Here is a 144,179-nt window from a genome sequence, read left to right as displayed (position 1 = left end):
GCTTTCTCACTCTCTTTCTTTCTTCCCTCAATTTCTCTCCCCTTCTCATTATCCCCCTATTATAGTAATACTACCCCCCTTACCTTCATCCAATCAATCCTCTTTTTTCTTATCCTACACCTCTTCTGTCTCTTTCCCAACACTCTCTCTCATTGGCCCATCACCACATCATCTCTTCTCCCTCCAACACTCTTTCTCTTTCTGTGGTGCTTTCTTTCTTTCTTTCTTTCTTTCTTTCTTTCTTTCTTTCTTTCTTTCTTTCTTTCTTTCTTTCTCTCTCTCTCTCTTTCTCTCTCTCTTTCTGTCCTTCTCTCTTTCTTTCTCTCTCTCTCTCTCTCTCTCTGTCTCTCTCTTTCTCTCACTCTCTCTCTCTCTCTCTCTCTCTCTCTCTCTCTCTCTCTCTCTCTCACTCTCTCTGTCTCTCTCTTTCTCTCTCCCTCTCTCTCTCTCCGCCTTTCCTCATGGCTCATATCTTTTCTTGTTGCTCATCCCGACCTACAAACAAAGACTCAATAGGGAAGTTCCGGTGGTCAGGTCTGTACAATGCTGGTCTGACCAATCAGAATCCATGCTCCAAGACTATTTTGATCACATGAACTGGAATATGTTTTGAGTTGCCTCTGGGGATAACATCAATGAATAAGCCGACTCAGTGAGGGGATTCATAAAACAATGCATAGATGACGTGACACAGATGGTCTTTCAAAACGTACCCAAATCACAAACCGGGATTGTTGGCAGCCTTGCCGGGAAACTGAAAGAGAGAGATGCTGCTTATAAACATGACAAGGAGATCAAGACGGCGAGACACAAGCATAGGGACAAAGTGGAAGAGCAATTCAGCGGGTCGGACACGAGGCTTATGTGGCACGGGCTTCTAACGAGATTCACGGATTACAAAACAAAAGCCAGTCACCAGCAAAACACCTTTTTCTCCTGCTTTGACGACTCAAAGCTGCCAAGGAGAGCCCCACAGGTCAACGAGGGCTACGTGCTTACGGTCTCCACGGAGGAGAGAGTGTTAACCCTCGCAAGGCTGCCGGACCAGGCATTATGGCCTGGTACTGCAACTCCACCGCCGCTGACCGCAAGGCGATACGCTCAACCCAACTGGGTGCTCACTTCCTACCCCCCAGGACATCTACAACACCAGGTGTCGCAGGAAGGCCAAGAAGATCATCAAGTACCTCGCTCCCCAAGCCACAGCCTGTTCTCTCTGCTTCCATCACTCAGACCCGGGCGGTATAGGAGCATCGTGGCAAAAACTGTAAGACTGGCCAATAGCTTCGACCCCCCAGACCATGAGACTGTTGCATAGCAACTAGTCAGCTAGCTACCTGCTCCCCCTGTCCTCCTTCTGCCCCCCTGTCTTCCCCCTTGTTGATACCCTATGAATATTCTACACCCCAACGAACATTATCCTGCCCCCACCCCCAATGGACATTTATCATTGTTACAACTGTAAATATGTATCATTCTTTTTTATTCGTGTTTCATTACCTTCTCACTTCCCCCCCTGCTGCTCTTCCTATGGACATTCACTCCAATTTATGACAGATTTTCATGCAACAATTCTAAAATCTGCATTATATATATGCCATTTTCCCACCAGAGATGTATTTCCATCAAACTGACTTTTTGCGGATTAAAGGCTGTGTGTGATGACGTACTGCACATAAAAATACATTTTCCGGTTAAATTCCCATGTACTATATGAAAAATACAAGTTAAATGGTGTTTCCATCGCATTTTCAACTCTACTGATGGTTTTGCCACTAAAACTGTTGAGTTATATAGCAAATGTGCCCACTCTGGTCTTGGTACATTGCGCTCTAACCAACAGCTTGCAGATACAGTGCGGGTAGTTATCTACATAGATTACTATGGATAAGAACGATATCATTTGCACATTCACCACCCTGTGAAGTTCATCATATGTTATTTCATCTGTAGCCTGATAAACTAAATGCTTTCCCCGAGTCGTAGTGGGAGGACCACACAGCACATCATCTCTTTACTCCAAGTTTACTTCGATATGATGATTATTATATCAATATTTGTGCATAAAGACATTTCCATAATACATTTTACCGACACAAAAAGATCCCACCATGTCAAACGAACAAATTGTCTGTGGCATTTATAAAATTGTACCGGCATTTCATGTTTCCTGGTTGTGACTTTTTTCATAAGTCAGATAATTCATCTACGTGAAATGGTTGGATGGAAATGTGGTTTCTAACCAGGTCTCCATGCAACCTTTTTATGTGATTAAAGTAGACCTACGTTGGACAAAAAATGTCATGACAGGTCTGATAGAAACAGCATATTTGTGTGTAAACTTTCCAAATATCGTCAAAAGAAAATATGCTAGACAAGGTGGTATCTTTATATGTCTGTAAAATTAATTATGCGAGATATGGTGGTGGAAACGCCTTTAATTGCATTATATGTTTAATGACCATCATATTGAAGTAAACTTGCATCACGGTATGGTATGTACGACTTGCATCACTCTATGGTATGTACGACTTGCATCACTCTATGGTATGTACGACTTGCATCACTCTATGGTATGTACGACTTGCATCACTCTATGGTATGTACGACTTGCATCACTCTATGGTATGTAAGACTTGCATCACTCTATGGTATGTACGACTTGCATCACTCTATGGTATGTACGACTTGCATCACTCTATGGTATGTAAGACTTGCATCACTCTATGGTATGTACGACTTGCATCACTCTATGGTATGTACGACTTGCATCACTCTATGGTATGTACGACTTGCATCACTCTATGGTATGTACGACTTGCATCACTCTATGGTATGTACGACTTGCATCACTCTATGGTATGTAAGACTTGCATCACTCTATGGTATGTACGACTTGCATCACTCTATGGTATGTAAGACTTGCATCACTCTATGGTATGTACGACAATACGACTTGGGAAAGCATGCTGAAAGTGTCTCCAGACTTACTTATGCAGCCCAGTCCCTACATCTAGACAACAAAGCATGTAAAGCGGTTGACCAGATGCTTTTCAACTTCATCTGGAAAAATCGTAGACATTATATTAGGAAATCTGTCGTTATGCACACATATGAATATGGTGGTCTCAATCTTTGAATAATACTTTTAAGATAAATTGGGCTAAAGATTTCTTAAAGAATCCAACTTCAGTTTGGAATTTCATCCCTCATTATATCTTCTCCTGTTTTGGGGGCTTCAATTTTATGTTACTTTGTAACTATAACATTGATAAGATTCCTAGAAAATTATCTGCTTTTCATAGACAAGTATTCATAGCGTGATGTGAAGAAAAAAACGTAAACAGGTCAACATTCACAAAGCCGCTGGGCCAGACGGACTACCAGGACGTGCACTCAAAGCATGCGCGGACCAACTGGCAAGTGTCTTCAATGACATTTTTAACCTCTCCCTGACCGAGTCTGTAATACCTACATATTTCAAGCAGACCACCATAGTCCCTGTGCACAAGAGAGCGAAGGTAACCGGCATAAATGATTACCGCCCCGTGGCACTCACGACGGTAGCCATGAAGTGCTTTGAAAGGCTGGTCATGGCTCACATCAACAGCATCCTCCCGGACACCCTAGACCCACTCCAATTCGGATACCACCCCAACAGATCCACAGATGATGCAATCTCAATCGCACTCCACACTGCCCTTTCTCACCTGGACAAAAGGAACACCTATGTGTCATTGACTACAGCTCAGCATTCAACACCACAGTGCCCACGAAGTTCATCACTAAGCTAAGGACTCTGGGACTAAACACCTCCCTCTGCAACTGGATCCTGGACTTGCTGACGGACCATCCCCAGGTGGTAAGAGTAGGCAACAACACGTCTGCCACACTGATTGTCAACACTGGGGCCTCTCAGGGGTGTGTATTTAGTCCGCTCCTGTATTCCCTGTTCCCTATGATTGCGTGGCCAAACACGACTCCAACTCCACTGACAACAATGAGACGGCCTATAGGGAGGACAACAACCTCTCCCTCAATGTGAGCAAGACAAAGGAGCTGGTGGACTACAGGAAAAGGCGGGCCAAACAGGCCCCATTAACGTCGACGGGGCTGTAGTGGAGCGGGTCAAGAGTTTCAAGTTCCTTGGTGTCCACATCACCAACGAACTATCATGGTCCAAACATACCAAGACTATCGTGAAAAGGGCATGACAAAACCCTTTCCCCCTCATGAGACTAAAAAGATTTGCATGGGTCAGATCCTCAAAAGATTCTACAGCTGTACCATCGAGAGCATCCTGACCTTATGCATCACCGCCTGGTATGGCAACTGCTCGGCATCTGACCGTAATGCGCTACAGAGGGTAGTGCGAACGGCCCAGTACATCACTGGGGCCAAGCTTCCTGCCATCCAGGACCTAAATAATAGACGGTGTCAGAGGAAAGCCCATAAAATTGTCAGAGACTCCAGTCACCCAAGTTATAGACTGTTTTCTCTGCTACCGCACGGCAAGCAGTACTGGAGCGCCAAGTCTAGGACCAAAGGCTCCTCAACAGCTTCTACCCCCAAGCCATAAGACTGCTGAACAATTAATAATATCGCCACTGGACAAATTACATTGACCCCCCCCCCACCCCTCACTTTTGTACACTGTTGCTGCTTGCAGTTTATTATCTATGCATAGTCACTTCACCCCCACCTACATGTACAAATGACCTCAACCAACCTGTACCCCCGCACACTGACTCTGTACCGGTGCCCCCTGTACATGGCCTCGTTATTGTTATTGTTATTGTGTTACTTTTTTCTTAACTCTTCTTCTCTTCTTGAACTGCACTGCTGGTTACGGGCTTGTAAGTAAGCATTTTACGGCAAAGTCTACACTTGTTGTATTCGGAGCATGTGACAAAGTTTAATTTAAATTGATTTGAGTATAAAAACATTTTTTCCCTGCATAGGTATTTCATTTGGAACAATAAGGATATTTTGTATAGAAACAAGTCTTTATTTTTTAAGAACTGGTTCAATAATCATTTCCTGCTGGTGAGTCAACTTTCTAATGCAGAAGGATTGTTACTCAATTATGAGAACTTTTATCTGGGTACAATATCCCTATTACACCTAGAGAGTTCGCCATAATCTTTGATGCTATTCCATCTGGAACTCTCATGTTGTTTAGAGGTGTAACCAGACCTCACCTTCTTGACCTACCCTCGCTTAATCCAGTTGACTCACCAATAGGAAAAGTGTATTTCTCCTTGCTCCCTCAGAACAACAGATCTATACGTGTTGTATTTCAAAGGGATATTGTATCCGTTCCTTATGTCACAATTTACTGGAATACGTTTGTCAATAATATCTGTTGGGAAAAAGTCTGGTTATTACCACACAAAATACCTGCTTGTTAACAAGGTCAAGGAGGTCTCTTTCAGAATGATCCACAAGTATTACCAAGCGAATCATTACCTGAAGAAACTAAACAAAGACATTAACATTAACTCTACTTTTTTTTTGTTTTTTGTGTTGAGCATCCAGAAACAGTTTTGCATTTATTTTAGCATTGTCTCCATGTAAAGAAATTATGGATAGATATTAATCGTTTTATAGTTGTCAATATTCTTGATTATTATTATTTTTTTATGGGAGAATGTGCTGCTGGTTTCCTTATTTTTTTTTTTACCTCAGAAATCTAATTGTGCTAATGGAAAAATGTAATATTCATAAATGTAAATTCACTAATAAAAAAAACATTCTTCTGTGTTTTCTATAATGAATTCGAGCAGTACGTTAAGACCGATCAACATTCTTTTAATAAGAAAGCTGTTAAAACAATCAGTGTGTGTGTTTCTTTTAAGGTTTTTGTATAATCTGTGATTTATTGTAACCCCTAGCATATGTTATCATTGTCTGTTTGTATACTTCTTGTATGTACGCATACTGGTTATTCTGCAATAAAAAAATATATAAAATAATCATTGGATGATGGTAAAAATGCAATAAAGGGGAATTGTCTGTTCTCCTCGCGCCCAATGTTTATGTTTACAATGAAATGTATTTCGTCAGAAATCTCACTGTTAAAATATTTCCAATCAAATTTATGAATTAAGTAAGACTGTTTTCTAATCAGTCTAATTTGCATAAACATTGTGATTGGATGATATCTGTGAGGGTTATTGAATCAGGATCAAATCCTCTGATCTCCTCAAGCTCACTAATGATACTGTTACACCTACTCAAAATCATCAAATTTTATTGGTCACATACACGTGTTTAGCAGATGTTATTGCGGGTGTAGCGAAATGCTTGTGTTCCTAGCTCCAACAGTGCAGTAATATCGAACATGTCATATCTAACAATTTCACGACATATACCCAATACACACAAATCTAAGTAAAGGAATGAATTAAGAATATATAAATATATGGACGAGCAATGTCAGAGCGGCATAGACTAAGATACAGTAGAATAGAATACAGTATATACATATTAAATGAGTAAAGCAGTATGTAAACAGTATTAAAGTGACAAGTGATTCCATGTCTACGTATATAATGGAATTAAAAATATATAAATATATGGACAAGCAATACTCCATCCCTCCAGCGCTCGACATCGCTGGTCCATGAACCACCGGTCCTGGCAACTATGATTACGCACACCTGCTCTCCATAATTTTGCAAACCTGGACTTCATCATCACCTTGATTACTCCCCCTTCATTTAGCCCTCAGTTGACATCAGTCATTAGGTAGTATTGTTTGTCTGTATTGATTCATCATTGAACTCATCTTCCGCACCTGCTTCCTGACTCCAGGCGTATTACCTTACAGAATACGACATCAGAAAAATGGAAACAGCATCTCCAGGAACAGGGTCATCTACTCCACCAACACCACGACAAGCTGACACAACTGAGTACGGCCATGGATGAGGTCCTTCGCGTTCTCCACTGCCTTGACACCACCAGCGAGGCTCTCCATACCCCTATCAGAGGGCCTCCTATCAAAGGTCATCACAGTGACCCAGTCCCCCAGCCTACCCAGCCGTCCGCCCATGTCAGCAATGCCCGTCTGTCCCTTCCGGAGAAGTATGGCGGTACTCCATCGAAATGCCGTGGCTTCCTACTTCAGTGCTCCCTCTATTTCGCCTATTAGATGGGAGACCCCCATCACGGAGAGGTCCAAGGCTGCCACGGTCATTTCCCTGCTGGCCAGGCAGGCGTTGGATTGGGCTACGGCCGTCTGGGAGAGAGGAGTGGAGGAGCTTCATGGCTCCCCTCCTCTTCCCCTGGACATCGAAGAGACCCCCGCCTATGCTGTTAAGTTCCTCCTGGTCTCCCGACGTCGTGGGGGTCGGTTCCAGTACCTGGTGGACTGGGAGGGGTACGGTCCTGAGGGGCGCTATTGGGTCCCGGAGTCGGACATCCTTTATTAAGCCCTTAGTTGACATCCGTCATTAGGTAGTACTGTTTTCTCTCACGTTTCTGTACGCTTCTCAGGTTTGTTCATCTGCATCGTTTCATTATTAAACTCACCTTCTGCACCTCCTCCCCGACTCCCGGCATATTACGTTACAGACGCAATGTTGATATTTGAAGATTGCCAAAAAGGCCAGTCTCTTTGGCAAATGACAGGAGTGGAACGTAATAGCTGACCAGAGACGGCAACCAGAATAGCTCTGAAATGCTCTCTCTTCACAAGACCGTCATAAATGTGTGTGCTGTCAATATAGGACGTATTTAGTAACATGGTCCGCCATCCCACCACTTTGAGAACCCCTTGCCAAAAACATATCTAATTCAGGAGTGACATTTTACATAATGATTCCTCAACCCTTTCTGAGCAACCGCTGGGCACAGACATCAATTCAACGTCTATTCCACGTTGGTTCAACGCTTTGTCACAAACAGAGCTGAATCCGGACCACGCATACATTCCAACTGCGTGGAATCAAATCCCATGTCCGTCACTTTTAAAGCTGTCTATCCAATCCTATAGATCTTACATGCACATTTTCGACTGTCTAAATAAATGTTGAATTACATAGTTAAATGTAAAAAAAAAATGAATCAAGCGTCTGTATCTTAGATTAGGATTTGGGCCAAACAGGGTACAATATCACATCCGCTGCCACACTCCCAGTCCTATTCCTTGTGAAGTGGAGCGAGCAGAAGAGGAGCTTGTCAGATTCTGGTTCCCAGCCGTAGTTCTGTGTCCCAGCTGTGAGGGGTTTGATGGTTGGCTTCGTTTGGTCCACAATAACAACCTCTCCCCTTCGCTGCTGGGCCAGAGGTACTGTGTACTGGGGGTCAAAAGGGGAACACAGCCAATGTGGAGAGAACAGGGGACTAGTGTGTATCCACCAATGTGAGACCTGAGATGTGGAGATGCTATGACAGTGGGACACTGGGGTGCGGAGGATTTCAATGTACACAGCATACTTGTTATGATCTATTGAGGGAAACATGTTCCACTCCTCACATCCCCTTGATTGTTTTGTCAGCCTGCACCCTATGCCCTAATATAGTGTCCTATTGTTGATTTTCTGTCAGAGTCAAACCCAAACTCGGCCTCCGCCCCCCAGGGGGAATGAAGATGGAAGTGTCCGTGTCTCAGCTGTACTGTATTTGCATCCCTCTCCTCATTAATCCAAACCATTCTTCCAAACAAAGGGGTATTCTGCTGGATACCACACGCTGTGGCGCCTTGACGAGTTGTGGAAATAGCCAGCGAACACCCACGCCTAGCTTCAGCGGACGTGGGTGGTTGAAATACGTTTCTTAAGGCAGACGGGTGGAAGAAGACATCTCCCTCTCAGCGAACGTGCTTTTACTCGTGTCCAGTGTTTGTGCCAGAACACTCCTCTGTGTCTGGAGTGAGGACATGACAATTCACATAAATCCCCCACAAACCTACGCCAGCACTCGGCTCATCTGCCCCACATCCGGAATCATTTTGGGCTTTTTTTAAGCGTGTGCATCTGAAGTTAGGGTTCAGCCCTTTGAAAGAAAGGTCATCAATGAGACAATATATTGGTACATTTCGGTGATAGAACCAACGTGAGACACCATCAGAGTTCAGAGTGTCACCATTGTGTTGCGTGCAGACAGTCAATAATTGTGAAAACAAGATTACATTAAATTAGGAAAATATTTGGAATCATTGGGGAAACTACAAAACAAATCTTCAATCAAAGCTCTGCATCAGCGGCTTTGTTATTCATTTATTTATTTGTTTTCCGAAGGAGATACGCTGCCACTTTAAAACCGTTGATTAGCTCTCCCAAGCGTGCGTGAAATCACAATATATTTTGTGTTGCAGCCATGCAGGCGAGAGCGCTGTCTCCCTGGCCTGTTTCTGGGGGAGCAATAACAAGCCTGGAGGCTGCAGTTGCGCCGAGACATCAGAGCCCTGCTGCCCCGACTGCCCAGATCCCCCCCCTCTTTCTTCCTCTTCGTCCCACTGTTTATTTAAGCTCAGACATAAAGTGGAGAGAGAAAGAGAGAGAGCGAGTGAGAAAGGGGGAAAGGGAGAGAGAGAGTAGGGGATTTGACAGCAGTGGTTTTGATGGCCGGGGGCTGGAAACGATTTGGAACAACGAATTTAATACAAATTCCTCCCAGCACAGCCATCTGCCCCACCGACCCTTGATACCTCCCCCCACGACCCTCCAACACCACCGCCCCTCCAATCCACACAGCACCACCCAGTCTCCCAGCATGCCCGGCTGTCCATCAGTGCTGTCCGTCAAAATCTTGTAGCAGTTGATGCCCAGGGTCTGTGTACATAAGAGATGTGGGTTTTGATTTTTTTTAGACATTCGAGGAGTCAATCAACCCACCACTGTGAATGACAGCAAACATCCCCTCCGCAAGAATATTGTTCCACTGAATTGTAGTATGGATGTGGCCTGTACCTCCCTGAAGCGCTAAAATACTATATGAGTCTTGCCACAGCTCTATTCAACTCGATGTAATTAGATGTATTACACGGAAGTGGATAGATTGCATTTAAAATCATTGAGGATGACAAAAAAAGGTTTTTGTAACTTCTTTAATTTGTGGTCCTCTGGTTTTGATTGTTCCTCATAAGTCCCACCGCTGCTATTCAACTGCCTTAATTAAAGAGACTGTGCGGGATGTTTCGATGACCACTGATTTGCCAGTTTAATCTTACCAGTTGAATTGGCTAGAAGTCCACACACCTGGTTTACTGATGAGCAACGGATTAAGAGGACCAGGATGAGAGGTAGCAGACCATAGAAATAGATTCAGATTATATTTCAGCAGACAAAGTGACCCTTAGAGAAAAGCTGCATATGTCCCCTGGCTTACTGCTTCAACCTGTCTGCCATTAGGCCATTACTCATGCTGATTTGATCAAATAAGTAATTTGTGGTTAGGATTAGGTTTAGATCATACTTAGCAGTCATTATATGAAAGCAGCGCAGAGTGCTTTAAGCCCGACATGGACTCTCCTTGGAAAGAGATACCCTATACTTTTCTGCACCATTGGCTTGCATGATTGGCCGCAGTTCGGACAATTACAGACAATTTTAATGACTTGAACAAATTGATGACTTGGTTTATATTAGCAGCTGTCCTCATTTTGATCTTATTGATCCTCATCAGACAAGATGCCACTGTCAGAGTATGGAGATATGTGTGTGGAGGGGGGGGGGTGATGCTAGGGTGGGATATGTGTGTGTGTGTGTGTGTCATAGTATGTCAGAATGTGTGCATGTGTGTGCAGGTCATTGTATGTTAGAGAGAAAGAGAGAGAGAGTGTGTGTGTGTGTGTGTGTGTGTGTGTGTGTGTGTGTGTGTGTATGTGTGTATGTGTGTGTGTGTCTGAGGGTGTTGAGTCACATCCAGCGTTCATCCGTAATCACCGTTGCTGCAGGTGTCCTCGTTCCCCCTGTGATTCTGAGCCGCCTTTCTTTTCCCACCAAAATGCTTTCAACCGGCGTAGGGTTACTCCAAAGACGCTCAGACATCTGAGAGATGCCAGGAATGTCTCTCTCCCATCAAAGCTCATGCAGCAATCAGCCACTTTTTTTTTTACATCAGCAATTAAAACAGAACAATAAGGAAGAGGAAGAATGAGAGAGAGTGAAGGAGAAAGAGAGAGAAAGAAAGAGAAAAGAAACAAAGGAGGTAAGACGAAAATGAAAATGTTGAGCAAAAGAGAGCTACAGAGAGAGAGAGAGAGAGAGAGAGACTGTGATGGTGTCAGCACCTGCTAAGGGTCCGTTGGCTGCCAGTGAAACAAAAAGAAAGATGGAGTATGATTTGCTACCCCCCTACTCTTTTTAATAAAGCCTCTTTAATAAGAGACTGACCCCCTCTGAACCACTCCCTGCATCTGGATGTGGTTGTGGCGTGTAGCACCTTGCCAAGGCTGGAGAGAGAGAGACGCATGCTGATCTCTCGCCATGGTTTCTCTCAGTGCTAACAGAAGCCCATGCCATGATGGGAACAAGTGGACCAGTACCTCTTCACACCTTTTCTCCCTGCTTAATAGATACACACATGTACACTGAACGAAAATATAAACACAATATGTAAAGTCTTGGTTCCATGTTTCATGAGATGAAATAAAAGATTCCAGAAATGTTCCATACGCACAAAAAGCTTATTTCGCTCAAATTGTGTGCCCAAATTTGTTTACATCCCTGTTAGTGAGCATTTCACCTTAAGCCAAGAAAATCCATCCAATTGATAGGCGTGGCATATCAAAAAGCGGATTAAACAGCATGATCATTACACAGGTGCACCTTGTGCTGAGGACAATAAAAGACCTCTCTAAAATGTGCAGTTTTGTCACACAACACAATACCACAGATGTCTCAAGTTTTGAAGGAGCGTGCAATTGGCATGCTGACCGCAGGAATGTCCTCCAGAGCTGCTGCCAGAGAATTTATTGTTAATTTCCCTACCATAAGCCGCCTCCAACGTCGTTTTAGAGAATTTGGCAGGACGTCCAACCGGCCTCACAACCGCAGACCATGTGTAACCACGCCAGCGCTGGGGAAGTGTGCTCTTCATGGATGAATCCCGATTTCAACTGTACTGGGCAGTGTGGCGTTTTGTGGGTGAGCGATTTGCTGATGTCAATGTTGTGAACAGAGTGCCCCATGGTGGCGGTAGGGTTATGTTATGGGCAGGCTTAAGCTACAGACAACAAGCACAATAGCCTTTTATCGATGGAAATGTCAATGCCCAGAGGTACTGTGACGAGATCTTGAGGCCCGTTGTCGTGCCATTCATCCACTGCCATCACCTCATGTTTCAGCATGATAATGCACGACCCCATGTCGCAAGGATCTGTACACAATTGTCCTAGTTCTTTCATGTCCTTCACACTCACCAGACATGTCACCCATTGAGCATGTTTGGGATGCTCTGGATCGACATTTACGACGGCGTGTTCCAGTTCCCGCCAATATCCAGCAACTTCGACACAGCCATTGAAGAGGAGTGGGACAATATTCCACAGGCCACAATCAACAGCCTGACCAACTCTATGCGAAGGAGATGTCGCGCTGCATGAAGCAGATACTGACTGGTTTTCTGATCCACGTCCCTACGCCCCTGCATGCACATCTGTATTCCCAGTCATGTGAAATCCATAGATTAGGGCCTAATGAATGTATTTCAATTGATAGATGTCCTTATATGAACTGGAACTCAGTGAAATCATTGAAATTGTTGCATGTTGCGTTTATATATTTTTTCAGTGTATATTCACATCTATTTTGAAATGAATAGAATCGAAATGTACTTTTAATTTCCTGGTGCACTAGATCCATGCAGGTGATGACATAATGGTGGTTATATGGCCCGGAAGAGATGGAGATTCAAATCCTGTTTGAAGTATATCTTATTTTTGTCGATGATGAAGAAGATTTAAAACAATCTTAGCTTAGTTAAATCAGTCAGATGCATTTTCATTGAGCTATATTCAAACTCCATCACAAGTAATGGTAACCATTAAAGAACACAAGGACAATGAGTCCAAAAAGACAGTAGACATTTTTATTAAATCAATATAATAATATAGCCTGCAAAAATGATAGTAACATATTTAGTAAATGGAGTTTCAAGCAGTCAGAAAAAAAATGTATATATATATTAATAAATAACAACATGCAATGAAATGGTGCTCGCCCACTTACAGTACATTAAACTTTATTTAAGATTGGTTGAGTCGAGTTGCTATCCTCAGCAGACGGACCTCCCTCTCTTCCCATTGGTTCCCTCAGAGTCTGGACTTCCTGGGTCAAGGGCTGATTCCCTTGTCCTCTCCTGGGTGACCTGGTAATTAGAATACATGTCATTTTCAATGATTTTCAAGTCTTCCAAGGAAAACATAAAAGCACAAAAGCAACAAAAAAAAGCTGTGCCACCAGAGACTCTGGGTTCGCGCCCAGGCTCCGTCGCAGCTAGCCATGACTGAGAGGTCCTTGGGGCAACGCACAATTGGCCTAGCGTCGTCCGGGTTAGGGAGGGCTTGGCCGGTAGGGATATCCTTGTCTCATCGCTCACTAGCGACTCCTGTAGCGGGCCGGGCACAGTGCACTCTAACCAGGGCGCCAAGTGCACGGTGTTTCCTCCGACACATTGGTGCGGCTGGCATCCAGGTTGGATGCGCGCTGTGTTAAGAAGCAGGGCGGCTTGGTTGGGTTCTGTTTCGGAGGATGCATGGCTTTCGACCTTCGTCTCTCCCGAGCCCGTACAGGAGTTGTAGCGATGAGACAAGATAGTAACCACTAACAATTGGATACCACGAAATTGGGGAGAAAAGGGGGTAAAAAAAACAACAACAAAAAAAACAAGGCAAAAGACAGAATACCTCTTCCCTTTCAACCAGGATGTGCTGCTAGGGTCACACTCCTTATTTCATCTGGCGGGGGACCCATGGTGGCACCACTAGGCTAAGGAAACTGTTTGAGTCCTCTTCCTCTTGGAGGGCTGGTCCTCTGGCTGAAAGTCTCCTTGACAACTAGAAGAGACTGATTCTCTGGTCCTCTGGCTGAAAGTCTCCTTGACAACTAGAAGAGACTGATTCTCTGGTCCTCTGGCTGAAAGTCTCCTGGACAACTAGAAGAGACTGATTCTCTGGTCCTCTGGCTGAAAGTCTCCTGGACAACTAGAAGAAACTGATTCTCTGGTCCTCTGGCTGAAAGTCTCCTGGACAACTAGAAGAGACTGATTCTCTGGTCCTCTGGCTGAAAATCTCCTGGACAACTAGAAGAGACTGATTCTCTGGTCCTCTGGCTGAAAGTCTCCTGGACAACTAGACAAGACTGATTCTCTGGCCCTCTGGCTGAAAGTCTCCTGGACAACTAGACAAGGCTGATTCTCTGGCCCTCTCATGGGAGACTCTCCACACCATTGTGGCATCTTCAGCTGATCTCTCACTTGAATGTTCTGTCCTCTGGCTGGAAACCGCAAGTCAATGCTTTCCTGCTTCTTATCCAGGCAACCCACGATGGCACCAACACAGGCACAGGCCCTCTGGTGATCTCATGGCTGGAGTTCTGGGGCCCCACATGGTGCTTGCTCACCATGACCCCCTTGACCTTCAGGCCCACATGGGCCATAGTCTGGTCCACTGGCTGTTCCAGCTCAGCCCAGTTCAGGGCATCGTTCCTTGCCACTGGGGCTCCACGGCCCTGGGTCTTTGGCGAGGATGGCTGGGAGGACGTGGGTTCTATGACGAGGCTCACCTCTCTGGACTCCTCTGACTTGTCTTCTGACTCAACGTTACAGTCAGAGACGAAGCCACACTCGTAGTCCGAGTCAAAGTTAGAATCATTGTCTTCCTTTTCAGACTAATAGTACTCAGTCTTTTCAGTACTGATGCAGGAGCAACAGCAGCAGCAGCAAAAGCAGCAGCAGGAGAGGCAACAGCAGCAGAATAAGCAGCAGCAGCAGCAGCAGCAGTAGCAGTGGGAGAGGCAGCACTATTTGGAAAAATGGACTTGGGAGGAGATCCTAAACGGGAAAGGACCCTGGGCAGAGCCAGGGGAATATTGCCGCCCCAAAGCAGAGCTGGAGGCAGCAAAAGCAGAGAGGCGGCATTATGAGGAGCTGGCACGCAGAGCGGCTGGAAGCCTGAGAGACAGCCCCAAACATTCATTGGGGGGGGCAGAGAGAGAGTGTGGCAGAGTCAGGAGTCAGACCTGAGCCAACTCCCCCTGTTTATCGTAAGGAGCCATGGATGGAATTGGAGCTGTCGGCGAAGCTGAGGGCTGAGTCTGAGAGGATCGAGGAGTTATTGGACAGAATGGAGGAGAGTGAACGGATGGGAGATGAGGAGACACTCGAGGAGGTGTTAATAGAATTGGGGGAGAGTGAAGAGAGAGAGCAGTTGATTTGGTGTAGTATGCAAGGCATTCGCCCTGAGGTGCGTGCCCCCAGCTCGGTACCACCAGTGCCGGCACCCCGCACCAGGCTGTCTCTCCGTCCCATAAATACGGGTGCTCCCGCCTGTCCGGCGCTACCAGAGCTTCCGCCCCTCAGTCCAGAGGCGCCAGAGCCCCTCAGTCCAGAGACGCCAGAGCCCCTCAGTCCAGAGGCGCCAGAGCCCCTCAGTCCAGAGGTGCCAGAGCTCCTCTGTCCAGCGCGGCCAGAGCCTTCCTCCTCTCCAGCGCTGCCAGAGTCTCCCGCCTGTTCGGCGCTGCCAGAGCTTCCACCCCTCAGTCCAGAGGCGCCAGAGCCCCTCAGTCCAGAGGCGCCAGAGCTCCTCTGTCCAGCGCTGCCAGAGCCATCCTCCTCTCCAGCGCTGCTGGAGTCTCCAGTCTACCCAGCGCCGCCTGAGCTTGCCGTCTGCCCAGCGCCGCCTGAGCTTCCAGTCTGCCCAGCGCCATCAGGGACTCCCGTCTGTCCAGAGCTGCTAGAGTCTCCCGTCTGTCCAGAACTGCTAGAGCCTCCCGTCTGTCTTGAGCTGCCAGAGCCGCCAGTCTGTCATGAGCCGCCAGAGCCGCCAGTCAGCGTGGAGCCGCCAGAGCCGCCAGTCAGCGTGGAGCCACCAGAGCCGCCAGTCAGCGTAGAGCCGCCAGTCAGCGTAGAGCCGCCAGAGCCGCCAGTCAGCATGGCGCCGCCAGAGCCGCCATTCAGCCAGGATCCGCCAGAGCCGCCAGTCAGCGAGGATCTGCCAGAGCTGCCAGTCAGCCAGGATCTGCCAGAGCCACCATTCAGCCAGGATCTGCCAGAGCCACCATTCAGCCAGGATGTGCCAGAGCCGTCGGTCAGCCAGTAGCTGCCAGAGCCGTCAGTCAGCTAGAAGCTGCCAGAGCCGTCAACCAGCCTGAGCTATCTCTCAGTCCTGAGCTACCTCTCAGTCCTGAGTTATCTCTCAGTCCTGAGCTACCTCTCAGTCCTGAGCTACCCCTCAGTCCTGAGCTACTCCTCAGTCCTAAGCTACCCCTCAGGCCTGAGCTACCCCTCAGTCCTGAGCTACCCTTCAGTCCTGAGCTATCCCTCAGTCCTGAGCTATCCCTCAGTCCTGAGCTACCCCTCAGTCCTGAGCTACCTCAGTCCGAGCTGCCCCTCAGTCCGGAGCGGCCCTCAGTGGGGGTACTGTCACGTTCTGACCATAGTTCTTTTGTGTTTTACTTGTTTTAGTGTTGGTCAAGACGTGAGCTGGGTGGGCATTCTATGTTGTGTGTCTGGTTTGTCTATTTCTATGTTTGGCCTGATATGGTTCTCAATCAGAGGCAGGTGTTAGTCATTGTCTCTGATTGGGAACCATATTTAGGTAGCCTGTTTTATGTTGGGATTTGTGGGTGATTGTTTCCTGTCTCTGTGTTCTCTGCACCAGATAGGACTGTTTTCGGGTTTTGCCAAGTTTATTGTTTTGTAGTGTGTTCATGTTGAGTTTCGGTCATTAAAGAACCATGGACACTTACCACGCTGCACTTTGGTCCTCTCCTTCCCAGGAAGAAAGCCGTTACATCACCTCTCCGGAAAACTTCTGACTGCTCATCTGACTCAGAGTCACCTTCAGACACATATCCACAGTCGACCAAGTCAGAGATAGAGTCAGACTCTTCCTTGTCAGACTGAGAGTCAGACTCGTAGCCAAAGTCTTAGTGACGTGACATTTTAGCAATGCAAAGTTATTCAGTGTCTCAAAACAACGTGTCTTCTCAGAAGGCGCGGTTGGTTATGAGGAGACTCTTGAATATGTCTGTAAAATGTTGGGTTGTACAATGGCATAGATGGATTCCATGGCAAACCAAGCTGATTTCCTTGTGACGCACTAGAGCCATGCTGGTGATGTCATAACGGTGGTTATGTGGCCAAAGAGAGATGGGGTTTCAAATCCCCAAAAACTTTACATTCCAAATCAAATATGTTTTTTTGTCTCGAGAGGTAACTTCTTGTGTGTAGTTGTTCATACAACAAAAACACACTACAGGCAGTAAAGGACAGGACATATATTACAAAACAAAACTTCAAAAACGTAGAACTCACACCCGGTACATAGTAATGCTGACTTTTTCAATCAACATCCCCCTCCATTCCCCAGTGTTGTGATCTAATACTATAAACAGAGCATTTAACATCTTTCAGTGCCATGCATGATGATTTTGCACATTGTAACAAACATATGGAGCAAATAAATGGCATTTTACTGTGAAGCTCGAGGAGTATTATTGGCAGCCTGGAAGTTTTATTCTCCCAAAAACAAATCCCAAGTAATGTCCATAAAACCCTTTAACCGTGTTAGATTTACAACCAGACGTTTCAAACTGATAACAGCATTCATAAAGATTGATGTGTGTTTGAAGAGTGGAATGTTTGCTTGGCATATTGTTGTCAATGGGTCAGTTGTAATATTGATTCATAGTACTCTCATGGACAAAAATGTAGTCAAATGTTTTTTATTCACACTGATGAACGTATCTCAGACTGCTCCCAAAGACAGACAGACAGACAGACAGACAGACAGACAGACAGACAGACACACACACACACACACACACACACACACACACACACACACACACACACACACACACACACACACACACACACACACACACACACACACACACACACACACACACACACACACACACACACACACACACACACACACACACACACACAGACAACACATCACTCTGTAAAGAAGGCATAAATAAAGAGGAAAGCCCAAAATGGTTCCCACGAGGTATTGAGTGAGGAGAGACCACATGTTTCCAGGGGTCTCTTTTTGGAGAAAGCCTGGTCGAGAGCTCTTTGAGAACACTTGCTGCCCTCATCATTATTTCTCAATCTATGCCTATTTATATAGTGTAAGAATGTGGTACTTTATACAAGCCAGGATGGGGTGTAGCGTACACTTTGGCGTTTTTGTGGCTTGTAAAAATGTGGTCCTGGGTACTGTACCACCTGTGCATGCTGCTTTTTGCTCCAGTCTGACTTTGTTCAATATATTATTCAGCTGATGGTATTATTGTGGTGCCAAATGGATCGTTAAGTTTGAGCAGGATGCGAATCACATCAATATGAGTGTTCATATTACTCGTATTTATTTAGTATAGAAGTATCTGCCAAATGTCCGTATTCTTATTTCTAACTGACCAATGATGGCAATAAAGTTAAAGGTTAAATTAGGACTTCAACTAGGTCCTGAAATTGGTTCCTTGGTTTGTTTTCAACACAAATCTATCATAGGACCATTGATGGCAGGTGTTGATCCAATGCTCCATTGGGTTGGGTGTGACCTTGCTTGACAGAGCCAGAACCTTTTATGTTGGGCTTTTCCCACTCACTACCGCTCTCTTTCTATCCCTCATTCCCTCTGTTGGCGTCCTCTCTTTCTCTGTGACTTGGGGAGCTCCCGATCGAAACATTGCGTGCGACCATGGTGCTACAGGCTACGAAGCAGTCCAATAGCAATTACATGGCTGGCTCCGTGTGTGTGTCATTGCATGTTAGAGTGTGTGTGTGAGCGTGTCTGTCTTTCAATGTTAGTGTGTGCGTGCGTGTGTGCGTGCGTGTGTGTGTGTGTGTGTGTATGTGTGCGTGCGTGCGCATGTGGGTGGGTGTGTGAGAATGTGCATGCATGCGTGTGTGTGTGGGTTATTTTATGTTAGTGGTTGTGCGTTTGCGTGTGTGTGACTGATTGTGTGTATACTTTAATGTGGCTTAAAGCACTTCACCATCTGGCAGTGCCACTTTACCCAGCAGCTTCAACGTTGCTGTTGGCGATATGGCTATCCCTCTCCAGCAGCAGCTTTGTCCTGACGGCCTATAAACAGAATTCCTGCCTGATTTTACAGTTCTTTCCTTCTCTCGGCGTTCCTCAACAGAATTTGGATAAGGAGGGGTGGTAGGATATTTGGGATCTGGGCTGAAAAGTGGAATGCGCCGCTACTCCGTTATGACTGGCTGATACTGATCTGGAAAGCACAACAAGAAGAACCCTGGCCCGGCATGACTTCCTAATATGGATGCCGCACACCAGTCATTCTATCAGAATCGGTCCATTTCTTTGAAGTACATTTAGCACAAGGACTAATGGAAATCCTGTAATACCCCCATACTTAGCGTATATCATCGAAAAAGGCGTATAAACAGAAAGCCACCCAAACTTGAGGTAAACAGCAGATGGCAAGAGAGTGTGGATGTTTTAAAGAACAGAGGGGTATGGATCAGTCTGCCAAGTCCCCTCTCATCCCTCACCAACCATTTCACTGTAACAATCATTAGGAACTCACTGCTGGTACATCCATCTATTCATCTTCTAGATATAAAAGGACACCACATACATATTGAATGGTGCTCCCAATTCCATATGGTCACATTGTTGGCCTTGGGATTCCGTGAGAGCAAGGGAATGGGTTTGATTGGCCGGTGCCCTGCTGCGATCCTGCAGAGAGGGCTTTTTATTGGAGGGTTTTTGAGGGGAAGCAGGAAGTCCCTGTGGATGCTATAAAGGCTGCTCATATAAAAGGGTAATCCCTAGGTAATTACAGGTGGGGTGCTGGGTACAGAGACTCAGACTGAGGGGGAGGACCCTAAACCCAGCCTCGCCCCTCCTCAAAGGACGCACGGTGAAATGCTAATTGGCGAGAGCAGTGATGTAGCGGTAAAAAAAAAAATAGGTGGGTAAACGCTGACAGCCATTCATGCTGATTAAAGTAATGCTCCTTCTAATTTCAATGCATTTTCCCGCAATAGGTGGGTAAGTGCTTGTGCCAAAGAAAGGTGCATAAAAGGCGTGCATTTACCCTCCCCGCTGGGAGAGATAAGCTAACACGCTATGATATGGCTAGCTGACTCTTGCTATGGCTGGCTAACACATGTTATGTCTAGCTAATGCATGCTAGAGCTAGCTAACACGCTAGCTAAGTAGAGACTGATCCCACATTCAGCTTAAAGTTAAAACGTTAATTTGCTCATGTTTGACTAATTTATCATCTAGCCTACCTCCTCAAAGGATAGATTTAGCATTTTTAGTTGATGGTTTGGCTTTTTCGGGTTGATGTTTTCAATCCCAGCGTAGCTGACATGAGTAGGTCATGGTCACGTGAAGAGGTAGATCCACCTGAGAACTTTAAAACCAGTGTCTGCCATCGGGCCAATAGGGAATTTCCAAATGGCCTAAGATGTTGGTTGCTCCCGTGCGAGACCCAGGTTCGTATCTCGTGTGTTACAATGGCGCCCAACGTGGGGTGGTCTCTAATGGGGGGAGGAGGTTCAAAGGGGGGTGAATGTAGCGGATTTGAGTTGGTCATGGTCAGGTGATGAAGTAGCCCTGCCTGCAAACGTCAACACCAGTGCCGAGCCATCTGCCCAATAGGGAATGTCCTAATGGCCTAAGACGTTAGAAGCTCCACTGGGAGACCAGAGTACGTATCCTGCGTGTTACGCCAGCCTATGATTTGATTTTATGCTAATGTCCCTCCAGTTTGTGGTTTCACTCATTTTGCCATTAATAGTGTTTCTCCCTGTACTTTTCAGACTAGACATGTTTATATGGTCAGGCCCACTCCTCCTTTGTGCATTTCTCAGTTGTGGTGAGAAAGGGAAGTTCCCCACCATACCACACAGTAACATAATAGGAGAGGAAACACCCCCCATCTTCCACACACACACACACACACACACACACACACACACACACACACACACACACACACACACACACACACACACACACACACACACACACACACACACACACACACGAACGCATGCACAACACACGCACGCATACACACACACGAACGCATACACAACACACGCACGCACGCACGCATACACACACACACACACACCACAGGAGGCTGGTGAGGGGAGGACGGCTTATAATGATGGCTGGAATGGAGTGAATGGAATGGAATGGAATCAAACATGTGATGTGTTTGAAATCATGCCATTTACACCATTTCCATCCATTGCTTTGAGCCTGTCCTCAATTAAGGTGCCACCAGCCTCCTGTGACACACACACACACACACACACACACACACACAAACACTTCCCCCACTCCCTAGAAACTATAGACGGTGAATTGTAATTCCGTATGCACAGGTGCAGAGGAGGGGTATGGGACTGACGGGGCTGGGGCAATGGGTACAGGTATTGAGGTATGTAGCTATGGTACACAGGCTGGTGTGAGGGGTTTCCGGTGCATTTACAGGGGGGTTGGTGTGTGGGCAGAGGGGGAAACATCTGTAGCTGAAGAGGGGGTCACGGTGTGTCACACATGGTAAGGGTCTGGGTTGGCTGTGACACTTGTGGCAGGTGTCAAGCAAGGAGGTATGAGTTGTGAGACTTTATGTAGGGCAGCTGTGTGTGTGTGTGTGTGTGTGTGTGTGTGTGTGTGTGTGTGTGGTGTGTGGTGTGTGTGTGTGTGTGTGTGTGTGTGGACGTGTTTAACTATTCTTGTGGGGACCAGTAAACAAACAAAAAGTTGGTCCCCACAAGGTCAAATGCTATTTCTAAGGTTAGAATTAGTGTTAGGGTTAGAATTAGGTTTAGGCTTAGTTTTAGGTTAGGGTTTGGAGATAGGGTTAGGTTTAGGGTTAAGGTTAGGTTTTTGGATTAAGGTTAGGGTTAAGTTTAGGGTTGGGATTAGGGTAATTGTACGGGTTAGTCTTACGGTTTAGGAAAAATAGGATTTTGAATGGGACTGAATTGTTTGTGTCCACAAGGTTAGTTAAACAAGACTGTGTGTATGTGTGTGCGTATGTGTGTGGAAGAGAGAGAGAGATATATAGTGTGTGTGTGTGTGTGGTGAATGTGTGTAGTGTTGACAAGCTGGTGAATGTGCTCTCACACCAGACAGGCTCAGCCCTGTGTCTCAGAGATGATTTACTGAGGACAGTGGTGTACGATCGTCCCTGCGGTTGGAACAACTGGGATCATCCTTCATAAAGCCACGATTCTAACGTAACACACGTTTTAGGTACTGGGATGTGGTTGGGTATGGTACTATATATATCTGTGGACATTTCTCTTGCCACCCAAAATCACAGTCATACCACACCCTTATTCACAGTGTCTGAGAGTAGGAGTGATCGAGGATGTTTGCCTTTTAAATGATGATGAATAAGAGGGGAGATCTGATTCTAGACTAGTACTACTCTGACAGGCAGCCCAATTCTGATATTCTTTCCACTAATTGGTCTTTTGACCAGTCACATTTTCAGAGCTGATCGGATTGGTCAAAAGAGCACTTATTGAAAAAAATATCTGAATTGGTCTGCCTGTCTAAACATAGCCTCTGAGACGCTTTATGAATACAGGCCTGGTATCTAATCTTCAGTGCTCTGACCATGTCATCTAAATTGCCCTGAGGGGACCAATAAAGTTGTATTTAATTGAGTTGAAAAGGATCTAAAAATGTTGGGGAAATAACTGAATGCTAGACTGGTTCCATGTTGGGGGGAAAGTAGATTCAGATAGATAGGAGAGTACATTTTCTGTCCAAGTATTCCCAAAAAGTACTGGAGGCCAAGTGAAATCGACTCTAATTCCCTGGAATGCCGCTTCCTCCTGAATACGCTGAAAAAGAGAGCTTAATTGTGATAGTGGGAGATTGGCCTGGTGGTCTCAGGTAGGAATAATTAAAAGAAAACTGGGAGAGTTCCCAAAGGACAGGCTCACCTCCCACCAACCACCCAGAGTTCATTACCACTGACTGACACAGGCTATGTCCCACGTGGCACCCTAGTCCCTTTATAGTGTACTACATTTGTCCAGGGCCCATAGGGCTAGTGCACTATACAAGTTTAAGGGTTAGATTTAGAGTTAGGGTTAGAATTAGGGTTAGGGTTAGACTTAGGGTTAGTGGTTTGGGGTTACGGTTAAGTTTAGGGTAAAGGTTAGGTTAAGGGTTATGGTTATGGTTAGGGTTAAGGTTAAGGGAAAATAGGATTTTGAATGGGAATAAATGGTTTGGTCCCCACAAGAATAGTAAAATAAACATGTTTGTGTGTGTGTGTGTGTGTGTGTGTGTGTGTGTGTGTGTGTGTGTGTGTGTGTGTGTGTGTGTGTGTGTGTGTGTGTGTGTGTGTGTGTGTGTGTGTGTGTGTGTGTGTGTGTGTGATTGTGTATATACATTTAGGTGGGCAGAGAGGAATATTTAGACAGATACAAGTGGAAATTCAGGGAAAGGGGAAGGAGTATATAATGAAGGGTTGGGAAGAGAGAAAGACAAAGTGGTGTGTGTATGGTTTGGGAAGGGGGCGGGTGACCTACAGACAACCAAAGACAAAGGTCACGAAGGGGGGGACACATAACGGAGTGGCGCGGTGGATAGTAGGATGTATGTACGTGACAGACACAGGGTCATAGGCACAGGATCATAGACACAGGGTCATAGACACAGGGTCATAGACACGGGGTCATAGATAGAGGGAGAGACAGTGAGAGATACTGAGGTGGACTTGGGAAGATGGGGAGTGAGGTGGGGGGGTGATCGTGGAGGGGCAGGAGGGTAACTAGGAGAGGAAGGAGAAAAGCCAGCCTGTAATAAGGACTGAATCGGCTGCAGACAGAAAGGCAGCTGCACGAGCCCTTTCCAACCGGGGTTTTTTACGAACCGGCTCAGGTGTGCCTCTCTTAAGGGTCTTTACAGGCCTGAAGATGCATTAAATGAGTCCGGCTGCCCCCCCCACCCCTCCCTCCATTTGGGGGTGAAGAGGTGGGGAGGTAGAGGTTCTGGGAGATAAAGAGAGCAGTATCATTGCAAGAAGGGCTAGAAATATCTAAAGAGCAACAGGAAAGTAAACGACAGATGTTAAACTGTCTCCTTCACTAGATGTGGTCATTGCCTCTGTACTAAACAGAGCAGAGCTCCACAAGTCATTGACTTACTACATGGATGAGAAATCTTCCGTCTTCCTGTTTAATAAAGTCATGAATATAATGTTATCATGCTACTGTGGCCAATTTACCCAGGACTTTCATCTGAATATATGCTTAAGAGAAGATTGTCCAAATGGAGATATCAATTTGATTCATATTCATCTGTTACTAGTGGGAAGTATGGGGATGAATGTGGAGGTTGTGTGAGCTCATGCATGTGTGTAGACCATCTGGGAATGTCATAGAGTATAGAGCAGTGGGTGAGGGACCCTGGGTGACTTTCACTGCCTCTCGGAGTTGCCACCTGGGCTGCAGCTGTCCGGGGGCTGGTGCAACGTTGTGGTAGCGTTGTGTTCCGCGATCGCGTTCCTGCATTCGACGGGCGAGGAAAGGCAGGCAGGTGGTGGTGGCAACAGCAGCAGGAGAAGAAGGAATGTAGTCTCTATCTCTGTATTTGTGATCCCGGCGCTAGGTAGCCCACAGGTATGTGTGCGGCTGTGGGGCTGATATCCCCCTGCCACTGTCGTGGGAGAAAGGCTCTGAGACAGAGACAGCAGCAACCCTTGTGGTACATGATATTACAGACAAATAAACGGGGGGCAAGACGGAACCCATCTAACAATTATAGGGAGAGGTAACATTTTTGTAACCTTACCCATAATGTTCCCCGGGTGTTTGAGCGTCCAGGTTTCTGTTAGTTAGGGAAACATTGTATGTACACTATATATACAAAAGTATGTGGACACCCATTCAAATGAGCGGCTTCGGCTATTTGCAGTCACACCTGTTGCTGACAGGTGTATAAAATTGAGCACACAGCCATGCAACCTCCATAGACAAACCTTGGCAGGAGAATGGCCTTACTGAAGAGCTCAGTGACTTTCAACATGGCACCGTCGTAGAATTTCCAACAAGTCAGTTTGGCAAATCTCTGCCCTGCTAGAGCTGCCCTGGTCCACTGGTGCTGTTATTGTGAAGTGGAAACGTCTAGAAGCAACAACGGCTCAGCCGCGAAGTTGTTTCATGAAATGGGTTTCCATGGCCGAGCAGCCATAGGAAGCCTAAGATCACCATACGCATTGCCAAGCATCGGTTGGAGTAATGTAAAGCTCGCCACCATTGGACTCTGGAGCAGTGGAAACATGTTCTCTTGAGTGATGAATCACACTTCACCATCTGGCAGTCCAACGGATGAATCTGGGTTTGGAGGATGCCGGGAGAACGCTTCCTGCTCCAATGCATAGTGCCAGCTGTAAAGTTTGGTGGAGGAGGAATAATGGTCTGTGGCTGTTTTTCATGGTTCGGGTTAGGCCCCTTAGTTCCAGTGAAGGAAAATCTTAACGCTACAGCATACAATGACATTCTGGACAATTCTGTGCTTCCAACTCTGTGGCAACAGTTTGGGGAATGTCCTTTCATGTTTCAGCATGACAATGCACCCATGCACAAAGCGAGGTCCATACAGAAATGGTTTGTCAAAATCGGGGGGGAAGAACTTGAATGACCTGCACAGAGCCCTAACCTCAACCCAATCAAACAACCTTGGGATGTATTGGAACGCCGACTGCGAGCCAGGCCTAATCGCCTGACATCACTGCTCGACCTCACTAATGCTCTTGTGGCTGAACGGAAGTAAGTCCCCGGAGCAATGTTCCAACATCTAGTGGAAAGCCTTCCCAGAAGATTGGAGGCTGTTATAACAGCAAAGGGGGGACCAGCTCCATATTAATTCCCATGATTTTGGAATGAGATGTTCGACGAGCAGGTGTCCACATACTTTTGATTGTGTAGTGTATGTTAGAATGTTTTGTTGTTAGAGAACATTCCGTTCAAGGAACAATCCACCCAAAACCACTCATTCCTATAATTTACAGTGTTACATAACACTCGTATGTGAGAACAATATGTTTTGGGAAAAAATGTCCAATTTTGTCATTATAATAAGGTTGGTAGCAAAATGTGAAAATTGTGGAAATCTCTTGCAGCTCGAGTTGACTACAAACCCCACAATGCAATGCTCCCCCTATGGGCTGGCTGCCTTCCTAGCAACTGTAGCTACGTAGCTAGCTACACACAATAACACCAAAGTCAATATCAGCACGCAAAGTGGCTAGTTAGCTGTACAATCGCCTAAACAAACTGCACAATCAATTTAGGAGTCTACAATCTCACCATGTTCAACCTGCAGATCGATGTGCCTCGCAGAGCAGAGTATGACATTCGCAATGCACTCTGGACTAAAGAGGCAGACAAATAGGAGAAATGTGTTAGACCCTATGTTAAATGAAAAACGTATCGAGGTAGGAATAACGCAAAAATATGATCAAAGACTCATTAGAGAGCCTCCTGGGTGGAGCAGTGGTCTAAGCTGTGCCACCAGAGACTCTGGGTTCAAGCCCAGGCTCTGTCGCAGCCGGCCTGCGACCGGGAGGTCCATGGGGCGATGCACAATTGGCCTACTGTTGTCCGGGTTAGGGAGGGTTTGTGGCCAGTAGGGATATCCTTTCTCATTGCGCACTAGCGACTCCTGTGGCGGGCTGGGCGCAGTGCACGCTGACCAGGTTGCTAGGTGTACGGTGTTTCCTCCGACACATTGGTGCGGCTGGCTTCCGGGTTGGATGCGCGCTGTGTTAAGAAGCAGTGCGGCTTGGTTGTGTTGTGTTTCGGAGGACGCATGGCTCTCGACCTTTGTCTCTCCAGAGCCCGTACGGGAATTGTAGCGATGAGATAAGACAGTAACTACTAATAATTGGATACCACGAAATTGGGTGAAAAAAAAAAAAAAGACTCATTCGAGAGAAGACAACTTACTGTGTTTTGACATCAGCCAGTATTGACATCTGACATATATGATAAACGTTTTCGCGATCTTAAAGTCGTATTCCTAGTAGCCTTTTCCTGCAGTCAAATGACCTAGTGGCCTCATTGGTGGAATATTATGAATGTCTTTCATAATTTCATCATTAATAAACCATTTTTTTTAATGCAAAAAAATGGATAAAATCCTGTGTTTCTATGTCAAGCAGCTTTGTTATTTGTCCGTCTTCTGTGATGTATATAAAGTGTCATATTGGGATGCAAAGTGACTTCTTTTACAGGTGTCTTCTGTTTTATAAGCCCATAACCATGTGTGTGAGATGCTTTTGTTTCAAAGTAGATTTGTTAAAGACGACCGGAAAAAAAACTCTGTGTGACCATGATTTAGCCCACTGCAGCAAAAAGGTTAACATTCCATATTTTATATTCTGAGAACAAGGCAACCATGTTCTGTGTGTGTTTGGCATAACGTTGATGGCAAAAATTCTCCTAACCCTCAGTAAACTGGACACATGAACATTCTTGCAAAGTCCCATGGAATGGGTCCATAAAGTTAATATCTTACGGTATATGTTTAGAACCTGGCAACCATGTGTGTTTGGTGTGAGTCCGTGACGTCGATGAGATATACTCCTAAACCCCCAGAAAAAAATGGACACCTGAACATTCTTGCTTTACGTTCCAATGAAACGTTCATTAACATTGAATATTCTGAGAACGTGTTAACCACGTTCTGGGTAAGTTTGTTCGACATTAAGGGAATGGTCTCTTGGAAACAGTCCTTCCACATCACCAGAACATTCCTATGAAGACATTAGGCAATGACCTAATGAGACTTAAGGGAGCGTTCTCTGAAGATGTGGCAATGTTTGTTGTTAGCCGGGAAGGGACTGTACAAAGGGTGAGGTGAGAAGGTTGTTGAGCTAGGTACTGAGGATTTATAATGGTGTCGTTAGGTGTCCAACTCAAACGTCAATTGATTGAAGATATCGCAGACCAATAATAATGTAATCAATGGTACATTTGTTACATTTGAGGTGATGCTACATTTTTTTTTTTACGAAACTGTTTCTGTTGCATGAGGCACAAGAAGTATGTTCCTGTGCAGAACATATAATGTTTTTAGTACTCAAATTCATCGTCTCTGTCATCTAAAGTTTCGTAATGGTGTCTAACCGTTCCAAGTCAAACAAAATCACTCCAAGCGAATCACTTTCCATCTCCCTCTCACTATCCCTCTATTTCTCTCCCACTCCTTCTCTCCACGTCTCTCACTCTCTCTCTCTCTCTCTCTCTCTCTCCTTCCCTTCAAGTCTCTCGCGCTCTCTCTCTGGAGTCTCAGGCTCCATCAAATGTCTGTCCTCCTCAGGGAGAGGTTACCTCTCAGGTATAAAACCGTGGGTGTGCACGCTCTTGTAACTTTCCATCTTTTTGGGTCCGTCGGCGGAGAACCAGATGGTCCCGTAATTGAAAGCATGTGTCGGCAGTTAAAGACGATGAGAAAAATGAGAGAACGCATGCATTACGCCGAAAAGAAATGTCAAAAATAGTCTGCCGACAAAGGCATGTGATTATACTTGGCTAATCTCTTGTTTTCGGGACATTAGCAGTACACATCCATAATGGCAAGAGTATACACTAGCAGGAACAGTTGATGGGGAAATGGTCGGAATCCACGTTTGTTTTGGGCCCCTGAGATGTCACACTGATTTGTGTTATTGGCAACGGGATGTAATGGAGTAAAATAATAACGGGTCATTAAAAGACAGGAATAAGGGTGGAGGAAAGTGATTCTTTTCTTGATTTGCAATAAATGCACACTCATTGCTAGTAGATAAGGTAAGAGATAAACGACTGCTTACTAATAATGTAGCCAAAGGGCCTACTCTGAATGATAAATGCCTGCATGTAATAGTCATACCGTTCATTCTTTGGGAATTGCAAATTTACAATAGAAGAAACAGCAGAATTTGAGATAAAAACACAATTTTTTGAATGCGAAATACAAGGCTGCTAGGTAATCATAGCAGTTGAATCAGAAGTCTATTCAAATGCTGTTGCTAAATAATTATTGAATTAAATCCCATGTGCCTCCGCCTCCCACCCGACACGCTGTAGGTTTTCCTAGCAACTGATGAAAGGTGCTAACCACTGGGGTTATTGTAGCCCTGGCGTTAGCTGCGTTGTAGCTCAACACCTTCCCCTTACCATTGGCCTGTTCTACCCCACCCTCAGTGTAATACTACTGCATACTCCTGTGTCCGCACCGCAAACTAATAGGTCTTTGTGGAAGTCTGAAATGTGTCCTTTCGCTGATTTTAGTTCGGCAGACTCACCTGACCCCAGTGCAAGACAGTTAAGGAGGGTAGAAGAGGTCCTAGTTTAGATGAAAAGACAGACTACTAGGCCAGAGAAACTACAGTCTGTTCACAGAGGCAGAGGACAGATCTGATAGGCTGAGAGCGCAGTTGAGCACGGCCCTCGGTTCAGTAGATCTGTTTTTGCGTGCAACGATCATTCTCAAGAGGTGAACTACAGTTGTGACCTTTAATAACAGCGAGTAAACAACAATGCATTTCAATCTCTTTCTCCTCTTTCTCTCTCTTTTCCACCTTTCTAATCCCTTGTTTTTAAGAATCGGTCACATTCCACGGGGCTTACGAAGCTCTTCTCACCTGGTTGTTATTACACACACACACACACACACACACACACACACACACACACACACACACACACACACACACACACACACACACACACACACACACACACACACACACACACACACACATCTCCCCTCTCTTCACCTCTCTCCTGAAACAATAAACATAACTTCTTCACGGCACCATGGCACACATTCCTAATGCCTGAGCCAGGCCAGGAGGGCTGGGGGTGATTGGGAGATTGACCTCCTAAGGTAACCATCATTTGTAGAGGTCTTTTGGCAAGATGGCGGCTGGATAGAGATTGAATGGCAAAGTTAAGTGTTTCTTCATATTGGTATAGTATACCGGTGAAGGTTGGAGTGATTTTTATGACCTATAAGACTGCCTCATCTCTGTGACAAGTGACTTTCTTGCGTCAATGGGACATATAAACATCTGAGACGGGGTATGAGTATGTTACCATGAAGTAGGTGTCCTAACCTCAAGGCAAGTGTCACCGAGAACCTTAAGGTACCAGCCCATAACACTGCTGGCATTCTGAAGTAGCACTCCCAAGCCATCAAATTCTCCTTATTCTGAAGAATGATCCGTGGTGCTTTCTTTCTTTCTCTCTCTCTCTCTCTCTCTTTCTCTCTCTCTTTCTGTCCTCTCTCTCTCTCTTTCTTTCTCTCTTTCTGTCTTTCTTTCTTTCTTTCTTTCTTTTTTCCTTATTTCTGTCCTTCTCTCTTTCTCCCTCTTTGATGATACAAAGACTTCTCCTCACACCCTCTCCCTCAGGCACCTGGGCGAGAAGAGCCCCCCTCATCCCTGAGTCTGGAATAGCCGGTACAGGTGTGCTGTGCTCTGCTGGGGCGGCCATTCACAGATTCACTTGATTGCTTCTTACTGACAGTCCCATGGCTCAGATAGGAATATTATTTGTGTTGTATTGTGTGTTTTTCTTTTTTTTGTGCCTGCATTTTTATCATTTCTGGGTTTTTTTTCCTCCAATGTGTGAAGTCCACGGGTCATCTGGCCAGACACATCAAAGCAAATAGTTTAGGCTGAAGAATCCATTGCGGTCGTAAGTGACTCGGGGGAACTGCCCTCTTGTTCACTGGCTCAGCAGACTCCAACAGAACCCAAGCCGAATGAAAGCACCCCAATCTAGCTAATCGCTTCGTGTAATGAGAATAACTAGCAATGATTAGTGAAGCTAGTGTCCTCGATCCCCAGTACGCAGTAACAAAACTCACAACAAAAACCCACAACCCCCATTCATTACCTAAGTCGAGCTTCGCTTCCGACGTGCAAAAGAAACCTTAGCAGATTCATTAAGTTATTATGGAAACAATGTGCTGGTGTGGAATAAAGTAGGATCAAACTTCCCGAGCACTGGGCCCAAACCTCAGCATTAAAAAGAGGAAAAGCTTTAAAAGTCTGGTTACGAGGGCTGGCCGCGCCGAGGTCTCTGGGTATTGATCGTTCGACCAGTCGCGCGTGTTTTCACAATGAGGTACCTGTTTTCCCTGCGCTTTAGGTCCTCAAAAGTAACGATTTACCGGCACAGCGCACCGGTCCAAAACTCATCAACCTTTTAGCCTGCAGGAATTTCTCATTATGGCCACTCAATGGGAGAGAGGGAAAAGGGCACGGGCCGCGCCAAGGACGTTCAGGCTGCCAGTCTGGCTTGGCCTCTGGTTTCGAGCAGCTGGCGGTCGCAGCTGGCACAGCTGGCGACGTCTTGGTGTGGCGGTTGGAGGCTTGGGGTGCCAAGCTAAACCCGAGGCCTTCCTTCCTCCGTGCTCTGGGCCTAAGGGTTGTAGAATCTAAAGCCGCGGCCCTTAATGTGGCCTGGCCTGAAGGAGACACAAGCCAAACAGGGAGGAAAAGAGGAAAAGGGAAGGGGAGGAGGAGGAAACAGGCTTTCCGCTATTCCACTGCAGTGTGTCGGACAGTGTGTCCACCATGCTCCAGCTGCTGGAAATTACATACTGTACACAAGTTACAACAGTCTGCAAACCACCCTTAAACAAATGAGCTATTATGTCATGAAGTCAATGTTAGCTTAAATCAATGCTATCATTCACACTAAGTTGTGGTTAAATGACGGATGACTGAACGGTCGTGTTAGCTGTGTGAGAAGAGCTTTGTTAATGGTGACAGGTGAATCAGCTAAGCTACAACTAGCATTAGCCTAAATGTAGCATCTGTGTGTGGAGAGACGGAATGCTCGGACGCTACAGTGTGAAGAAAAAAAACTAGCATTAGCATTGCTAGCACTCGCCACCTCTCATCCTGCCAGCGCTGTATATCCTGGTTTATTGGCCTCGGGCGCGACCAGCGAGTGGCATCTGTCATCAAAGTGCGCCCCCTCGCTCCGCGCCAAGGTGGGTTTATTTGGTTTGATACGTTGGTGCGCCGTCTGTATTTTCACAGGTGCCCGTGTTGTTGAACCTAGAGCCTGACTCCTGCTTTCCCTGGCACACACAAGGCCCACAGTTGTCCAGGACTTCCTCTGTTGAAAGGGGGCATGCTTCTGGTCCCCCAGGGAATTATTCCCTTTAAAAATGTTCCTCTCTCACTCTCATCAGGCCTGCATCTGGTCCACCATTGATTATTTGGATTAATTATTACGTTTATAAATCCAGGACTGAATGTGTTTGTTGTCACTGTCAGTGCGAGATATATTTGATGTCGATTTTGACTTCCTCTTCCCTAGTACTTCTGTTTTGACTCAAAACGGTTGACTTACAGTACTCTCACTACCTGGACATGCGAACTGGCTGTTTTAAACATTAAATCGGCATATTTGTGAACCGCAGTCCTATGTCCGATCTTGGCATCGGTGGACGAGTAATGGGGCGGCAGCTCTCATTAGTAATGATGGGACCCTGGGTATACTATAGTGGTATAGGGCTGGATAAACGGACAGGCCTGGAGCAACAGGCCCCAAGCCAAGTCATGTCTGCTGTTCAGCCCCAAGCGGTTTGGGTTGGTGTGGGTTAGCTGAGAAGAGTCTTACTGCTTGGACGTGGAGCTCTGACTGAATGCAGTGGTCTTCCCATGGTGGTGAAGGGACGAGAGAGGAAGTTGCCCTTAGCCACTGATCTCAGGACAGTTCAGCCATTTTCTAACCCTAATGGTTTAGGTTAAGATTTATGGAGGGTAAGCTGATCCTAGGTCTGTGTGCCTAAGGGTATCTTCCGCATCTTCCTGTTTTTTCGGGGCGAGTCTGTACAGTGTTTCACAGGAAGAGAGGCTCTACTGTGTAGAGTGCAGCACACACCATAGGATTCCTCCACGAAGAAGGAACTACCCCCCTGAGCTTCTTTATCCATGCGGGCCTCCATCCGCATGAGCGCCCCCCCCCCCCGCCCGCATGTCGCATGGACAAAGCTCATCATCCGGATCCTCCCCTGTGGTGCGCACTGTATGGGAGAGTGTCCTGGTCTTTGACTCGTTAAAGGATAGAGGGACTGGGAATCTGGGGATTTGGGTATCTCAGAGGCTTGAAGTCAGAGATAGTGTATTGTTCCCATCTGTGTGGTCGTCCATGATCCCAGCCTGCTTCTAGACTCCCAGACAGACAGACACGTGACCGAGATGGTCTCAGAGGAGCGCCAGATGAGATATCAGTCTGCTCTCATCTCTCTGTCTCAGCTGTATCTGGGAGATTAAGCTCAGTCCCTTAAACAAGGAACCTGAAACGGCACAGGTCATGTTCTACTCTCTTTTATGAGTCTCTGTCTCTCTCTGCCTCTATCTCTTTCTCCTTTTTCTTTCATGTCATCTGTCTTTTTTCTTATTCTCTCCACCTTTCTTTCTAGCCCTCTTTCACTCTACAGATATGTAGGCATCCCTCACCTTTCACAGGACATCACATGGTAGCAATCAGAGTGGGCTTTGGCAGACAAATTAGCCTGGTTAATGTGGACCGGAGATCAGTTCGGGGGCGGGAGAGCTGCCGGTAAACGCCAACAGATGGGCCTGATGCATGGACCAGCATAGCAAAGCATAGCATAGAATAGCATAGCATAGTGTAGCAGATGGAGATCTGTGAAACTCACTCCTCAGCCTGAAGTGTCTACACTTGCGCTGCTGAATAGCTAGCTTTTCAGGGGACGCGACTGGGTAAGATGCTTCAGCAGCTGCGATCATGTGTGTTTGTAAGCGGAGGTCGTGGGTTTGAACCTCTGTATGAGCTGAATTAGTAGGAAGTGGTGTGATGTCCTTATCAATGGTGCCCTGACCCAGATCTGGGGGGGGTGAATGTAGCGGATGGAAATCTGGGTCACTCATTCCTCAGCATGAAGTGTTCCTGGGTTCGGGCCTCGATATGAACTGTATCAGGAGAAAGTGGTACTCGCTAAGCAAGCAATGTGATGTTCTCTACAATAGCATAGAAAAGTCAAGGAGGGATAAAAACAGAGGAAGCACTTAAGTCAATGTTTTTATTATAAGTAGGGGGGTGAATAGTTTAAGAGAGAGCAAGAGAGAGAGGGGGGGAGAAAGAAAGACAGAGAGAAACAGAGAGAGAGGGGGAAAGAGAGAGAGAAAGAAAGAAAGACAGACGGAGAGAGAGAGATGGAGAGAGAGAGAGAGAGAGAGAGAGAGACAGACAGACAGACAGACAGACAGACAGACAGACAGACAGACAGACAGACAGACAGACAGACAGAGAGATGGAAAGTGAGTTGCTTAGAGTGATTTTGTTTGACTTGGAACCGAAAGAGTCAAAGAGTCAAGTCAGACACGACGAATTGATTAGAAACTTTAGATGACAGAGATATAGTGCATTTGAGCACTGAAGGAGATGTTCGGCACAATGTTGGGAATTGGACAGAAATGTTTTTAGCATAACTCAACTGCATGGTTCTGATCTAAGATGAGATGAGGCACCACTTTAGAGTTGGATTCCTTTCCCGTGCAGTCATCGGGCAAAAGAGGTATTGTCAACACAATTCATCTCTGGCTCTTCTTTATGGAACACCATGCTGTCCTTGAGAGCAGAGAAACACGCACGCACTTGAACATCGCTCTAGATGTTGCCAAGATGTTGGTCAGATAGAAGATGTCCCGCAGATGAGAGAATAAATTATTCACTCCTACTATCAGTTCTAAAGTGAGCCAGATTTAGTTAGAAATGGCTGTGAGATGACCACGTCTAGTTATTCACTGTTAAATTACACATACGCATCTAAATGTCCTGGCTCCCAAAGAAGGCCAACTAGCAACACTTCCAATCCATCCAACACAAAATGAACCTCCTCCAAATGGTATTGTTTATTCTTGTAGTCCACCATTTTGTCTTTCATGATATTTCAAGTATTTGAATAAAACATGGGTTCCGGAGTTGAAACTAACATATTATCTAAAGCTGTGTTACGTGACGGTTTTATCATCCTTTGTTTTTGGGTTTCCTCCGTATTTCATTTTCTGAAGTTCCAAGTCACTTTTAACCCTTGGCACCTCATCTGACGGTCAGCTTCACAGCGGAAAAAGTCACAGATCGATTATTTCTCTTTTTCTCTCTCCTTCTCTCTTCTGGTCCAAACCACCTTATGTTTTTAGAGAGTGTGAGTGAGTGCAGTCTGTTTGGCTTTGTTTGTGCCTCTCTCTATCCAGAGGCTGGTAGAAACGAAGCCAGGTCCACTCTCTGATCCGGACCCAAATCTTTACCCAAAACAAGATGGCCGCTTAAGCTCTCAACCCTGGGTGACTGCTCTCTGCCAAAGCAAACACCCAAAAGTGTTAGAGGGATTAATATCAGGAGAGGTAGAAGTGTGCCCGCACGTACCAAACATGGAAGACCAGTAATTGCACATTTTCTCCAAGCCAAGTTGAGAATTCTCTAACTAGAGCAATTTGTAGATGACAGTTCTGGATAGGCTGTAATGGGTCAAGTAATAGAAATATGACCAGCACAAGTCAACCAGTCTGAAAAACTACAGGCATGCAAGCGCGCGCACGCACGCACGCACGCACGCACGCACGCACGCACACACGCACGCACACACACACACACACACACACACACACACACAAACCTCTAATGTTACAGGCTTTGAAGAGGCAGACTCATCCCCATTTTCAACAGTACCCAATCAAACACAAAGCTGAGGACAGGATTAGGACAGAACTAGCCTCTGGTATACAATGCGCTTATCAAAACCCTCATAGGACCACACCGGTTTTAAATTACTCACATTTCTCCTCACTTTCACTCACTCAATAGCTCAATAACATTTGTTTCTCTATTAAAAGAGGCCCAACAAAGGAACACAGACTCGAGTTTTGTACCCAGAGTCACCTTAATGCGACAGACATTGTTCGGTTGTGTAGGGAAAACTGTCGAAGAACGATGACATTATTAGCATGGCTCGGAGGCCCGTGAGGATTGCGTTGGTTCACTGGGTGGAATGACAGGGTTTGTAGGGATGCCTCTGAGAGAGAGAAAAAATGCATAGAACGTTTTTCAAGGTTTCTGAAATGGAAAGATGGAAAATTGAAGGAGGACAGATGTGTGAACAGAGGTGTGGTCATCGTCATGCATCTTGTCAAGTTGCAGAGAGAACAAGGGTGTCTTGAGTGGACAGCAGCTGCTTTTACTCAGGGAAGAAAGGAAGAGATGTGGACCATGAGAGAGAAAGAGAGAGTGATAGAGAGGGAGGAGACACTGCATATTTATGACTTGGGTCCGTACGGACTTCTCACCACATTTTTTGCGGTTTCCAGGGGTCTATAATATTACATGACCCACAAATACACTTGAATACATACATGCATGTATGTATGCTGCTAACGCACACAAATACACGAGTGCAAGGACACACGCACACTTGGACACACACACACACCCCAAGGACACTGAGAGAAGGAGAAGGAAGATAGGGAGAAGAAAAAGGTGAGAGAGTGAGGGGGTAGAGGAAAAGGGGAAGAGAAAGTGGGAGACTGAAAAATAGAATGAAAAAGAGTGAAGGTATAAGTGAAACACACACAGGCACCATGCTGAAAAAGACCATTGTTTGGCTTTGAAGCCGAGTGGTAATGAGGTCCCATTTAAGCCCAATGAAGCTGGTTTGGCAGGTTATGAAAGCGTGATCGGTTAACCCCCCCTCTATGGCCCCCAAGTGTGTGTGTGTGTGTGTGTGTGTGTGTGTGTGTGTGTGTGTGTGTGTGAGAGCAGGGGGAGATTTGGCATGAATCCGCCCAGCACCGTTCCCCCCTCTAAGAAGCAGCAACCCTCTCCCTCACCAGAGTGTCTGGCCTCACCATGCAGTCACCCACTTAACGTGGGTTTTTCCCAGGAAACCCCTCTCTCCTCCAGCCCACCTCCTAACCTGGCGAACAGTAAGGTGGTCTTACAACATGGAACAGCAAGGTGGTCTTCCAACATGGAACACTAAGGTGGTCTTCCAACATGGAACACCAAGGTGGTCTTCCAAAATGGAACACTAAGGTGGTCTTCCAACATGGAACACTAAGGTGGTCTTCCAACATGGAACACCAAGGTGGTCTTCCAAAATGGAACACTAAGGTGGTCTTCCAACATAGAACACCAAGGTGGTCTTCCAACATGGAACACCAAGGTGGTCTTCCAACATAGAACACCAAGGTGGTCTTCCAACATGGAACACCAAGGTGGTCTTCCAACATGGAACACCAAGGTGGTCTTCCAACATGGAACACCAAGGTGGTCTTCCAACATAGAACACCAAGGTGGTCTTCCAACATGGAACACCAAGGTGGTCTTCCAAATGGAACACTAAGGTGGTCTTCCAACATGGCGTAAGAGTGTGTTCACTGTTTCTCACTTAAAGGGGGACTGCCTTTAAAAAGGAACGGATCCCTTTGAAAACGGTCTATGTGGCATTGATAGTCAGAAACAGAAACAGTTATTCTAGTGTCAAAATTGTAAGTGTAAATAGAATACTTTTTGTCTCATCTAAAACAGAGTTTGGAACATCTGTGCGTCACATCAGGTAAAGGTTGGGGTTTTGATTTGACAACGTCCATTTGTCCACTAACATGGGGTGAACAACTGCGGTGATCGTGCTCTATCCAATAGCAGAGTGGACAGCAGCTCAAATCAAATCAAAGTTTATTTGTCAAGTGCGCCGACTACAACAGGTGTAGGTAGACCTTACAGTGAAATACTTACTTACAGGCTCTAATCAATAGTGTGAATAAAAGGTATGTGTGTGTGTGTGTGTGTGTGTGTGTAGGTAAGTAAAGAAATAAAACAACAGTAAAAAGACATTTGAAAATAACAGTAGCAAGGCTATATACAGACACCTGTTAGTCAGGCTTATTGAGGTAGTATGTACATGTAGGTATGGTTAAAGTGACTATGCATATATGATGAACAGAGAGTAGCAGTAGCGTAAAAGAGGGGTTGGGGGGTGGTGTGTGGCGGGACACAATGCAGATAGCCCGGTTAGCCAATGTGCTGTGTGATAAACAGAGAGTAGCAGCAGTGTAAAAGAGGGGTTGGGGGGGGGAGGCACAGAATGCAAATAGTCTAGGTCGCCATTTGGTTACTTGTTCAGGAGTCTTATGGCTTGGGGGTAAGAACGGTTGAGAAGCCTTTTTGTCCTAGACTTGGCACTCCGGTACCGCTTGCAATGCGGTAGTAGAGAGAACTTTGATCAAATCAAATCAAATTAAATGTATTTATATAGCCCTTCGTACATCAGCTGATATCTCAAAGTGCTGTACAGAAACCCAGCCTAAAACCCCAAACAGCAAGCAATGCAGGTGTAGAAGCACGGTGGCTAGGAAAAACTCCCTAGAAAGGCCAAAACATAGAAAGAAACCTAGAGAGGAACCAGGCTATGTGGGGTGGCCAGTCCTCTTCTGGCTGTGCCGGGTGGAGATTATAACAGAACATGGCCAAGATGTTCAAATGTTCATAAATGACCAGCATGGTCAAATAATAATAATCACAGGCAGAACAGTTGAAACTGGAGCAGCAGCACGGCCAGGTGGACTGGGGACAGAAAGGAGTCATCATGTCAGGTAGTCCTAAGGCATGGTCCTAGGGCTCAGGTCCTCCGAGAGAGAGAAAGAAAGAGAGAAATAGAGAATTAGAGAGAGCATACTTAAATTCACACAGGACACTGGATAGGACAGGAGAAGTACTCCAGATATAACAAACTGACCCTAGCCCCCCGACACATAAACTACTGCAGCATAAATACTGGAGGCTGAGACAGGAGGGGTCAGGAGACACTGTGGCCCCATCCGATGACACCCCCGGATAGGGCCAAACAGGAAGGATATAACCCCACCCACTTTGCCAAAGCACAGCCCCCACACCACTAGAGGGATATCTTCAACCACCAACTTACCATCTTGAGACAAGGCCGAGTATAGCCCACAAAGATCTCCGCCACGGCACAACCCAAGGGGGGGGCGTCAACCCAGACAGGAAGATCACATCAGTGACTCAACCCACTCAAGTGACGCACCCCTCCTAGGGACGGTATGAAAGAGCCCTGGTAAGCCAGTGACTCAGCCCCTGTAATAGGGTTAGAGGCAGAGAATCCCAGTGGAAAGAGGGGAACCGGCCAGGCAGAGACAGCAAGGGCGGTTCGTTGCTCCAGAGCCTTTCCGTTCACCTTCACACTCCTGGGCCAGACTACACTCAATTATATGACCCACTGAAGAGATGAGTCTTCAGTAAAGACTTAAAGGTTGAGACCGAGTTTGCGTCTCTCACATGGGTAGGCAGACCATTCCATAAAAATAGAGCTCTATAGGAGAAAGCCCTGCCTCCAGCTGTTTGCTTAGAAATTCTAGGAACAATTAGGAGGCCTACGTCTTGTGACCGTAGCGTACGTGTAGGTATGTACGGCAGGACCAAATCAGAGAGATAGGTAGGAGCAAGCCCATGTAATGCTTTGTAGGTTAGCAGTAAAACCTTGAAATCAGCCCTTGCCTTGACAGGAAGCCAGTGTAGGGAGGCTAGCACTGGAGTAATATGATCACATTTTTGGTTCTAGTCAGGATTCTAAGCAGCCGTATTTAGCACTAACTGCGGTTTATTTCGTGCTTTATCCGGGTAGCCGGAAAGTAGAGCATTGCAGTAAGTAGTCTAACCTAGAAGTGACAAAAGCATGGATAAATTTTTCTGCATAATTTTTGGTCAGAAAGTTTCAGATTTTTGCAATGTTACGTAGATGGAAAAAAGCTGTCCTTGAAACAGTCTTGATATGTTCTTCAAAAGAGAGATCAGGGACCAGAGTAACGCCGAGGTCCTTCACAGTTTTATTTGAGACGACTGTACAACCATTAAGATTCATTGTCAGATTCAACATAAGATCTCTTTGTTTCTTGGGACCTAGAACAAGCATCTCTGTTTTGTCCGAGTTTAAAAGTAGAACGTTTGCAGCCATCCACTTCCTTATGTCTGAAACACATGCTTCTAGCGAGGGCAATTTTGGGGCTTCACCATGTTTCATTGAAATGTACAGCTGTGTGTCATCCGCATAGCAGTGAAAGTTAACATTATGTTTTCGAATGACATCCCCAAGAGGTAAAATATATAGTGAAAACAATAGTGGTCCCAAAATGGAACCTGGATGCTCTTGATGTTGCAGCTGTAGAACCTTTTGAGGATCTCAGGACCCATGCCAAATCTTTTTAGTTTCCTGAGGGGGAATAGGCTTTGTCGTGCCCTCTTCATGACTGTCTTGGTGTGTTTGGACCATTCTAGTGTGTTGTTGATGTGGACACCAAGGAACTTGAAGCTCTCAACCTGCTCCACTACAGCCCTGTCGATGAGAATAGGGATGTGCTCGGTGCTCCTTTTCCTGTAGTCCACAATAATCTCCTTAGTCTTGGTTACGTTGAGGGATAGGTTGCTATTCTGGCACCACCCGGCCAGGTCTCTCACTTCCTCCCTATAGGCTGTCTCGTCGTTGTCTGTGATCAGGCCTACCACTGTTGTGTCGTCTGCAAACTTAATGATGGTGTTGGAGTCGTGCCTGGCCATGCAGTCGTCGGTGAACAGGGAGTACAGGAGGGGACTGAGCACGCACCCCTGAAAAGCTCCAGTGTTGACGATCAGCATGGCAGATGTGTTGCTACCTACCCTCACCACCTGGGGGCGGCCCATCAGGAAGTCCAGGATCCAGTTGCAGAGGGAGGTGTTTAGTCCCAGGTTCCTTAGCTTAGTGATGAGCTTTGAGGGTACTGTGGTGTTGAACGCTGAGCTGTAATCAATGACTAGCATTCTCACATAGGTGTTCCTTTTGTCCAGGTGGGAAAGGGCAGTGTGGAGTGCAATAGAGATTGCATCATCTGTGGATCTGTTTGGGCAGTATGCAAATTGGAGTGGGTTTAGGCTTTCTGGGATAATGGTGTTGATGTGAGCCGTTACCAGCCTTTCAAAGCACTTCATGGCTACGGACGTGAGTGCTACAGGTCTGTAGTCATTTAGGCAGGATGCCTTTGTGTTCTTGGGCACAGGGACTATGGTGGTCTGCTTGAAACATGTTGGTATTACAGACTCAATCAGGGACATGTTGAAAATGTCAGTGAAGACACCTACCAGTTGGTCAGCACATGCCCGGAGCACACGTCCTGGTAATCCGTCTGGCCCCGCAGCCTTGTGTATGTTGACCTGTTTAAAGGTCTTACTCACGTCGGCTACAGACAGCGTGATCACACAGTCGTCCTGAACATCTGATGCTCTCGTTCATGCCTCAGTGTTGCTTGCCTCAAAGCGAGCATAGAAGTGATTTAGCTTGTCTAGTAGGCTCGTGTCACTGGCAGCTCGCGGCTGTGCTTCCCTTTGTAGTCTGTAATAGTTTGCAAGCCCTGCCACATTCGACGAGCGTCGGAGCCAGTGTAGTATGATTCAATCTTAGCCCTGTATTGACGCTTTGCCTGTTTGATGGTTCGTCGCAGGGCATAGTGGGATTTCTTGTAACCTTCCAGGTTAGAGTCCCGCACCAGCGGCAGCTCTACTCTTTAGCTCAGTGCGAATGTTGCCTGTAATCCATGGCTTCTGGTTGGGGTATGTACATACAGTCACTGTGGGGACGACGTCCTCGATGCACTTATTGATAATGCCAGTGACTGATGTGGTGTACTCCTCAATGTAATCGGAAGAATCCCGGAACATGTTCCAGTCTGTGATAGCAAAACAGTCCTGTAGTTTAGCATCTGCTTAATCTGATCACTTTTTTATAGACCGAGTCACTGGCGCTTCCTGCTTTAATTTTCGCTTGTAAGCAGGAATCAAGAGGATAGAGTTGTGGTCGGATTTACCAAATGGAGGGCGCAGGAGAGCTTTGTACGCGTCTCTGTGTGTGGAGTACAGGTGATCTAGAATTTTTTTCCCTCTGGTTGCACATTTAACATGTTGATAGAGATTTGGTAGAACTGATTTAAGTTTCCCTGCATTAAAGTCTCCGGCCACTAGGAGCGCCACCTCTGGGTGAGTGGTTTCCTGTTTGCTTATTTCCTTATACAGCTGACTGAGTGCGGTCTTAGTGCCAGCATCTGTTTGTGGTGGTAAATAAACAGCCACGAAAAGTATAGCTTAGAACTATCTAGGCAAGTAGTGTGGCCTGCAATTTATCACAATATACTTCAGGCGAGCAAAATCTAGAGACTTCCTTAGATTTCGTGCACCAGCTGCTGTTTACAAATATGCACAGACCGCCCCCCCTCGTCTTACCGGAGTGTGCTGTTCTATCCTGCCGGTGCAGCGTATATCCCGCTAGCTGAAAATCCATGCCGTCATTCAGCCACGATTCAGTGAAACATAGGATATTAGAGTTTTTGATTGTTTACAAAACACAACACTTTATAAAAAAAATACTTGAGAAATACTGCACCAAACACCTTAGTTAGATGTAAAATTGCACAAAGAAAAAAAACATCCTCGGCCAGAACATCAACATTTATTACAGATTTCTCAGATTCATTCTGGGGATTTTGAGGAAGTGAAATATGTGTCTACGGTGTCTCATGGGGGACAAACAGTAACCAAATGCGGAATTGGTCGGGAAACACACACAATCTTGTTTTTTAATGAGCAACAGAAAAACACACGTACCAATGTTCGGTGTCTCTTTAAATGCTTTACAGCCCAAGATCGCCAAAGATACATTTTAAGAAGAATCAAGCGAAGGTTCTACCTGTCAAAGAAGTAGTAGCCAAAGTGTTAGTGCCAGGTTGTCAGTGAAAACAAAACAAACATTTCCTGGGTTGTGTTCATAATGTCACACTGTTTCAAAATGCTTTGCAATGGAAAACTAAAACAAACATTTATTATTGGACAGGTTCAGATAGTACATCCCAGTTTCACTCGCTTTTGGACTGCTTTCTAATTTTTCGTGCCTACTGAATATGACCCTGGGTTCAATCTCTGAACAGAATCAAACAGCCAAGGTAAACCTGGGAAATGTTCGAACGCACATACATCCTCCCAACCAACATGACATCATTAACGGAAAGGAAAATAAAAAATCCCGTGTTTTTCTAGCACCTCCATAACTCTCCATTTAACCAACCCCCACACAGGGTTGAGCTCCCCAAATCATAATGACTCCCCTATTCTTAACATTATTAAATTGAGGGGAAAAGAGTAACGGCCCTATTTTTAATCATGTTGCGGGAGTGTTTGCCAAAGTAAGCCAGGTGAATGGCCCTGATGGGGGTCTTGTCAACACATCGCTGTCGAGGGCAGCAGTATGGACTCCGGGAGCTATTGGGGGCTATTGGGGGTTTTAGCCCTCAACCAATCATGGGCTGCGATTAAGTATCCCAAAGGTCCGGCCTCAAGAAGCCATGTCAGAGCTGAGAGATGATGTAGGATTGAAATGGCTGGAGTCTGTAATGATATTAGTGATGGATATAGGATAACCTGTTATTCAATGCTTATTCACTAGTACCTAACAGTTAATAAGCCATAGACTAAGCATATATTACCATTTCTATTAATAAGGGTTGCGTCTGGTGAATGTCTAAATAGAAAACAGTTTCTGGAAAGAAAAAAAATATCAATCAATACACTGAACAAAAATATAAAGGCAACATGCAGCCATTTCAAAGATTTAACTGAGTTATACTTCATAGAAGGAAGTCAATTGAAATAAATTCCTTGGATCCTAATCTATAGATTTCACACGACTGGGCAGGGGCGCATCCATAGGTGGGCCTGGAATGGCATACAGTAGGCCCACCCACTGGGGAGCCAGGCCCAGCCAATCATGTGTTTTTCCCCACAAAAGGGCTTTTTACAGACCGAAATACTCCTCAGAGCCACCCCTCCCCCCCTTAGACGATCCCGCAGGTGAAGAAGCCGGATGTGGAGGTCCTGGGCAGGTGTGGTTACACTTGGTCTGCGGTTGTCAGTCTCTAAAACAACGTTGGAGGCAGCTTATGGTAAAGAAATTAACATAAAATAATCTGGCAAAAGCTCTGGTGGACATTCCTGCAGTCAGCATGCCAATTGCACGCTCCCTCAAAACATGAGCCATCTGTGGCATTGTGTTGTGTGACAAAACTGCATAGTTTAGAGTGGTCTTTTATTGTCCCCAGCACAAGGTGCACCTGTGTAATGATTATGCTGATTAAATCAGCTTCTTGACATGCCACACCTGTCCAGGTGGATGGATTATCTTGGCAAAGGAAAAATTCTCACTAACAGGGATGTAAACAAATTTGTGCAAAACACTTGAGAAATAAGCTTTTTATGCGTATGAAACATTTCTGGGATCTTTTATTTCAGCTCATGAAAAATGGGACCAACACTTTACATGTTGAGTTTGTATTTTTGTTCAGTATATTTGGGGTACTGTACTTTATGGGGATGTTTTTGATGGACCCCCAGTCTCCCTGTGAGTGAGAGCAGTGCTCCCTGGGCCCACGCCTTCAGCCCAGCCTCTGGCTCTGTTTTCAGTCAGGGGATTGGCCGGCTGGCCCGCCGGTAGCCAGAGAGGCCAACCAGGGTCCACTGGCGCGTGTCTGAGATGTCATGTCAGGCAAGTACTTCCCCTATGGCTGAGCGAGGTTTCAGCACGTCATTTGTCACCCCTATGGAGGTGGAGAAGGACTGAGCATAAGTCCAAGTCTAGCCAGTCTACCAGCCCTTGGGAAAGCAGCAACAGAGGGGAGTGGGGATCCTATACCCTTGAAGAGAAGGAGTTACAGGTAACTTATTTTTGGAACACCACAAGTCCAACTTGTCTTGGAGTGGGAAAGCACAGGGGAGGTGAGTTGAAAAGAAAGGGGAGAGCAGGGAAGGAAAGGAGAAGATAGACAAGAAGACAGGAGAGGAGAGCGGACCAAATATACATCCAAGCCATACCTTCTGCATTTCCTATTCCCTATTCATGAAGGACTGTCTGATCTCAGCCCTATCCCAGAGGGCCGTGCCTTCTGCGAGTAACAGGAGCTGGAGACTGATGGGGCGGCCGCAGGGTAAGGTGGGATGGACATCCGTCACAGATGGAGACGTGCCACAGTGTGCCCGGACCCAGAACCACTCTTTCCACGCTACGATACAGCTATGACTGGAAGTCACTTTTCCGTAGCAGGTTAGAACTTACGCAGCAGGTTAGGAGTATTAACGTAACAGGTTAAAATCATTTGGGATAAGTTTAGGAAAATGGTTTCCTTAACCTCCTGCGAAAATCACTTCCAGTCATAGCTGTATCGAAATGGCGTGAAAAATAGTCTGTCCCATCCGGACCGTCACAGCGTCAGTCTGTCTTCATCTCAGCTCTGGCCCTATTTCTGGTCCAGTGAGAGAGAGAGTAATGATAAATTACTGCTTTCCTGTAATTAACTAAAAGGATGGCTGTGGCCTGTTTGGTTAGAGGGTGGAGAGAGGAGAGGAGGCTGGGGGAAGAGGAGAGAGGAGGGGGGAGGAGAGAGGAGTTTCCTGCCATGTCCCAGGCAATGGTGTTGGGTTTCCTCTGAGGTGTGGTGGAGGTGGGGGGACTGAGATGGAGGTGAGGGTTGGCGGGGAGCGGGTGCTGCCCCACTGTTTATTTTCAGAGCTTCAGCTCCTGCTCTGCCCTGGGTGGGGAACCACCCAGCCTCCCCGCCCTACTTCCCTCCTAGTCTCCCCACCTACTGTAGTCTGACCCGTCTTCAGTTTGAGTAAAAACACCAGAGCAGGATCAGACTCTCAGCCCAGTGCAGCACCCAAAATCAGAAAGGTTACAATACAGGCCACTTGACTAGCCATGTAGTCATCAGTATAAGAGCACATGCACCAAACACATGGAAACGCACATACACGGACAGTTGGGTCTGGGCCCCGATGGCAGCATATGCAGCCGTTGATCTAGATCTGCTGCATAATCCTCAAAATGACAAACGATACACAAATTTCATTAACTAATAATTTATTTGTCATTTTACGATTAAAAAGTCAGTGGTCATTGCATCAGAGGAAAATGTACAGGGAAGACTTCATAATAACACGAGTGATGAAGGAAGGGGGGGTGCATGGAGCGGAAGGCAACACCCCATCGGCCCTCAGAAGGCAGGTGGACATCGTCTGTGTGAGTGGTGCTCTGTAGTGTAACTCTGTGAACAGAATGTCATGAGGACAGGAGGGGGCTTCTGGCAAATGGGGAGACATTTCATAGAATTTTGCTTTCTTGAGCAAGAGTTCACATATTTCATAACACCTGGCAGCAGTAAGTCTACAGTCATTGTTACAATCATTTTGGGCTTTGATATATATTTAAAATGTTCTACGTATAATAATTTAGCTTGTCTCTCCGGCTTGTTACTTACTGGCTTTACAAAGACAATGACAGAAAAAGTATTGGCACTTCAGTCCATATTATACCCAATGGGCAGACTCTCTCCTTCAACTCCCCTAACCTTAGCTCACGTTTCCTCACCGTCCATTTGTGTATATCTCATTATGTTTATACTCTCTCTCTCTCTCTCTCTCTCTCTCTCTCTCTCTCTCTCTCTCTCTCACCTGTGGACGTTATAAATACTGCGGGAGGGGAACAAAGAGAGCAAGTTACGATCCTGGTTCCACTGCCAAGCTGTGGGGCTTGTTAAGTAAAGCAACAGGGTGGCTCGCCCTAGGAAGACTACAAAATGCTTTCGAGGGGTACGTTTAAATTTCTAAATAACATCTGCAGGGTTTAGTAAAGCTTGTTATCTGTAGTCCAATATTCAGGGTGGCACAGATAAAAGAGGAAGAAAATAGAGACTGAGGTAAAGGGAGAAAAAGTATAGTGATTTTTTTGTCTTGCTGGATATTATTCATAGCCTGGTCCCAGATCTGTTTGTGGTGTCTGGCCAACTCCTCTGGAAAATTACCATAGGAGTTGTAGGAGTTGCCAAGACAGCACAAACAGATCTGGGACCAGGCTATACAGTATTATGAAGTGTTTAGGTTCACACTTGAGCTACTCGGCACTGTAGACAGTGCAGTATAACCCTGCGTGGAAGCGGGTTGGTTCTGGACACGTAACTTGGACATCCATCAAACCTGCCCATGCTTTCCCCACATACCAGGCCAAGAAATGGTGGCTACTGTAAGACCACCTGTTTGACAGCTCGTCATGGACGCAAATACATAAATAATCAGACGATTTGGTTCTGCATTTTTGTGAAATTCCATCTCTGGGAATTCCTCTAAGGAAACGCTACTTTTACTCTGAAATGTTAGTGGTTCCGTCTGACCTCTTTGCTGTTCTAAGAAATAACGTTACATATTACACCAAAATGTATGGAAAACAACCTAGTTCACTTTGGTCATGGATTGGTTTTGGATTGGTTTTCAGAGCACTGTGCTACGCGACATGTTGAATGAATACTGTATGATGCAAACATTGATGCATATGAGGGAGGACCCACAACTGTTACACATAAAACCTACAATCTAACCAGACAGACCTTCATGTGAACAACTTCTAAATCCATTCAGCGTTTCTTTTTTTTAGAATGACAACGCTCGGTCTACATTCTCAGCTTTAACGACATAATCTCATAAGTAAGTACAATCATACCATGTGTCTTTAAGCGGTTTTTACATTTGACATTTTCTCATTTATATACATTCTTTCAGCAAATGAAAACAAGACCTTCACCACTGAAGGCCTTTGTCCTACTACTGTCACGTACACTACATATACAAAAGTATGTGGTCGCCCCTTCAAATTAGTGTCCACATACTTTTGGACATGCAGTGTATCTAATACACAGAAACACACATGTTGCCTGACAAGAGAGGGAGAGACACTCTTCTGAGGGGCTTGGAAATGTGACAAACCAAACATAGCACTGCAGCCAACCAACCGCTAGCGTGACATTACTGTCAGCATGCTAACAGTTAGCTAGCATTACCCCTTCACAATGTGTTTACATTGTTCTATTTTTGAAATCAATCGTAATACGCTTTTAAAATGAACTAAGGACAAAGACAAAACAGTAACTTTGAGAGCAAACATACGCTCCCTTGTGGTTTCGTTTTTGTCCTGATTATCTCATTTTCTTGATTCAATTTAGAAACAGGCTGATGCATTATTGGCCAACGAAGAGAGGGAAATGTCGGCAAGGCCAATGAGGGGAGATGACTAAGGAGGTTTCCTCTGGATTTGTGATGTTAACATTTGTTAATTCCATGCTCTGCTTACTGTAAATTTTTCGCTTCGCATCGGACGGACCAGCCAAACCACAAACATGCAAACATACAAAGACATGAGGATTGAAGTAGACTATCGCATCATAATACAATCAGGCAGTGTGTATGTAGCCTAGAACGTTCCGGACTCTTTCAGTTTGTCAATAAACTACAGTTGAAAAGGTAGAGCTTAATCCAACCTTTGTCTGTTCTTCGTGAAATGGCACTCTTTATTTTGAGGTCTTCTTTCGGCAAGCGATCACTAGCCCGTCAATGGACACTTTGTCGAAAGTGGCAAACATTTAAAAGACAAGAGAAATAATAGAATTGAACCAACAAACGATATCGGTCACACAATGACACCCGCAGGACCTTCTATCAACAAACAGTGGAAGACATGACGCAAAATATCCCCCCAAAAGTTTCCCTAGTATCAAGGGCATTGTTCTGTTCTGAAGTTGGCTACTTTCCACTCTGCTGGAGTCCCGCTCAATATTCTTTTTCTTCACATGAGTCAGATAGTAATGCATGATTCCATTTCCTGCTCGTGGTGAGAAGGCTTGTGTGGGGGGGTCTTCACTTAGATAGTGAGACAGTGGGGTCTGTAGAAGTATAGGAATCTGAGAGCAGAAGTGCATGAATATAGAATAAAAGAGAAACATTATTAGGGTTTAGTGTTTGCCAGTGTCCAAACAGTGCCACTGTCTGTCTATGACTGGAGCAGTAGAACCAGTGAGTGAGCGGTGGGGTCACTGTCAACAGCTGTATAGTCTAGACTAGAGTAGCAGATGCCTCAGTCTGAAATTGTATATATATTGTAATGGCAGTGGTGGTAGAAGTGAGGTTTTGCATTGGAGAAGGCCCCTGTGGGGACAGCCTTTGTTGTGGTTAGAAGGATCCTCTGAGGATGAGGATGCAGCGGTTGTGGGTTCTGGTCCAGAGATACTACTGCAGAGAGTTCATGTCTACAGATATCTTACCTACGGAATAGGAGTACAAGACAAAATGGCCGCTCTAGGCCAGTAATCTCAGTTGCGTAGAGAAAGGTTGGGGTTTAGAGACAGTGAAACAGTGGGTGGAGGAGGCAGACGAACTGAGGTTGTGCAGTTTGTCTTCTCCCCTGCATGGGACACTTTGCTACAACACTAAAAAATCTGTTTCTCTCTCTGATTATCTGAGCTCCATGGATACTCCTGGTAATAGAATGGGAAATGTGAGCTTTGATAGCTTCAAAACACTAAAACATGGTGGCAGGGGGGACTGAAGCAGTCTGAATGGGGAGGGGGAATGGGAGAGGGCAGGGGTGTGGGGGAGTGTGGACATTTTCGCTGTCGTTGTCGAGAAAGGGAATGGTATCCGCTCGCCTACACTTCGTACCCTTTTTAATGGTCCCTTTTTAAGGCAGACCAATAGAAAAAAGACAGTCACAGTCCCATGATTAAAACAGAAAATAAAAAGGAAATAATTATACAATATACACAAAGTGGTCCTTAAACAGGCAGTATACATGCAGTCTCTGTAATGTGCAGTGTACCCCGTTTTTTTTTGGGGGGTCAGGGTTTTTAGGGGGTTAGGGGGGTCGTGTTCTATCCTGCGAACTAGCCGAGAGCTAGGAAGGGGTCGTGGGGAGGTAGGAGTAGGGGTGGGGTCATGGGGGGGTTGGCTGAGGATGCGCTGCTCTCTCCCCCATCATGCTTTGCTGCACTTGCCCTTCTTCTCTTTGCGCTGGAACTTCCGGAGGCGCCGCGTCCAAACGTCTCTCCACTGGATGACCAGGCTGTTCTTATCGGCCAGGAGCCCTACGCGCTCTGCTCCTGCAGCAGCCCCAGCAGCCCCTGGTCCAGCCCCGGGCCCCCCGGCCCCAGGGCCCCCCGGCCCGGTCTCGCTGGTGCCCATCACCAGGAAGCGCTTGCTCATCTGGATTTTGGGACACTTGCAGGCCAGGTCCTTCATATGGATCCATAGCACGTTGTCGCCCCGTTTGAGTGGCTCGCCGCGGCTCTTGTAGACCGAGACCACGTTGACCGAGAACTTGGCCCAGTCGCCCACCGTCTCCATGTCCAGCACGTTGACTTGCACCGCTGATATGGCACACAGACAAACCAACCATTACAACTTATGCAGGTACAGTCCTAACACAACTGTAAACTAACTGAAAATACTATTTAGCAACAAAAGCCAGTAACATATAGTGTAATAACATATAATACCTTATAGCTACTAACAATCATGTTTCGGACTGATGGGCTGGCAATTTACTGTTATAATTCACTGTTCTAGTACGGGTACTACTTTTTTCATGCGTGATAAATAAATTGGATGCATTCAGTTGTTCAATCGCTCACCATAGTCTTTCTTGCAGTATTTCTTCATGTTGATCTTCAGATTCCCTTTCACTGGTTTGCAATAGGATTCACAATCTGCTGAAAAAAGAAAAACACATTTTAAACACCGGATATATTTTTAGTTGATGCACCACAATTACATGTGTGCGGGGTTTTCCCTTTTTCAAAACACCGGCTACCTGCACACTAGGCAGTCTTACATTTGGAGTCCAACTTGCTGGGAATTACACACTTGGGACAATTACACACATAACAGGACAGATCCACACTTAGGAGAATTACACACATAACCGCACACAGCAGCTACACATTTGAGATGATAAAGTGAACATGATGACATGGTTACATTCTAGGAATAATTACACACTTGAGACGTTTACACACTGTGTTACACACACATACACAAAGGAGGTACATAAAAACGCATGTAGCACGCGCACATAGCGCACGCACACACACACACACACACACACACACACACACACACACACACACACACAAACATGCATGCACGCATACACACACGCATGCACGCACACACCTACATGCAAACACACAGGTATGCACACACACATATATATACACACACACAGCACGAGTGCCAGGACTCTGAGACAGGCGGCTGGATAGAGGAAATGTTAGGTTTGGTCGGATTTGCTGGAGTAATATACGACCTTATACAAATCACACGTAAGCCCCTGCAATAACCGCTGGGGGAGTCGTGGGTGGGTGGAATATTAAGAGGGGGGAAAGGGTTCCATTTGACATGTCTGCCTGCCTTTTGGGGGACTCTGAGAAAAGACAGAGCGCGGTGGAAGTGGTCATGGCTGGATGGCTGTGAGTAGCCCACAGCAGCCTCATGGCTGCGAGACTACGGCCAGAGAGAGACCACACAGCTGACTGCTGTACGTATGGAGGAGGATGAAGCTGCCCTGTGGTCGATGCGCTTTTCTCTGGGACTTGACTGGTGGGTGTTGGGTCATAGGTGTGTGAACTAGAGCGGTTGAAAAAAACATTTGCAGTAAACAACCGACTGTACATACCGCAATACAGGTTTGGTTGAATTGATCCCTTACAGATCCATATAGGACATGAGAAAACACACATGAATGGACACAAAGTAGTGAATAATGTGGGCCAGCCAAACCACAACGTAACACCCAGTGGTGCTGTGGGACAACCCAATGTAAGCTTCTGTGGTAGAACTTCTCCCTAAGCTATGACGGGGCACTCACTATTAAAATGGCCAATTGGCTTTAATGTCACTGCAGTGGGAGTTGTGAGGATGGGACAAAGGATCAAACATGTTCATTAAACCACTTCTTTACTGTACTTGTTTTGGGTTTATAAAACCTTTTTGGGTTGGATACTTCAATATAGCGCTGGTTTAAAAGGTCACTGAGGAACAGAGTTGCTGACCAGTCTTGTTTTCTAGTTAACATGCCAGAGAGCCTGGAATCCGATTGAATTTTACTCTGGCTTTTGAAGGGGACAGGCGCAAAGGTCCCGAAGACACTGGGTTTCGTTTGCCACTAGCGTGAAATCACAAAGACGTGAGTCCTGGTATATGCGGTCTCCCTGGTCTCAGTCTCTCTAGTTTCCTTCAAAGTAAAATCATTCAGAAGTTGTGCAGGGAAGCGGACTCCTCCTCCAAAACAAACAAAATAAAAGTGATCGCTCACAGGAATATGGCCCCCCCAAAAAACAGTTTCAGGGTCGGTCGCATGCGAGGAGGGAGCCGTGTTGCGAGGAGAGAGCCGGAGCAGGCGAGGGCAGGAAGAGGAGAAAGAGAGAGAGGGGGCCGAGGAACCAGTAAAAATGTCAGGGAGGCTTGGCCCGTATATTAGAGTGATGGAGCTTTTATTAGCGACAAGCGGAGAGAGAGGCCAGAGCAGCTGCCTAGTTCCTTTACCTCTCACTCACAGCAGCTTTCAATAAACCTCAGTTAAACATACCTGGGTTAACGTGTGTGTTTGTGCATGTTTCTCTGTGGTGAGAGAGAGAGAGAGAGAGAGAGAGAGAGAGAGAGAGAGAGAGAGAGAGAGAGAGAAAGAGAGGATTTGGTGTACGTGCGTGGGTGTGTGAATGTGTGTGGGTTAGGGAGAGGGCGCAATGAATGAATTGATGAAGTAGGCCACACTGAATCAGTCATGGGGAGAGCTGAATAAATCTGTTGAATGTCCATCTACAGGAGTGAAGAGAGTGATATGCTAGAGCAGTTCAACCAGACAGTCAAGTAGAAAAGGACAGTTAATCCTGCTCCCTAGCTTTTACCCATAGGATCTTGGGCTCCAAAGTGTTTTTGTATTGTGTACATATACATGTGTTTGTGTGTGTGTGTATAAATGCATGTGTTTGTGTGTGAGTGTACGTGAGTGTATGTTTATATATTTGTACATTAGTATGTGTGTGTGTATATACAGTATTTGTGTGTATGTATATGTGTCTGTGTGTGTGTGTGTGTGTGTGTTGCGTGTGTGTGTGTCTGCATGGTACCCTGGTACAGTGGCAAGCTGTGCAGCCCTTGGTATCAGTGGTGTGTGTTTTCCCATGAAGAGTCACTTACTGATGGGCATTCACCTGGAAAAGACCCCATGAATCGCCTATTGACCCAGAAGAGCCACGGCTGAAAACACACACAATCGACTCGGAGGCTCCGGTTACCCTTGTTCCCCCGTCCCTTTTCACAGTGCCGTGACAATGACAAATTGCGTCCACCGCCCCCCGCACGCACACACGCACACACATTTTCAGGTTTTGGGTACCTGAGTGCCCTAAGGAGGAGGAGAGGTTGGTTGGTATATGGGGTGTGGGTTAAAGGAGAGATGGAAGAGAAAATGATCCTATATGTTGTACACTTGTGTGGGGATGAATTAACGATAAAGAACTGCTCTTATTTGTTTTTCACAGTGGAAAAGCCCTTTCCCAGGGATGCAGAAACACACAAAGGAGTGTACTGTGTGTGTGAGGGTTACAAGCCCAAGCAGAGACTAAGTTGGTGTAAGCAATGTGGGGAAAATTCCACCTAGCCTATCAGAGGGCAAGGCGGAGCTGTTAGACCTATCAGTGGGCTAGGTTAGCCGTGGTCTGGCAGTTGATGGTAGTGTGAGCCGCTAGAAAAACTAATAAGGTGACACCACAACTTTCACATCCGAGCTAGACATATTGCAATTCCTTCAAGTTGAGACCCAGGGGGTCTTTGGCTAGCTATCAAAGGTCACCAGTCTAAATCCCTTCCTCCCACAAACTCTCCCTCTGCGGTAGGTACATGTTACTCCTTAGTACTGATAGAGGATTTGTTTTAAATCCATCCGCCTAATGGTTAAGGTTAGGATTGGGGATAGGATCTGATCCTAGATCTTTAGATATATAGCAAATTCTACATCAAGCACTCCCGCTCAACTCATTTGCCCCCCTTTGGCTAGTTTGCATGCATCCCCTGCAGTGTGAGAAGTCCCAGGCCTTACAGAACATCTCTTCTGGCCTGGGCCTTCCAGAGAGGGCCGTGTCTCAGCCGAATCAACTGTGAAAGCTAAGGAGGGGGTCCTGACGTTGTGGGAGGTACGACTGTGGTCGCCACGGTGTTGAGTTAAAGCCTGTGATGAATCACCGTTTCCAAATCAACACCGGGCCACAATTCCCCCGGGGAGGCGAAGGCGTTAAATAACGGGAGGGGAATAATTGACTGGAGAGAGCCTGGATGGAGTGAGGACTGCCAGGAGTCAGAGGCGGAAAACGTTCTCCCCCAAAACGACGGTCGCCAACACTCTTTTCACGCCTCGAAAGTTCCCCGTCGAAGTTTCCCCGGGGTAGCAAACTGCAACTAATCACTTCTGTTGCAGCCTTTCCGTTGGCTTTGTGTTCGGCTGGAGTCGGACTTCAAGCACAGCGGAGCAAAGCTAACTCGCTAAAGGCTAGCAGGCAGACGTCGTGCCAAGAATGCAGGTTTTAAGACAATGGAAAATCTCACTTGGATTCAGAGCAGTCGTTTCTTTACGGAATATCAAAAGAGAGGCCCGCCCCTTCCATGAATATTTATTAACCCAGTTTAGAAATGGAGGCCAGAAATATTAAAAAGGTTGTGTTTTTTTAAATGTTACACAGCTGTCAGGTGTGGGATGTAGGGTGGGGGAGTGACTAACCTGCCGGTTCCTCTGTGCTGCTGCTGACCATGGCTGTAGGGTTCACCACTGGGATCTCTGAAACACACACACACACACACACAGTTTTAACTAGAGTTTTATGGAAACAATTTATACATTATATGTAGACATGGTGTAATTGCTGGCCATATGCCTACTCTTTGCATCTGTGGTCAAGCCAATAAAGTATGCCTGCCTGAATTAAATCACAGTTATTTGACGTAGGTAGAATGAGAGGAAGGGTGTAGGGTGGAAACATCAACCTAAACACAGTGATAAAGATACTGATATTGGCACACACACACACACACACACACACACACACACACACACACACACACACACACACACACACACACACACACACACACACACACACACACACACACACACACACACACACTGTAGAAGCATACTTTGTCTGAGCCAAACTCTCTTCCTCTGAAAACAGCACCACCATGGTGTAAGATATCAATGCATTCAAACAGGGACATGGGATGAGCCACCTTCAGACAGATGCAAACTCCCTCAATACTCCTGGTTAGCTCAACCAGAACCCCTCGCCAGTCTCCACCAAAGCCAAAATAATTAAATTCTTAAAGAATTCCCCCCACAACGAAGGCCCCCTTTTCAATACATTTACATTTACATTTAAGTCATTTAGCAGACGCTCTTATCCAGAGCGACTTACAAATTGGTGCATTCACCTTATGACATCCAGTGGAACAGCCACTTGCTAATGCAAAGCGATGAAATTCGAATGCTAGCAACAAATCCACTGCCTCAATGATAACAACAACAGGATGATTGGGACGCTGGCTTAGCATCGTTAGCGTGCACCCAGAGGGATTTGCCTTTCGACTGGGGAGTTAGAGGGAGGAGGACCGGGTTGGAGTCAAACAAACAGACAAGGAGCTTCCTGGAAAGAGCGTTTTTGAGAGGCAAGTGACAGTTGGCTTGCTTCGAAATTATGGACACCCCTACCAAGAACAACAAATAGGGCATTGAGCTTTGGACTGCTTGGTAAAGGCCGAGAGGAAAGGAGAGCAGCTGGTGAAAGGCACGCCAAGCTGTGGGCCACTCCTCTGAAGGTGGAGGGTTGAGAGTGGATATTGAGATGATAAAGGGATATTCAGATGAGGGGCAGTGTTATCATACTAATTGGCTGTTAGCACGCCTGGTCTTTGTGTCGTACTGTGTTAGAGGGCAGAAGGGCTTGACCGGGGAGGAATGATAGTACCAATCAAATGGAGGGCGTTTTGGGAAGAGATGCTCTTTGGCTCACAGGGGAAACCTCAGATGGCATGCATATGCATACACACACGCGCTGACACACACACTGAGGCCAAGAAACACTCTTTCTCCTCACTGGGTGTCTTTCAGAAAGTATCTGATTGGTTTTGTCGACCGCGACCGCTATTGTTTTCTCCTTTTTGCCCTCCGCCATCTGCTCTGTAACACCAATGTGAGACCAACAACATGGCACCATGTGGCACGACGTGGCATAGCGGGGTAGGGTACGGCATGGCTTGGCGTGGTACACCATAGTTTGGTGTGGTTGGTTCAGGGTTACACAAGCCTGGTGTGTGTGTGAGAGAGTTGTGCCAAACCACATGGCACAGCACGATGGCAAGCTGCCCTCTATTCCTCCTGCCCGCAGGCGGTGGACCAGTGATCTAATTCATACACACACACACTCACAGAGCACGCACACACACATACACACACACACACACTGTACTGGCATGTGACGGTGCTAAAGCCTGAACGGTAATCAGGTACTGGGGTCTCAGGGTGGCACTAATCTACCCCAGACCAGACCACCATGACCTGCCTTCATCTGCGGGACTGGTGCCAGCTAGGAACTTCTGTCCCTACCTTTGTTTTACCAGGGCAGGTTACCTGAGAACATATTCTCTTTTACAACCTGCCCAAATAGTGAGCAAATGTTGCTGGGGTTACTGTCTAATTCATTTTTTTTTTAAACAATGGCGGCTGAAGGCATTGAAAACTCAGACTTTCTAATCGAACACAGGCAATGGTGGATTTATGGATGGGCTAGCTTACCTCATGCTAACCGAGTGCTGCAGTGTGTACCTGAGTTATCTATCATAATTAGCTTTTAAACTCATGTAAACCCACTAATGGGATAGCTAGCTTGTGACATCCCAGGGAACATGACTCTCCACCATGTTGTTACCTGGCTATAGAAATGAGACCGGGAATGAAGCAGCTGTACCTGCCATGTTACATGTTACCCCTCGTTGGAGCTGGTACATGGTTCATGGTTTCTCTCGTATGCAGTGGTTCCCAAACTGTGGGGGCTAGGAGTCGGCAGCGGGGGAACTCAGTCCGGCATTCAACTTACTCTTGAAAGGTGTAATAGTAGAATGCACAAGGTGTAATTTTGAAATTGGGTAATGCATCAACAGTTTTCCTCTTGTCAAACCAGTCATTGCATACCTTAGAGAGCTATAATGTGTCAGAAATGTCCAGATCAACTAGCCCATGTCAGCTAGGTTTTTTAGACCATACATTCTGTTGTAATGTTTGAGTCAGTCAAATATCACATGAATGCACAATAGACATGGCGTTTATGAACCGTGTGTGTTATGAACAGTGCTTGTTATGAACAGTGTGTGTTATGAACAGTGCGTGTTATGAACAGTGTGTGTTATGAACAGTGTGTGTTATGAACAGTGCGTGTTATGAACAGTGCGTGTTATGAACAGTGTGTGTTATGAACAGTGTGTGTTATGAACAGTGTGTGTTATGAACCGTGCGTGTTATGATCAGTGCGTGTTATGAACAGTGCGTGTTATGATCAGTGTGTGTTATGAACAGTGCGTGTTATGAACAGTGTGTGTTATGAACAGTGCTTGTGTCCATAGAAATAGAAATAGGCTCAGGATGTTCCCCGATGCTGGTAGACCTGAGTCTGGGAACCGCTGCAGTATGGTACGTTTTCCGCAGTATGTAACATGGTAATGGTATTCCATTATGTTACATGGTAATGGTAATCCATTATGTAATATGGTAATGGTATTCCAGTATGTTACATGATAATGGTATTCCATTATGTTACATGGTAATGGTATTCCATTATGTAACATGGTAATGGTATTCCAGTATGTTACATGGTAATGGTAATCCATTATGTATCATGGTCATGGTATCCAGTATGTTACATGGTAATGGTATTCCATTATGTAACATGGCAATGGTATTCCAGTATGTTACATGGTAATGGTATTCCAGTATGTTACATGGTAATGGTATTCCATTATGTAACATGGTAATGGTATCCAGTATGTAACATGGTAATGGTATTCCAGTATGTTACATGGTAATGGTATTCCAGTATGTTACATGGTAATGGTATTCCAGTATGTTACATGGTAATGGTATCCCAGTATGTTACATGGTAATGGTATTCCAGTATGTTACATGGTAATGGTATTCCAGTATGTTACATGGTAATGGTATCCAGTATGTTACATGGTAATGGTATTCCAGTATGTTACATGGTAATGGTATTCCAGTATGTTACATGGTAATGGTGTCCAGTATGTTACATGGGTATGTTATGGTTTCCCTGTGTGGTTGGTTTAGTGTAAAGCCTTTAGTTGATGTGGTGGCAGAGACTGGCGTGGGCATTCTGGTAAAACCCTGATGGAAACCAACCCCTTGAATGAAACCAACCCCTTGTCCTTGGAGTGGGAATGACAACACAGATACAAACAGAGCCCAGAGTTGAGGTGGACAGGGAGGTTGAGTGTGTGTGTGTGTGCCACCACTGGGGCCTTCAGCACAAAGGAGGCCTTGCCTTGGTCACGCTCTGGTGCACCCACAGACGTCAGCGCTGGTGGATAGATTACTGGCCAGGACCACAGCAACACACAGTGTGTGTGTGGTTGTGTGCGTGTGCGTGTGTGTGTATGTATGTGCATATGTATGTGTGTGTGCAGGCTCGATTCCCACAGGCTCGATGTGGCTACTGATAGCAAAAACAGTACACTGCCTTCCCCTGGTGACAAGTAAATATGTGCTTCTGTTAAACGCATGTCAATGTGTGTGTGTGGTGTGTGTGTGTGTGATATTCTCACTAATGCAAGGGTCGGTTGAGCGGCCCTGTGTGTGTGTATCTGTGATCTACTTACTGATGCAGGGGGCCACAGGTGAGCGGCTCTGTTGGTAGCCCTTTGCACAGCGGTTGCATGTGATGCCCGTCACGCCGTCCTTACAGGGGCACTGGCCTGTCGTCTGGTTACACGTCTTACCTGCCGCACCCACCGGGTGGCAGTCACAGGCTGGAGAGAGGGAGGGAGGGAGAGGGGGAGGAGGTGAGAGAGGGAGAGGGACAGAGAGAGACAGAGAGCGAAACAGAGAGTGAGAGAGAGGGCGAGGGACAGAGAGAGAGAAACAGAGAAAGACAGACAAAGACCGAGAGAGAGACAGAGAGAGCGATAGAGAGAGAGACAGAGAGAGTGATAGAGAGAGCGGGAGTGAGAGCGAGGGACAGACAGACAGACAGAGAGAGAGAGTGCGAGAGAGAGTGTGCGGGAGACATAGAGAAAGAGAGAGAGAGTTCCAGAGAAAGATAGAGAGAGAGCGAGACAGACAGAAAGAGAGAGAGAGAGAGGAGATGGTTAGATGTGGCCAATTGAGAAACATTTAAGTCGCCTACGGTTCGTCACACATATTCAATGTCACTTTCAAGGTTTATTTGTGACTCGACTCAAATCAGATGGCATTTTGAACCCTCTTATGAATAGGCTCTGTAGCACAACACATCCTAGTTAATCATCAACTGCCATTGAAGTATCCAACTGTATTCCAGATGCAACAGGACTGAGTGTTCCTTTAGTCTATTTACTCTATCATTCACACTCCAGGTCTGGGATTCATTCTGCTCAATTGGGCTACCCTGCTACTGTCGCCTCCAGGTTTACGGACCTGACACTGCCTGGCAAAGATGTGTGTGTGCATATGTGTGTGTGTGTGTGTGTTGATAGGGAAGAAAAGCCTCCATTTGTCCGGTCTCTTAGGTGCTACGCTGGTGCCTGTTTGTGTGTGACACCCACTCTGCCCTTTCATCACTTCCCAAAAATCTGCACCCTACTCTCTACTCTCTGGCACCCGCTGCGTACCAACGACAACACGCCACCCAGAGAGAGTCCCCGTCCCCCCAGCCTTTTATGTGCTGTTATGGTATACGCCGTCCGTCCGAACGCACCTTGAGCAATACGGGTCTTCTTCTGTTTAAAGAGCTGCTGGGATACAAGACCCGGCCTGTTGGTCAGCTCCTCTCTTACAAGAGCTCTTTACAAGGTGACAGAGAGTAGAAGAGAGTAGAAGAGAGGAGAGGAGAGGAGAGGCGAGGAGAGGAGAGGAGAGGAGAGGAGAGGAGAGGAGAGGAGAGGAAGAGGAAGAGGAAGAGGAAGAAGAGAGAAAGACATGCAGAGGGGAAGAACGGTGAAAGGGAGAGAGAGAGAGGGCTAACATGTTCCAAACTTTGCCTCTGGTGTGCTCATCAGCATAAACAAGACTAAATCTCCCTCACCTCACCTTGGTTCAACCCGGCTCAACAAGGAAAACAGACATGTCTTCCTTGGGTAGCCGCACATAGACACACACACAAACGTAGAAGATAAACCTCTCCATCCGCAAGCTATCAAGTATCACTATTACACGTTACACTGATCAATCTGAGACTATCTTGACACATAAAAACACATAACTTTAATATCCCCATAACATTTTACTTTAAAGGGTGCGATTGAACACTTTGACTTGGCTTGGAACTGCAGCTCCTCTGTCCAGGCAATACAAAAGTAATGCTTTTGGAAAAACTCACAAAAAAAAAAACTCTGCCCCCTCGATTCAATGCTAATTTTTTGCATTTTATCTTTTCGATCTATTCTGGCATAAATAATTGCTTTTGGCCAAAAACAACTGGCCCCCCAAAAAACTGCCGACGGGGGAAGACGGCTCTTTCCCTCTACTTTGGGCTTAATTAGGTAGAAAACAAGCTCGCCAAGTTGCAAAATTGCAAAAGCAAACTGCATTACTTAAGTGTAATGTGATAGCTGGTAATTGTCCTTCTGCTTTTATAAAAACAACAAGAAAGGGCGAAACGAGCCTTTGGGGAAAACCCAGTAACCCAACAGTCTCTGATAGGGCTTGCCAAGGAATGGCAGCTGCTAACATGAGGAGTTTTCTTCAGGGCCTTGCTGTGTTGTTCCCTCAGTGTGTGTGAACATGTTTATTTGTGCTGATCATTTTGCCATCACAACTGAGGAGTAAGGACTCTACCACCTGTTGATTTGGGAGGGGTATGGTGAGGTGGAGGGAGTCTGGACCATGAGAATTAGGAGTGTGGGGGGGGGGTTAGTGCTTTGATCTTCAGATGCACATGTGGCTGTTCCGTCCGGGTGTCCGGCTGGGGTGTCAAAGTGTGTACGCCTGTTTGAAGCTTGCGCTCGCTTCGTAAATCTGATGGCTCGCGTTGCATGTAAAATCCCCACCACCTGAGCCAGCTTCAAACTCACAGAAGGCTTTGATTGGCCGTTGGTTGGCAGTGTTGGTAATATATTAGTAATATACGTTTGTATTGAGTGGGTTGGCGCACAGGGAGGTTGAAAGTCAAATGTGTGTCCGGTCTTCCGGTACGACTTAGTTCCTGTTTTGCTCCATGTCTACCATGTGACTTCTCTCCTGCCAAAATGTCCTTCTCTCCTGCTCTTGTTTCTGTGCCCAGGTGCAGCACGGACGGGGCCGCGGCTCCATTTGGAATTTCTGGCATTCCTGGGATTGGCGCCCCTTTATACGGTACGTGTTAATAAAACACAGCTGATGAGTCCACTAAAAACCCACAGTTGGGAGTCCAGAGACATAGGTTGTAGAACAACACAAACGTCTCTGATTTCATAACACAGCACTACTCTATGCACAATAGTGATATAGAAAGCAATGCTCTACACTCCAAACAGAGAGACTAGAATAATCTGGTAGTTTATAAAAAGAAAAAATGCAAATCATGTACAAACTGGTTTGCTGTACTAAATGGTGGGGACAGAAGTGTAAACTTCCCGTCATTTGATCTGTCTGGTAAAGTCTGTGCCAGTCTGGATGATACCTGCATGCCTAGACTTGTGGGACGGCAACAGACAATAATTTCTGAACCAATCCATTGTTTCGCTGATTGTCTAATAACAAAGGCAACTGGTACCAAACGTTGTGTTACTAACACAGAAACAAATGAAGGAGATGTTAGAATATGGCCATCTTATATTGGTACAATCAAAACATATTTATCTGCATGTTTATGAGTTGAACATAATACCTCATTAAAAGTCAAATATGTTGTTATAATGCAAATATATGTTCATTCAATCCATGTAACTGCTTTAAAATGGGATTAAAGTACTCTGTAAATCTACTGTTATTTATTGTGTTCAAAGTCTGTTAAGCTCAGAATAACAACAGATGAGTGCCAGGATGGTGTTTCGGGGAGGGGCACCCCCGTCCCCTCCCCCAGCCACTCTCCTCCATCCTCACACCGTCTTTCTGAAGTTTTACGCGCAGGGGCTTGGGCCAGTTAAAAAGCTGTAAAAATGTCCTCAGATGTTGATGACTATTTAAGCCTGTGTGACTGAAGGTGTGACAGACAGACATCGCCTTGGGACTTGTAGTCTTTGGACAGCAGGCGTTTGCTCACTCTTGAACTCTGAATAGATCAATGGCGCTCAGTGTGTGTGTGTGTGTGTGTGTGTGTGTGTGTGTGTGTGTGTGTGTGTGTGTGTGTGTGTGCGCGTGCGCATGGGTGCAAACAGTATGTGTGTGTGTGTATGTGTGTTTTAACAAACCATGTGAGTGTGTGTGAGTAACTGAGTAAACGGTACTTTCAAAAAGGGTCCAAGTAGTTCACCTTTTCTAATTGGGCGGTTTGCTCTGTAGACATCTGGTCAATACTGGCATGAGCGTTTCGGTTTTGGAATGATTTATCTTGGATTTCCTAATTCCCTCGTTTCTACGAAGTTATTCTATAAGAAATTATTTGCATATGGTCCACTTCAGAAGCTACTTGGAGGACAAATCTTGATATTTTCAGTATAAAGTATATTTGAGGCTTTTTGTTGGCAAGGACTGCTGACATATTCTACGGCCTAAATTTAAATTCCTTTCTTTGACATTAATTATAGTCGATATAGATGCCAAGACTAGGACATGTTTGGAGACACATAAAGCTCTGACATTGAAGACCTCGTAGGCACTGGTTACACCCGAGCTGGTTATGGCATGCATGTTTCTTTAATTTGCCGGCTGTTTTTATGCACGTAGCAGTGTAAATCCGTGGATGGAGAGTGGCAGCGGCCGCTGCCCAGGCCTGCAGGAGCTTGGGACACCCCACAGAGAGGCACTCAGGGCTGGGGCAGAAGGCCGAGGGCACTTGGGGTGGAGGGGGGTTGGGACCTGTGTGTGTTTGTGTGTGTGTGTGTGTGTGTTACCTAAGCACAAGGGTGTAACTGAGAACAGATGGGAGTGACGCTGCCACTTGACCCATCCATCAGAGTCTGGCCTGTCCATTAAACTGGCAATCCTTATAGACTGTGTGTTGGACACGCACACATGCACGCGTACACACACCCACACACACTGGAGCACACACACAGCAGGTCCGACATGGACACTCGTCCACAGAGGAGGTATGATTGGAAGCAGACATTCCACCTCCCCCCACCAACCCTCCAGACCTAACCGCCCATTCCTTAGTCCCATTCAAAAAACACCTGTATTTTATTGCCGTTACTCCATTTCAGACGTGACACCGACCATTTTTGACCCTTGACCCTTCTCCTGGCCCTGTCACAAGAGGAAAAATATATAAAACACTGCGGCAGAAAAAAAAAGGTAGAACGAATTGGAGGATTAGAGAGAAGAAGAGAAGAGATGAGAAGAGAGCATTCTCCTCGGACAGAGAGGGAGAGAAAGTGAGAGAGGAGGAGAGAAAGGGAAAGAGATAAGTTCTAAAAGGGGCTAGGATTGCTCTGATCAATCATGGTGCCAGCCGCCCAGGTTGAGGGCCGTTTCCACGGGAATGTTCATTTCCGTCACATCTTGCTATCCGAGAGGAAGGCGATAAAGTTTTTACCGCCGTGCGGGTCTGACCCCGAACTGCTCCGCTTTGATAAAAACAGATTGCACAGCCTCCAGGGCCCAAGCACTGCCGCACGCGCAGGCACGGGTTGAGTGTGTGTGTATGTGTGTATGATGGGTCTTGCAATAGCACCGGGGACATACATTTCCATACAGCTGCTGCCAATATCAACACATCTGTGGGAGTCTTATCTATACGTGTGTTACTTGTAATTTGTTAAGGGCAAAAGACTTCTGCTGAAGTCAATTACTGTGTCACATTGCATGTTGTACCATGGTCAATTGCTCTGTGAGTGGAATAATAGAATGGGTACTGTTTAACTGTAGTACAGTGTGATAAAAAATGATTTAACATGGACAATAGTAACGTGCTGTCCCGTACTTGACTCCTTTTGGTTTAAAAGCTGCTTGGGTTAGCCCCGGAGTGGAAAACTGACCAGGGGTCAAATACGGGAGATTCTCACCATGAAATCTCCAACAAAAGCCCTTCACAGCTATGAGTGTTGGCAGTTCTCATCATCCATGTTGTTTTGAGCTCTCTATAAGCGATCCCTTAACATCTCACACTAACCTACAGAACTGAGAAAGAATGCAGTCTCCCTCTGCTATTGATTTGCATATTTCCCCGAGCAACAAGCGCAGGAAAATCGGGTTGTTCTCCAATAAGAAAAAGCTCTTGGTGTAAGCCAGAAAAATATACACTGCAAATTCAAAACATTCCACAATTCAAACACCACTTTTTCCACGAGAAATAACTCATGTACTAATTTAATGTGGCTTGTGGTCCAGAGGAATATTTTTTCTGTGGATTTTTGCAAGAACAGCTTCTGTGACAAATGATTTACTTACAGAGGCATGGTATCAGTTTGGAAGTGAGGATGCCAGCCTAATTCTTAGAACAGTGTTACCATTTCAGTCAATGCTATAGGGTTATACAGTGGGGAGAACAAGTATTTGATACACTGCCGATTTTGCAGTTTTTCCTACTTACAAAGCATGTAGAGGTCTGTAATTTTTATCATAGGTACACTTCAACTGTGAGAGACGGAATCTAAAACAAAAATCCAGAAAATCACATTATATGATTTTTAAGTAATAGGATAACCTGCAAAATCGGCAGTGTATCAAATACTTGTATTTGATACACAAGTATTTAGTCAGCCACCAATTGTGCAAGTTCTCCCACTTAAAAAGATGAGAGAGGCCTGTAATGTTCATCATAGGTACATTTCAGCTATGACAGACAAAATGAAAAATAAAAACCAGTAAATCACATTGTAGGATTTTTCACGAATTTATTTGCAAATTATGGTGGAAAATAAGTATTTGGTCACCTACAAACAAGCAAGATTTCTGGCTCTCACAGACCTGTAACTTCTTCTTTAAGAGGCTCCTCTGTCCTCCACTCGTTACTTGTATTAATGGCACCTGTTTGAACTTGTTATCAGTATAAAAGACAGTCACACTCCAAACTCCACTATGGCAAAGACCAAAGAGCTGTCAAAGGACACCAGAAACAAAATTGTAGACCTGCACCAGGCTGTGAAGACAGAATCTGCAATAGGTAAGCAGCTTGGTTTGAAGAAATCAACTGTGGGAGCAACTTAGGAAATGGAAGACATACAAGACCACTGATAATCTCCTCGATCTGGGGCTCCACGCCAGATCTCACCCCGTGGGGTCAAAATGATCACAAGAACGGTGAGCAAAAATCCCAGAACCACACGGGGGACCTAGTGAATGACCTGCAGAGAGCTGGGACCAAAGTAGCAAAGCCTATCATCAGCAAGGGCATTGAAGATGAAACGTGGCTGGGTCTTTCAGCATGACACTGATCCCAAACACACCGCCCGGGCAACGAAGGAGTGGCTTCGTAAGAAGCATTTCAAGATCCTGGAGTGGCCTAGCCAGTCTCCAGATCTCAACCCCATAGAAAATTATTGACCAAATACTTATTTTCCACCATAATTTGCAAATAAATTCATTAAAAATCCTACAATGTGATTTTCTGGATTTTTCCCCCTCATTTTGTCTGTCATAGTTGAAGTGTACCTATGATGAAAATTACAGGCCTCGTTCATCTTTTTAAGTGGGAGAACTTGCACAATTGGTGGCTGACTAAATACTTTTTTGCCCCCACTGTATTGCACTTATTGAAAATAAATAGCCATTTTTAATACATCTATATATCTTTCAATGAATCTACTGAATCGACTGAATTGAAAAGGACTATTGACACCACAAACACTATTGTGAAATATACGCCTATAGTATAAAACCTATTCTCCATACCTTTGCAGGCACGGCGGTGTGTGATGGGCCTGGCCATATCCCGGTAGAAGCCCTCCTTGCAGTAGTGGCAGTGGCGTCCTGCCGTGTTGTGGCGACAGTTCATGCACACGCCTCCGCTCTTCCTCCCCGACAACTTGTACAGCTCCATGTTGAAGCGGCAGCGCCGGGCATGTAGGTTGCAGTTGCACGCTACGAGAGGGAGGGATCAGGGGAGGGGAAAAGAGGGGGGAAGAAAGAAAGGTTAGACGTCTTGAGCGTTCAGTGAAAATAGGTGCACTTCTTCATAATCAAAACACGTTCGAGGCCCTTTGAAACAGGAAAAGTTGAAAAACCTTTGTTAAATTGGCATCGCCACAGTTTGAAAACAAGGCACAACACTATAGGTATATTGTGGGTATACTTTATACATCAAAATAATTTCCAAAGCACATTTTGAAAACACTCATTCAGATATATGAGCAATAGATGAAGCATTTACTGTAAGTCCTACAGTGTACTTTACCAGTATACAGTGTAGGATGTAGCTTAGCGTCAATACCATTATGATTCAATCAGAGTAGAGGGTGTGTGCTTCGTGGCTGTTACAGAAGTCATCAATCATGAGGCATATATTTTCAGAGCTCATTTTCCTCCTTCCATAATTAATAACTGGACCCGCTCTTGGCTCGCTAGTTATTAACAGACCCTTTTAATATCATGAATCCCTGATGAGCAGAACTAACCTCTCCCATCTAGTCTAAGACCTCTGTAGTCCGATAGAGGAGTAGGAAAGGCCCATGTACTGTAAAGTCTCAAGCCATGTGTCTTATAGCACCACAAGGATTGATCACTGTGGAAACTGTCTGTATGCCAATCAATCACAATATATATTTACATTTAGTCACATGTATTTCATGTATCGGGCGGCAGGTAGCCTAGTGGTTAGAGAGGCGAGCCAGCAACCGGAGGGTTGCCAGTTCAAATCCCGGGTACGACTAGAACATCTGGTGGGAATTGAGCTGGCAACCAGAGGGTTGCTGGTATCAAATCCTAGATGCCGTTGCCTGTTGTGCCCTCGGGCAAGGCACTTAACCCCCCACAAAAACAGCGCCACGGGCGCCCAGTGTGGCAGCCCCCCACACCTCTCCAGAACCTGTATGTGTGTCTTTCGGAGGAGTTAAAATCAAATTGTATTTGTCACGTGCCCTGAATACAACAAGTGTAGGTAGACCTTATAGTGAAATGCTTACGTACAGGCTCTAACCAACAGTGCAATTTCTAAGTAAAAAAATAATATAATAATAAATAAAGGTATTAGGTGAACAATAGGCAAGTAAAGAAATAAAAACAACAGTAAAAAGACAATGAAAAATAACAGTAGTGAGGATATATACAGTAGTGAGGCTATAACAGTAGCGAAGCTATATACAGGCACCGGTTAGTCGGGCTGATTGAGGTAGTATGTAGATATGGTTAAAGTGACTATGTATATATGATAAACAGAGAGTAGCAGTAGGGTAAAAGAGGGGTTGGCGGGTGGTGGGTGGCGGGACACGATGCAGATAGCCAGGTAGCCAATGTGCGGGGGCACCGGTTGATCGGGCTAATTGAGGTAGTATGTACATGAATGTATAGTGGGGGGGGGGGGGGGGGTAGAATGATAGAATGAAACCGAATTAGGGCCATCAGGAATTGAAACTGCGATTATTGAGCTTGGACGCTGCCATTGTACGTGACGCGACGAGAGTGCAATTTGGGCAGTGAAGCAGCTTTCATTGATTTCAAAGGAAGCATTTCCTCAATGGCTGACAGCAATGCCGGACGCCCGATGGCTATAGCGTTGCAGGGCTGTTAGGAAGAAACATTGAGAGGAACCAAGATGCTCTCTGCCAGTCATTTGGATATGAACACTCTTTGATCTCCAGGGCTGTGTTTGAAATGCCACCTTATTCCCTATATACAGTAGTGCACTACTTCAAGGGTGCAATTGTGTTCACAGGCCAGGTAGGGTGTGTGAGATCTGCCCCTGAGATGGGAGAGACCTGGTCCAAATCCTTAACCCCAGTCAGGTTCAATTCAAACCTGAACTCAGATTCCTCTAACACTTGGCCAAGTGTTCAAAGAACATTGCCAGAGCGTTTGGTGCCAGTTCAAAGTGATCCACGGAAACGGTTTGCGAGAAGCAAACAACAACAAAAGAACTTGGATCTCAAAAAGTATCAGCAGAGGACACTTCTCTGGGGGGGTGGGACAAAATAAATGTAATCAGATGTAATCAGATGTGAGTGTATTGACTGCAGTGAGTCAAAACAGGGTTCTATATCAATGACTGTTTCGTAAGGCGTAGACCACAACAGTCTGCACTGAATAAAAGCATGGAGCCATGAAGTGTTGCCAGTCACAGTGTGTGAGAGAGAGAGACTGACTGTGACTGACTTCTCTAAGGTCAGTGTTGTAACAACATCCAGCACAGGGACTGCCACCGCGTCAAGCATTCATTTTTTTAAGGAAAGCTTTTCATTTGATAACAAAATTACCTTTGATGGGACCATGAGATACTTGAATGAAAAATGTAAGGCCATATCAATAATAACTGGAATTTCAAATCAAATTGTACTGGTCACATACACATGGCTGGCAGATGTTATTGCGAGTGTAGCGAAACGCTTATGCTTCTAGATCTGACAGTGCAGCAGTATCTAACAGGTAATATCTAACAATTCCACAACAAAACCTAATACACACAATCTAGTAAAGGAATGGGATGAGAATCTATAAGTATAAAATATATGGATGAGCAGTGACAGAGTGGCTGAGATGCGATAGATAGTGAAGAACATATAGTGAAGGATACAGTATATACATATGAGATGAGTAATGTGAGATATGTAAACATTATTAAAGTGACTAGTGTTCAATTTATTAAAGTGGCCAATGATATCAAGTCTGTAGGTAGGCAGCCGCCTCTCTGTGCTAGTGGTGGCTGTTTAACAATCTGATAGCCTTGAGATAGAAGCTGTTCAATCTCTCTGTCCCAGCTTTGATGCACCTGTACTGACCTCGACTTCTAGATGGAAGCGGGGTGAACAGACAGTGGCTCGGGTGGTTGTTGTCCTTGATGATCTTTTTGGCCTTCCTGTGACATCGGGTGTTGTAGGTGTCCTGGAGGGCAGGCAGTTTGCCCATGGATGATGCGTTGTACACACCGCACCACCCTCTGGCGTGCCCTGCGGATGTGGGCGGTGCAGTTACCGTACCAGGTGGTGATACAGCCCGACAAGATGCTCTCAATTGTGCACCTGTATAAGTTAGTGAGGGTTTTCGGGTGACAAGCCACATTTTTTTCAGCCTCCTGAGGTTGAAGAGGCGCTGTTGTGCCTTCTTCACCACACTGTCTGTGTGCGTAGACCATTTCAGTTTGCCGGTGATATGTAACTTTCCACCTTCTCCACTGCTGTTCTGTCGATGTGGATAGGGGGGTGCTCCCTTTGCTGTTTCCTGAAGTCCACGATCATCGCTTTTGTTTTGCTGACATTGAGTGAGAGGTTATTTTCCTGATACCACACTCCGAGGGACCTCACCTCCTCCCTGTAGGCTGTCTCATCATTGTTGGTAATCAAGCCTACCACTGTAGTATCGTCTGCAAAGTTGATGATTGAGTTGGAGGCGTGCATGGTCACGCAGTTGTGGGTGAACATGGAGTACAGGAGAGGGCTGAGAACGCACCCTTGTGGGGCCCCAGTGTTGAGGGTCAGCGGAGTGGAGATGTTGTTTCCTACCTTCGCCACCTGGGGGCGGCCCGTCAGGAAGTCCAGGACCCAGTCGCACAGGGCGGTGTCGAAACTCAGGGTCTCAAGCTTAATGATGAGTTTGGAGGGTACTATGGTGTTGAATGCTGAGCTGTAGTCAATGAACAGCATTCTTACATAGGTAATCCTCTTGTCCAGATGGGATAGGGCAGTGTGCAGTGTGATGGCGATTGCATCGTCTATGGACCTATTGGGCGGTAAGCAAATTGGAGTGGGTCTAGGGTAACAGGTAGGGTGGAGGTGATATGGTCCTTGACTAGTCTATCAAAGCACTTCATGATGACAGAAATGAGTGCTACGGGGCGATAGTAATTTAGTTCAGTTACCTTAGCTTTCTTGGGAAAAGGAACAATGGTGGACATCTTGAAGCATGCCTTATTGCCTTATGGAGGGAATAACTACACTGTTTGTATTCGGTCATGTTTCCTGTCGCCTTGCCATGATTAAATGCGGTGGTACGTGCTTTCAGTTTTGCGCGAATGCTGCCATCAATCCACGGTTTCTGGTTAGGGAAGGTTTTAATAGTCACAGTGGGTACAACATCTCCTATACACTTCCTTATAAACTTCACCGAGTCAGTGTATACGTCAATGTTATTCTCTGAGGCTACCTGGAACATATCATAGTCCGCGTGATCAAAGCAATCTTGAAGCGTGGAATCCGATTGGTCCGACCAGCGTTGGATAGACTTAAGCACGGGCACTTCCTGTTTTAGTTTCTGCCTATAGTAGGGGAGCAACAAGATGGAGTCATGGTCAGATTTGCCAAAAGGAGGGTGGGGAAGGGCCTTGTATGCATCGCGGAAGTTAGAGTTGCATTGGTCGAGTGTGTTACTCGCTCGTGTACTGCAATTGATATGCTGATAGAATTTAGGTAGCCTTGTTCTCAGATTAGCTTTGTTGAAATCCCCAGCTACAATAAAAGCAGCCTCAGGATATATGGTTTCCAGTTTGCATAAAGTCCAGTGACGTTCCTTGATGTCCGTCTTGGTATCCGCCTGTGGGGGATAAACATGGCTGAAACAAGCCGGCACTGGAATCCGGTTTCTCAACTACTACTCAGCAAAGGGGTTTCTGGCACACTGGCACAGAGAGATGGGAACAGAGCCCTTTCTCGCTGCAGTTTTACAGGGTCGCAGGCTCCAGGAAAAGAGCACATTCACAGACTCCTTCTCTTGGCAATTATGCAGACAATTTGTATGGAGTTCTGAAGTTAATTAAATACTAGTTTGGTTTGAATCCCTCTCGGACTTGTTGTTTTTCTGTAGCTATGCCGCTGCTGGCTCTTCGTGGTGTGTTTTAGGAGGCTGGTGGCACGGGGTCTGGGTTTGACCCTTGACCTCAAGCTATTTTAAGGGTTTGGGGAAGGGTTCACTGCCGCTACCTCGCTTTCCAACCATGGTGAAGTGTCTGGACCATAGACATGACATTATTGGTCTGGAAACTTGGATGGATGGCACTTGGATGGATGGCATGGATGGTACAGTAAGAAGAACTGGGATGGGTGAAACCCACAGCAGACTAAATCATAATACATTTTTAAAAACAGTATATTAAAATACAGGTATTAAGGTGTGTGTTAGTCCGTGTGTGGGTGTGTATGTGCACACCTACATGTGTATGCGAGAGTACTATGTGTGTGTGTCAGTGTGTAAAAACAGCATGTCCAATTTCTCCTTAAGAGGATGTGACAAAGAACACACCCGCTGGAACAAGGGCAGGAGGGTGGTATAGAGGTTGGAAAAAGGGGAGGAGGGGGTGGAGATTGTGATCAAACGCCTCAAACACACACACACACAGCTGCGAGCACTTGTGTCCATTAACACCTTGTAGTGGGACATGAAAGCAGGAGGATCACTGGCACCTTTTTCTCCAGCCTTAATCCTTTACTGCCACACGGCCCACCTTCATAGCAGATATAAGTGGAGGAATTTAAAGTTCAACTCAATATTAGGACTTTTCTACACAAAGCTGGATCAACAGATGGTCTAAACTGTCATTTTGAATATGAATGAATTCAACAATAGAAAAAAAGGTCCAAGCGTTCTAGAGTTGCTATCCAACATAAGAGGAGAGATCAGATGTCGGATTAGACCTGTTGAGAAAGAGAGAGTGTGCTTGTGTATTGTGAATCAGTTGCTTGCACTACCGACTGGACCTGATGCTTCAAACAGGACTTGTGCTCATTATTCCGCCCTCTCTTTACAAAGAGCTTGGGAAGTGGGGAAGAAAGAGAAATGAGAGAGAGGAGAAAGATAGAGAGAGGAGTGGAGGAGAGGAGAAAGATATAGAGGAGTGAAGAGAGGCGAAAGAGGGGAGAGGAGTGGAGGAGAGGAGAAGGATAGAGTGGAAGAGAAAGATAGAGAGAGGAGTGGAGGAGAGGAGAAAGATAGAGGAGAGGAGTGGAGGAGAGGAGAAAGATAGAGAGAGGTGTGGAGGAGAGGAGAAAGATAGAGGAGTGGAGGAAGATAGAGGAGTGGAGAAAGATAGAGAGGTGTGGAGGAGAGGAGAAAGAGAGAGGAGAGGAGTGGAGGAGATGAGAAGGATAGAGTGGAGGAGAAAGATAGAGAGAGGAGTGGAGGAGAGGAGAAAGATAGAAAGGTGTGGAGGAGAGGAGAAAGATATAGAGGAGTGAAGAGAGGCGAAAGAGGGGAGAGGAGTGGAGGAGAGGAGAAGGATAGAGTGGAAGAGAAAGATAGAGAGAGGAGTGGAGGAGAGGAGAAAGATAGAGAGAGGTGTGGAGGAGAGGAGAAAGATAGAGGAGTGGAGGAAGATAGAGGAGTGGAGAAAGATAGAAAGGTGTGGAGGAGAGGAGAAAGATATAGAGGAGTGAAGAGAGGCGAAAGAGGGGAGAGGAGTGGAGGAGAGGAGAAGGATAGAGTGGAAGAGAAAGATAGAGAGAGGAGTGGAGGAGAGGAGAAAGATATAGAGGAGTGAAGAGAGGCGAAAGAGGGGAGAGGAGTGGAGGAGAGGAGAAGGATAGAGTGGAAGAGAAAGATAGAGAGAGGAGTGGAGGAGAGGAGAAAGATAGAGGAGAGGAGTGGAGGAGAGGAGAAAGATAGAGAGAGGTGTGGAGGAGAGGAGAAAGATAGAGGAGTGGAGGAAGATAGAGGGGTGGAGAAAGATAGAGAGGTGTGGAGGAGAGGAGAAAGAGAGAGGAGAGGAGTGGAGGAGATGAGAAGGATAGAGTGGAGGAGAAAGATAGAGAGAGGAGTGGAGGAGAGGAGAAAGATAGAAAGGTGTGGAGGAGAGGAGAAAGATATAGAGGAGTGAAGAGAGGCGAAAGAGGGGAGAGGAGTGGAGGAGAGGAGAAGGATAGAGTGGAAGAGAAAGATAGAGAGAGGAGTGGAGGAGAGGAGAAAGATAGAGAGAGGTGTGGAGGAGAGGAGAAAGATAGAGGAGTGGAGGAAGATAGAGGAGTGGAGAAAGATAGAAAGGTGTGGAGGAGAGGAGAAAGATATAGAGGAGTGAAGAAAGGCGAAAGAGGGGAGAGGAGTGGAGGAGAGGAGAAGGATAGAGTGGAAGAGAAAGATAGAGAGAGGAGTGGAGGAGAGGAGAAAGATAGAGAGGAGAGGAGTGGAGGAGAGGAGAAAGATAGAGAGAGGTGTGGAGGAGAGGAGAAAGATAGAGGAGTGGAGGAAGATAGAGGAGTGGAGAAAGATAGAGAGGTGTGGAGGAGAGGAGAAAGATAGAGGAGTGGAGGAAGATAGAGGAGTGGAGAAAGATAGAGAGAGGTGTGGAGGAGAGGAGAAAGAGAGGAGAGGAGTGGAGGAGATGAGAAGGATAGCGTGGAGAAGAAAGATAGAGAGAGGAGTGAAGGAGAGGAGAAAGAGAGAGGAGTGGAGGAGATGAGAAGGATAGAGTGGAGGAGAAAGATAGAGAGGAGTGGAGGAGAGGAGAAAGATAGAAAGGTGTGGAGGAGAGGAGAAAGATATAGAGGAGTGGAGGAAGATAGAGGAGAGGAGTAGAGGAGAGGAGAAAGATAGAGATAGGTGTGGAGGAGAGGAGAAAGATAGAGGAGTGGAGGAAGATAGAGGAGAGGAGTGGAGGAGAGGAGAAAGATAGAGAGAGGTGTGGAGGACAGGAGAAAGAGAGAGAGGTGTGGAGGAGGGGAGAAAGATAGAGAGAGGAGTGAAGGAGAGGAGAAAGAGAGAGGAGAGGAGTGGAGGTGGGGGGCTGTTAACTTCACCTCAGTGCCTGCTCCAGGATTTGCTGCACCACTTGGAATGTTTATGGGTTTGTTTTGAAGTGATGTGCACACAACCACTAACACACACACACACACACACACTCACAGGTACACAAAACACACACACACGCGCACACAGCAGACAAACTCCCTCTAATTAGGCTCAGCAGGGATAACTGAAAACCGGCGAGGGCCATTTTTCAATTCATTAACACATCAAAGCTCCACTGGAGCTCTCCAAAAACACTCGCTAATTGTTATCTGTTGGAGGAAAAACCGGAGGGGGTTTGAAAGAAGGCTTATGGGGGAAACAGCAGAGGACTCTGGGAGGCAAGGGCCCGAGCGAGCGTTTTTTTATAGGTCAGAGTCGAACGCTCCGAAGTCCCTGTTGGTGCTGCTGCTGTGTGAAATTCCACAGACAAACGAAGACAAAGCCTCGGCAAATAGACAGCTGCTGAGACAAAGGATACGGGAGAGGTGTAGGGAGAGAGGAAACTAACAACACAGCAAGAGAGGGAGAGAGAGTTGTCTCATTGCGCCCCTCTACACGGAAACATTTGGGGCGGATCTCCACTTTCTCACTGTTAGTGGTGTCTAGTTCTTCTAATCAGGTCCATTCTGGGATTGGAATCTTACTGTAATATGGAATGATGAAGTCCTGGGTCATTGTCATTAGGCACCAGAAGAACAGAAGAAAACAAACTAAAACAGGGAGAGACAACCTGGAGTTATCCAATAAGAAACACTTGTTTTCGGGAGGGCCCTACGTTGTGTCATAATGAATACAACCCTGTTGTGTTGGAACACACTTGCCATTGAATAACCTGTAAAACATAAATATGCATGTGCCTACTCTGTGCTAGATGCTTTCTCCATTATGCTTTCAAGTCCATTACAGAACAAAAAGGAACATGAGCAGACGCACGCGCACACAGTGCTTGTTCTGAAATACTGCAAAGTAGCGTGCATTTGTACTCCCCAGGCCTGCTAGTAGTGCTCTGGTGTCCAGTAAATCGGATAATACGCCTGCTGGAGAATGGAGAACTGAGAGACAGAGACAGAGACAGATATGGGGCGGGAAAGAGAGTGAGAGAGAGAGAGAGATATGGGAGAACAGCTCCCACCATCGTTTTTTCACAGCGGGTCCTAATTGGTTCCACTCATTCCAAACGTGTTATTTCAGTCCGGCATCAGTCTGATTACCATATCAAACCCTACATATCACAATATTTACTCCACCCACACTTCATTAGTAGCCTTGTTAGTTTGGTTTGTTTATGTGCAAAGTACACATAAAGTACATCAACTACAGTTCTGTGTGTCTTAGAGAACAACCTTCCATGTAGGTAAAACCAATAGGAAAGACGAGGAAGTTTGGCTTGTTTTCTTAATGGCAGACGTTCATTGACAAATGGTCCGCTTGCTCGCTGAAGCCGAACTAGAAGGTGTCTACACACAAACCGGTTCAGCCTATGAAAAAGTTTATTAAACGTCCATGGCAAATTGGCTCTGAAAAAAGTGCTATCCTATAATAAAAACTCAAATGCATTGAGTGTGCAATGTCTCAACTCCAGCTCCATATGTTAGGGATCTAACCTAATGTTTTGGTCCAAGCCAAGCCAGTGCGCCCAGCCAATTGATTTTGGATGCCTGTACGAACCCAAATCCCATGGCTAAAATTGGTCCTTGAAAATCGGAGCCCCCCCCCATGCCCAGGCCCCCGTCCAAACCTGGAGCCCCCCTGGGGTGCCCTGGGCCTGGCTACCACCGCCCGCAATGTGGGCCCCTGCCATCCACAGTGAGTCTGCTTGTATGTTTACGTGTGTGTATGCTTGTGCACACGTCCGTGTGTGTGTGGGTGTGCTTGTGCGCACGTCCGTGTGTGTGCCAGGCTGCAGGCAGGTCCATGATTCCCTGGCCGGGGTATGACCACAGGCACGCGCCTGCCTGTGGATGGGCTCCGTGCCGCTTGGCCTGGTCCAACCACCTGCTCCAGAGCACCAGGGGAGCGGTTCATTATCTCCTCATTAGAGCCAGGTCCAGAGTACACACTCTGACAGGCACACACACTCACACACACAGATACTCACACACACACACACACAAACAAACACAAAACATACGGACACACACAGGGACACACATATGCACGCACACTCAAACCAGGAACCAATGACCACACACTGAAGACAAGGGACCGAACACCAGAAAGCAGAGGGACATGAGACTATATCAGATGACCACAGCGAACCACAATGACCAGAGACTAGAGATGAGGGAAGACTAGATACTGTGAGTGTAGACTAAGGCTGCAGACCAGACACTACTAGGGTCTAAAGCCCTGGGGAAACAACAGCCCCATGTCTATCATTTATCTAAGAGAGACACTTCTGGCCCAGTAGCACGAGGAGGGGTTGTGGGCACACACACACCTAACTTTTCTCAGATTCTCCCTCCCTTCCCCTTGACCCTCTCTACCCTCATTTTGCGGTTAGCCACACGCCAGCCAGCTCTCGGGAGCCCTTTTGAACTGAGAGTCCCTTAATTCTCCTCCTCTCTCTCCCTCTCTCTCTCTCTCCCTATTTCAACACACACCTCTTTTCTTTCTTCCACTTTTTCTCTCTCCCCATTTCTCTCTCTCTCCCTCACCTATCTCTCTCTCTCTTTCTCTCTCACTCGCTCCCCCCATCTCTCTCTCTCTCTCTCTCTCTCTCTCTCTCCCTCCCTCCATCTCTCTCTCTCTCTGGATGGCATCAACAGGGGGAAGAGTTTAACAAGATTAGGCTGGAGGGATGCCAGATTGGGGCCTGTTGTCAGTTGGAGTCTGCCTAAACTCTTAGGTCTTTCTAGTCCACTTCACCTCGCCACGTATAAACATTGTTATCTCTGTCCCCTCTCTCTCTCGCTTTCTTTCTTTCTTTCCACTGGAAAGACCCAGTGGTCCAGGCGGGGGAACCTATTACACAATCATGTTAGCTCCATGTAGGACTGATACAATGAGATGAGGAAGATACACATTTTGGAATAGGATCTCTGCATGTAAGCCACTGTATTTGGCGAAACTGAATTCTAAGGCTTAATGTGGACTGCAGTTGCTGTAAATGGTTTAGGAGAGATGGATCATATTGAGAGAGATGAACTGTAGGCTGTGGGTTAGGTGAAGAAGTGAAGGGTAAACTGATGGTTAAAGAGTTGAGGCAAAAGGTAATACTGACATTAGGGGTTAAGTGTTGAGGTGAACCGGAGGTGGAGTGGGTAATAACTATAAATAACTGAGATATTTCACTGAGGAGAGAGAGAGAAAGTGGAAGAAAAGAAAAGTGGTGTGTGTTGAGAGAGAGGGTCTGCTATACAAACTGATGGAAAGTGGTGTTGGGGGTAAAACATACGACATTATAAAATCCATGTACACAAACAACAAGTGTGTGGTTAAAATTGGCAAAAAACACATACATTTCTTCACACAGGGTCGTGGGGTGAGACAGGGATGCAGCTTAAGCCCCACCCTCTTCAACATATGTATCAACGAATTGGCGCGGCCACTAGAAAAGTCTGCAGCACCTGGCCTCACCCTACTAGAATCCGAAGTCAAATGTCTGCTGTTTGCTGATGATCTGGTGCTTCTGTCACCAACCAAGGAGGGCCTACAGCAGCACCTAGATCTTATGCACAGATTCTGTCAGACCTGGGCCCTGACAGTAAATCTCAGTAAGACCAAAATAATGGTGTTCCAAAAAAGGTCCAGTCACCAGGACCACAAATACAAATTCCATCTAGACACTGTTGCCCTAGAGCACACAAAAAACTATACATACCTTGGCCTAAACATCCGCGCCACAGGTAACTTCCACAAAGCTGTGAACGATCTGAGAGACAAGGCAAGAAGGGCATTCTATGCCATTAAAAGGAACATAAATTTCACATTACCAATTAGGATTTGGCAAAAAATACTTGAATCAGTCATAGAGCCCATTGCCCTTTATGGTTGTGAGGTCTGGGGTCCGCTCACCAACCAAGACTTCACAAAATGGGACAAACATCAAATTGAGACTCTGCACGCAGAATTCTGCAAAAATATCCTCCGTGTACAACGTAGAACACCAAATAATGCATGCAGAGCAGAATTAGGCCGATACCCACTAATTATCAAAATCCAGAAAAGAGCCGTTAAATTCTATAACCACCTAAAAGGAAGCGATTCCCAAACCTTCCATAACAAAGCCATCACCTACAGAGAGATGAACCTGGAGAAGAGTCCCCTAAGCAAGCTGGTCCTGGGGCTCTGTTCACAAACACAAACACACCCTACAGAGCCCCAGGACAGCAGCACAATTAGACCCAACCAAATCATGAGAAAACAAAAAGAGAATTACTCGACACATTGGAAAGAATTAACAAAAAAACAGAGCAAACTAGAATGCTATTTGGCCCTAAACAGAGAGTACATAGCGGCAGAATACCTGACCAATGTGACTGACCCAAAATTAAGGAAAGCTTTGACTATGTACAGACTCAGTGAGCATAGCCTTGCTATTGAGAAAGGCCACCGTAGGCAGACATGGCTCTCAAGAGAAGACAGGCTATGTGCACACTGCCTACAAAATGAGGTGGAAACTGAGATGCACTTCATAACCTCCTGCCCAATGTATGACCATATTAGAGACACATATTTCCCTCAGATTACACAGATCCACAAAGAATTTGAAAACAAATCCAATTTTGATAAACTCCCATATCTACTGGGTGAAATTCCACAGTGTGCCATCACAGCAGCAAGATTTGTGACCTGTTGCCACGAGAAAAGGGCAACCAGTGAAGAACAAACACCATTATAAATACAACCCATATTTATTTTATCTTGTGTCCTTTAACCATTTGTACATTGTTAAAACACTGTATATATATAATATGACATTTGGATTGTCTTTATTGTTTTGAAACTTATGTATGTGTAATGTTTACTGTTAATTTTTATTTCACTTTATATATTATTTACCTCACTTGCTTTGGCAATGTTAACACGTTTCCCATGCCAATAAAGCCCCTTAGAATTAGAGAGAGAGAGAGAGAGAGAGAGAGAGAGATAGATAGATAGATAGATAGATAGATAGATAGATAGATAGATAGATAGATAGATAGATAGATAGATGGGAAAGAGAGATAATGAGATGGGGAGAGAGAAAGAGAAGAATGGTACATTGAAATTGACAGAGAGTGAGAGAGGAGAGATAGAAAGTAGAAGAAAGAGACAGAGAGAGAGAGAGAAAGTAGAAGAGAGAGAGAGAGAAAGATAGAGAGAGAGAGAGAGGGAGAGAGAGAGAGAGAGAGAGAGAGAGAGAAAGTAGAAGAGAGAGAGAGAGAAAGAGAGAGAGAGAGAGAGAGAAAGATAGAGAGAGAGAGAGAGAGAGAGAGAGAGAGAGGGAGACAAACACAGAGAGCCACATGTGTCATTGTGGTGGCCAGACCACCATGACCTCCAACAAGCAGATCGCCTGGCCAGATGGCACAAGGAAGAAAGGCGGTATGGGGCTGAAAAACAGAGACAGAGGGAAATGATAGACAGATAGAGCATCAGATATGTACTTGTCAGATATTCAGCATTAACATACAGCTCTTAAAAAGAGGTTAATCCAAAACATTTTTGTGAAATAACAAAAATAATATATACAGTATTTAACCTGTCAAGGATATATATACTAGAAGTAGAGAAGGGATTTAAAATATACGAGAGCTGTCTCTGCAGCCTCCCCATCTCCCCCCCAAAACAGAGAGACACATACTAACCCCCAATGGCAGAGGGTACGATATTATGAGGAGACTTTGGTGGCAATACGATATGTATCGCGATTCTCACAATTCTATATGTTTTGCCATTCATTACTGGGATTTTATTGCGGTTCGAGGTTCCAAACACATTGCTCATTGCAGCAGAACAAGAGAGAGCCGTGAGAAAACCCGTTTTGATCAGTCATGGAAATAAAAGTGCCGGAAAGAAATTGGCTCTCTTTTTAAAAAGAAGATGGAGAAAAAGCTATGAAGGAAAAATACTGGATTTTTTTGGAGCATGTACTGCCAACTAAAATAATAATATTGTCAAAACGATACGATATATCTTCCAAAATAATATTGCGACTTAAATAACTATCAATTCCCCCCCCCCCCCCATCACTACTGGAAAACAAAAAAAATACAATTCTCAAATGGGTTCAGGTTGAATCTCTTCCGTTTTAAAACCTCTCTCCTGTATTGTGCCTACTGAACTTGACTCTGGTTGGATCTTTTCACAGCCAGTCATCAATCCCTCCTCTCATCTCAGCCGCTAAAGATAGACGTACCCCCCACTCCCTTTGTAACATTCGGAGCCTTCAATAAACCAGTCTCTGCCCGTTCCCTTTTCATAGAGACATAGAAAGAGACATAGAAAGCCCTGTAGTAGAGAAAAGAGGAGTCTGGTAGAGGTTTGATCAGCAGTCAGAGAGAGAGAGAGAGAGAGAGAGAGAGAGAGAGAGAGAGAGTAGAACTGGGTTGGAGTGTCCCAGTGGAGCTGTTCCATAAGGAGGGGAAAAGAGAAGGAAAGAGATGAGTCTTCAGCCTGAAACCTCCAATGCTCCACATTTTAAAAAACCACTCCGCAAATATCTGTAACTGTCCAGTCAGACATGACAGACACACACACACACACACACACACACACACACACACACACACACACACACACACACACACACACACACACACACACACACACACACACACACACACACACACACACACACACTATATACATCGTTATAAATATAGATCAAGTATTCTAGAGTTTACTATAGACAGAGAGTATGAACACCCATACACATAGACCAGATGAGTATACTGCAAGTACCCAGTCGCCCTGTGCAACTGGGTACTGGACTTCCTGACGGGCCGCCCCCAGGTGGTGAGGGTAGGCAACAACATCTCCACCCCGCTGATCCTCAACACTGGGGCCCCACAAGGGTGCGTTCTGAGCCCTCTCCTGTACTCCCTGTTCACCCACGACTGCGTGGCCACGCACGCCTCCAACTCAATCATCAAGTTTGCGGACGACACAACAGTGGTAGGCTTGACTACCAACAATGACGAGACGGCCTATAGGGAGGAGGTGAGGGCCCTCGGAGTGTGGTGTCAGAAAAATAACCTCACACTCAACGTCAATAAAACTAAGGAGATGATAGTGGACTTCAGGAAACAGCAGAGGGAACACCCCCCTATCCACATCGATGGAACAGTAGTGGAGAGGGTAGCAAGTTTTAAGTTCCTCGGCATACACATCACAGACAAACTGAATTGGTCCACCCACACAGACAGCATCGTGAAGAAGGCGCAACAGCGCCTCTTCAACCTCAGGAGGCTGAAGAAATTCGGCTTGTCACCAAAAGCACTCTTCTACAGATGCACAATCGAGAGCATCCTGGCAGGCTGTATCACCGCCTGGTACGGCAACTGCTCCACCCACAACCATAAGGCTCTCCAGAGGGTAGTGAGGTCTGCACAACGCATCACCGGGGGCAAACTACCTGCCCTCCAGGACACCTACACCACCCGATGTTACAGGAAGGTCATAAAGATCATCAAGGACAACAACCACCCGAGCCACTGCCTGTTCATCCCGCTATCATCCAGAAGGCGAGGTCAGTACAGGTGCATCAAAGCTGGGACCGAGAGACTGAAAAACAGCTTCTATCTCAAGGCCATCAGACTGTTAAACAGCCACCACTAACATTGAGTGGCTGCTGCCAACACACTGACTCAACTCCAGCCACTTTAATAATGGGAATTGATGGGAAATTATGTAAAATATATCACTAGCCACTTTAAACAATGCTAACTAATATAATGTTTACATACCCTACATTATTCATCTCATATGTATACGTGTATACTGTACTCTATCATCTACTGCATCTTTATGTAATACATGTATCACTAGCCACTTTAACTATGCCACTTTGTTTACATACTCATCTCATATGTATATACTGTACTCGATACCATCTACTGTATCTTGCCAATGCCGCTCTGTACCATCACTCATTCATATATCTTTATGTACATATTCTTTATCCCCTTACACTTGTGTGTATAAGACAGTAGTTTTGGAATTGTTAGTTAGATTACTTGTTGGTTATTACTGCATTGTCGGAACTAGAAGCACAAGCATTTCGCTACACTCGCATTAACATCTGCTAACCATGTGTATGTGATAAATCAAATTTGATTTGATTTGAATAAGTTAGCCATAGCCAGCTAACTTTGAGAAACACGCAGCTAAACATAATGGTTTTTTGTTGTTGTCAAGTTGATTAGATGATTTTATGCCCATTTCAAGCTCGTCTTTCTAGAAAATGTTGACCACCAGTTAGCTGCCCGACTCAGGTATAGCCCTCAAAATTCAGTTGGTGATACAGTAACCGAAAAAGGTTGGGAATAGCTGGGATAGGCTATGGAGACACAGCCATCCAAAACACGGATGAAACGGGCTCGACAGCAAAGGCAGATAGATCTACGTTTTTCAGACGGATAGACAGATATGCTCTGCTCTCCACATACCCACAGATTCTCCTGCCACGATGAACAATGGCTAGGAGCCCAAACCCACATATTTTTACAGGAACACTTTAAAAGGAAGACTCCACAGAGACCTCAAACAGAAAAAAATGGCCCAAACTGAAACTGTTATTAGAAATAATGGTACATTTTATGACATTAGGATGAAAAAAAGTTTTAAAACCCAACCTCAGCATAAAATAGTACCCCGTGCTTAAAGAACATAAATCCCAGAGAGTCAATTCTACGCTGGGGGAGGTCAGACTTTGACAAGATTCAATTATGGCTCAGAACACCCCAATGGTGGGCACCTCTGGTTGTGATTGCTAACATATGTGGGATGGAGTGAGATGGGGGCATGGGAGTGAGGGCGGGTGGGCACGCTACCTAACTGGAGCCCCAGCCCAGCAGTTTGCCTTGGCACAGTGATGAAACGCCACATCTCAGATCACACACCCAGATTATGCGTGGCTCACACACACACACACACACACACACACACACACACACACACACACACACACACACACTCTTACAAACATACAAATGCACAAATATACACACACCATACCAGTGTTTCCCCTATGATTTTTCTCAGCAGCGGTGGCAAAGTTAACGTGGAGGGGCAGGAGACGGCGTCATTGGCCACGCCCACTACCACGCCCAGTCTCCTGCCGTAAATGTAAGAGGCCCTCCTCTTGGCCATAGATCATTTTTTTTGCAGTTTTAAAGCTAATTTCCTGCAATTCTACACATTTTGCCATGGCTTATGCCATGTTCTTATCCTATCTGAGTGGCTCAAACATTATAACAAAATCAATGGGGGCCCACGCCATGACATTTTTTAAATTTCTAATTCTCCCTGACAGTCTAGTGTTTATTCTGGTGGTTGTTAGTATTTAAAACTATATAACTCCATTATCTTTTCTACATACCTGGTTTTAGTTGTTTAAGTTCCCACTGAAAACGTTTTGCCATCCTGAAAAATGTATTTTGGGGAGTGGCGGCCCACCGCTGCTAAATTAATATAGGGGAAACCCTGCATCACGACGCAGGCATTTACAGAAGGTTCCCAGGATTTCAACATTCCTCTGCTAATGTTGTGGATATTTTGGTCTTAAAACAATGTTTTTTTGTGTTTTAGTGTCTTTTCGTGCTGCCAGAAAACCCAAATGGGTGGCTAAATAGAAAAAGAAACACTAAGCAAACTGAAATGAATCAGACACAGCCAATCAACAATGGAAACCAATCCTATTGGCTTAGCCAAAGCTGTAAAAGCAAGACGAAAACTACTAACAAACCAAGACATTGCGATATTGACATACGTCTCCAAAAAATCTATCACTAATGATAAGGAAAACCAAGCCCTTACATGATGCCCCAATCATGATGCACGATTGTGGCTCACGCTAACCACCCTAAAGGCACCATTTCATAGGGCTGTTGATTTTAGAACAACATTCCTCGCCCGTGTAATGTATTTGAAAGCACAGGAGGTTTCGTTTTGTTTTTTCCCCTCACGCTGTAAGTAATTGAAGTGTCGGGTCCCGGCGAGCCCTGGGCGACAGCAGAGGAGGGGTTTGCAGTCAATTAGTGAAAGCAGGAACATGGCAACATACATGTAACAACACAGGTCGAGGCACACAAGGAAAGCCAACAGTGTCTGTGCTTCTGACACACACACATAAGTTATTCAATTTAATGCGTTATGATATTCAAATCCTATATGACCTTGCAACCCGAACCGATGTGTGCGTGTGTGAGAATGAAGTCATTTTATGATCTGGTGCCTAAATGTGGTGTGATGAATTTGTTGTAGAGAAGGAGAGGAGAGGTGACCTCTCACTGCCCTTGCTAGAAGCTGTGGAAGGATGGGGAGGGGGGGGCGCATGGCTGTGAAATGCTTTGAAATTATAATCAGCATCGCGTAACCATCTGCCCCATGTCAGACAGAGAGAGAGAGAGAGAGAGAGAGAGAGAGAGAGAGAGAGAGAGAGAGAGAGAGAATGAGAATGAGAAACAGAGATAGAGGAAGTGAGATGGATGAGAGAGGGAGAATGAGAAACAGAGATAGAGAGAGGGAGAGAGAAAAAAGGAAAAGATAGTTGGATGTTTTTGGCATTTGGGGCTCTTGTGTCCTTCAGTGTTTCCAGAGTTCCACACAGATCTGTGTGCTTAGGTCTTACAGCTCTATCCCAGACGATGTGATGTGTGTGCGCTGGGTCTGGGTCTGCCAGAGGTAGAGCCCAACCAGACACTCACACACACACCCTCCTGGACCGCCCTGTTTTCTCCAGCAACCCATCTGTCAACGCCCCCCTAATTCTTGCTAATAGTTTCCAAAAAAACAGAGGTCTACTAAAAATACTGAGCCCCCTCAAAGGCAGAAGGAGTCTGGCAATGGAACTTCAAAAAAGTCTCTCCTCCATCTCTCCCTTCTCTCTCTATAGAATTCCTATTTCCAAATCAAGCTTGCCTCATTAGCATGGCAGACATGATCTAATATTGACCTAGAATAGATCATTGTATATGTATGATATAAGACGTTCAATAATTCAAAGAGGAATTGTTCTGGACAGACTACATGGATTTAGTCTGTCCAGAACAATGGATGTATCAGTGGAGGCTGCGTAGGGGAGAATGGCTCAAAATAAGGGCCCGGAACGGAGCAAATGGAATGGCATCAAACACCTAGAAACCACGTGTTTGATCCGTACTGCATCACATCAGGCCGTGATTGGGAGTCACATAGGGCGGCGCACAATTGGCCCAGCGTTGTCTGGGTTTGGCCAGGGTAGGCCGTCATTGTAAATAAGATTTTTTCTTAACTGATTTGTCCAGTTAAGTAAAGGCTACATTTAAAAAATGTTTTTAAAAATGTATTGGATACCATTCCATTGATTTCGCTCCAGTCATTACCACAAGCCCGTCCTCCCCAATTAAGGTGCCACCAACCTCCTGTGATGCATACTGTACGTACTGTTCACATATGTGATGCACTCTCATTATCTCAACTGCTTTCAGACAAGTGCTAGGCACATTGTTGAAGTCATGTGCTTTATGCTCTAAGTATCCAGTCATGGCCTGTCGAGTCCATTAGAGCTGGTGGGGTCTGGCCTGTACTGTGATTTCCAGTGTGGACTTCTGGATTACAGAGGGCTGAGCCTAGCAGAAGCCGGCATGGTCTGTAGACTCTAGTCTACACTAATGAGAAGGAATAGCATGAGAGAACAGGCTGGCTGGCCAAAGAGCAGATCTGGGCAAGGTAGGGCCGAGCAGGGGTGACACTGGCAGAGAGAGCCAGGACTGTATGGCCACAAAGTAATAAAATATATAGTTATGTAGTCTGACAGTCAAAAGCCACCACCGTACTTGTTAACTGTTCTGTCCGACAAAAACATTGTGATCAAAGTCAAATTAAACAGTCAACTTTATTACAAGCCGTTGCGTCACACTATAATGTGCCAGTCAGGCTCTCATATCACCATATCATCTCGGTAATGATATAGCTCTGTAACTCTGTACTACCAGCATGCCATAACCATAACACCATCACCACCGTCACACCAATGCACCATCCTATCGCAGTAAGTAATCTGACACTTGTTATTCACCTGTTCCCGACCGCATTTTATCTTTTGGCTCTGAATGAGACCAAGCAGACAATTTTTCCATGACATCTCCTTTAGAAAAACAGGCCATCTCAAACTCTCCTATTTTGGCTTCGATTGCAAACTGCTATGGCTCTGGGTTTGTAAACTCGTGTCTGTGGGCAGGATTCATGGAGGGGCGGCGGGGCGGGCGGGGAGCGTGTGTGTGCTGGTTTGTGTCTGCAGACGGTTCCTGGGCCTGCCAAAAACCCAGACAGTAATCTCGGCGAAGCGCATGTCAAACATTAGCGAGACCCGTGAACAATCAAACAGGACTAGAGAGACAGCTCGGCTTGGCTCACACCACCATACAAGCTCTCGACTCAGTTCAGAACTGGGAAGGGGATTCAAAGTATCTTTTAATAATCTCAATGAATGATAATGATTAAGGCAAGAAGGTAAAAACACTTAATGGGGGCACGATGCACGTGTTACATAAACATGTGGACTAAGTCCTGTTTTCTCTTCAGCAACACAGCTGTGCTGGTTTCAAATGGTATGAATGGAAAACATTTTTTTGTTGTTGAATATAATATACAATATAATATACACAAAACATTAAGAACAGTCTCTTTCCATGAAAGACTGACCAGGTGAAAGCTATGATCCCTTATCGATGTCACTTGTTGGCTGCAACTCAATATTAGGAAGGTGTTCCTAATGTTTGGTATACTCAGTGCATATTTTTGTTAGGATAAAATAAAACATATACACACCACACCCCCCCCCCCCCCCCCCCCCCACCCACACAGGGGAATCTCCCCGTCAGCTTAACCTTGTCATCACCCCACAGGGGATCATGACCTCAGCCCGCCCCCAAAAAACACTCCCGGAGCCCCATAGCCCTGCGACCCAGAGAAGGGCTCCGGTGACACCTGGGGACCCCGGCTTCTCCAAAGTGTGCCAATCTCACACCCTCTCCCAGACTGAATACATACACCTCGGCCCGGCGCCACAGACGGCTGCTGCTGCTGACGCGGTGGTGTCCTACAGGGCTCGTTTGTGCGGCCCGCTGCTTTCTGCAGCGCCAGAAAGGAAAAAGCCAACCGAGGACCAACAAAGGGAGGGGACACTCTTAAGAATGAGCTTCAGTGTGCCGTGGGGACATCTTTTTTAAAACGTAGTCCAGCACACTTTTGAGGACATTTTGGAACCAGCACTGTGGCGGGGTCATTCTAGAACGAGCCCTAAAGGGCCTTTTGAAACATTGTAATTAGGGACATGTGGGTTTGGCGTCCCCTCTGATCTGTGATCAGGTATAGCGTGCAACATGCATTAGGTTTTTACTGCCCTGTATCAGCGCTGGGATGAGGTCATCAGTGTTGGCCGCGGCGCACATGGCATTTAGTCCAAGAGTAATGGACGGAGGTGACATATCAATCCCACTGAGGAGGGATCTACGGGAAGCAGGTGGAACGTTTCCCAAACAGGAGAGGGGTGGGGAGAGGGGAAGAGCGAGGGAGTTACGGGATAGAGTCGGGTGTGGGGGCGGTGGTAAAGGTTGAGAGTAAGTCAAGGGAGTAAGAGTGTAGGAGAAGGAGCTGGACAACGGGGCGCAGAGAAAGCGAGACAGTGAGAGCGTGAGGGGTGGAGATTTGGGGGAAGTTAGAGAACATAATCAAGGGTAGGAATGGAGGGTGCTGGGGTATGAGGCGGGTGTGACTATAAGGGCACAGGGTTGAGGGTCTGGGGGGGGGGGTTGTCAGTGAGGGGGGAAATAGAAACAGACCCGCTCCTTGGACCAGCACTGCAATGGCCCCAGCTATGTTCCTCTGGCCCTGTCACTCTCTTTTAAGCAGATCTGGCACTGCTCAACGCTAAATATGATTTCAGGCCAGCAGAGCTGGCAATTACAACATGTTAGAAAAATATACACTGTTTTTCAATGTTTTACTCCTGTTTTTTTTTTTACTCGCCTGTAATTGTATTTAGTTACGGGGAAGGTAACACGTGGGACAGTGGCTTCTAATACGGTGTTATTTTCCAATGGCTACACATTTTTATGACAAGCAGAATTGACCTGAATTGGGTTCCACCTCCGCCCATTTTTTAAGTATCATTACTGACAAGCAGTAACCGAATTTGACATATTAAAAAAATCTGTGTTCACTTTATCATAAAACGCAGTAATCCCATAAAAAGGTAATCTGCTAAAATTACTGCAATTTCACTTGCCAAGCTTTCAGAGAGTGTCTGGATGGTTCTTTTTTGAATACATGTCTTGAAGTAATGGCAATCACTGCCAAATTACATTCTTGGATGACTTAGCTGCCGTGGTGTGCCAACAACTCGAACTGTTGTCATTTGCTGTTTAGACTTGTTCGTGAGGGGGCGTGTTTACTTCAGAGGGGAGCCCAGAAAACATCAAGTTGGGTTGAGTGTTCAGGAGTCCTGTATATAGAGCTAATAAAACAGAAATCACAAATACTTCTGCTGCATTTCAGTGTACTGTAAATCTGTTGGGCAATGTAGGGTTGGGGATGGGTTGCATTTGCCATTGGCCACCGGAACATTCCACCTTCATCTTCAACTGTGTCAACAGCAGGTCATCCTGTGTATTCAGGCAGCACACACATCTAGCCTTACTATTGTAAAAATCTTATTTTAACTTTACCTGCAATGCTGAGACCATTACAGCAACCTCAGATAGAACACAGATTGAGCATTAATCAAACTCTTTAATATAGCTTCAGGGAAAGAGCTGTTGAAATTAGAGAGAAAATGGGGGATTATAATTAATAATACCGAAAATGACTAATTCGGTTTTAAACTGAATCTACCCAGAAACACCACCATGTGCTGTTTTCAAATATAAGTTAACGGGGGGAAATGGTATGCTACTTGTCGCATAAAGGAACTGCCACCTGTATTTCAACAATTTACTCATTATTCACAGGCGTTTGGGAGGATAATGTGGAGAAGGAGGCGAGAGAGAGAGAGACACACAGAATCCCAGACAGACGTGTGTTTGTGTTGGGCCCGTCTCGCCTCACAAGCCCACTGATGGGTGGGTGTGCAACAGGGCTCAATCCCCATCCCGCACATTCCCTCATTAGGAATTCTGAGACGCATTCAGTAGCTTGTCACTGGAAGAGAATACCTCCTTCACTCAAGGGTAGGGCGGGGAGAGAGGGAGAGAGGGTGAGAGAGAGAGAGCGAGAGAGAGTTGGAGAGATAGGGGGGGTGCCTGGATATAGAAAGATAAGTAACGGAGTAGACCCTGCTCAAAAATGTCATGGCCCTTTCAATATGGTGGCCATTGAATTGATGAGTATTCTCATATTTCTATAATGAGTGATTTGTACTGCTCAAAAAAAGAAAGTTGCAGGACACAAATACATGGTAAATCCACTACACAGATCATCAAGCACCTTCCTCTGTTCAAAAACTGCATGAGGACTGAAGAATTCCAATCCATGCTGACACAAACATTTCAAGAATCTGTGTGTGTGTGTGTGTGTGTGTGTGTGTGTGTGTGTGTGTGTGTGTGTGTGTATGAATTGTCTAACATTGCCATATTAAATAATCAATTTCTAGTTATGAGGTGTGATTGAATTAATGAATCTACACATTCAACAATGCAAATGCAAAGAGAGTAAAAAATGGTTGAAATTAGGAAAATTAAAAAGAACAGAATCAAAACTGATATAAAATGCTGATTAGAGCAGTGACTCACGTAGACACTCGTTGGCCTCGCGAGCGCTGGCCCTTTGCCATGGCCGGTCGTAGTGAAAGGGCTTGCAGCGGTCGCACTCGGGCCCCTCCGTGTTGTGCTTGCAGTCGCACACCAGCTTGCCCTCCTTGTCTTTGAGGCAGCGTGAGGCGTGCCCGTTGCACTTACACCTCCCGCCCACCTGGAAGTCCCCCACCGCGTAGAAGTACGCCGGCAGAGACGTGGACGGTACCATTGGGTCTTCATCAATCCGGCCTCCCCCGCCTATCCCCACTCCTCCTGCCCCTAGCTCACGTGGCAGCTGGGGCCGGCTGAAAACTACACGGATGTCAGTGACTGTCACCCAGTCCTGGAGCACAGGGCTGTTGTCAACGTCCTTCCCGGAGGGCCGCCCGTCCAGAGTGCTGAAGGCAATGAGCCCCCCGGATAGAGGGTAGAGGTCGGTGTGGCCATCGGTGCACAGGCCCTCCTGCTCGTTCTGCTTGGTGATAGCCGCCTTGTTGGGCCGGTTGTACATGCGCCGACACTGGGACGAGTAGTACTGGTAAGGCGTCCAGCTCTTGCCATAGTCCATGCTCTTGTAGATGGCCAGTGACTCAGGGTGGGGCGAGCAGAACTGCAGGCTGACGTAAGTGATCTCAAACTTCTTGCCCAGCGACAGGGTGAGGGTGACGTTGTGCGGCGAGGTGTGCAGGTTCTCCGATTGCCAGCAGGTGAGGTTGTGGGCCGAGTTGAGGTCAGTGAGGTAGGAGGGCGGATGGGCACGCCGCGGGTCCGCCGCGTCGCAGATCTGGCAGGTGCGCACTGAGGGCCGCTCATCACCGCGCTCCACCACACTACAAGAGCGAGACGGCGTCGGCCGGCCGCACACACTGGACACGGCCACCTCCTTGCCAAAGGCGGCGTTGATGAACTCGGGGATACAGCGGCGGGCAGCGCCCGCGTCGTCATAGCATGGGTCTGGGGGTGTCTGCTGCCCAGCGAAGGGATTGGCAGCACCGTTAGGAGAGGCGGGAGAGGCGGAGCATGCCAGGAGGCAAAGCCCCAGCAGGCACCTCCAGGCTTCCCTCATCCTGCGTGTGTGTGCGTGTGTGTCCGAGGGAGTGTATGTGTAGGTGTGAGAGGGGGAGTGGAAGGAGACCCTTCCTTTAGGGTGACCGTGACCACCGCAGCCTGTCCTGTGAAACAAGAGAAAGAAAAGAGAGAGGGAGAGATAAGTGCCAGAGCTTGCCATAAAAGGATTCAAAGCAACAAACAACTTTTTTGACCTCTGCTTATTGATGAAAATATTCACAGTTCAGTCATGTAGATATTCTCATGCTATTGTGGACACGTCCAATCGTCCAAAACACTTCCAGTCATCTTACTGTCGTCAATTCAACCCTACTATATCCGTAAGCTTGCTCATATGAGCTAAATATCATGTTTGTGACATGTCAAAACACCTCAGGGCCTTATAATGAGTAATGGAGTGTTTTCATTAACTAAAAGCCTGTAAAATAGGTAGTGGGAGAGATGGGGGGGGGGGGGGGGGAACGAGTGAGTGAGAGAGAGAAAGTGAGTGACCATATAAAGAGAGATCTTAGATGTTTGGGGCCGGGGCCGGAGCGACCGAGTCCTGAATTTCAATGGCGCCACTCTTTCAGCACCTCCATTCAGGTCGTGGCGAGGCACTCTGGTCGTGCTTCGGCAGCGCGCGCGGCAGAAGTCACCCCATAATCCCCCGTTCAAAATATACGGGCAGAGCCGTCAGCCACACTTGACCTTAGCCAACTCCCCAATTCAACGGTAAAAGAACACTGACCTAAAGAGGAACTAAAGACAAATAACTAGCTGTACACAGCATTGAACACAATATAGTATTTATTTCCCCACTAGGCAAGTGCAACGCTATATGCCATTTGAACATAAAACATTGGACATGTACCCAGGTACTGTAGCTATATGTGGGCTACAATGGCAACAATATGTTCTTTACAGAGGCAGATTCCTGGAAGGCTCCATTGGCAGAGCTGGCTGTAACAAAGCCATTGGTTTGGGCTGAAAGGTCTCTATAAATCTCAGACTGTCAGTGTACCTGGATGAGATCATTCAAATGGGCACCACACCAGACAGGGGCCTCTCGTTTCCAAAGAGGGAAAGAGGGAGAGAAGGAGCGCGAGAGAGAGAGGGAATGAGAGAAAGATGTAGGGTAGAGCGAGAAAGGGAGGGAGAAAAGAGATGTATACAGCCCGGGGCTTTTCCTCCCTAATCCCACCCTTATTTGCCGGGGTGTCAAGCCTGGAAGGACCCCATTTGAGACAGACAGCCGAGAGGTTGAGAAGGCGCCCCGATCGTCTTTGCAAGGAATTTATTAAGATACAATGAAACTGTTGCCCCTCCTTTCTCCCGCCCCCCCTTCTCCTCCTCTCACTCCTCTTATTGGGCATCCCTCCCCTCCTTGGCTAAACAAAAGCCTGCATCTGCCTTGCACTTCAGTCGAGGAGGAAGGCAGACGGAGCGAGTTAAAATGAGTCGAAAAACAAAAGTTCTGTTCTTTTCTTTTTTAGGGGTTCCAAAGCTAGCAACTCTCAGAACACTGGAGAAAGAGCCCAGTCGTCCGGTAAATAGGGGTGCTCTTTTCTACTCAACTGCTTAAGCTTCTACCATTTGGCCTCTCCTCTGGCTGGAGGTGTGTGTGTGTGTGTGCGTGTGTGTGTGTGTGTGTGTGTGTGTGTGTGTGTGTGTGTGTGTGTGTGTGTGTGTGTGTGTGTGTGTGTGTGTGTGTGTGTGTGGTAAGAACAGAAAGAGGATCATCAAAATGTAAAGAGATAGAGATAGCGAGATAGAAAACCATTGAAATTTCTGTTCCAACTTCTTTATCTATTTATTTTAACTTGGCCGCAAAACATGCATTCTTGTGCATTTCTGGGAGAGTGGTTACATATATATCCCTAGCAATGTTCTATGGGAACAAAGTAAACTATGATTTGACTTTCTCGCGAACAGTCTTTGGTCCTAGAAAGGCGACACACAAATACACAAACCAACTATTTTGCTTCCCAAACATTAACCAGTACTTAAGGCCAAATTGAAGTACGGAATGGAATGCTCTCACAGCCATCCGAGCACCTAAAAAAACCTGTCCACCTCACATCAAATAAAATTCCATGTAATGAAAAATGGAGAGTAGGAATGGAACGAGGCTGGTTCATAAATGATTTGACAAGGAGTGCCGGGCGGAAGACTATGATCAATGGGACATGTCTGAGGGGAAAGGCTAAAGTGGGTGAGCAGGCGGGAGTACATCATTGGAGGGACTCCATCATCAAAGCCTGGCAGCCAGACCAGGCAGCCAGGTCAGGCCCACAGGAGGAGACCGCTGATGGAATTAGCAACTCATTAGCATCGCGGTCCAGCTTCCGTCAGCACCGCGCCCGTCGGAGAGAGGGAGAGGTGAGATATGGAGGGACAGAGAGAGAGAGAGAGAGGGAGGGGGGCTGCAGTGACTATTACAGAGACGGACAGTGAGAGAGAGGGAGCATGGTTGGAAAGACAGAGAGGTACAAAGTGGGGTGAAAAGTGTCTGAGAGTGATAGAGCAAAACAAATAACTGAAAGAGGCAGAGAGAAGGAGGAAGGGAGGGAGGGAGGGGGAAGAGAGAGAGATGGAAAGAGAACTAGTGACAGTGATAAGGCAGAGACATCTAAAAGGGAGAGCGAGTGAGGACAGAGATGGAGAGAAAGAAAGCTAAGGAGAGGGGGAAGTGACAGAGATGGAAAGAGGGAGTAGAGGGAGGGAGATTAAAAAAAGGAGGGAGAGACAGGGGGAGACAGATTAAGGTGGAGGACGACATCGTTGGTCTGTGGCGGCCTGTGGATGACTAAATATGGTGTGGTCCACACACAGCTCTGCTCGGCCTGCCGGGAGATTCTTCCAGCGGTCTGGTGCTGTCAAGCACGTCTGGCAGATGAGACGCATAGGTTAAACAGAGGAGGAACAGTGCCATTGCCGCTCTAATTCCACCTCAACAGTTCCCCCTGAAAAGAACACTCACTAGCTAGCTAGGCTCTATCACAACCGGCAGTGATTGGGAGTCCCATAGGGCAGCGCACAATTGGCCCAGTTTTGTCCGGGTTAGGGTTTGGCCGGGGTAGGCCGTCATTGTAAATAAGAATTTGTTCTTAACTGACTTGCCTAGTTCAATAAAGGTTCAATTAAAAAAATGTAAACTAGCAACTCTGTGTATGCTTTTCAAAACATAAGCTAACAGTAAAAGCATACACTACAGCTAACAACTCAAGCTAACCGCTAGTCTAGCTCTAGTCTGACAAGACTGTGTCCTTGGTATGTAAACGTCACTGACCGACATTGTTCAACTTGCTTGTTCTCTGTAGAATTTTGACTAGTGTGTGTGCCAATTCCACAAACTTCTCAGCCGAGACACCAGCGGAGAGACATAGGCTGACTTCTCCGAAACACTCGGGTAAGTTTGAGCTTCAGCAAGAAATGATCTGCTGCTCTCAGCATTGACAGCACTTTTCCACAAGCCACAAGTTCTTCTCGACAGGGGCAGACGCTGTATCTAATTAAATGTGGTTGAAGTAGCAACAGCAGTGTGAATGTTTGTGAGGAGTAGGGAATACCACACAGAAACGCTTTGCTATTTGACTCTAACTACGGCTAACTACCAACGAGCGCTCCGCATGTCATGTGCTAGGCTTACAGGTTCAATTGAAATCTAATCGCCTAAACACACAAACCTGCTTAAAAAAAAACGACAGTATTTCCACCCACTTGGCTAAAGTGCCTAGTCATTCAGTAAGGACTGAAATGGCCAGTGCTTGCAATCTAACACTGCACGCGACAAGATGCTTTACTGCTTCCGAGTCCCGAGAGGTTAACCAATTTATTTCCCCAGGTTGATATATGGCTTTATGTGCATGGAATACATGACAAGTTATCAGCCGCTTGCTGATTCTGGTTCTGCAAGGTCCTGCAATGTCACAAGGAATATCAGGGTGTTTATGTGATTGGAACTGATCGAATAGGTTTTGCCTAAGAGGTTCAATCAACAATAAGGGGGGGGTGATAGGAGAGAGAGGAATAGGGTGGTCCTGGCTGCGAAATTCCGGGGAGCGTTTTTTCAGCTTTCCCGTCACCAGGAGATCATCCCATGTTGAGTTGTGTCTCTTTCAAGCGCAGCTCCTCTGTCAGAGTTCACGGATTAGGAAAACAGGAGGTGCTGAGAGGCTTTATTTGGCTTGGGCGTGGGGGACCGTGGGGAGGGAGAACTAGAGGGGTGCAGGGGGAGAGGGACAGCTGATCCACCTCGTAGCCCAGTCAGGGACTCCCATGCTGGGGCAGTGTGCTGGGGGGGGTGGCCCTCTCACCACGAGGCTGAATGGATCTCCTTGGGGCTCCTCCACTCAGATGACCCTGGGAGGAGGCTAGGCCGGGTGCCCCAATGTCTGTCTGTCACTGGGCCCAGTGTACAGTAATCTCTGATTGGCCTGTTAGCAGCTGTGGCAACCGTGGAGGACTTTTTAAATGTGAACAAGAGGGCACTACTGTACACTGTCTATCAGAGTCCAGTCATAACTATGGGAGATGCAGCGTATGCATTTAAATGGGTGGGGTTGATTGACTGAGCAAATCCCCTACACATACACACACACACACCACACACACACGCACAGGGTAAATACACGTGATTGACAGTCCACAGGCAATAGGGTATTAGTGGCACAAACCAAATCCGATGATGGAACAAGTGAACAAGAGAGCAGGAGAGGAACAGCGGCAAGAAGGGGTCAACTCTCATAGCTGAGGGTGTCATTAGCAGGGGGGTCACTGACAAATTTTGAAAAGTCTCACGCCTGCTCTGAAGCAGAAGAGAAAGAGAGAGAGAAAACGAACAAGTTTGAAAATGTATGAACTAACTACTGTAAGTCGCTCTGGATAAGAGCATCTGCTAAATGACAAAACTGTAAAGGGAGGGAACCTCCCCCATAGAGTCCAGCACTGGGGGACTATCTCTGACACAAAGAGACACACAGTGTGCCACAGAAGGTGGTTTTCAGGGGCAGGGAGCAGTTTCTCTCTTTCCCTCTCCATTCTAAGAGAGCGAGAACGCCCAGGAGAGGAATGCAGCCGCTGCGGCCCAACCTACTCTCCAGTAGTTATTAAAACAGAACCTGATCCAGAACTACTAAGAGTAGAGGAGAGGAGGCAGGTCAGGCTACTTCTCATAGATCCAGACAGGAAGCTGTACTAAGCTCAGGGGTTCTCTGCGTTACACTCCACTACAAAGGGAGGCAAAAAATGCTGATATTAGGGGTATTTTCTGTTCATTCTGTGAATTTGGTGTTTTTGGTCTGTGAGTAAGAGTCTGTGGCGTGGAAAGGGAGGGATGTGAGACTGCAAACATGGCGCAAGGTCGACTCATGGGTGAAACAGTGTCAGAAAAAGGTTAATTTGTTCACATCAAGACAGACAGACAGGCAAAGTACTGTACTAACACTTGCTTAGGGACAACGAACTCCAACAAATACACTAGCAAACATCAGGTAAATAGAAACAACATACACAAACACCCAGCCAAACGAGAGAAGCCTTAAGATGCCCATATGCAAAGATCTAGGATCCGCATTCCCTTTCCAATCCTAGCCTTCACCATTAGGGGGAACAATGCATCACTGACCTTAAATCAACCTGACGTGGGGATGAGGTTGACCCTATTTGCTGATCTACCTAATTTACTCTGATGTAATGTGCGGTAGCCTATAGAGTGGCCTAACTGACTCTGTGATGTCGTGGTTCAGTACCATGGAGAGATCCCGAGAGGAAGTTTTAGGTCTCGAGTCCCTGACATCATACATGACTCACTGCTCTGGGTACAAGTACCTTATCACTGATCTAGGATCAGTTTACAGCCACCCAATCATAACCCATACCATAAAGGGGGGGTGTTAGACTTAGAGGACACAAACCTGACCTTTCACCCTGCTACTAACAGACTCACACACACTAGGTTTAGAATGGCTTCCTCCTTTGAGCTTACTGAGTTTGGAGAAGAGATAGTGTGTGTGTCTGTAACCAGAGAGAGAGAGAAACCAAGAGAGACCGAGAAAGAGAGAGATACAATGTAATACTGCCTTTCCAAACAATAAATTGTTGCCATCCTATAATAGGCCAACAAATCCCCTCACCCCATCTTGGTTTGAGGACATGGAGATTTTAACTGTGCAGTCTGGGAAAGAATAAGGGCTTGAGCTCATCCCTGAGTTTCATAGAACACATACCTTTCATATGAAACATGTTTTATACGGGAATCAGGGAGAAATATACCTTGGCTAATGAGGAGATAGAGGCTTGTTCATTTCATAATGTGCTGGTGGTTTGGCCTTCGCCAAAAGCATTTATAGCCTGTGTCAAGCTGTGATCCGCTTTTAAAAAAAGAAATACATTTCCCCCTACATGTGTTCTCAAGATGGGACTGATGACACCCACTGCTGTGTGAGACGTCAGAGAAAAGACAGGAGACTTCCCGTCCGGATCTTCTAAATGAAGATCTCACAATATGGAGACATCAGTGACAACTCCATGTGTAAGGCCTACAGGCCTATTCCAACATACTGGGTCCGGATGACAGGCTTTAAGTGAGGATTGGGGAACCACCTTAGATGTCTTTCATACATGGCTTTTCATGGACGCTACGAGGAGTTTTCGATTTCCCATGGGGGGTGGGGGGGCGCGTAACCATGGTACGGTTGGACGTGGTGGTCAGAAGTGCCAGGTGAGCTGTTCCTGGATCAGAGGGAGTGGGAAGTGGTTTGTAGAGGGGGGGGTTGAGGTGTGTGCTTCAAAGCCCTTTGATGGTTGGCTCTGCGGTAGGCAGGCTTGCGGTTTCTCCCCGAGCCCTCCAACAGGAAAAAAGCTTTTTCCATTGTACAAGAGACTTCCCCACAGCCAGAGCTAGCTGGGCCACTTTGAACTGACGGGGGGATACCACAAATAATTTTATTAAGTGTTCAAAATGCTCTTACCGCTCACATACATACGCACACACACACACACCACACACATACACACACACAAACGCTCTCATTCACACATAGACACGGGCATGCACACCACACACACTCAGACAAACACATGCGCTCTCATTCACACACACGGAGCCCCATACATTATCAGGGGTGCCAGGGTTTTTGAAGGCAGGGGCTGAATCATCAGACAACCCACCCTTCCCCTTATCCCTCGCTCTCCACCTCTCTCCTTCTACTCCTCCCATTCTCTCCCTCCCTTTCCACACAGAGCTCAATGGTGATGTCCATTTTCCAGGCTGGAGCAGGGTAATGGTACACTGCACAGCGGTGAGTTATGGCCGGGAGGGGAGGGAAAAGAGAGACAGAGAGGGAGAGAGGCCCTCCCGGTCCACCGAGCTGGTCTGCTCCTTCATGTTGCCATGGCAGCCCCCCGGGGGCCAGAGGAAAAGAGAAGATAGCCAGGCTCTGTTTATGACAGTCACCTGCTATTTTACTGGCCCTGTTTCCCTGTGTCCCCCTAACCCCCTGTGCCCACATGCTGACTGGCTGTCATTGAGATGAGTTGGAGCTGGGGCTATGGGGCGAACACATGTGGTTGTTGTACCTTTGGGAAGGCCAGACATGCGGTGCCTGTCGACAGCGAGTGAGTCGACAACAACTCACCACAGACCAAAGGAAGTATTGGATTCCTTCAGATAGAACTAAAACACCTGCATGCGTACACTAATGGCATTTTCTTTATTGATAATTGAGATAAAACAAGAGTTCAACCTTAAAATGATTTAGATAGCAGGGTGGTCAAAACACCCTGAGCACAAACGCACACGCACAGACCTCACACACCCTTCTGCATCTGGAGGAAATGTGTGCTGCTGACACATGCAGATTTGGCAGGGAGCGGGGAGCGGTGGGATGGAGCTTCGGAATCTCGGCCCGGGATCATCCCACGGGAAGGGGCGCGTGAGGCGTCACACTGACGAATGACGAGCAGCAGTTAAACAGGGGCGTCCGGCTTGCACCGACACCGACACACACTTATAAAAGACAGAAGAGACAGTGTTTTGTCTTCCCTCCCACCTCCAATGTAAAAGGTGGAAGGGAGATGTGGTGTGGTTGGGTGCTAAGGATGGTCACTCATCACACTGCCACCAGTCTATCTATCTATCTATCTATCTATCTATCTATCTATCTATCTATCTATCTATCTATCTATCTATCTATCTATCTATCTATCTATCTATCTATCTATCTATCTATCTATCTATCTATCTATCTATCTATCTATCCCCACACTCCATCTCCCTAGTAAAGAGTTACATTTCTGTGTGCAGAGTGTCAACAGTTACAACTGAGGAAGAGCAGAGGTAGGCCCATTCTGATTCCTTGTGAAAAGCCACTTTTGAAGGCCTATGCCAAACCATTAGACACAGCATAAAAATGATGCAGTAGATTTGGGGGAAAGAGAACTACATGGGCATTCCCCTTTTGGTGCTAAAGCCAAAGATGATGAATAGGTTCAGATATGAATCAGATGAATCTGCGATACTCGGGCTCACTGGCTGTTCTTCCATAAAGGTTCAAAGTTGAGTCAAATGTGTGGACTTAGCTTAACACTCCAATCAGCTTGTTTCGTTTGTTAAGGATGACAAATGTTGATCTCTGCAAACCAACAGCTGTCTCAGGCCCACCGAAAGAAGAAGAAAAAGCGGGGGGGAAAGAACCAGCAGCATTCCTTCCCCCCTTCAAGCTGTTCAAACCAGAGAAGAAAAATATATTGGATGTGTTGACTTTACTCGTTCAGGTGGACGGAGCCAAGAGTCCCAAGGAATCCTGCCTTGAAAAGCACAGAGAAAATGATCTGCTTACGTTACAACACACACACACACACACACACACACACACACACACACACACACACACACACACACACACACACCACCACCAGAAGGAGTTTATAAACCTGCTGGAGTGAGTTCCTGTGGATTAGTTTACACACCCGTGTGCCTGAGCCCTGGTGACTCCTGGCTCAACCTTTGACTGTGTGTTATTGATGGATCATAACATGATGCAATTAAATGACTATGATTAATTCACAAAAACAAGTACGGACATTCCTATATGAATAACAGTGCCGTTGTTGCATTTGACCAGACAATCCTGCTCATAAGGTTGCCACATTCCACAGTTAAAACCACATCAACGTTTTCTTTATCTGAGTGAACAACTTAAGGGTGTATCAACAACACCATCTTTCTGGATGGCTTCCAGCAATTTGCCAGGAGAATGAGGATAAGTGGGTCAAGTGGCTGACACTCTTTAATCTCTAATAGGGCCATACCTTAGCTCAATCGAAGCATTTAAGATAAGGAATCTATTGCAGTTGTGGTGTAACTCTTTCTCCCCACAGCTTGTCTGCTTTTTACTGCTAGTCTGTAATATGTAGCCTATACTCTATAGGATGTGAGTGTTGGGAAAAAGAGGGGCCTCCTAATTATAATTGCAAGGTGAATAGTTTCATAGGACTCATGCTCAGTGCCATATCAGCCAAATCAGGCTTGCCAAGACAAGAAAACTTGCCAATCATTTTTGTCAAGATTTTTTTTTTCAAACTTGTATTCATATAAAATAATCACATAGAAAATATTTAGTTCTGACTTGTATCTCTCAACAATGCTATCCTTCAATTAATTTAATTACTGGTGGGGTTTAAACTTGCTGGTATCAGCATTGGTTAATCGGAATCCTTGTGATGTCCCTAAACTCTAACCCTAACCTTAATTTACCCGTACCCTAATTTTAACCATAATCCGTACTTAAATTTAACCTTAACCATTTCAAATGTCAACGACAATGGGGTATGGAAGTCCCAAGGATCCCAAGTAGCATGTTCCTATAAGCTTCAAGACAGAAAATATAACTTCCTAATCTTCCATTCTCGTGTTTTTCTATACTAATGCGGTGACGTCAAAGTAAAAGGAAAATATTAGAATTGACAAACGCATTGGGAGATTTGGCATAAGGTGTCCGCTACATTCGAAAGCGGGATACGAGGAGTGCTGCTTGGTTTGGCATCTGTATTTAGCCTAGATTGGACTGATATTAAAACACATGGACTCTACCTACTACTTGCAACCTATATTAAAGTATCCGTTTAGGCTGTTTTTCTCGTTCTTTCCTTGGACCCACGGGGCAGCTGTAAACTAAGGAGAGTTCACACCGCGCGCTAGATCTCGCGCTCTTTGATCGCCCACCTGTCCGCCTTGCCTCTCCATTTCAGTGCGCCCAGAGGTTTCCTACAAAAACGACTAACCGTAATATCACTACACTATACTTGTATTACCATAAACAATACTAATAAGTATTCATCTGAACAAATTATAGGGTGGATATTGCCCCATCATTTCAAGCGTGACATAATAACGCCTACCTTAACTTTTTCTCCTACAAAATAATAACTATAAACCGTATTGCAATAATTAAATAATGTGAATTGAATTCATAAGGAGCAAACATGTATTAAATATATTAATTAGACAACTGCGTAATTAACAGTGCTTTACGCATAGTGGATCAGCCTTATAATATATCAGAAGAAATAAAAAATCCCACAGTGAAATACATTTGATAAAACTTCATGAATGTGAACTAAATAATGGAGCATATGAAGACAGACAAACATAGGCTACTGGAAATTACTGAAATTGACTTCGTAAACTCACGTGTTAAATGCGTAAAATGGACATCAAACTTGCCCAAGAGCGGTGTATTGGCGATTCTTAAAACGACAACACAGTCCAACGTTTCAGGTCCAAAACAATCAAAAATAAATGTGCATCTGTCAGAAGAAAATCTTCTTCCCAAACGCAATGGACAAGTCCCGTCTGCTCAGTCTCGAGCGTTTTGAGGACGGTACATTATACAAAGCTGTTTAGAAACAGAGGCACGTTCAGTATTCTCCAAAAGCGACAGATATCATGAGCAAGGCAAGGGGGACACAGTACAGAGGTGAGACACTGCACTCGCCCGCTCCGTCCAGTACAAGTGAAAAGAGACCAATACATCCATAGGTTGAAAAGCAAGCGAGGGATAGGCTACTCCCCATTAAAATCAATTCCAGATTTTCTTAACCTTGCGCGCAAGAGCGTCTTGGATCACAGTCGCGACCGCAGAGAGAGAGAGAGAGAGAGAGAGAGAGAGAGAGAGAGAGAGATATTTGAATTAATGAGCAATGTGCATCTTTGCCTCACAATAATGTGGAGTAAATAACTTAAGTATAAAAAATACACTAACCATATCAACCTTTGTAAGTGTTGTCAAACGAAGAGCTATAACTGAACAAACCAGCGCGTATCATTTGACAACCATTATAGGCCTATACCTCCGTTGCTATAATGCTTGTGTTACCGTGAGCGTGCTAAAATGAATGCCCGATGCTTGGTGTTTTCGCTGGCAACCATATGGCGGTCGTAATGAGAACACAAAACATTGAACTTGTTGAAACTCAGTTGAGGGGGCTCGAGGGCTCGCAGAAACTAGAGGCAGATGCGATTGTTATAACGTATTAATTATAATAATAGCCAGAACCAGCTTGGTCATATTAGTGGACGCCAACGCTCCAAAACAGCCACATATAGGACATGCATATTATGACAGACAAGGGGGCACCTAATTAAATAAACGGGTATTATATTTGCTTGCAGCGCCGGTCTTTGGTTGAGGATCCAAGAACAGGCCTATTGTGAGGACGTTTAGAGATTGGAGGTATTTTCTGCAGATCTATGCGTTCTCATTTTCAGAGAGGTCCCTTCAGGCCCACAGTGTCCCTCATGCGCCACTATGGCGAGGGGTAAGAATAACAGCATTGCATCAATAAAGACCTCCCTCATTCATAATTCCTCGTGGTTAATTTGTTAGTAGGCCATAGATTATGTGGCATATGCTTTGTCAGCGTGAGTAGGCTAAACGTTCATTATGTCACTGTGCGTTTGTGCATAAAAACCGAGTTGGTAAACGGAGAATATTTGCGCAATTAATTTAACAACTCTCGACGGGACTATCATGTTTAGTTTATATTCTAAACCTTTCATTTACAGTGCACGCATATTCGGTCCGGTGTGTTATTGCAGGTGTAGCAATTAATAATTACACACACCGTTATTTCGTGCCCCTGCACCCCATGCGTTCTTTCAAATCCTTCGTGCCTCCTGACTCCATTGTAAGCTGATCAACATTCTTAGTGTATTTACTGCACCATCCACTGGGGGTAACAGCACCAGGCTATACAACAACTGATTCATTTGTTCTTTTTGAATTTTTTGAACCAAAACAATGGATCTTTTAATATTCTCTAATATGGTTCTTAGCCCTAAAAAATCTTACATTATAAAGTTTGAGCATGATTTACAGAGAGAGTGCAGTGTGTGTGTGTGTGTGTGTGTGTGTGTGTGTGTGTGTGTGTGTGTGTGTGTGTGTGTGTGTGTGTGTGTTCGCATCTGTCTGTTTGTCTTAGGTCTACTCTTGGACAGCTTCTCACACGATAAAGGAGATAGGCAACAGAAAATACTGACATTTAAAGTAGAGTACAGAGAGAGTTATTTTCATACTATTGACCTGAATGACAGAGAGAAATAGTCAACAGATAATAATGGAATAGTGTGCAGTGGACAGGTTTAGGGGGGTGGAGGAGAAGTAAATAACAAATACAGAGGGCAGCAAAAGTGTCTCTTCGTTCCTATTTTTCCAGGCTCTGTGCCTGAGTTTATCCCAGTCTCATCTTCCTCTCCTCCCCTACTTTCCTGAGTCCTATCTTCTCTTCTCGGTGTGAGAGGCTAATACACTCTATATACAAAATTATGTGGACACCCCTTCAAATGAGTGCATTTGGCTATTTCAGCCACCCTCATTGCTGACTTGTGTATAAAATCGAGCACACAGCCATGCAATCTCCATAGACAAACATTGGCAGAAGAATGGCCTTACTGAAGACCTCTGTGACTTTCAACATGGCACCGTCATAGAATGCCACCTTTCCAACAAGTTAGTTGGTCAAATGTCTGCCCTGCTAGAGCTGCCCTGGTCAACTGTAAGTGCTGTTATTGTGAAGTAGAAACATCTAGGAGCAACAACGTCTCAGCAGCGAAGTGGTAGGTCACACAAGCTCACAGAAAGGGACCGCCAAGTGCTGAAGCGCATAAAAATGGTCTGTTATTGGATGCAACACTTACTACCGAGTTCCAAACTGCCTCTGGAAGCAACGTCAGCACAATAACTGTTTGTCAGGAGGTTCATGAAATGGGTTTCCATGGCCGAGCAGCCGCACACAAGCCTAAGATCACCATGCGCAATGCCAAGCGTTGGCTGGAGTGGAGTAAAGCTCGCTGCCATTGGACTCTGGAGCAGTGAAAACGCGTTCTCTGGAGTGATGAATCACACTTCACCATCTGGCAGTCCGACGGACGAATCTGGGTTTGGCGGATGCCAGGAGAATGCTATCTGCCCAAATGTATAGCGCCAACTGTAAAGTTTGATGGATGAGGAATAATGGTCTGGGGCTGTTTTTCATGGTTTGGGCTAGGCCCCTTAGTTCCAGTGAAGGAATATCTTAACACTAGAGCATACAATGACATTTTACACAATTTTGTGCTTCCAACTTTGAGGCCTTGAGGCCTTTTCCTGTTTCAGCATTACAGTGCTCCCATGCACAAAGCGAGGTCCATAGAGAAATGGTTTGTCGGGATGGTGTGGAAGAACTTGACTGGCCTGCACAGAGCCCTGACCTCAACCCCATCAAATACCTTTGGGTTGAAATGGAACGCTAACTTCGAGACAGGCCTAATTGCCCAACATAAGTGCCTGACCTCACTAATGCTCTTGTGACTGAATGGAAGCATGTCCCTCAACATCTAATGGAAAGCCTTGTCAGAATTGTGAAGGCTGTTATAGGAGCAAAGGGGGGGACCAACTCCATATTATTGCCCATGATTTTGGAATGAGATGTTCGACGAGCAGGTGTCCACATACTTTTGGTTATGTAGTGTTAACAATAGGTGAACACATGAATAAACCCCCCTCTATTGTCTTATAACCAATTGCCATATAACGTGAAAGTATTTAAAATGGCATTTTCCTTTCCTCCCTTGTCAACCTTTTCTCATTCCTCTTCCTCTCCAGTATTGCTATTCATCTCCTCTTTTCAGAGCCTCCCTCGCCCTTCTTCTCCTTTTACTTTCCTTGCTTCCCTCTACCCTTCCTTCACATTATCCTCTCTTCTATGGCGTCTCTCCCCTCAACCTTTTCTCATTCCTCTTCCTCTCCAGTATTGCTATTCATCTCCTCTTTTCAGAGCCTCCCGCCCCTCTCCCTTTCCTTCTTCTCCTTTTACATTATCCTTGCTTCCCTCAACCTTTTCTCATTCTCTTCCTCTCCCTTCCTTCACATTATCCTCTCTTCTATGGCGTCTCTCCCCTCAACCTTTTTGGCAGTTATATAATCGGAATATTTTCCCTATCAATCAACATGGAACAGGGTTAATACAGTTATGAATACATGTTCAACTTAAAGCTGTGTATTTGTTATATAGGACCCTTCATCTCTAAGTTTTATACATCCTTTGTTTTAAATACACAAGTCTGCAAAACCTCGATCAAGAAATAGACCCATCTACTTTTTCCACTCACTAAGTTGACTTCATCTCTGTCATAATAATATTTTTCATTGCTGTGTATGTGTGAAGGCTTAGATTGCTTGGAAATATTTACAATCTTATTGGATGGTGTTGTTGTCAAAATAATGTCATTTTTAATCTGCTTAGTTTGTTAATGATATCAGCAGAGGGCAGTAATCATTTGAAAGCATTTAACCCTGACCCATCAATCTGTAAACCTCAATCATTACCTTTTGATGGAACAGCAATTTGATTACATGGGTGATCATGCCAATTTAAACCAAGCAGTCATACAAGGAATATGAAATTGGCTACTAAACAGTGCTCCATTATGTAGTTTAGCCTACATGCATATAGTTTAGCCTGGTCTCCATGCAGTAACCATTTAACAAGCAGTAACATTTTAATACTGTAAATAGGCCTATGAACGATGCATGCACACAGCATGAAACATGCACCACTCAAACATCTCCATCCCACTGTAACTGTCCCATTTGTCCTGGACAAAGGAACTAAACTAGGCAGGCACTAATCTAGGTAGATTATCACTCTAATTACAAGTGGTGACAGATTAGGCTACATCAAAGGAAGAATGAAAGCAAGAGTAAGAACAGGCAACACACTCACTTGCTGTCACAGTGAATCCAAGCGGGGAGCGCTCTGCGGTCCTTTGTGTTGCTGCACTTGGATTACTGATTTTGTCTCAAAAACAAGCTCCAGGGATTTTTCCAAAGCTCCGTTCTACAGCGTTGGGTTCCCTGCGGCGGACACCTTTAAGAAAATGTCAGGCTCCGGCTTTTGCCTAGCTTCATTTTTGGCATCTCCGCTGCTGAGCGCAAGAGCCGAAGGTACCTTCCTCTGAGGGAATTTCCACACCTACATGTAAGTGGGTAGAGTGCGCCCTCTTCTGAACGCGCGTCGCACATGCAACTGTAGGCCATTCAAAACGCAACCGCTAATAGTCCCCTAAATGCAACTAAAATCGAACGCAAACTCGAAAGCAAACAAAATAGGCTACCAACAACGCAAAATATACAGACAAATTGGAGACCTTATACCCACCTAACTCACTCACACTGACAATAAATACTGAAAGAATAGCAAAGCTTGTCCTGCATCTTGTTAATTAGTGAATCGATGTCAGGTGTGGACACAACTGACGATATGGGACGTTTTCATAAAAGAGCGGCAAGATTTTCCCGCTCGTCAATCTGTATTGACAATAACACAAAACAGGATTGGAAACATTTTCTGGACAGTTGATAACGTTAGGCCTATTATAGACTTAAGCCTATATTTGGAGGTGAGAGAGAAATGCCAAAACTCCCTCTAAAATATTTAAGTAGCACTAGGGAAAAGGACTGCCTTAAATTAGTATTACATATCATTTAACTTTCCCTTCAAACATGCCAAACACCCCTTAAAATGAATTAAGTCCTCCTTAAACAATCGGCCTCTTAAATTTCCCTCAGTGCCCTTTATTTGTCCATTTATGGGCATATCAAGGAATCAGGAAATGCATCCTTAATAAGGCCTTACTACAAAATGTTTGATCGCTCCCTTGCTTTTGGGGTTTAAGGATAGTTTAAGAGATATATGGAGCATGCCCCTATACATTAATTTAGATTGTTTTTGTTTATCCTTACATTTTCAGATTAAGTGCCAATTAAAAAACAAATTGCGCTACAATCCTTTCGACTAATTATGGCACTGCACATTCAGTGGCGATTTTAGCATGTTAATCTTGGTGGGGCAAAAAAATTGTAAAATATTTTAGATGGATGCCAGCAAAGCCACTACAAAACACTAACCAATGCATGAATTGCACTATAACGGTGACAAACGGTGCCCACAAACTGTTAGGGCCTACAGCAGAGTCGCAAAAGCAGTCCCAACGCCTTACCACTGCTACACCTGGCTATCAGCGGAGCCTTCTTTGGCAGCGAAACAGTTCATTCAGACTCATTTACAGCCTTTAAAAAAGACATAGCTGATATGGCGGACTTGCTCTACTGTCAATTGAGATCTACAAATGAGCGGATAAGAGGAAATCCGTCATTTCTATTAAGATATTATAGAGCAAACTAGGACAGACGTAGTCAATATAACTATTTGTTCAGCACTTTTGAAATGTCATCAAAATCTGTAATTCTCTGGATTTATGGCTCTTTCAAGACAACTGGAAACTCTTGAAAAAAAAAAGTTAAAATCATGATGACATCAGTGATCTTCAGGTCGGAGCTCTAGAAAGAGGCCCAAATCGAATTTTATTGGTCAAATACACATGTTTATCAGATGTTATTGTAGGTGTAGCGAAATGCTTGTGTTTCTAGCTCCAACAATGCAGTATCTAACAATATCTAACAATTTCACAACAATACACACAATACACACAAATCTAAGTAAAGGAATGGAATTAAGAATATATACATATATGGACGAGCATTGTCAGAGCGGCATAGACTAAGATACAGTAGAATAGAATACAGTATATACAAATTAGATGAGTAATGCAAAATATGTGAACATTATTAAAGTGATTTGTGTTCCATTTATTAAAGTGGCCAGTGATTTCAAGTCTATGTATATAGGCAGCAGCCTCTATCTAATGTGCTAGTGATGACTATTTAACAGTCTGATGGCCTTGAGATAGAAGCTGTTTTTCAGTCTCTTAGTCCCAGCTCTGATGCACCTGTACTGACCTTGCCTTCTGGATGATAATGGGGTAAACAGGCAGTGTCTCAGGTGGTTTTTGGCCTTCCTGTGACATCGGCTGCTGTAGGTGTTCTGGAGGACAGGTAGTTTGCCTCCGGTGATGCGTTGGGCACCACCCTCTGGAAAGCGCTGCAGTTGCGGGCGGTGCAGATGCCGTACCAGGCGGTGATACAGCCCGACAGGATGCTCTCAATTGTGCATCTGTAAAAGTTTGTGAGAGTTTTAGGTGCCAAGCCAAACTTATTCAGCCTTCTGAGGTTGAAGAGGCACTGTTGTGCCTTCTTCACCACACTGTCTGTGTGGGTGGACCATTTCAGTCTGTCAGTGATGTGTATGCCGAGGAACTTGAAGCTTTACACCTTCTCCAATGTGGTCCTATCGATGTGGATAGGGGGGTGCTCCCTCTGCTGTTTCCTGAAGTCCACAATCATCTCTTTTGATTTGTTGACGTTGAGTGTGCGGTTACTTTCATGGTTATTTTCTGAGTTGGATGACTGTTCAAAACATATTTTCCCGGTCAGAGCTAGTTTTTTTTAGAGTTCCCAGTTGTCTTGAACTCACTGAAGTCAGATTTCCCAGTTCTGAGTTTCCAGTTGTTTTGAGCGCGGCAGAAGTCATGCTGTATTGACAGTATGACCAATGTTGAATGTTTATCCTTTTAAACTTGGAAAAGAGACCCTTTAACCCAGACTTGGAACCACACACTCACTCTACTGAAAAGCAGGCTAGTGATTGCTTTGCAAGGCTTGCAGTTAGTCACTAATTCATTTCAAACCACTCATTGTTAAATTTGCGATTTCCAACGTAATGTTTATGTCCAACGGCCAATGAGCAATTTGCCAGTAGGTTGTCGCCTTGATTCATGATGATGACTGCTAGCTTACTAGCTGATATTTTGAAAGTATGATGTTTACATGACCAGTCCAATCAAAGCTAATGTAGATATAATGTGTTTTGACGTCCTTTTATCTGTGGCCAAGGACCTTGAGCCTTCTTGGATGGGCACATCTAATGTAACTCTATGGCAGCACCCAAGGAGCTCTACCCTTAGATTTGGCGGTGTCATAGTGTCCCCATGAGTGACAGAACACTGAGCCAATCACAGCGCAACTAGAGAACATTACCAACCCCTACACTACGTATTTTCTGCTGGCTGCCCCACCACCACAGAAAGCACTGAGCTAGGCTGAAACACCTGCATTTTGGAGCTGCCTTACTCTAGAAAGCAAAAAAGAGACCACGTTTGTATGCAGCTTATTAACTCAATGATTATTTATTTATTTATTTATTACTTTGTTTGCAAACTGATATGTGACACGTATGAATGTAAAAATAACATGCAAAACAGGACAGCTCTGCCCCATGAACCCTGAATGACGGGTCGTCAATGTGCACATTGTGCGAAAACCACAAGCACACTTATTGTTTTTACTAGTGACGTCATGAGCGTGAACAGAACTCCCACAGATATAAAATCTCTGGATCTCCTCGAGAATGTGGTTTTAGTTGACGTTTTTGAAGTGAGTGGCCGTTGGGTTCTCTACTTTGTTAGCAAAAATATTGACTTATAGACCAATAATGAAAGGTAATGTAAATGAGCTCTATTTAAAAAAGCTGCCAAATTTCATAGTTCTACCTAATGCTGGCTAGCTACTGTAGCTAACAACCTAACCGTTAATTTTAGCTAGCTAGCTAGGGAGCCAGCTAGATGACAGCTACTGTACAGTAGCAAGCTAATGTTAGCTTGCTAGTCTGCCTTTGATTTGAAAGAGCATTTAACTAGCTAGAGTAAATAAATTAGACTACAGTTAGCTCGCTTTCCTGAAGTCTTCTTGTCCATGTTATAGGACCTGTGAAATGTACAGTGGCACGCTATTCAGCGTAAAAGTATGCTCTTCAGTGAATTTGACTAATGTTAGACAGAACTGGAGTTGCTAGTGGCCAAAGGTTTGCTAGCTAGCAAATATTAAGAGAAAGAGGCAATGTAAAATATATGTCGCTGGTATTGGTATCTAGGGTAGCCAGCTATGGAGCTACTATAACTGTTAATTATTTTCCAGGCCAGGCTGTAAAAGGGGATGACCTGCTGGAAATGGATACTGGTGATATCCTGCTGGTTTTTCCCAACAATTTTGGGCTCAGGAAAGCTCTGCGGTGCCTCCTTGATCAGGTAATTGAAGCAAAAATGTCTGCAGTCTTGATGACTCCCAGCTTGCATCTGCATAGTTTTTGATTTTATAAAGATTTAATTTAGTTGTTTGCATTGTATACTAATGTAACGCTTGTCGTCTGGGGAAGGAGAGGAGGACCAAGGTGCAGCGTGGTAAGTGTTCATATTTTAAATATTTTAATGAACACTGAAAACAAAACAATAAACAACCCATGAACAGTCCTATAAGGTGCAACACAACACTAAACAGAAAATAACCACCCACAAAACACAATGGGAAACAGGCTACCTAAATAAGGTTCTCAATCAGGGACAACGATTGACAGCTGCCTCTGATTGAGGACCATACCAGGCCAAACACAGAAATAGAAAATCCTAGACAAACTAACAAGGACAACCCACCCAACTCACGCCTTGACCATACTAAAACAAAAGACAAAACAAAGGAACTAAGGTCAGAACGTGACAACCAATTTGCAGAGTAACAAATCAGCAGAGGACTACGTGAAGTCCAAGAAAGGAGAAAGAAAATAAATTATACTATCATCAACAGTATTTATTTGGTCATTTGGTCATACTTATTTTCCACGATAATTTGCAAATAAATTCATAAAAAATCCTACAATGTGATTTTCTGGATTTTTTTTCTCATTTTGTCTGTCATAGTTGAAGTGTACCTATGATGCACAATTGGTGGCTGACTAAATACTTTTTTGCCCCACTGTATAGCATTGGCAGACCGCCGCTACCGAATAAGTTTGGAATAAACACTGGGTCTACTTTAAGCAACCTGTTAAAATCATTTCCAGTACATTTTCCCTTTGTTTCATACACAGCTAAAGACAACACCACAAAGCTGAGGCTAATTAATGTCACCCCAGGTTTCAGGAGTAAATATGAAGGAAGTTTTGGTACCCAGACCTTTACCTACCCTTATCTTACAGTATCGACTGCCATATGTCAAGACCAGGTCAGCACTTTTTGGGGTTATTAAAATAATTACATTTAATTTAGACATCTAATAGTGGTAAAGCAATGTGAACAAGACTACATATTTTAATGCAACCGCTTCATCTGTGTTATGTGTCCGTTTTACAGGAGGGCCAGTATCTATGGTGGGAAAGCACTTGTGTGCGCCCTGGAAGAAGAGGAAGGGGAGTGGAAGAGAGAAGGAGGAGAGGGAAAGAGAGGAGGTGGGAGGGAGGGAAAGACGAGAGTAGAGAGAGAGAATGGAAGATGAGAGTGAGGGGACAGGAGAGAGGTGGAAGAGAGAAGAGAGGGGGGAGTGCAGGGATAGAGGTGAAAACTGAGAGAGTGAGAGAGAGGGGGTGAGGTCAGAGAGAGAATTTAAGCCCATTTCAGGGAAGCCACAAAATAAAAAATAAAGCAGGCCTTTAGCAGGCCTTCACCTGCTAAATCAATTCTGATGAATTCAATTTGAGACTGTCTTTCATTTTCTTAGAATCTAAATGATAGAGTATGACTGTTTTTGAACTTCTTTAAAGTGAATTGAGTTTGGTGTTTCTCCAGGGTCATTCCATGTATTTGAATTCAGCGCACCTTACAGTACTTGGAAAACATGTGTACATACCCATATTGCATTTTAAAATAGCCTTGATTTGATCCTCTTTAATGGTTTCAATTTTGCAATTAAGGGAAATTAAGGTGAAATATGCATGATTTGTAAGGGGTAAAACCCCTGAAAACCCTGTACAACAGCGCTTAATCAGGGTTTACAGAGTCTAAGGAGAAAAACATGCAATAATACCTATGGTTTCAGTGGCATTTCAGTGGCAATACCTATGGTTTCAGTGGCATTTAAACCCTTAAATACCCTGTAAACCCTGTTTAATGGGTGTTGTAAGGTGTGATGGTTTAAAAAACCTGGTTTTGAACATTTGATCAATTAAGGACAAGTTAAGGCACAAATTCAGGGGTACTGGAATGGTATTAAGGGTTTTACCCCTTAAAAACAGCTTAAAGCATGCACATTCCACCTTAATTTCCCTTAATTCTAAAATGCAACCATTAAGAGGAAAATCAAGAATATTTTAAAGTGCAAAATTAAGGGATTATGTTTCCTAGTGTAGTGTGAATAATCTGTGTGACTAAGAGACTAATCCATTTCTAAAGGAACTATCCTCTGGAAATCATTATGCAGCATTAGAGATGTCATCCATCAGCCCTGTGCAGGAAGAGTCAGCCCCAGAGAGTGATCCCACTTTAATTGTGTTGCTCATGTTTGTTTGGCCCAAAGTGCCAGAGCATCATCAGATCTGGAGTTTATCAGCTCAGACAATTCCCAACCCGCTAGATTGGTAAATTAGTCTAGCCTGTTATCTAAACTTGTAGTAATCAGAGCTGAATACCGCCCTTGCCTGGGGGCCCTGACCTCGTGGGGGGCCCCCATTTAATTTGTTAGTCACTGTAACTCAGATATCAGGTAACTACACTGAACAAAAATATAAACGCAACATGTAAAGTGTTGGTCCCGTCCACCTGACGGGTGTGGCATATCAAGAAGCTGATTTTAACAGCATGATTATTACACAGGGGCACCTTGTGCTGGGGACAGTAAAAGGCCACTTTAAAATATGCTGTTTTGTCACACAACACAATGCCACATATGTCTCAAGTTTTGAGGGAGTGTGCAATTGGTAATGTCCACCAGAGCTGTTGCCAGAGAATTGAATGTTAATTTCTCTACCATAAGCTGCCTCCAATGTCGTTTTAGATCATTTGGCAGTATGTCCAACCGGCTTCACAACCGCAGACCACGTGTAACCACGCCAGCCGAGGACCTCCGCATCAGGTATATTTTTGTTAAGAGTGTATATATAACAGTCTTATGGCTTGGAGGTAGAAGCTGTTCATGGTCCTGTTGGTTGCAGACATGGTGCATCAGTACCACTTGCCGTGCGGTAGCAGAGAGAACTGCCTATGAATTGGGTGGCTGGGTGAGTACCCTTGGTGAGTACCCATTACTCACTGGGTGTGTATGAACAGCAGGGGGTGAGGTTAATTGCATTTCAATACCGTCAACCTACCTACACTTACTTACTCCTCTTTGCTCCCTGTGGATCATAAGATTGTAACAAGCTCACGTCATGCCAGCTGGCCGTTTGCAAGTAGGCCTACTTTGTCCCCTTAATAAAAAAACAGTGACACCAGTAACTGGTTAGGATTCACAAAGCCATGCAAATATTTCTGGACTAGTGCTCTTTCATTTCAAATGTTAAAAGTTATGCAGTCTTGAATGTAAGCTTATGGGTTTAGGCTAAGCATGCAATTTCCATATGCTCTCCACATATGCATTCTAAGGAGAAAGGAGGGTGAAATTAAAGGTAGACTCAGTGGTATGATGTAGATGCATAAAGTAAACTACATAGTAGGTTAATTTACACAACAACTAAGATTTAAAAATATATATATATTTCACCTTTATTTATCCAAGTAGGCCAGTTGAGAACAAGTACTCATTTACAACTGCGACCTGGCCAAGATAAAGCAAAGCAGTGCGACACAAACAACAACACAGAGTTACACATGGAATAAACAAATGTAGTGTCAATAACACAATAGAAAATAAATAAATAAGTCTACATACAGTGTGTGCAAATGGCGTGAGGAGGTAAGGCAATAAATAGGCCATAGTAGCGAAGTAATTACATGACATCGCCAATGTCGAATATCGGTAGGATAGTCAGTTTTACGAGGGTATGTTTAGTGGCGTGAGTGTAGGAGGCTTTGTTGCAAAATAGGAAGCCGATTATAGATTTAATTTTGGATTGGAGATGTTTAATATGAGTCTGGAAGGAGAGTTTACAGTCTAGCCAGACACCTAGGTATTTGTAGTTGTTCACATATTCACATAAGACAGAACCGTCCAGATTTGTGATGCTATTCGGGCGGGCGGGTGGGTGTGGGCAGCAATTGGTTGAAAAGCATGCATTTAGTTTTACTAGCGTTTAAGACCAGTTGGAGGCCACGGAAGGAGTGTTTTATGGCATTGAAGCTCATTTGGAGATTTGTTAACACAGTGTCCAAAGAAGGGCCAGATGTATACAGAATGGTGTCATCTGCCTAGAGGTGAATCAGAAAGAGCGACAACATTGTTATATACAGAGAAAAGAGTCGGCCCGAGAATTGAACCCTGTGGTACCCCCATAGAGACTGCCAGAGGTCCGGACAACAGGTCTTCCGATTTGACACACTGAACTCTACCTGATAAGTAGTTGGTGAACCAGGCAAGGCAGTCATTTGAGAAACCAAGGCTGTTGAGTCTGCCGATAAGAATACGGTGATTGACCGAGTCGAAAGCCTTGGCCAGGTCGATGAAGACGGCTGCACAGTACTGTCTTTAATTGATGGCGGTTATGATATTGTATAGTACCTTGAACGTGGCTGAGGTGCACCCGTGACCGGCTCAGAAACCAGGTTGCAGAGAAGGTACGGTGGAATTTGAAATGGTCAGTAATCTGTTTATTAACTTGGCTTTTGAATACTTTAGAAAGACAGGGCAGGATGGATATAGGTCTGTAACAGTTTGGGTCTAGAGTGTCACCCCCTTTGAAGAGAGGGATGACCGTGGCAGCTTTCCAATCTTAAAGGATCTCGGACGATACGAAAGAGAGGTTGAACAGACTGGTAATAGCGGTTTCAACAATGGCGGCGGATCATTTTAGAAAGAGAGGGTCCAGATTGTCTAGCCTAGCTGATTTGTACAGGTCCAGGTTTTGCAGCTCTTTCAGAACATCTGCTATCTGGATTTTGGTGAAGGAGAAGCTGGGGAGATTTGGGCAAGTAGCTGCGGGGGGTGTGGAGCTGTTGGCCGGGGTTGGGGTAGCCAGGAGGAAAGCATGGGCAGCTGTAGAGAAATGCTTGTTGAAATTCTCGATTGTCGTGGATTTATCGGTGGTGACAGTGTTTCCTAGCCTCAGTGCAGTGGGCAGCTGGGAGGAGGTGCCCACAAGCACTTTTTAAGAACAACCAGGCATCCTCTACTGGGGATGAGGTCAATATCCTTCCAGGATACCTGGGCCAGGTCGATTAGAAAGGCCTGTTCGCAGAAGTGTTTTAGGGAGCGTTTGACAGTGATGAGGGTTGGTCGTTTGACCGCGGACCCATAGCGGATACAGGCAATGAGGCAGAGATCGCTGAGATGCTGATTGAAAACAACAGAGGTGTATTTGGAGGGCAAGGTGGTAAGGATAATATCTATGAGGGTGCCCATGTTTATGGATTTAGGGTTGTACCTGGTGGGTTCCTTGATCATTTGTGTGAGATTGAGGGCATCTAGCTTAGATTGTAGGACTGCCGTGCTGTTAAGCATATCCCAGTTTAGGTCACCTAACAGAACGAACTCTGAAGATAGATGGGGGGCAATCAATTCACATATGGTGTCTAGGGCACAGCTGGGAGCTGAGGGGGGTCTATAACAAGAGGCAGGAGGACACGCAGGGCCTGGGTTAACCTCCACATCACCCGAGGAACAGAGGAGGAGTAGGATGAGGGTACGGCTAAAGGCTATCAAACTGGTCAACTAGTGCGTTGGGGACAGAGAATAAAAGGAGCAGATTTCTGGGCATGGTAGGATAGATTCAGGGCATAATGTACAGATAGGCTGTTAAAGTGTGAGGCTCAACTTCTCCCCTGTTTTAGTCCTGTGGCTACTGTACCATGCTGTAAGTGTGAAGCGAACCAGTGCACATGGGCAGATACTGTGTGAGAGCGAAGTCTTGCGTCTCGTTCATCTCAATATCTGCGGTGCTGCTTGTTACAACGTCATTTTGCTGAGTCTGCCTTTTATAAAGCAAAGAGATATAATAAATTCCAACACGGTGGTAATTGGGGGATGTTTGCAATAAAGATCAACCAATATTGTGCAAATAAAGGCACTTCAAACAGGATAGAGATCCATTATAAAATAAACTCTCTTCTCAACACACCTACTGTTTATATCCGAGCCTCTCTGGGAGCCGGCTCTGTTTACTTTCTCAGCGTTGACTCATTTTACGTCAAGGCATCACACTGGCATTTTTGTATACATCCTCTCACACACACTCGCTCACTCACGGGCAAAAGAGGGCCAGTTCAAAGGCTTGCTGACGTGTTAAGAGCGGGAAAGCTATGAATCACGATAATGGTGATAAGGTGCACGTACACCCACGCACGCACACACAACCTACACCACTTTAACATGCACCTTAGTGACGACACAAGTGTCTTTTAGCCACCGTGGAAAGAGAGAGGGATTGTGGCACTGATTGTGTTTTCCACACAATCAGTGCCACAATAATTCGCTATCAAGCATGCTCTTACATGTGTTATTGTCTCTCTAGTGATGTTTCCAGACACTCAGGTGGAACTGTTCATCCGGATGACTTCACAAGCGTGAGTGAGAGAGGAGAGAGGTTTAGAGTCAGGCTACCTGCTACCCACTGGGCACATACTGGTTGAATCAATGTTGTTTCCACGTCATTTCAAGGAAATGATGTTGAACCACCATGGAGTAGACGTTGAATCTGTGCCCAGTGGCTAGTGCTGGTGTAGACCAAAGGGAGGTTAAGACTAAAGCTAAGGGCTCTTGCAGGTTAGAGGTTAAGCCACGAGGGCCATTTACAGAGAGGAATCTTCTTTCTTTCTTTCTTTCTTTCTGGAGATCACTGATCTAAAATATAATTGTCTCGTCTGCGAGGGCAAGGCTTTCACCCTGTTGCCGTCACCCATCAAACCTGGGAATATTAGTGATTACTAAGAAAGTAGAGAAGAGAGGATGCACTGTAAAAAGATTGGATCGGTGTCTATTTGCAAGGCTAAAGCTAAAGCTAATGGGCTTGTAGGGGAGGCTACAGTGAGGCCAAAACTAGGGCCTTTTTCAGAAGCTCACAGACCAATATTTAGCTGTGTGTGTATGTGTGTAAAGGGGAGGAAACAGGTCAAAGATGGATTTTGAAGCCTTGAGACAATTGAGACATGGGATCGTGTATGTGTGCCATTGAGGGTGAATGGGCAAGACAACATATTTAAGTGCCTTTGAACAGAGTATGATAGTAGGTGCCAATAACAGCAATGTTACTGGGTTTTGTGTGTGTGTGTGTGTGTGTGTGTGTGTGTGGCACACACAGTGGAGGGAGCAGCCTGCAAGCTCACTCAGGTACCACTCTGGTGGTATTTAGCCCCTTCATTTGTGTGGAATCCAGCATCATTATCCCAAAGTGTTTCCATCTGGAAGTGCTTGGGAGTTCCTATTTGAACTCAATGTGTGTTCTGAAGGCACTGAGAGAGTGCTAGAAAAACGAATGATCACGTTCTGTTAATTCCACTTTGATATTCATTGGCTCAGAATTTGGCACAATCATGTGGTTAGTTGGCTGATGTATGGCAAGAAAAATGCCACCCAAGGCTTACAATCGGAACAGATTCCTTTGGAATACAGTGAGTTAGAAATGCTGCTCACTGATGTTGGAATGCCTTGTATGTTTGTGTCTGCTTCGGTTGGATGTAATCGGTCTGTGGCAGTGTATATACTACGAACAAGATCTGGTTTGAAGTGGATGATGAGCGGTCCTTTGTAATGCTGCTACCACAGCAATCATCATGACTGAAAATACCATGCACATTGTCACCTGAAATGCATACTGTATTACCAGGAGTTTGTTGAGGATGGGGCAACGTTACAGAATGTTTGGATAATCTGTATAGAACATATATGATTCCACATCCTATAGAATAAGATATTATGTCATCTCTAAACTGTAGCGAATTGAGGGGGTACAATACATGGCACCTTACTGAACAAGCCCCTAGATTTATGCTAATGTTGCAATGGGTGTCAATTCAAAGTAGAGTGAAGTGGAGTTCAACCATTTCTGGACATAGATGCATAATGCCAGTAGATATTTTAGGGATGTTGAGCTGTCTGTTTGAATGATCAAAGGGGAACATTCACCTTTCATGTATACGGAGCAGGACAAACCTAAATCTAGATACTGATCTAAGGTTAGTTTTGCAATATCCTCCCTATTGGTGAAGGTTAGAATATGGGGAGGGTAAGCTGATCCTGGATTTGCACTTGCAGAAAACTTCTACCCGGCGCACAGGGAACGATGGAAGGGGTAGTGTGTCGACGTTTACGCCAGGGGGCACTGTTGCTCCAGGCAATTCAGCCCTTCACTGGTCTTTCTGTACAACAACAAACTGCCTTGGTGGGAAAATGAGTCTCAAAGCACTGGTCTAAGATCAGTTGCCTCTCCAAATTCTAACCAAGGTTATGGGGTTGAAAGATTGAAGCACTGTACCTATGTCTGTGCTTATGGTATATTTTCTATCTCTGTCACCTGTAGCATTGCTCATTCTGTTGCTACAACATCTACTGTCAATAAAAACATACAGTATCTCTTGTAAAATAGATGTTATCTCAATAAGACCTGAAAAATAACCTGAAAAATACCTGAAATAGACATTATTACTTATCCTGTTTTAGTAAAATGTTCAGTTTCCTTTATTTGGTGGGAATTTGGAGTCTACAACCAAAAGTGGTCATAATGAAAGTCTTGAACACATCACTGAACCAGTTGTAAGCCTGTGTATGTTGACCCCTATGAATGTTTCCTAGTAACTACTATTGCTTTCTATTGACAGAAGGGGAGTTCAACCTTGCTATACAATGGGTGGTGGGTTAGACCCGGCGCCAGAATAAAGTAACTAGGGGGGGGTTCTTGCATTGGAATTACATTGAATTCTGCTTATATCACGGTATACCACAATAAACATCAAGTTCAAATGCAGAGATTCCAAGGCCATTTGATTGTGCTTTTGCAGTGACAGGTTGGCGCGAAATCTCCGCTGCGCTGTATCAGCACAATGGACAGCAACCTACACACCAAAGCAAGGCCGTTTTGGTAATGAATATAGGCTACAAGATAGATAGGGTTATTCACCTACGTGAATGCAGTGGTACACACAGCTGTTTTACCAAAATAATGCAAACGAAATGCTGAAAGTAGTATCCTAGTTATTCATGCATGCATGCAACAAAAAATACTGAATATCAGTTTGGCTTAGAATACCGACATAATTGCGAGTGAATGTGAACAGAATAAAACAGCGATATCAAGTTAGTAGGCTTAGTAAACAAAATGTCAGATAAATAAAGGCATGACGCAATCTATATTAGGCCGAATAAATTAACAGTAAACAAACACAGTAAACTAAAGGCAAATGGAGATCCAAATAACCAAAACATAGCCTACTACAGTGAGATGTAGCCATGCATGGCTGTCTTGACAAACAAATAGGCCCATAGGGCTGCTTCAAACATGGAAACCCCTGCCTCTCAAGAGTACAGCAATAGTTGCGATATGGCACAATACACTTCTGGGGATCAAATTCAACCTACGTAGTCAACTAAGCAATGCCTGCCTGCCATAAACACGTTTACAATACGTACAGTTCCATTTTATAACCACGAAAACCAATTGGCTACCAAGAAAAATAAAATGTATTGATTTTTATGGTGATATGTAGCTAATGTAAAGAATTAGCTACATATAACTGACATGTAGCTAATGTAAAGAACAAGTTGCTATTAAATGAACGTTTCTGGACAGGCTAGGATTCTAGGCTAACCTGTGCTGGCCCCTCTGTTCCAAGATCATCAGGAACAGTCAGAGGTGGAGGGGGCTGTGTATCCATTATCCTGGCGGTGCATGTGGGAGGGTGGGTAGGCTCTGCACGTGGAGCTAGCTGGAACTTGGCAGCATCATCGCTGCCCGGCTTGACGGCGGCCCCTGTGGTTTGATGCTGCTGCTCATTGCTCTCCTTTTTGGCTTTGTTCGGGTACTTTGGCAAAGCCAATTTCTGATATCCATCGTGGCAGTGGCAGATGAGCTGGTTCGATCGAGCTAAATAGGCTAAGGCTAATAACACCAATGCTTTTTACAGTTTATCTGGCTTAGCCTTCCAATCACACAAACACTGACCTTATGTGTTGAACTCTGTGAAAGAGTATGGTCACTTATATCGCCTCTTTTGCTTGCCTACATGTAAGGACTTACAGTGCCTTCAGAAAGTATTCACACTCCTTGACTTTTTCCACATTTTGTTGTGTCAGAAAGTGGGATTACAATTGATTTATTTTTCATTTTTTGTCAACAATCTACTCAGGAACATGCAACATCGTCTTGGTATGCAACTCCAGTGTATTTTGGCCTTGTGTTTTAGGTTATTGTCCTGCTGAAAGGTGAATTTGTCTCCCAGTGTCTGTTGAAAAGCAGATTGAGCCAGGTTTTCCTCTAGGAATTTGCCTGTTCCTAGCTCTATGCCATTTCTTTTCATTTTAACTCCCTAGTCCTTGCCAATGACAAGCATACCCATAACATGATGCAGCCACCACCATGCTTCAAAATATGAAGAGTGGTAATCTGTGATGTGTTGGATTTGCTCCAAACATTGTATTCAGGACTTAAAGTTAATTTCTTTGCCACATTTTTTGCACTTTTACTTTAGTGCCTTATTGCAAACAGGATGCATGTTCTGGAATATTTTATTCTGTACAAGCTTCTTTCTCTGTCATTTAGGTAAATACAGTTGATATCGGAAGTTTACATACACTTAGGTTAGAGTCATTAAAACTCATTTTTCAACAAATTTCTTGTTAACAAACTATAGTTTTGGAAAGTCGGTTAGGGCATCTACTTTATGAATGACACAAGTAATTTTTCCAAAAATTGTTTACAGACAGGTTATTTCACTTATAATGTGGATCACTGTATCACAATTCCAGTGGGTCAGAAGTTTACATACACTAAGTTGACTGTGCCTTTAAACAGCTTGAAAAATTCCAGAAAATTATGTCATGGCTTTAGAAGCTTCTGATAGGCTAAATTACATAATTTGAGTAAATTGGAGGTGTACCTGTGGATGTATTTCAAGGCCTACCTTCAAACTCAGTGCCTCTTTGCTTGACATCATGGGAAAATCAAAAGAAATCTGCCCAAAATAATTGTAGACCTCCGCAAGTCTGGTTCATCATTGGGAGCAATTTCCAAATGCCTGAAGGTTCATCTGTACAAACAATAGTACGCAAGTATAAACACCATGGGACCACGCAGCCGTCATGCCGCTCAGGAAGGAGACGCGTTCTGTCTCCTAAAGATGAACCTACTTTGGGGCCAAAAGTGCAAATCAATCCGAGAACAACAGCAAAGGACTTTGTGAAGATGCTGAAGGAAACAGGTACAAAAGTATCTATATCCACAGTAAAACAAGTCCTATATTGACATAACCTGAAAGGCCGCTCAGTAAGGAAGAAGACACTGCTCTAAAACCGTCATAAAAAAGCCAGACTACGGTTTGCAACTGCACATGGGGACAAAGATCATACTTTTTTTAGAAATGTCCTCTGGTCTAATGAAACAAAAATAGAACTGTTTGGCCATAATGACGATCGTTATGTTTGGAGGAAAAAGGGAGAGGCTTGCAAGCCGAAGACCACCATCCCAACCGTGAAGCACGGGGGTGGCAGCATCCTGTTGTGGGGGGTGCTTTGCTGCAGGAGGGACTGGTGCACTTCACAAAATAGATGAGGGAGGAAAATTATGTGGATATATTCAAGCAACATCTCAAGACATCAGTCAGGAAGTTAGAGCTTGGTCGCAAATGGGTCTTCCAAATTGACAATGACCCCAAGCATATTTCCAAAGTTGTGGCAAAATGGCTTTAAGGACAACAAAGTCAAGGTATTGGAGTGGCCATCACAAAGCCCTGACCTCAATCCCATAGAAAATGTGTGGGCAGAACTGAAAAAGTGTGTGCGAGCAAGGAGGCCTACAAACCTGACTCAGTTACATCAGCTCTGTCAGGAGGAATGGGCCAAAATTCACCCAACTTATTGTGGGAAGCTTGTGGAAGGCTACCCGAAACGTTTGACACAAGTTAAAACAATTTAAAGGCATGGCTACCAAATACTAATTGAGTGTATGTAAACGTCTGACCCACTGGGAATGTGATGAAAGAAATAAAAGCTGAAATAAATCATTCTCTCTGTCACGTTCTGACCATCGTTCGTGTGTGTTTTCCTTGTTTTAGTGTTGGTCAGGACGTGAGCTGGGTGGGCATTCTATGTTGTGTGTCTGGTTTGTCTATTTCTATGTTTGGCCTGATATGGTTCTAAATCAGAGGCAGGTGTTAGTCATTGTCTCTGATTGGGAACCATATTTAGGTAGCCTGTTTTGTGTTGGGATTGGTGGGTGATTGTTCCTGTCTTTGTGTTTGTGGCACCAGATAGGACTGTTTCGGTTTTTTCACGTTTCTTGTTTTGTAGATTGTTGTAGTTTCATGTTTATTAATTAAAGATGTACAAAACTAACCACGCTGCATTTTGGTCCGCCTCTCTTTCACCAGAAGAAAACCGTTACACTCTCTACTATTATTCTGACATTTCACATTCTTAAAATAAAGTGGTGATCCTATCTGACCAAAGACAGGGCATTTTTACTCTGATTAAATGTCAGGAATTGTGAAAAACTGAGTTTAAATGTATTTGGCTAAGGTGTATGTACACCTCCGACTTCAACAGTATTGTGGAGCAACTAGAATGTTTTTGATCCATCCTCAGTTGTCTCCTATTACAGCCATTAAAGGGATACTTTACTTACTTTATCTACTTCCCCAGAGTCAGATGAACTCCTGGATACCATTTGTTTGTCTCTGAGTCCAGTATGAAGGAAGTTAGAGGTAGTTTTGAAAGCCAATGGTAACTTGTGTAAGCGCAATGACTGGAAGTCTATGGTTATCTGCTAACACGCATTGGTTCTGCACTTCTTCATCAAATCATTAAAAAATCATTTAAAAAATGTATATACAGTACTAGTCAAACGTTTGTACACACCTACTCATTCAAGGGGTTTTCTTTATTTTTACTATTTTCTACATTGTAAAATAATAGTGAAGACATATGGAATCCTGTAGTAACCAAAAAAGTGTATATTTTAGATTTTAGATTCTTCAAAGTAGCCACCCTTTGCCTTGATGACAGCTTTGCACACTCTTGGCATTCTCTCAACCAGCTTCACCTGGAATGCATTTCCAACCATCTTGAAGGAGTTTCCACATATGCTGAGCACTTGTTGGCTGCTTTTCCTTCACTCTGCGGTCCAACTCATCCCAAACCATCTCAATTGGGTTGAGGTCAGGTGATTGTGGAGGCCAGGTCATCTGATGCAGCACACCATCCCCTCCTTCTTGTTCAAATAGCCCTTACACACCCTGGAGGTGTGTTATGTCATTGTCCTGTTGAAAAATAAATTATATTCCCACTAAGCGCAAACCAGATGGGATGGTGTATCACTGCCGAATGCTGTGGTAGCCATGCTGGTTTAGTGTGCCTTGAATTCTAAATAAATCACTGACAGTGTCAGCAGCAAATGAGTGTGCAAAGCTGTCATCAAGACAAAGGGTGGCTACTGTTATGACTGTCCTGATCAGGTCAGGTTACAGGAGACCACAACCCTACAGATTATCTCTCAACCCCAACAGAGTGGTCTGAAGATATGGGGGTTTTATGACCCCTCATGCCCCTGGTAAATCTTAGGCCACACATTATTCCTGTGTCCCCTCAATATGGAGAACCACCCTCAGAACAATAAACATGAAATAAAGGGACTTTGGAACAATGGTTTCCCGTCAGCCACAATGGTGGTCATGACGATAGATGGAATATGAAAATGTATGTAATTTTTGTTTTGTTATTAAAGGTTAATAGATGACGTTATTATGAAAACATTGTAACGTCAACAGTTTACCTAGTATATGTTTGATGTTTATACATTGTACGTTGTATGGAAAATGTCCAAATCAAAGAGAATGTTTTGGTAGAGATGAAATGTAAAGTTAGTTGTCTAAAATTGGATTTGAGTCAAATCTAGACCTTGCCCATAACTTGGTACGCCCAGAGAATTGCCCTAAAGACGGTTACACCCACTTCTGACCCGAGGGTATAAAACATGTGAGTGAAGAATTAACATATCAGACTAAGTGACCCGAGCTGCAGCCGAGGTCTAAAAAGTCAACGAACCCGGTTCGCGCCCAGGCTCTGTCGTAACCGGCCGCGACCGGGAGGTCCGTGGGGCGACGCACAATTGGCCTAGCGTCGTCCGGGTTAGGGGGGGTTTGGCCGGTAGGGAAATCCTTCGCGCACCAGCGACTCCTGTGGCGGGCCGGGCGCAGTGCTCGCTAACCAAGGTTTCCAGGTGCACAGTGTTTCCTCCGACACATTGGTGCGGCTGGCTTCCGGGTTGGATGGCGCTGTGTTAAGAAGCAGTGCGGCTTGTTTGGGTTGTGTATCGGAGGACGCATGACTTTCAACCTTCGTCTCTCCCGAGCCCGTACGGGAGTTGTAGCGATGAGACAAGATAGTAGCTACTAAACAATTGGATACCACGAAATTGGGGAGAAAAAGGGGTAAAATTCACACACACAAAAAAAGTCAACGAACCCAAAACGCAACACAAGTTTGAAGACAAATAAATATTTTTCTACCCAAGCTACGGATGAGTAGCTGTGTCTAAGCGGGTGAATTCAAGTCGAACCACCTAGCCTCCACTCCCCATTGAATCGTGGTATCTACAGTGTTTCATTCCTACGCTGTGAGCTCTGAGCTACAGAGCTGTCTGTCCTCAGAAGAGCCCTTCCAGCGCAAGGGCGAGGGAACAGACTCCTAATCCAAAAGGACACTGACATCGTGAGGACAACCAAAGAGTTGCGCCGGAGAAGTGCGTCATTGAGCAGCCTGAACGGTCCACGCGGAGAATCCACAGAGACCTTCCCCACATAATTACATCATTATATTCTGACCCATAAGAGCGGCAGTTTGGGACAAGGCTAGGGTTAGAATAAGCATAGCTGACAAATTCACCCAAATGTATATTTCTCTCGTGTACTTTCTCTTTTTCTCTCTCTTTTAAATCCCCATTTTGGGTAACGCGCCATAGTGTGTTGGCCCGTTTCAAGTTCTAATCAATAGCCTAGAATGTGTTTTTGTGTATGTATATATTTTATCATCATTTTAACTTTCTAGTAAATAAATACTCAACTAGGATTGGTGTGGTTCGAACTCATTGGTGAGACCCGGGTCCGTGCAGATTCCCGGATTATGCAATGTTCAGAACGAGACTGTAGAGGTAACTGATTAATTAGCGGCTGTTGTAAAATCGATATTCTGATATTCTTTGAGTTCATTTGGGAAATAGAAACTCAATAAAACACATTTTCCCATGGTGCCCCAGGTTAATGAGTTAATAATTGCTTGATTCAGTTAATCACACAATTAGAAACCTTTAATCATTCAATGAGCAACAGTGGTCACATTAACTAATACAGCGTCACGACACTACTTTGAAGAATCTCAAATCTCAAATATATTTTGATTTGTTTAACAGTTTTTTGGTTACTACATGATTCCATATGTGTTATTTCATCGTTTTGATGTCTTCACTATTATTCTACAACATAGAAAATAGTAAAAATAAAGAAAAACCCTGCAATGTCTAGGTGTGTCCAAACTTTTGACTGGTACTGTATATATATACTTCAAGGGGTCTTAAAAGTGAAAATCAAATAGCAAAATGATCCTTGGTATAATCTTCTTAAAACAATTCCATATAGTTTAGTATAATCTGTGAATCTGTGTTTGAAATTCACTGCTCGACTGAGGGACCTTGCAGATACTTCTATGTGTGGGGTACAGAGATGAGGTAGTCATTTCAAAATCATGTTAAACACTATTATTGCACACAGATTGAGTCCATGCAACTTATGTGACTTGTTAAGCAAATCTTCACTCCTGAACTTATTTAGACTTGCCATAACAAAGGAGTTGAATACTTATTGACTCAACACATTTCAGCTTTTCATTTTTTATTAATTTGTAAAAATGTATTAGAAACATAATTCCACTTTGACATTATGGGGTATTGTGTGTAGGCCAGTGACACAAAATGTTGGGCTATAAAAGTCAAGGGGTGTGAATACTTTCTGAGAGCACTGTAAATACCAGATTAATTGGATGACAATTAACAAGATGCATCTGTAGCACAGTGTTTCGAAACTGATTAACTAGCTTGCTAAATTGATGTGCTCGCTAAGTCTAGGGGTCCTAGGCCTAGTTAACTGGTCTGCTGAAAAGGAACTGATGTGAAAAGATCTGATGTGATTGGTCAAAAGACCAATTAGTGGAAAAAATATCAGAATTGTGCTGCCTGTGTAAATGCAGCCGATGAGTTGTAATGCTCACAGACACACAGGTTCATAGCAATGTTCCCATGGGGTCAAACTTGTGCACATTGAATTGAAAAGCCTCCCCTTCGGGTCTCCCTTGACACATTCATTCTATTCACACAAACACACACACACACGTCCTCCCCCTTCCTTCCACTCCAAACCCCTGTGGCCCTATATGCCTATCTCCTAATTGGTGCTTTCTTCCCAGGGAGAGAGGGACGTGTGTGTGTGTGTGTGTGTGTGTGTGTGTGTGTGTGTGTGTGTGTGTGTGTGTGTGTGTGTGTGTGTGTGTGTGTGTGTGTGTGTGTAGACGTCTCGATTCAGCTCTGTCAGGTGGGGTAAGGGGGGACAAAAGGGGGCGCGGGGGCCCTTTCTCAGCGGGGCCGTTGACACCAATAAATCCCTGCCACTTCCTCTCCGGTGTGCCGGGGTTATGTCAGGAATGTCCTGGCCCTATTGTGTGCCGTCCCGCTCTGTTTTTGGTGACCCGTCACCAGGCATTCTCCAGCCCCTAGCCCCTGTGTTCAGCTCAGTGCCCCCCCCCCCTTCTCCTCCCTTACACACACACACACTCACACACACCCCCCCTGCAGTGTGTCCCCGCGTCCCCATGCTCTGAATAGACCACCTCTGTTGAATACGACAGACAGGCAGGCGTCAGAACGTCAGGTTCAGTGGCCCAAGTCATGCCTGGGCATAATAGAGCTAGTTATTTTCACCTGTTTGGTCCCCCCTCTCTTTTTGTCCAAGGAAGAAAATAAAACAATGGACTGAGTGTTTCTCCCCCGTCACACTCGTTCGCTTTCAGAGCTTTTCAGAGAGGAGGAGAACGAGGGGGGATGAGGATGGTTCTATAGAGACATATAAGTGGGTATACACACATGCACGTACACACGCAAGCACGCACGCACACACACACACACACACATACACACACACACACACACACACACACACACACACACACACACACACACACACACACACTGGAATAAACACACACACTGCCTCATACACTTGCACATATTGTAATAAACACATCCATCTATGTACAGACCCAGCATGCTTACATAGGCATGTACCCATTCTTACACACATGCCTTCTTCTAGAATGTTATTTACGATTTCATACAATCATAATTGAGTCATGATTCATCCTATCGTGAAATATGTGCTCTTTGCTGTAGCGTACACACACGTGTGATTGCAAAACTCCACCATCGAGAGGTTTGATTTGTTGTTTGAGGGGTGTACACATGTTTCAGAGCGAGGCGCCATCGTGGCCTCCAACACTATTAGGTTCTGTAAATACACACTATGGCGAAGTTAAACGTTCTCGGCACGCCAACAATGCGCACATAGGGGCACTGGGAGACGGCCGTGGGATGGAGGGTGGAGTAGGGAGGGGTGTATGGAGGGGAGGACTGGACGTCTTCACTTCCCTGCAATCGGGAGCCGAGAGATGGATATGGAAAATATAGAATCTAATGGGGGAAGACTGAAGTGTGTATATCTAGCTGCCCCCGGGGCTGGCGCAATCATGATGGACGTGAGTAGTTTGGGGAACAACGTTGACGTGCTTACCAAAGTACATGGGTCATCCCACCAATTCGGTGTCTTTTAAGAAGTAAAACTATGGATTTCATCTAATTTTAACATTCTGTCATAAAGAGCACATGTTCAACTTAATAAAAAACATGTTTCAACATCTTAAGAGGTTAAATAAAAACAATACTATAGTAAGTGCATATTAAGTGCCAAATAAAGTAACAGGGTTGACCTTTTCATCTTAAATCTGTCATTAATCCCCTCATTACAGGGGAATGTTAGTGTGTTGTGTGCAATTGAATGCAAGCTTCACAAAATACGTTTTATTGCTAAAACATTTCTAGCCCCTTAGTCGACTGACACGCCGTATGATTCATACGTGACCTCATTTTGAATATTCAATAGATCCCCGTGTGTTTAAACTAGGTATTTACAGTTTCAGTGGTTGCTGCTCAATCCCCTCTTTCTACCAATATGAAGCTTGTGCCCAGTCCATATCATGGGGCTTGTGAGAGATGGATTTTCTACATGAGTGGATCCGTCTATCTATGGGTTAAAGGGTTGACGTGTTAAACTCGGCCCGGGCCACCACACAACACCAAACAATTGTCAAAAAGAGTAAAACCTTCTTTTACACTATGATTTGACTATTAGATGTTCAGTGTATCAATATATGCGTATGTATGTTTATATATAATGTTTCTATGTATATATATATTAACTAGGAATAGTTTCACCATATTAAAATCGAGAGTTCAGTTCACGTAACAGGGTTGACCTTAAAATGGGGGACAGATGAAAATGAATCACTAATCACATGAAATAAATGATCATCTTCAGTAGTGACTTTGTCAAAGCAACCAAATTAATACTTTCTGAAGGCACTGTACGTGGGTTGTTCCACGACAAGTGTTCCCTTTTGATATTTTTAAGTTGAAATTGTGCACCAATACTGAATTTTAAAAGCCTGTTATATTAACCCCGTACGGTCGATGTCCGCGCCCGCGTGGGAATCGAATTAGCATCAGAAAAAAATCCCCAATCCACAGCATCGGCCGATGTCGCACTTCTGCATCTATGGTGAAATGTGACAGAGCTAGAGCTGTGTTTGTCAGACGTTGAGGCGTCCCGAAAATTGGTCTTCTCACAAAATAGTCGGTAGAGTAAACGGTCTACATTCTTTGGGGTTTAAGTGGGTTGAAATCTTCCTAGAAGTGACACAGGGATGACGGAGGTGTCACGATTTACTAGGAGTGGTGGGTGGAATCAGGCGCAGAGAGCAGGGTTCAGTAGATTGTCAATTTATTCTCCGGCGCACAAAAACGGTCACGCCAACACACAGGGCGCATACAATAGACCAGCCCAAACACAGGACCAAAATAGTCCGGAGAATAACCACACGAAAACCACCATACAACAGAGTAACAAAAACAATCCCGCACAAAACAAGGGCGGGACAACCTACTATATATAAGGACGCTAAATTAAACTAAAATACACACAGGTGCAACTAATAAGACAAAACCAACAGACAAACGAAAAAGGGATCGGTAGTGGCTAGTAGGATGGTGACGACGACCGCCGAGCACCACCCGAACAGGCAGGGGAGCCAACTTCGGCGGAAGTCGTGACAGGAGGGACATGTCAAAATGCTGAATTTCGGCAGTTTAGCAGATTTATTTAATTCTCCATGTGGTCTATATTGAATGGCACTTAATTTAATAAAACAGGCTTCTAAAATTCAATATTGGTGCACAATTTCTACTTAAAATATCAAAGGGACGCAAAAGTCACTTTTTTCGTGGAACGACCCACCTACAGTGCCTTCAGAAAGTATTTACACCCCATGACTTTTTCCAAATGTTGTTGTGTTACAGCCTGCTTTTAAAATGGTTTACATTTACATGTTGTGTCACTGGCCTATGCACAATACCCCATAATGTCAAAGTGGAATTATGTTTTTAGAAATGTTGACTAATGAATTAAAAATGAAAATCTGAAATGTCTTGAGTCAATAAGTATTCTTTGTATCATAGATAATTGCGTAATTATCGTATTTCGTCGTCCTAACGCAGTCTACACCGCCCTGCAGCTAGCTAGCTAGCTAACGTCTACCGTTAGCTAGTCCACCGTCTACCGATTAGCAGCACAACTTACACTCAACTGAACGACTTGATTAGTGTAGTGTTAGCTAGCTACATGGTTGTCTTTGCTGTCTTCGTATCCAAGATAATTGTGTAGTTTAGAGTGTGTAGTTTTAGAGTGATTATCTTAATTTACCGAGGTTAGCTAGCCAGCTATTTGTCGTCCTTAACGTAACAGAACTTCCGCACTCAACAATCCGGTTGCATTTCGCTTCGCTCCACAGGTAGTATCACATTTTTCATTTCATTACAGTACAACGGCTTGATTTGTTTGATCGTAGCTAGCTACATAGCTAGCTACATAGCCGTCTTTGTATCAAAGATAATTGTGTAGTCTTGAGCGATTTCCTAGGTTAGCTAGCCAGCTATTGTCGTTCTTTTAACGCAACCTAACGTAAATCAACACTGCTAGCTAGCCAGCTAGCCCCGAATAGCAGCACAGTAGCACAGTAGAAACCATTACACTCAACGGAACGACTTGATTAGTGTAGTGTCAACAACGCAGACACTGCCAGCTAGCCTACATAGTCAACAACGCAGCCTCTGCCAGCTAGCCTACTTCAGCAGTACTGTATCATTTGAATCATTTTAGTCAATAAGATTCTTGCTACGTAAGCTTAACTTTCTGAACACTCGAGACGTGTAGTCCACTTGTCATTCCAATCTCCTTTGCATTAGCGTAGCCTCTTGTGTAGCCTGTCAGCTATGTGTCTGTCTATCCCTGTTCTCTCCTCTCTGCACAGACCATACAAACGCTCCACACCGCGTGGCCGCGGCCACCCTAATCTGGTGGTCCCAGCGCGCACGACCCACGTGGAGTTCCAGGTCTCCGGTAGCCTCTGGAACTGCCGATCTGCGGCCAACAAGGCAGAGTTCATCTCAGCCTATGCCTCCCTCCAGTCCCTCGACTTCTTGGCACTGACGGAAACATGGATCACCACAGACAACACTGCTACTCCTACTGCTCTCTCTTCGTCTGCCCACGTGTTCTCGCACACCCCGAGAGCTTCTGGTCAGCGGGGTGGTGGCACCGGGATCCTCATCTCTCCCAAGTGGTCATTCTCTCTTTCTCCCCTTACCCATCTGTCTATCGCCTCCTTTGAATTCCATGCTGTCACAGTTACCAGCCCTTTCAAGCTTAACATCCTTATCATTTATCGCCCTCCAGGTTCCTCGGAGAGTTCATCAATGAGCTTGATGCCTTGATAAGCTCCTTTCCTGAGGACGGCTCACCTCTCACAGTTCTGGGCGACTTTAACCTCCCCACGTCTACCTTTGACTCATTCCTCTCTGCCTCCTTCTTTCCACTCCTCTCCTCTTTTGACCTCACCCTCTCACCTTCCCCCTACTCACAAGGCAGGAAATACGCTCGACCTCATCTTTACTAGATGCTGTTCTTCCACTAACCTCATTGCAACTCCCCTCCAAGTCTCCGACCACTACCTTGTATCCTTCTCCCTCTCGCTCTCATCCAACACTTCCCTCACTGCCCCTACTCGGATGGTATCGCGCCGTCCCAACCTTCGCTCTCTCTCTCCCCGCTACTCTCTCCTCTTCCATCCTATCATCTCTTCCCTCTGCTCAAACCTTCTCCAACCTATCTCCTGATTCTGCCTCCTCAACCCTCCTCTCCTCCCTTTCTGCATCCTTTGACTCTCTATGTCCCCTATCCTCCAGGCCGGCTCGGTCCTCCCCTCCCGCTCCGTGGCTCAACGACTCATTGCGAGCTCACAGAACAGGGCTCCGGGCAGCCGAGCGGAAATGGAGGAAAACTCGCCTCCCTGCGGACCTGACATCCTTTCACTCCCTCCTCTCTACATTTTCCTCTTCTCTCTCTGCTGCTAAAGCCACTTTCTACCACTCTAAATTCCAAGCATCTGCCTCTAACCCTAGGAAGCTCTTTGCAACCTTCTCCTCCCTCCTGAATCCTCCTCCCCCTCCCCCTCCTCCCTCTCTGCAGATGACTTCGTCAACCATTTTGAAAAGAAGGTCGACGACATCCGATCCTCGTTTGCTAAGTCAAACGACACCGCTGGTTCTGCTCACACTGCCCTACCCTGTGCTCTGACCTCTTTCTCCCCCTCTCTCCAGATGAAATCTCGCGTCTTGTGACGGCCGGCCGCCCAACACACCTGCCCGCTTGACCCTATCCCCTCCTCTCTTCTCCAGACCATTTCCGGAGACCTTCTCCCTTACCTCACCTCGCTCATCAACTCATCCCTGACCGCTGGCTACGTCCCTTCCGTCTTCAAGAGAGCGAGAGTTGCACCCCTTCTGAAAAAACCTACACTCGATCCCTCCGATGTCAACAACTACAGACCAGTATCCCTTCTTTCTTTTCTCTCCAAAACTCTTGAACGTGCCGTCCTTGGCCAGCTCTCCCGCTATCTCTCTCAGAATGACCTTCTTGATCCAAATCAGTCAGGTTTCAAGACTAGTCATTCAACTGAGACTGCTCTTCTCTGTATCACGGAGGCGCTCCGCACTGCTAAAGCTAACTCTCTCCTCCTCTGCTCTCATCCTTCTAGACCTATCGGCTGCCTTCGATACTGTGAACCATCAGATCCTCCTCTCCACCCTCTCCGAGTTGGGCATCTCCGGCGCGGCCCACGCTTGGATTGCGTCCTACCTGACAGGTCGCTCCTACCAGGTGGCGTGGCGAGAATCCGTCTCCACACCACGTGCTCTCACCACTGGTGTCCCCCAGGGCTCTGTTCTAGGCCCTCTCCTATTCTCGCTATACACCAAGTCACTTGGCTCTGTCATAACCTCACATGGTCTCTCCTATCATTGCTATGCAGACGACACACAATTCATCTTCTCCTTTCCCCTTCTGATGATCAGGTGGCGAATCGCATCTCTGCATGTCTGGCAGACATATCAGTGTGGATGACGGATCACCACCTCAAGCTGAACCTCGGCAAGACGGAGCTGCTCTTCCTCCCGGGAAGGACTGCCCGTTCCATGATCTCGCCATCACGGTTGACAACTCCATTGTGTCCTCCTCCCAGAGCGCTAAGAACCTTGGCGTGATCCTGGACAACACCCTGTCGTTCTCAACTAACATCAAGGCGGTGGCCCGTTCCTGTAGGTTCATGCTCTACAACATCCGCAGAGTACGACCCTGCCTCACACAGGAAGCGGCGCAGGTCCTAATCCAGGCACTCGTCATCTCCCGTCTGGATTACTGCAACTCGCTGTTGGCTGTGCTCCCTGCCTGTGCCATTAAACCCCTACAACTCATCCAGAACGCCGCAGCCCGTCTGGTGTTCAACCTTCCCAAGTTCTCTCACGTCACCCCGCTCCTCCGCTCTCTCCACTGGCTTCCAGTTGAAGCTCGCATCCGCTACAAGACCATGGTGCTTGCCTACGGAGCTGTGAGGGGAACGGCACCTCAGTACCTCCAGGCTCTGATCAGGCCCTACACCCAAACAAGGGCACTGCGTTCATCCACCTCTGGCCTGCTCGCCTCCCTACCACTGAGGAAGTACAGTTCCCGCTCAGCCCAGTCAAAACTGTTCGCTGCTCTGGCCCCCCAATGGTGGAACAAACTCCCTCACGACGCCAGGACAGCGGAGTCAATCACCACCTTCCGGAGACACCTGAAACCCCACCTCTTTAAGGAATACCTAGGATAGGATAAAGTAATCCCTCTCACCCCCCCCCTTAAAAGATTTAGATGCACTACTGTTCCACTGGATGTCATAAGGTGAATGCACCAATTTGTAAGTCGCTCTGGATAAGAGCGTCTGCTAAATGACTTAAATGTAAATGTAAATGTATTCAACCCCTTTGTTATGGTATGCAGTAACATAAACAGTAAACATTTGCTTAAGAAGTCACATAATACATATATTATTGTTTGTTTGTGTAAATGTTAGAATTTTTCTTACACTTTGAAATGACAGACAGTGTCAATTCAATCCATTTGAATCCCACCTTGTAACACAACAAAACGTGGAGAAAGTCATGTGGTGTAAATACTTTGAAGTATGTTTGTTGTTAGAATTAAGTTTGTTGTGATTATATCGAATCCTGAGATAAACAGAAAAACACTTTGTGTGTTTGTGTGCTGGTGGTTAGTGTTGGTGTTGAGATGACGAGGTTATCTAACATCAGACATTGTGTGTGTGTGTGCATGTGTGTGACTGCGTGCTTGCCTGTTTGATAGGTCCTGCATCCTCTGTTGCTTCACAGTTCAAAAACGTGAGACCCCATTTTTAGACAGTGTCAATTTGTTTATGATTTGATGGGGAACCAAATGACTATTTTTGGGTGTGTGTATGTTAGGCCTATAACACTGACACAAATACCACTAAGATACCAGACAGCCACTGGATTCACTAGACACTCAATGCGCCATGAACTTTTATACAAATTTTAAGCCATTATTGGACAAAACCACGATGAAGGCTACATTTTGACATTTTGTTGTGGCATAGAACGCAAAAAGAACAGTAATTGAAGCCAATCCTGGATATGGAAAAAAAAGGAGTAACCATGGTAACAGAGCGCCGGTGTATGCCCTATTCCCAGGCTGAAACGCCGTTTCGCACGGCTCCAGACTCGACCGCTATTTTTAGCCCTTTCCTTTTGGCTTACACTATCTGTTAGACTACATCTAACAAGAGTTTAAATAGAGAAGTCACAGAGCGTGACTGGGGAAATCTGACTCTGGCTCTAAGTATCTGATTAAAATGTATATAAGATCACAACGTAAAAAGCAGCTCACATGTGATTTTTGTTTTTTTTATGGGACTTCCTCTGCTAGGCCTCAATGGCTTGGTAATGTAAGGGACGGTTGCAGTTTGACGTTTGAGGACATGAGTACAGGGTCTGTTCCAAATGACACCCTCTTCCCTTTATAGTCTACAACTTTCAACCAGGACCCATACAACTCTGTTCAAAAGTAGTGCACTATATAGGGAATGGGGTGCCATTTGGGACATATTGTAGATGGAAACAACATAGTCTTAATCAAGAGATGGCAATTTGCAAATGGTGTGTATTTGTTTTTGTATTTATTATGGATCCCCATTAGCTGCTGCCAAGGCAACATTAAAGCAGTTCTCACATTTTTTAAAGCATTACATTACATTCACAACAAATCTAAAAACATATTAAGCATGTGCCCTCAGGCCCCTACTCTACTACCACATATCTCCAACACAAAATCCATGTGTACGTGTGTGTATAGTGCGTATGTAATCGTGTGTTTGTATGCATGTGACTGTGCCTATGTCTGTGTTGCTTCACAGTCTCCACTGTTCCATAAGGTGTATTTTTACCTGTTTTTTATATCTAATTTTACTGCTTGTAGGAGTTACTTGATGTGGAATAGAGTTCCATGTAGTCATGGCTCGATATAGTGTTGTGCGCCTCCCATAGTCTGTTCTGGATTTGGGGACTGTGAAGAAACCTCTGGTGGCATGTCTTGTGGTGTATGCATGGATGGCCGAGCTGTGTGCCAGTAGTCAAACAGACCGCTCGGTGCATTCAACATGTCAATACCTCTCACAAATACAAGTAGTGATGAAGTCACTCTCTCCTCCACTTTGAGCCAGGAGAGATTGACATGAATATTATTCATGTTAGCTCTCTGTGTACATCCCAGGGCCAGCCGTGCTGCCCTGTTCTGAGCCAATTGCAAAGTCCCTTTTTGTGGCACCTGACCACACGACTGAACAGGTTTTGAACAGGTTCGACAAAACTAGGGCCTGTAGGACCTGCCTTGTTTATAGTACTGTTAAGAATGCAGACCAGTGCTTTATTATGGACAGACTTCTCCCCATCCTAGCTACTGTTGTATCAATATGTTTGACCATGACAGTTTACAATCCAGGGTTACTCCAAGCAGTTTAGTCTTATCAACTTGCTCAATTACCACATCATTCATTACAATATTTTTTTTATTTTTAGATTTTGAGTTTAGTGAATGATTTGTCCCGAATACAATGCTTTGATGTTTTTGAAATTCTGAAACTAACTTCAGCTCTTTGTTAAGTGTTGCAGTCATTTATGTTGCTGTGGCAGGTGATGAGTATAGTGTTGAGTCATCCGCATACATAGACACACTGGCTTTACTCAAAGCCAGTGGCATGCCATTAGTAAAGATTGAAAAAAGTAAGGGGCCAGGTCAGTTGCCCTGGGGAATTCCTGATTCTACCTGGATTTTGTTGGAGAGGAATCTATTGAAGAACACCCTCTCTTTATCCACAATATAGCAGGGGGTGTAAAGCCATAACACACATTTTTCCAGCAACACACAATGATCAATAATGTCAAAAGCCGCACTGACGTCTAACAAAACAGCCCCCACAATCTTTTTTATCATCAATTACTCTCAGCCAATCATCAGTCATTTCTGTCAATTTGTTTACTGTAAAATAGCATTGTATCTGGTTAAACACAATTTTTTCCAAAAGTTTACGAAGGGTTGGTAACAGGCTGATTAGTCAGCTATTTGAGCCAGTAAAGGGAGCTTTACTATCCTTAGGTAGGGGAATAACTTTTGCTTCCCTCCAGCTTATCATGAGGTATTCTACCTCAGGCGAGCAATATCTCGAGACTGCTTTAATATTAGACATCGCACATCCTAGTGGCCGAAGACTTTAATACAGGCAAACTTAAATACATTTTACCTAACTTCTACCAGCATGTCACATGTGTATCCAGAGGAAAATAAACTCAGGACCACCTTTACTCGACACACAGAGACACGTACAAAGTTCTCCCTCACCCTCCATTTGGCACATCTGACCATAATTCTATCCTCCTGATTCCTGCTTACAAGCAAAAACTAAAGCAGGGAGTACCAGTGACTCACTCAATACAGAAGTGGTTACATGACGTGGATGCTACGCTACAGGACTGTTTTGCTAGCACAGACTGGAATATGCTCCGGGATTCATCCAATGGCATTGAGGAGTATATCACCACAGTCACCAGCTTCATCAATAAGTGCATCAACGACGTCGTTCCCGCAGTGACCGTACGTACATTTCCCAACCAGAAGCCATGGATCATAGGCAACAACCGCACCAAGCTAAAGGCTAGAGCGTCCGCTTTCAAGGAGCGGGACACTAATCTGAACGCTTATAAGAAATCCCTCTATGCCCTCAGATAAACAATAAAACAGGCAAAGCGTTAATACAGGACTAAGACTGAATCCTACTATACCGGCTCTGACGCTCGTCGGATGTGCCAAGGCTTGAAAACTATAACGGACTACAAAGGGAAACCCAGCCGCGAGCTGCCCAATGACGTGAGCCTACCAGACGAGCTAAAAGCCTTTTATGCTCGCTTTGAGGCAAGCAACACTGAAGCATGAATGAGAGCACCAGCTGTTCCTGGATGACTATGTGAGCCCGCTCTCCATAGCCAATGTGAGGTAGACCTTTAAACAGGTCAACATTCACAAAGCCGCGTGACCAGATGGATTACCAGGACGTGTACTCAAAGCATGTGCTGACCAATTGGCAAGTATCTGACCGTAAGGCACTACAGAGGGTAGTGCGTAGGGCCCAGTAAATCACTGGGGCCAAGTTTCCAGATATCCAGAACCTATATACTAGGCGGTGTCAGAGGAAGGGCCTAAAAATTGTCAAAGACTCCAGTCACCCAAGTCATATACTGTTCTCTCTGCTACCGTACGACAAGCGGTACCGGAACGCCAAGTCTAGAACCAAAAGGCTCCTTAACAGCTTCTACCTCCAAGCTGAACAACTCGACTAATCAAATGGCCATCCGGACTATTTACATTGAACTCCCCCCTTTGTTTTTACACTGCTGCAACTCGCTGTTTATTATCTATGCATAGTCCCTTTACAAATGACCTCGATTAACCTGTACCCCCGCACATTGATTCGGTACCGCTACCCCCTGTATATAGCCTCGTTATTGTTATGCACATTTCTTGTTTTTTTAAAACTTTAGTTTATTTAGTAAATATTTTATTAATTCTATTTCTTGAACTGCATTGTTGGTTAAGGGCTTGTAAGTAAGCATTTCACGGTAAGGTTGTATTCGGTTGTACCTGTTGTATTCGGCACATGTAACAAATAAAATTTGATTTGATAAGCAATTTCATAAATGTGTCAAGTGCAGCATTTGGTTGCTCCTCATTACACACCACAGACCAACAAATATTATTTACATCAACAACATAGGAATCGCTACAAAACGTATTGTATGACCTCTTATACACTATCTTATTGTTCGCCTTTGAAACTTTGTTTTTCCTAGTTATGGCTACTATGTTGTAATCACTACATCCGATGGATCTGGGTACTGCTACTGCTTTCAAACAAAATTATGCAGGAAAAGTAAAGATGTGATCAATACATGTTGATGATTTGATTCCTGTGCTGTTTGTAACTACCCTGGTAGGTTGATTGATAAACTTCACTGACATTTTCAACATGTCCCTGATTGAGTCTGTAATACCAACATGTTTCAAGCAGACCACCATAGTCCCTGTGCCCAAAAACACAAAAGCAACCTGCCTAAATGACTACAGACCCGTAGCACTCATGTCCGTAGCCATGAAGTGCTTTGAAAGGTTGGTAATGGCTCACATCAACACCATCGTCCCAGAAACCCTAGACCCACTCCAATTTGCATACCGCCTAAACAGATCCACAGATGATGCAATCTCCGTTGCACTCCACACTGCCCTTTCCCACCTGGACAAAAGGAACACTTATGTGAGAATGCTATTCATTAACTACAGCTCAGCGTTCAACACCATAGTACCCTCAAAGCTCATCACTAAGCTAAGGACCCTGGGACTAAACACGTCCCTCTGCAACTGGATCCTGGACTTCCTGACGGGCCGCCCCCAGGTGGTGAGGATAGGTAGCAACACATCTGCCACGTTGATCCTCAACACTGGAGCTCCCCAGGGGTGCATGCTCAGTCCCCTCCTGTTCACCCACGACTGCATGGCGACACCAACACCATCATTAAGTTTGCAGATGACACAACAGTGGTAGGCCTGATCACCAACAACAACGAGACAGCCTATAGGGAGGAGGTCAGAGACCTGGCCATGTGGTGCCAGAATAACAATCTATCCCTCAACGTAACCAGGACTAAGGAGATGATTGTCGACTACATGAAAAGGCGGACCGAGCACGCCCCGTTCTGATCGATGGGACTGTAGTGGAGCAGGTTGAGAGCTTCAAGTTCCTCGGTGTCCACATCAACAACAAACTGGAATGGTCCAAACACACCAAGACAGTTGTGAAGAGGGCACGACAAAGCCTATTCCCCCTCAGGAAACTAAAAAGATTTGGCATGGGTCCTGAGATCCTCAAAAGGTTATACAGCTGCAACGTCGAGAGCATCCTGACTGGTTGCATCACTGCCTGGTACGGCAACTGCTCGGCCTTTGACCGCAAGGCACTACAGAGGATAGTGCGTACGGCCCAGTACATCACTGGGGCTAAGCTGCCTGCCATCCAGGACCTCTACACCAGCCAGTGTCGGCGGAAGGCCCTAAAAATTGTCAAAGACCACAGCAGCCCCAGTCATAGACTGTTGTCTCTACTACCACATGGCAAGCGGTACCGGACTATCTACATATCTACATGACATGTACATACTACTTCAATCAACCTGACTAACCGCTGTCTGTATGTAGCTTCGCTACTTTTATTGCCTCGTTACTGTATATAGCCTGTCTTTTTACTGTTGTTTTTATTTCTTTACTTACCTATTGTTCACCTAACACCTTTTTTGCACTATTGGTTAGAGCCTGTAAGTAAGCATTTCAACTTTCACCTGTTGTATTCGGCGCACGTGACAAATAAACTTGGATTTGATTTGAACCAGGTTGCAGGCACTAGTTACAGTTTGAAGCTTTCTCTTGAGTGGGCAGCCTGATGAAAGCCAGTCGATATTTAAATCACCCAGAAAATATACCTCTCTATTGATATCACATGCATTATCACATACATTATCAAGCATTTCACACATGTTATCCAGATACTGACTGTTAGCACATGGTTGCTATAGCAGCTTCCCACCAGAATGGGGTTTAGGTGAGGCAGATGAACCTGTAGCCATATTACTTCAACAATATTTAACATGAGATCCTCTCTAAGCTTTACAGGAATGTGGTTCTGAATATAAACAGCAACACCTCCACCTTTGGCATTTCTGTCTTTTCTGTAGATCTTATAACTATGTATTGCTACCACTGTATCATCAAAGGTATCATCTAAGTGAGTTTCAGAGATTGTCAGAATATGAATGTCATCTGTTACTAGCAAATCATTTATTTCATGAACCTTGTTTCTTAAGCTACATGTGTTAACGTGGGCTATTTTTAACACTTTTCTGGGAAGCTTGATTGTTTTCTTCCTTTACTGGGAAGCTTAGCAGAGGTAGACATGCTCAGGTTATTTATGTTAGTGCGGGGTGAGCTGCACACAGTGGACTTCCTGCTAGTGGACTTCCACACCACCTCAGTGCTAACAGTATAACTCTGGTTCAAAGGCATATGATTACTGCATACAATAGCTGTAGGGTCAGCAGAGACATTCAGGGCAGTAAGAGGGACATAAATTAGGTTACTTACATTGTGTTATCCAACTCCCCTGGGATAATGTACATTTGCTGAAGCATTATGACAACTCAGCAACACAATGGTAGGGATTAAATGAGCTGGTCTTGGGTCATTGATAAGTTATTTTCTCAACGCAGCCTTATAATGCTATAAAAGGATCCAGGAACTCAAATGATTTGGGTCAATCCCATCCTCCTTATAATACAAGCTTTGTATCCAGAAGGTATTGAAATTGTCAATAAATGTTACACCCACAGAGCTGCAATAGTCTCGTAGCCAGTTATGGAGCGATAAAAGTCTGCTGAACCGTTCAATGCCACGATTTAGGGAGGGGCAGATATTATGTGGCGTTTGCTGGTGTCAAGTAGTGACCAAATCAGTTCTTTAAAATCCGCCTTCAGCTGTTCTGAGCTACCCTTCATAATGTCATTCAACCCCACATGAACCTTGACAGTATCAGCCCCCAGTGACTGACACACAGCCTCCGGAAGCAACCTGGTGATATCCTGAACTTTTGCCTCAGGAAAACACAAAGTCTTTGCCCCAGGTACAGATATATGCCTCACCATCGAACTCCCTATCACAATAGTCGGAATGATCCGGCCTCTGCCGTGTCTCGAAGCTGATTGCGAGTCCAGAGCCACAGAACTCACCTGAGAAGAGGGCTGCCAAGACGTCAGATGCGTGCAGGCCACAACAGTCGAAGGGAAAGAGCTCTGATCCAGAGAGCAGGGCCCAGTGGAGGGGAGCCGCGGTGGTCCTGGCTGTGCCCAGGCAGTTGATTGAATAGGACAGGGAGAGGTAGCTGGAGGGACATCCACAGCCATGGAGGGAACAAGTCCCCAGCAGAAGACAGATGGTACAGGGGCTCAAAGCGATTTGAAAGTCTTAAGTTCGGACGCGGGAGAAGAAGGCAGGCGCACTGAGAACGATTCTTCTCCTTTTTCCTGGTGCCGACGCATCGATTTACGCTCATCTGGAGTTGAACAATGAGCAGCCATTTTCTGGTTGAAGCTAGTAGAGGGGTGCAGTGGTGGAAATTGATCATATTCCAGGAAGGTCCCATTATGATCGTCTTAGATGTTTTGATAAGAAGCATTTAAAGGTGTCAATAGTCTCATGGGATCCTTATTCAGTTTTCTTTCGTCATGGAGGATAATAATCCTTTCTTTAGCTACATCAAGTTCAATACATTTTTCACAAATGGAAGTATCCATCGCACCTTTCCCCATGACAACTACGAGCATGTCACAGATTATACACTTAATAGCATGTGAGTCCCCAGCAGATTCAAATGAGTTTTCACATCTGAACGCTGACTGTCCCAGGGAACAAACATTTCCTAGACTGTCATGCCCTGACCATAGAGAGCCCTTGTTTCTTGTTTCTCTATGGTGTAATAGGTCAGGGCGTGACTAGGGGGTATTCTAGTTTAATATTTCTATGTTGTGTTCCAGTTTATTTTTCTATGTTGGTGTTTTGTATGATTCCCAATTAGAGGCAGCTGGTAATCGTTTGGGGATCATATTTAACTTCACTATGGTAGGGGGCAGCATTCGGAAATTTGGATGAAAAGCTTGTCCAAATTAAACTGCCTGCTACTCAGGCCCAGAAGATAGGATATGCATATAATTAGTAGATCTGGATAGAAAACACTCTAAAGTTTCGAAAACTGTTAAAATAATGTCTGTGAGTATAACAGAACTGATATGACAGGTGAAAACCAGAGGAAAATCCAACCAAGAAGTACTATTATTTTGAAAGGCTGCTTTTCCATTGAAAGTCTATCCACCATACAAATACTTAGGACCCAGTTCTTCCTCTACATCTGGCCAGTCTTTAGGCATTGTTTCAGGCTTTTACTCTGAAAAATGAGGGAGATACAGCACTTTCAATCAGTGGCCAGTGAAAATTTCCATTCATCAGCCATGCGCCTGATTGCGAACGCGCCTTTCTTGTTTCTCCTTTCCCATTGACAGAGCTTTTGTCCAGTTGAAATATTATTGATTATTTATGACAAAAACAACCGGAGGTTTGATTTTAAACATCGTTTGGCATGTTTCTACTAACTTTTACTCTACTTTAAAAAAAACTTTTAGTCTGGACTTCAGCATTCCTTAAGCATTCGGATTACTGGACAAAACGCGCAAACAAAAAGGAGGTATTTGGTCATAAAAAGGGACATTATCGAACAAAACACCTGAGGGTGCCACCAGATTAAGATCATCAAAGGTAAGTGATTAATTTTAACGCTATTTCTGTCTTTTGTGACACTCTCCTTGGCTGGAAAATGGCTGTATGTGTTTCTGTGGCTAGGTGCAGACCTAACATAATCGCAAAGTGTGCTTTTTCGGTAAAGCCTTTTTGAAATCAGACACTGTGGTTGGATATACAATAATTTTATCTTTAAAATGGTGGATAATACTTGTATGTTTGAGAAATTTTAATTATGGGATTTCTGTTGTTTTGAATTTGGCGCTCTGCAATTTCACTGGCTGTTGTCTAGGCCTCCAGTGCGTCTCCCCACTCCGGTGCCACCTGTGCCGGCTCCACACATCAGGCCTTCAGTGCGCCTCCTCAGTCCGGTACATCCTGTGCCTCCTCCTCGCACTTGCCCTGAAGTGTGTGTCACCAGTCCGGTACCACCTGTGCCGGCTCAACGCGCTAGGCCTCCAGTGCACATTCACAGTCCAGAGCTTCCGGCGACGGTTCACAGTCCAGAGCTTCCGGCGACGGTCCCCAGTCCAGAGCTTCCGGCGACGGTCCACAGTCCGGAACCTCCTGCGACGGTCCACAGTCCGTAACCTCCTGCGAC

The 144,179-nt window shown here is 45.3% G+C and overlaps 1 protein-coding gene across 2 annotated transcripts; it reads right to left on the bottom strand.

The window, feature by feature from the left end:
* Window positions 1-49,675: 49,675 nt before the first annotated feature.
* On the bottom strand, window positions 49,676-102,345 carry ntn2 (netrin 2). Of its 2 annotated transcripts, none has more exons than XM_029629467.2 (7): window positions 101,993-102,345; window positions 90,247-91,421; window positions 66,362-66,550; window positions 59,071-59,220; window positions 54,911-54,967; window positions 50,769-50,843; window positions 49,676-50,504 (listed from the first exon to the last, which is right to left on the bottom strand). In XM_029629467.2, the coding sequence occupies exons 2-7, from the start codon at window positions 91,313-91,315 to the stop codon at window positions 50,113-50,115; spliced, it is 1,932 nt and encodes a 643-aa protein (XP_029485327.2). In that variant the 5' UTR covers window positions 91,316-91,421; window positions 101,993-102,345; the 3' UTR covers window positions 49,676-50,112. The 2 variants fall into 2 exon arrangements, with proteins under 2 accessions (XP_029485327.2, XP_029485325.2); XM_029629465.2 differs by having other exon boundaries at window positions 50,769-50,846; window positions 101,993-102,344.
* Between the last annotated feature and the right edge of the window lie 41,834 nt (window positions 102,346-144,179).

This window comes from Oncorhynchus nerka, linkage group LG23, assembly GCF_034236695.1.
Source record: "Oncorhynchus nerka isolate Pitt River linkage group LG23, Oner_Uvic_2.0, whole genome shotgun sequence".
In the NCBI taxonomy this organism is placed as follows: domain Eukaryota; kingdom Metazoa; phylum Chordata; class Actinopteri; order Salmoniformes; family Salmonidae; genus Oncorhynchus; species Oncorhynchus nerka.
The sequence above is the reverse complement of the archived record's forward strand: the minus strand, read 5'-3'. Positions and strand labels throughout refer to the sequence as shown.

Excerpts from the sequence above, each read along its gene's own strand:
- ntn2 (XM_029629465.2), bottom strand. The coding sequence starts at position 91,315 with ATGAGGGAAGCCTGGAGGTGCCTGCTGGGGCTTTGCCTCCTGGCATGC. Across the intron at positions 66,551-90,246 it reads CGAGGCCAACGAGTGTCTAC|CGTGCAACTGCAACCTACAT; the intron begins GTGAGTCACTGC and ends TCCCTCTCGTAG. Across the intron at positions 50,505-50,768 it reads ATACTGCAAGAAAGACTATG|CGGTGCAAGTCAACGTGCTG; the intron begins GTGAGCGATTGA and ends GTGCCATATCAG.